The sequence below is a fragment of the Ranitomeya imitator genome, chromosome 4, assembly GCF_032444005.1.
Source record: "Ranitomeya imitator isolate aRanImi1 chromosome 4, aRanImi1.pri, whole genome shotgun sequence".
NCBI lineage: Eukaryota > Metazoa > Chordata > Amphibia > Anura > Dendrobatidae > Ranitomeya > Ranitomeya imitator.
The window spans coordinates 226,048,813-226,192,991 of NC_091285.1; the positions used below are offsets into that span (position 1 = coordinate 226,048,813).

General features: G+C 43.0%; 1 protein-coding gene across 1 annotated transcript; it reads right to left on the reverse strand.

Annotated features, from left to right (window-relative positions):
* Positions 1–17,503: 17,503 nt before the first annotated feature.
* Positions 17,504–90,081, reverse strand: NTS (neurotensin). The gene is made up of 4 exons (XM_069764396.1): positions 89,898–90,081; positions 86,996–87,057; positions 21,673–21,897; positions 17,504–17,797 (listed from the first exon to the last, which is right to left on the reverse strand). The coding sequence occupies exons 1-4, from the start codon at positions 89,968–89,970 to the stop codon at positions 17,648–17,650; spliced, it is 510 nt and encodes a 169-aa protein (XP_069620497.1). The 5' UTR covers positions 89,971–90,081; the 3' UTR covers positions 17,504–17,647.
* Positions 90,082–144,179: the final 54,098 nt, after the last annotated feature.

Consider the following 144,179-nt stretch of genomic DNA (forward strand, 5'->3'; position numbering starts at 1 on the left):
CACAAGCCCAGAGGCCAATATTAATCTCCCTTTTTTCAGGGAAAATTTATAAAACAAAAAAAAAAAATTAAATAGGCTTTCTATGGCCCACTATTTGTGAGAGAGATGGCACGCTCAGGACTGGCACAGATGGCACGCTCACAACTGGCACACAAGCCCAGAGGCCAATATTAATCTCCCTTTTTTTCAGGGAGAATTTATAAAACCAAAAAAAAAATTAAATAGGCTTTCTATGGCCCACTATTTGTGAGAGAGATGGCACGCTCAGGGCTGGCACAGATGGCACGCTCAGGACTGGCACACAAGCCCAGAGGCCAATATTAATCTCCCTTTTTTTCAGGGAGAATTTATAAAACCCCAAAAAAAATAAAATAGGCTTTCTATGGCCCACTATTTGTGAGAGAGATGGCACACTCAGGACTGGCACACAAGCCCAAAGGCCAATATTAATCTCCCACTGTATTTTTATCAGGGAGAATTTATACACCCCACAAAAAAAAATACAGAAAAATGAAAAGGCTTTCTATGGCCCACTATGTGAGAGAGATGGCACACACAGGGATGGCACTCTAGCAGAAATGCCAAATTGCCAATCTTAATCTCCCACCAAAAAAAAAAAAAAAAAAAACACAGGGAATGTCCTACAATTACTATCTCCCTGCCTGCAGTAATCTCAGCCAGGTATGGCAGGCAGCTACTATCTCCCTGCCTGCAGTAATCTCAGCCAGGTATGGCAGGCAGCAATAAGGAGTGGACTGATGCACAAATGAAATAAAAAGTGTGGACAAACAAAAAAGATAGCTGTGCAGAAAGGAAGGAACAAGAGGATTTGTGCTTTGAAAAAAGCAGTTGGTTTGCACAGCGGCGTACACACAGCAATGCAGCTATCAGGGAGCCTTCTAGGGCAGCCCAATGAGCTACAGCGCTGAGGGGAAAAAAAAAAAAAAAAAACTTCCACTGTCCCTGCACACCGAGGGTGGTGTTGGACAGTGCAAATCGCTGCAGCACAAGCGGTTTTGTGGTTAATGGACCCTGCCTAACGCTATCCCTGCTTCTGACAAAGCGGCAGCAACCTCTCCCTAAGCTCAGATCAGCAGCAGTAAGATGGCGGTCGGCGGGAACGCCTCTTTATAGCCCCTGTGACGTCGCAGACAGCAAGCCAATCACTGCAATGCCCTTCTCTAAGATGGTGGGGACCAGGACCTATGTCATCACGCTGCCCACACTCTGCGTTTACCTTCATTGGCTGAGAAATGGCGCTTTTCGCGTCATTGAAACGCGACTTTGGCGCGAAAGTCGCGTACCGCATGGCCGACCCCGCACAGGGGTCGGATCGGGTTTCATGAAACCCCGACTTAGCCAAAAGTCGGCGACTTTTGAAAATGTTCGACCCGTTTCGCTCAACCCTAGTAATCAAGCAACATTTTAGTAAATTAAAATGCAATTTTTCATGTTTTTCTTCTAATTTGTATTAATTCCTGTGAAGCAGCTGTAGAGGTAACCATATGATAAAGGGTATAGTTTTTAAAATGGAGTCTTGTTTGCAGATTTTCTGATAGGACCCTCAAAGTCATTTCAAACGTGAAGTGATCTCTTAAAATCAAGGTTTTGTACATTTCCAGCCGGGATCAAATTTCTTCCCGATCTGGGCCATTGTAGCAGGAGTCTGGATGTATGTAACAAAGGCATTATGCTGCATATAGAGTGACATTACCTCTGAGTCCACTGTATATACATACAACCCCTGGCAAAAATTATGGAATCACCAGCCTTGGAGGATGTTCATTCAGTTGTTTAATTTTCTAGAAAAAAAACAGATCACAGACAAGGCACAAAACTAAAGTAATTTCAAATGGTAACTATCTGGCTTTAATAAAGACTAAAAGAAATCAAGAACAAAACATGTGGTAGTCAGTAATGGTTACTTTTTTTAACCAAGCATAGGGGAAAAATTATGGAATCACTCATTTCTTAGGAAACAATTATGGAATCATGAAAAAAAGCAAACAAAAAACACTCCAACACATCACTAGTATTTTGTTCACCACCTCTTGCTTTTATGACAGCTTGCAGTCTCTGAGGCATGGACTTAATGAGTGTCAAACAGTACTCTTCATCAATTTGGCTCCAACTTTCTCTGATTGCTGTCACCAGATCAGCTTTGCAGGTTGGAGCCTTGTCATGGACCATTTTCTTCATCTTCCACCAAAGATTTTCAATTGGATTGAGATCCGGACTATTTGCCGGCCATGACATTGATGTTATGTGTCTATTTTCATGGACTGTTTGCACAGTTTTTGCTCTATGGCAGGATGCTTTATCATCTTGAAAAATGATTTCATCATCCCCAAACATCCTTTCAATTGATGGGATAAGAAAAGTGTCCAAAATATCAACATAAACTTGTGCATTTATTGAAGATTTAATGACAGCCATGTCCCCAGTGCCTTTACCTGACATGCAGCCCCATTTCATCAATGACTGTGGAAATTTGCATGTTCTCTTCAGGCAGTCATCTTTATAAATCTCATTGGAACGACACCAAAAAAAAGTTCCAGCATCATCACCTTGCCCAATGCAGATTTGCGATTCATCACTAAATATGACTTTCATCCAGTCATCCACAGTCCACGATTGCTTTTCCTTAACCCATTGTAACCTTGTTTTTTTCATGTTTAGGTGTTAATGACGGCTTTTGTTTAGCTTTTCTGTATGTAAATCTAATTTCCTTTAGGCGGTTTTGTACAGTTCAGTCACAGACGTTGACTCCAGTTTCCACCAATTCGTTCCTCATTTGTTTTGTTGTGCATTTCCTGTTTGGAGAGATATTGCTTTAAGTTTTCGGTCTTGAAGCTTTGATGTCTTCCTTGGTCTCCCAGTGTGTTTGCCTTTAACAACCTTCCCATGTTGTTTGTATTTGGTCCAGATTTTAGACACAGCTGACTGTGAACAACCAACATCTTTTGCAACATTGCTTGATGATTTACCCTCTTTTAAGAGTTTGATAATCCTCTCCTTTGTTTCAATTGACATCTCTCTTGTTGGATCCATGATTCATGTCAGCTAACTTGGTGCAACAGCTCTCCAAGGTGTGATCACTCCTGTTTAGATGCAGACTAACGAGCAGATCTAATTTGATGCAGGTGTTATTTTTGGGTATGAAAATTTACAGGGCGATTCTATAATTTTTCCCCAGAATTGAGTGATTCCATAATTTTCCCCCTATGAGTGGTTAAAAAACGTAACCATTACAGACTACCACATTTTTTGTTCTTGATTTCTTTTAGTGTTTCTTAAAGCCAGAAAGTTGCCATTTGAAATGACTTTAGTTTTGTGCCATGTCTATGATCTGCTTTTTTTGTACAAAATTAAACTACTGAATGAACATACTTCAAGGCCGGTGATTCCATAATTTTTGCCAGGGGTTGTACTCTCTGGTACCATCCACTGTAAATATATGGCAAATGGCATCAAGGAGTTATGTTTAATATTTTAATGTAAGTATAAAAGGTGATTTCTGGACTTTCTGATGAGTATTTTTAACTCCATTTCTCGATCTTATTGATTATTACTGTTTATGCTGTCTATAGGATACATATTTGTATTTTGTGATAATTAACAATGATCATATTTCTTGCCAGCATTTCTTCTTTCATCCAACTATAAGAAAGATGTATGCTGAATTTAAAAAAATTAAATAAATACATTTTTACATCAGGATGTCTCAGTAGAGTATTCATTCTCAAGATTTAGTTGTGTGTGATTACAAAAAAGGTGTCCACTTAAGTTGTGCTCCCACTATGAGCTTTTGGTGAGTTTTTGAATTTCTGCACCTATTATTTAAATTAGGTTACTTGTATCTTTTCATTGCATTTCTGTGTGTTTTATTAGCATACGTTTAAATAGCATTTTTGACAAAGAGGTTTTCGTCTCTTTTTGATATGTCATGCTTTAAGTAAAGGTGCTTTGTTTTTTATAATTCATGGTATTTGGGTTTGACAAAACTGTATTGACATACTTAGGTGCAGATTACATGGGTTTTTGATATGGTTCCGCTGTGGAAATGCAATAAAACCGCATGTGCATTTTATACCTGTGGATCTAACGCAAGTCTATGAGGAAATTCTGCACAGGAAACCCAGCGGACCCACAAGAGAAATTGAAATGTTGCGGATTTGTAACACACCAAAGGTCAATTTATGCTGCGTTAAAAAGAAGCACAGTGACATGAGATTTCTATAAATCCAGTCCACTTTGCTGGAACTGTAATATGTTGCATTTTTGCAAAAGTACACAGTTCAACAATTCACCAAAAACTCATTGTGGGAATGTAGCCTTAGAGTTATAAACTTTTGGTGAGTTTTTGAATTTCTGCACCTATTATTTAAATTACCGTATTGTTGTGAATTCCGCTCTGGGGCTCCCTCCGGTGGTTGTAAGTGGCACTTTTGTGAGTTCTGCTCTTGGGCTCCCTCTTGTGGTTTCTAGTGGTATGGCTGCTCCTTGAAGTTAGCTGTCATCAGCTGCCTCCACTTATCTTCTCTTCTGCTCGGCTATTTAAGTCTGGCTCTTTCTTCAGCCAGTGCCACTTGTAAATGGTTCCTGGTTGGATTCACATCTCTTTGGAGTTCCCTGTTATCCTGACCAGTTCAGCTAAGCTAAGTTTTTGCTTGCTTTTTTCTGTCCATAGATTGTGGACTTATCCATTCTGTGCTTTCTATGTTTGTCCAGCTTATCAGTGTGAATTTTTTCTGTCTTGCTGGAAGCTCTGGGAGGCAGATTTGCCCTCCACACCTTTAGTCAGGTGTGGAGATTTTTTGTAAACTCTGCATGGATTTTTGTAGTGTTTTATACTGACCACACAGTATTCCATCCTGTCCTATCTATTTAGTTAGACTGGCCTCCTGTGCTCATCCTGGTTTCATTCTGTGTATGTCTTTTCCCTCTCCACTCACAGTCATTATTTGTGGGGGCTAATCTATCCTTTGGGGATTTTCTCTGAGGCAAGATAGTTTTCCTGCTTCTTTCTTTAGGGGTAGTTAGCTCTTAGGCTGTGACGAGATGCCTAGGGAGAGTTAGGAGCATTCCACGGCTACTTCTAGTGTTGTGTTGAGCTTAGGGACTGTGGTCAGTACAGATACCACGTCATTCAGAGCTCGTTCCATGTTGCTCCTTGACCACCGTATCATAACAGTACAAGTGGCCGAAAATGAATTAAATGCATCTCAAAAGAAGGAAAAGAAATTTCTGAACCATTTTTTTTTCGGTGCTTTGGTTTGTCTTTTTTTTTCCTCTTGATATCTGGGTGGTTCAGGATATATGCTTTGGCATAGATGTTCAGGGTTTGTTTTCTCGTGTGGATCAACTTGCTGCAAGAGTACAGAGTATCCAGGACTATGTTGTCCAGACTCCGGCTTTAGAGCCCAGAATTCCTACTCCTGATTTGTTTTTTGGGGACAGATCCAAGTTTTTGAACTTTAAAAATAACTGCAAATTGTTTTTTGCTTTGAAACCCCGTTCTTCTGGTGATCCCATTCAGCAAGTAAAAATCATCATATCCTTGCTGCGTGGTGACCCTCAAGACTGGGCTTTTTCTCTTGAAACAGGGGATCCGGCATTATTGAATGTAGATGCATTTTTCCAAGCACTCGGATTATTGTATGACAAACCTAATTCTGTGGATCATGCAGAAAAAACCCTGTTGGCCTTGTGTCAAGGTCAGTAAGCGGCAGAGTTATACTGCCAGAAATTTAGAAAATGGTCTGTGCTCACTAAATGGAATGAAGAGGCTCTGGCTGCTATTTTCAGAAAAGGTCTTTCTGAAACCCTTAAAGATGTTATGGTGGGCATTCCTACGCCTGCCGGTTTGAGCGAATCTATGTCTCTAGCCATTCAGATTGATCGGCGTCTGCGCGAGCGCAAAGCTGTGCACCATATGGCAGTATCCTCTGAGCAAAGTCCTGAACCTATGCATTGTGATAGGATTTTGACTAGAACAGAACGGCAGGAATTCAGACGTCAGAATAGGCTGTGTTTTTACTGTGGTGATTCGGCTCATGTTATCTCTGATTGCCCTAAGCGTACTAAGAGAGTCGCTAGGTCTGTTACCATTAGTACTATACAGCCTAAATTTCTCTTATCTGTGACCCTGATTTGTTCATTGTCATCCTTTCCTGTCATGGCATTTGTGGATTCAGGCGCTGCCCTGAACTTAATGGACTTAGAATTCGCCAGGCGCTGTGGTTTTTCCTTGCAGCCTTTGCAGAGCCCTATTCCTTTGAGGGGCATTGATGCTACACCCTTGGCCAAGGATAAACCTCAGTACTGGACACAGATGACTATGTACATGGCTCCTGCACATCAGGAAGATTGCCGTTTTCTGGTGTTGCATAACCTGCATGATGTTGTTGTACTGGGATTTCCATGGTTACAGGAACATAATCCGGTGCTGGATTGGAAAACTATGTCGGTGACTAGTTGGGGTTGTCGAGGAGTACATAGTGACGTTCCTTTGATGTCAATTTCCTCTTCCCCCTCTTCTGAGGTCCCTGAGTTTTTGTCGGATTTCCAGGATGTATTTGATGAGCCCAAGTCCAGTTCCCTTCCTCCATATAGGGACTGTGATTGTGCTATTAACTTGATTCCTGGTTGTCAGTTCCCTAAGGGCCGACTTTTCAATCTGTCTGTGCCAGAGCATGCCGCCATGCGGAGCTATGTTAAGGAATCTTAGGAGAAAGGCCATATTCGGCCCTCTTCGTCACCATTTGGAGCGGGTTTCTTTTTTGTTGCTAAGAAGGATGGCTCCTTGAGACCCTGTATTGATTATCATCTTCTTAATAAGATCACGGTCAAATTCCAATACCCCTTGCCTTTGCTTACTGATTTGTTTGCTCAGATTAAGGGGGCTAGTTGGTTTACTAAGATTGACCTCCGAGGGGCATATCATCTTGTTCGTATTAAACAGGGTGATGAATGGAAAACTGCATTTAATACGCCCGAAGGCCATATTGAATACCTTGTGATGCCATTTGGGCTCTCTAATGCTCCATCTGTGTTCCAGTCTTTCATGTATGATATTTTCCGCAATTACAGTGGGGCAAAAAAGTATTTAGCCAGTCAGCAATAGTGCAAGTTCTACCACTTAAAAAGATGAGAGGCGTCTGTAATTTACATCATAGGTAGACCTCAACTATGGGAGACAAACTGAGAAAAAAAAATCCAGAAAATCACATTGTCTGTTTTTTTAACATTTTATTTGCATATTATGGTGGAAAATAAGTATTTTGTCAGAAACAAAATTTAATCTCAATACTTTGTAATATATCCTTTGTTGGCAATGACAGAGGTCAAACGTTTTCTGTAAGTCTTCACAAGGTTGCCACACACTGTTGTTGGTATGTTGGCCCATTCCTCCATGCAGATCTCCTCTAGAGCAGTGATGTTTTTGGCTTTTCGCTTGGCAACACGGACTTTCAACTCCCTCCAAAGGTTTTCTATAGAGTTGAGATCTGGAGACTGGCTAGGCTACTCCTGGACCTTGAAATGCTTCTTACGAAGCCACTCCTTCGTTGCCCTGGCAGTATGCTTTGGATCATTGTCATGTTGAAAGACCCAGCCACGTTTCATCTTCAATGCCCTTGCTGATGGAAGGAGGTTTGCACTCAAAATCTCACGATACATGGCCCCATTCATTCTTTCATGTACCCTTTGCAGAAAAACAGCCCCAAAGCATGATGTTTCCACCACCATGCTTTACAGTAGGTATGGTGTTTGATGGATGCAACTCAGTATTCTTTTTCCTCCAAACACGACAAGTTGTGTTTCTACCAAACAGTTCCAGTTTGGTTTCATCAGACCATAGGACATTCTCCCAAAACTCCTCTGGATCATCCAAATGCTCTCTAGCAAACTTCAGACGGGCCCAGACATGTACTGGCTTAAGCAGTGGGACACGTCTGGCACTGCAGGATGTGAGTCCATGGTGGCGTAGTGTGTTACTTATGGTAGGCCTTGTTACATTGGTCCCAGCTCTCTGCAGTTCATTCACTAGGTCCCCCCGCGTGGTTCTGGGATTTTTGCTCACCGTTCTTGTGATCATTCTGACCCCACGGGGTGGGATTTTGCGTGGAGCCCCAGATCAAGGGAGATTATCAGTGGTCTTGTATGTCTTCCATTTTCTAATTATTGCTCCCACTGTTGATTTCTTCACTCCAAGCTGGTTGGCTATTGCAGATTCAGTCTTCCCTGCCTGGTGCAGGGCTACAATTTTGTTTCTGGTGTCCTTTGACAGCTCTTTGGTCTTCACCATAGTGGAGTTTGGAGTCAGACTGTTTGAGGGTGTGCACAGGTGTCTTTTTATACTGATAACAAATTTAAACAGGTGCCATTACTACAGGTAATGAGTGGAGGAAAGAGGAGACTCTTAAAGAAGAAGTTACAGGTCTGTGAGAGCCAGAAATCTTGATTGTTTGTTTCTGACCAAATACTTATTTTCCACCATAATATGCAAAAAAAATGATAAAAAAACAGACAATGTGATTTTCTGGATTTTTTTTTCTCAGTTTGTCTCCCATAGTTGATGTCTACCTATGATGTAAATTACAGACGCCTCTCATCTTTTTAAGTGGCGGAACTTGCACTATTGCTGACTGACAATACTTTTTTGCCCCACTGTATCTTGATAAATTCATGGTCATATATTTGGATGATATTTTGATTTTTTTCCGATGATTGGGAGTCTCATGTGAAGCAGGTCAGGATGGTGTTCCAGATCCTTCGTGATAATGCTTTATTTGTGAAGGGGTCTAAGTGCCTATTCGGAGTTCAGAAGGTCTCTTTTTTGGGTTTTATTTTTTCTCCCTCGTCTATAGAAATGGATCCTGTTAAGGTCCAAGCTATTCATGACTGGATCCAACCCACATCTGTGAAGGGTCTTCAAAAATTTTTGGGCTTTGCTAATTTCTATCGCCGTTTCATTGCCAACTTTTCCAGTGTGGTTAAGCCCCTTACTGATTTGACGAAGAAAGGCGCTGATGTGACGAATTGGTCCTCTGAGGCTGTTGAGGCCTTTCAGGAGCTTAAACGCCGATGTTTCTCTTCCTTTCCAGGTTGAGGTCGACGCTTCTGAGATTGGGGCAGGGGCCGTTTTGTCTCAGAGGGAGTATGATGGTTCTTTGATGAAACCGTGTGCTTTTTTTTCCAGAAAGTTTTCGCCTGCGGAACGCAATTATGATGTCGGCAATCGGGAGTTGTTGGCTATGAAGTGGGCGTTTGAGGAGTGGCGACATTGGCTTGAGGGAGCTAAACACCGTGTTGTGGTCCTGACCGATCATAAGAATCTGATTTACCTCGTGTCGGCCAAGCGGCTGAATCCTAGACAGGCTCGATGGTCCCTGTTTTTCTCCCGTTTTGATTTTGTGGTCTCGTATCATCCGGGATCTAAGAATGTTAAGGCTGATGCCCTCTCTAGGAGTTTTTCGCCTGATTCTCCTGCAGTCCTTGAGCCGGTTGGCATTCTTAACCCTCCGTCACATACAACTGATCTGACAGGCGCTTCTCTTTTACTTTCATTTCTCCTTCCTAACCAGATTGTGAGGAAACCCCCTCCCTCCAGGTAGTCTCCTGTCTCTTGAAGGTCTGTGAAACCTGATATCACAGTTGGATTTCAGAGCTTCAGGGGAGAGGATATAGCTGCACAGATCTCTCAGGCTCATTGTATGTGAATACGTCAACATTCAGTAAGGTTGGTATTTTATGTTTTTATTCATCACAATAGTTTATTTAGCTTGTTTTATGAATGTATAGCACAAAATGTGAGGATATTTCATAGTAATAAGGGAGATTTTATAAAAGAAAGTGTGCTGCTCAGGCATATACAGTAGTTCCCTAACATACTCCTTCTCTTGCTTCAGATTATCTGCTGAAATGGAGAGGAAAATGTACAATTTATCCAAACAACTTGATGTTGAGGAAGTAACAAACATGCTGTTAGATGATAGAGACCTCACACTGAATGAGGATTTAGGAGAGGAAAGTGAGATTGATTCTCATGATGAGGTGGAAGAATGTGTCCTGGATTCTGAAACAGAGCAAGATGGTGACAGTGGTGAGGATGAAGAAGTTGGATCATATTATATTGGAAAAGATAAAAATACTAAATGGAACAAGAAGCCATTCCAGAAAAAACGTAGGGAACCTTTAACCCCTTAGTGACCGAGCCAAATTTTTGAAATCTGACCAGTGTCACTTTATGTGGTAATAACTCTGCAACGCTTCAACAAATCCCAGTGATTTTGAGATTGTTTTTTCGTGACACATTATACTTTATGATAATGGTAAATTTAGTTCAACATTTTTTGTGTTTATTTATAAAAAATATAAAAAATTTGAGAAAAATGTTAAAAAATTAGCAATTTTCTAAATTTGAATGATTATCCCTTTAATCCAGATAGTCATACAACAGCAAACCATTAATAAATAACATTTCCCACATGTCGGCTTTACATCAGCACCATTTGTAAAATGTTATTTTATTTTGTTAGCATTTTAGGAGGTTTAAAAATGTAGCAGCAATTTTTCATTTTTTCAAAGAAATTTACCACATTTATTTTTTTAGGGACTTATCCATGTTTGAAGTGACTTTAGGGGTCCCATATATTGGGAAACCCCCAAACGTGATACCATTTTAAAAACAGCACCCCTAAACATATTGAAAACTTCTGTCAGGTAGTTTATTAACCCTTCAGGTGCTTTACAGGAATTAATGCAAAGTGACATGACAGAAATGAAAATGTGTATTTTTACCACCTAAATGTTGCTAACTTCTAAACAGATTACTATAGCCGTCAGACTCTAAGGCCGCTATTTGGTCATGAATTGCCATCGCAAACATCAGGACAACAAAATCATGATCTGAGGGCACCAATTGGGATAAAGAAGAAGCCCCCACACTCTGTTAACCATTTATAATGATGTAGTCACTATTGACAGCAGCATCTAAGGGGTTAAACAGATTTAGAAGGTGCAAATACTGATCATGGCTGATACAGCATGTTGTCAGCTATAGTGTACAACCGATAGATGCTGGATTGTCATCTGTATGGGGAGGCCATTCTCTTATATGTCAGGTCAGTTAAAAGGCGTATTGGCGGTCATTAAGGGGTTAAACATTATTACTCACCTTCCTGCAGTAATAGGAACTGCACGTAATGCAAAAACTGCAGTTGAATGCTGGAACAGTATATTTACAGATGACATTCTGGACTCTATTGTCACATATACCAACCAATATATAGACATTATAAAGGACAAGTACATCTGCAACAGAACCATCAAGCCCACAGATGAAATAGAACTGCGTGCTTTTTTTGGATTACTGTACCTTGCAGGAGCTTATAGGGCAAATATACAAAGTTTGGAGGAACTTTGGGGTAAAGATGGGGATGGAGTTGAAAAATTTAGCCTTGTTATGTCCATAAACAGATTCAAGATTCTAATTCGTTGCCTTCGGTTTGACGACAGAACTACCCGAACCGAACGCAAAACACATGACCGACTTGCTCCAATTCGTGATATATTTCAAAGATTTGTTGTAAACTGTAAACAAAGTTATTACCCTGGAGAGAATCTCACTATTGACGAAATGCTCCCTGGTTTTCGTGGTAGATGTGCCTTTCGTCAATATATTCCATCAAAGCCAAACAAATATGGAATAAAAATTTATGCCCTTGTTGATGCCAGTAAGACCTACACTTACAACCTGGAAGTTTATGCAGGAAAACAACCAGAAGGTCCTTACTGTGTGAGCAACAAACCCATTGATGTTGTAAAAAGACTGGCTGAACCCTTATTTGGATCGGGTCGCAATATTACAGCTGACAATTGGTTTACAAGTTGTGATCTGATTGATTATCTGAAAATTCAGAAGCTGTCATATGTGGGAACTGTAAGAAAAAACAAAAGGGAATTGCCGCCACAGTTTGTAAGTGTGAAAGAGAGACAACAGTACAGCAGTATGTTTGCATTCCATAATGGAAAGGCTTTAGTTTCCTATGTACCACATGCCAAAAAAATCGTACTTCTTCTATCAACACTTCATGATGATGCTGCCATCGATCCTGGGACTGGGGCAGAAAAAAAAACGGAGATAATTACATTTTACAATGCCACCAAAGGGGGTGTGGATACAGCAGATCAGATGTGCTCCACTTTCAAAGTCAGCAGAAACATCAAACACTGGCCAATGGTCATATTTTTTGCTATGTTGAATTTGGGTGGTATAAATTCACAAGTAATTTATCTTGAAAACAAGCTTGAACCACTCCGTAGACGATTGTATCTGAAAAAATTGGCCCATGAACTAGTACTTGGAGAGCTACGCAGGAGAAGCATGAAAACAATCGGTATCCCCTCTCGCCTTCAAGTTCAGCTCAAAAGGTTCCGCCCAGAAGATGATGGTGAAAAGTCACCATCTGCACCACCTCACAAAAGAAGGAGATGCACCACCTGCCAAACGGAAAGCGGAACCAGAAGGCTTTCAAATTATGAATGTCTCAAATGTCATAAAGCAATTTGCCTGACACATGCAAAAATGGTGTGTAATTCTTGCTATTTGCTCTGCAAGTGTGACTTTTCTGGGGAAACCTCAGCATCTACTTCTGATTGAATATGTTTTTAATAGTACTTAAGGTACCTTAAAATTAAGTTTGTGTTCAAAAATTTTCTTTGTACATTTTTTTGAGAGAGTCGAACTGGGGACTATTTGGCGGGAGTTTTGAAAAGTTTGTATTTCATAGTTATTAGTTTTATGTTAAGTAAATGTTTTTTTTTGCAACTGATTATGTGTAGTCTCTTTTATTACATCCCTATGAAGGTCACTGATCACTTTTAGAGCACTGAAATTGCAAACATTAGATATTATAGGTATTTTTCCAGCAGGCGCCTGACAGGCACATTGTATGTGAACTCGTTAGTCCGAATATTGTATGTGACGGAGGTTTAAGGAGGGGGTGATTCTTTCTGCTATCTCCCCTGATTTGCGGCGGGTGCTTCAGGAATTTCAGGCTGATAGGCCTGACCGCTGTCCAGTGGGGAAGCTGTTTGTTCCTGATAGATGGACAAGTAAGGTAATTTCTGAGGTTCATTGTTCAGTGTTGGCTGGTCATCCTGGGATTTTTGGTACCAGAGATTTGGTTGCTAGGTCCTTTTGGTGGCCTTCCTTGTCGCGCGATGTGCGTGCTTTTGTGCAGTCCTTTGGGACTTGCGCCCGGGCCAAGCCTTGCTGTTCCCGCGCTAGTGGGTTGCTTTTGCCTTTGCCGGTCCCTGAGAGGCCCTGGATGCATATTTCCATGGATTTTATTTCAGATCTTCCTGTTTCCCAGAAGATGTCTGTTATCTGGGTTGTTTGTGACCGGTTCTCTAAAATGGTCCATCTGGTACCTTTGCCTAAGTTGCCTTCCTCCTCAGATCTGGTTCCATTAGTTTTTCAGCATGTGGTTCGTTTGCATGGCATTCCGGAGAATACTGTGTCTGACAGAGGTTCTCAGTTTGTCTCTAGATTTTGGCGGGCCTTTTGTGCTAGGATGGGCATTGATTTGTCTTTTTCTTCGGCGTTTCATCCTCAGACTAATGGCCAAACTGAGCGAACTAATCAGATCTTGGAGACCTATTTGAGATGCTTTGTGTCTGCTGATCAGGATGATTTGGTGTCTTTTTTGCCGTTGGCCGAGTTTGCCCTTAATAATCGGGCTAGTTCGGCTACTTTGGTTTCACTTTTCTTTTGTAATTTTGGTTTTCATCCTCGTTTTTCTTCTGGGCAGGTTGAGCCTTCTGATTGTCCTGGTGTTAATTCTGTGGTGGACAGGCTGCAGCAGATTTGGACTCATGTGGTGGACAATTTGACGTTGTCTCAGGAAAGGGCTCAATGTTTTGCTAACCGTCGTCGGTGTGTTGGTCCCCGGCTTCGTGTGGGGGATTTGGTTTGGTTGTCTTCTCGTCATGTTCCTATGAAGGTTTCTTCTCCTAAGTTTAAGCCTCGGTTTATTGGTCCTTATAAAATTTCTGAAATTATTAATCCAGTGTCTTTTCGTTTGGCTCTTCCTGCCTCTTTTGCCATTCATAATGTTTTCCATAGATCTTTGTTGCGGAGATATGTGGTGCCCGTTGTTCCCTCGGTTGACCCTCCTGCCCCGGTGTTGGTTGAGGGAGAGTTGGAATATGAGGTTGAGAAGATTTTGGATTCTCGTTTTTCGAGGCGAAGGCTTCAGTATCTTGTCAAGTGGAAGGGTTACGGCCAGGAGGATAATTCTTGGGTTGTTGCCTCCGATGTCCATGCCACCGATTTGGTTTGTGCTTTTCACTTGGCTCGTCCTGATCGGCCTGGGGGCTCTGGTGAGGGTTTGGTGACCCCTCCTCAAGGGGGGGGTACTGTTGTGAATTCCGCTCTTGGGCTCCCTCCGGTGGTTGTAAGTGGCACTTTTGTGAGTTCTGCTCTTGGGCTCCCTCTTGTGGTTTCTAGTGGTATGGCTGCTCCTTGGAGTTAGCTGTCATCAGCTGCCTCCACTTATCTTCTCTTCTGCTCGGCTATTTAAGTCTGGCTCTTACTTCAGCCAGTGCCACTTGTAAATGGTTCCTGGTTGGATTCACATCTCTTTGGAGTTCCCTGTTATCCTGACCAGTTCAGCTAAGCTAAGTTTTTGCTTGCTTTTTTCTGTCCATAGATTGTGGACTTATCCATTCTGTGCTTTCTATGTTTGTCCAGCTTATCAGTGTGAATTTTTTCTGTCTTGCTGGAAGCTCTGGGAGGCAGATTTGCCCTCCACACCTTTAGTCAGGTGTGGAGATTTTTTGTAAACTCTGCGTGGATTTTTGTAGTGTTTTATACTGACCGCACAGTATTCCATCCTGTCCTATCTATTTAGCTAGACTGGCCTCCTGTGCTCATCCTGGTTTCATTCTGTGTATGTCTTTTCCCTCTCCACTCACAGTCATTATTTGTGGGGGGCTAATCTATCCTTTGAGGATTTTCTCTGAGGCAAGATAGTTATCCTGCTTCTTTCTTTAGGGGTAGTTAGCTCTTAGGCTGTGACGAGATGCCTAGGGAGAGTTAGGCTAGGGTCACATTGCGTTAGTGCAACCCGTTTAGCGCTAGCGCTAGCGGGTTGCGCTAACGCAATGTTTTTAATGGGGCCGCGTCCTGGGGTCGCGGTAACGTCCCCGCTCTCGCAGATCCGCGATCTGCGAGTGCGGGGAACGGACCGCGTGCGCGCCTCGGACGCTGCGAGCAGCGTCCGTGGCGCACCAGGAAACACCGGCGCGTCGCTAGCGCGTGCCGAACATGGCACGTGCTAGTGCTGCGCGTTCCCATTGCCGTGAATGGGCGCGCTAATGGACGCGTTGCACGGCGTTAATTTCGCCGTGCAACGCTGTCCGTTAAGCGCGTTCCCATAACGCAATGGGAACCCAGCCTTAGGAGCATTCCACGGCTACTTCTAGTGTTGTGTTGAGCTTAGGGACTGCGGTCAGTACAGTTACCACGTCCTTCAGAGCTTGTTCCGTGTTGCTCCTTGACCACCGTATCATAACACCGTATATACTCGAGTATAAGCCGACATTTTCAGACCATTTTTTTGGCCTGAAAGTCCCGCTCTCGGCTTATACTCGAGTCATACCCGGGGGTCGGCACGGGAGAGGGTGCGGGGGGGTGTAATTATACTTATCTGCTCCCGGTGCGGTCCCTGCAGTCCCTGCTTCTTCCAGCGCTGCATTTTCTTCCTGTATTGAGCGGTCACATGGCACCGCTCATTACAGAAATGAATATGCGGCTCCACACCCCATAGAGGTGGAGCCGCATATTCATTACTGTATATGAGTGGTGACGCTGCCCGCTCAATACAGGAAGAAGATGCAGCGCCGGGGAAGAAGCAGGGACGCAGCGCCAGGACCAGGTAAGTATACGGGGAGGGGGAGCGCTGCGTTGCGCGATAGTCACCTGCTCCTCGGTCCGGGTGTCGCTCTGTCTTCAGCAGTGACGCTCAGGTGAGAGGGCGCGCGGTGACGTAGTCAGTGTGCGCCCTCTGCTGAACGTCAGTGCCGAAGACGGAGCCGCACGAGGAGCAGGTGACAGTGCCAGGGTACTGAGTGAAGAGAGGTGAGTATGTGATTTCTATAAATCCAGTCTACTTTGCTGGAACTGTAAGATGTTGCATTTTTGCAAAAGTACACAGTGCTAACAATTCACCAAAAACTCATTGTGGGAACGTAGCCTTAGAGTTATAAACTTTTGGTGAGTTTTTGAATTTCTGCACCTATTATTTAAATTACCGTATATACTCAAGTATAAGCTGACATTTTCAGCCCATTTTTTTGGCCTGAAAGTCCCGCTCTCGGCTTATACTCGAGTCATACCCGGGGGTCGGCACGGGAGAGGGTGCGGAGGGGGTGTAATTATACTTATCTGCTCCCGGCGTGGTCCCTGCAGTCCCTGCTTCTTCCAGCGCTGCATCTTCTTCCTGTATTGAGCAGTCACATGGCACCGCTCATTACAGAAATGAATATGCGGCTCCACCCCCCATAGAGGTGGAGCCGCATATTCATTACTGTATATGAGCGGTGACGCTGCCCGCTCCATACAGGAAGAAGATGCAGCGCCGGGGAAGAAGCAGGGACGCAGCGCCAGGACCAGGTAAGTATACGGGGAGGGGGAGTGCTGCGCTGCGCGATAGTCACCTGCTCCTCGGTCTGGGTGTCGCTCTGTCTTCAGCAGTGATGCTCAGGTGAAAGTGCACGGTGACGTAGTCAGTGCGCGCCCTCTGCTGAACGTCAGTGCCGAAGACGGAGCCGCACGAGGAGCAGGTGACAGTGCCGGGGTACTGAGTGAAGAGAGGTGAGTATGTGATTTCTATAAATCCAGTCTACTTTGCTGGAACTGTAAGATGTTGCATTTTTGCAAAAGTACACAGCGCTAACAATTCACCAAAAACTCATTGTGGGAACGTAGCCTTAGAGTTATAAACAGAGCCAGTCCTATCCTTGTTTTTTTGGAAAATGTAAACCAATTAAATCAATGGAAGCTGAAATACCAACTATAAAATGTACACACGACATTTACTTATAGTTCTGGCAAAGTTCAAATTGCTTTTTCAATTTTTATGTTTATTGTGTTTTAGGGAAAGAATGCACAGAAATAAGAAATCAGTAGAAAATTAAAAGCTTTAATATATGTCTATACCTTTATTGTCAATCTAGATGAGAAGTAGTAATTGAAACAGTCTAACTTTTTAACTTTTCATTTACCAGTGATACATCTGACTATCATGTCTGATTACTCTTGAATGTCTTTTTCTAAGAATAAATCCCAGTAGTCCAATTTCGAGACTACCATTTAATGCCAATATTGCTTCTGATTCAATGTATTAACACGATGCAGATAAATGGTATTTATTTTTAAAATGTAAAAGTGCAAATAATATTATATTTATAAAAATCACATTTAACGAACTACGTGAATAAAAACACTTTTTACTTTATATTAATGACAATCATTTTCCAATTTATTTATGGCACAAATAGAACTTTAATTGTAAGTAAAAGAACCATAAATCACATTTACTTATAAATTAAACAAATCTTTGTGAATGATATTAAATTGTTAGTAATAAGAGCCCCTTTTCAGTATGTAGGGTCTTCTAGCTTTGCCTACAATGGCTTGTCTTTTCAAAATATAAGGGGTTTTCCTCTTTACAATATCTTCACTTTCACTGTTTGAACTGCTGGGTTCAAGATAGTCCCGTGGAATCAGCTGAAAAAACAACATTGCAGAGATCTCATTAAATTGACAAATCAGAAACCTAGTTTGCCTGATACATTAAATTGCAAGTGATGTGGATGTCAAAAAGTTTGATATGGTGTACAAAGAATCTTATAATTGGAGCTACTACTGTAGATTTCTTACATCATCAATATATTCTTAAAATGAAAAATGACAATTTTTAGGCAGTATCTTAGCTAGTTTTATATTTTATCAGGGGCATAGTCTAAAACCTTGCTGGCATCTTCCTGATTCTTTTAGAGAAGAATCAACACGTTATTCCCATGCCAAGTAGCACCACTAAATAGATTCATGCTCTGTTTTTATCCGCTCCAACAAGTTGATTAAATGTCTTTTCATTGCATGAATATCCTTAAAAGTGTAATCAAGGCATATAATATTGATGAGCTATCCTTGGGGTCATCAATATCCGCTCAGTGGCAGTGCAATACCTGGCACCCCCATTGGTAAGCTGTTATTAGCTCCTGGGGCATCCAGATATAATTATGTAAGAGATGAGCAACACTTCATTCAATGTATACTATCCAATGTTGAGTACAACGATCAGCTCCTATTTTCTCTATACGTTGAACTAAGCTGTGCTGTCTATCTCTATACATCCTTCCACCTGTAGAGCTAATAATATCAAAAGATGAGTGGGGCGACAGATGTCGGACCGCCATTGATCTGATATTGATGACCTATCCTTCAGATAGGATTATTTGTTAGTTTAATTTCTATCCTGAGGATAGGTCATCAATATTTGATGCCCAGGCAAACATTTTAATAACTAAAGCCAATTATTATATATAATGTATAAATATAAAGTTCTTTTCTTATGGAAACAATGGGTAAAGTTTGTTTAATTAGCGATTACTATTTTTCACATTTATTTATCATCTAGCTGCAGTTGCATAATGCTAATTTGCAATATGCTTTATTTTGGCATCACTATCGATGCCAGTTTATTATTATTATGTTTCCGTGTAATATTGTAGCCAAGTAGTAGGATTTGCTGATGAATGACATTTAAAACATCAGTGGGCTCAATATAATCTAGTGGGGAATTAGGGAATAGAGATGAAGGGGAATGGAAGAAGAATATTAGAATTAAAGTGTGCTTTCAGCTCAATGATACTGCATGTAAAATGTATAAAGTTTAGAGTTCTTGCTACTGTAATAAAATACTTGCATGAAATCAAAGTTTAGTTATATAAGGCCGTATGTGGAAAATTACAAAGCCAGGTGTTAAAAACCTCCAAAACTAGAGGACGTTTCTTGCTTACAGACCACATCAATGTGTAGACTCATTAGTGCTCCACATAGTCAATTAATAGTATTCACAAATCACTTTGGTTTTTTTTTTTAAATAAAACATTAGTTTTATTGGAGACTATCACATATATACAATTGGAATTGTCATTTTTGAAACAGGGAAATTAGCTTTGCTAAATAAAAAAGTGTTCAGCCTACACAGCTATTCGAGAGTACTCTTAGTAATTGCAGTAACAAAATCAAGCCAGATACTTATGTCAAACAACTGTGGAAATGGTTTTGGAAACGAAAGGGCTGCTTACCCTAGTTCTTGAGTCTGAGAGACGTACTCTTTGCAGACTATATTTTTTAAAAATTAAATAATTTATTTTTGGAAACAAGAAAATGCTACCTGTAGAATAGTACTGCACTATAGAATACAATCTGCACTCTCCCATAATGGTCTGTAATTTGTGTTCTCTTGAAACAAAGCCACTTACTCTGCTTCCATTCATCTTCACACTTTCTCCTTTCTCATCTTTCATATCTGCTGTTCACTAAACTACTTTTCTCAGTTGCTGTCTGCTATTTTAAACTGAGTGCCCTCTACTCTCGTAATGCCCAAGAGGCATACTTTCCAAGAAGAACTCTGCTGAAATTCATGATTTATAAACAGAGAACAAATACCGAACCATATACAATGGATACTCAGTAGACTCTTGCATCTGTTCATAAGAATGATCACACCTGATACACTAATTTCCTTTCACATTTGAATGCTAATATAAAAAAGGATACTTCTGGGTTTTTTTTAAATTAGGAAGACGAGAGAAACTGGTAAAACTTAGTAACTCTAAGTCATAAGAGACAAGTAGATGAGCAGTTCTGTAGCATAATTATGGTTTTCTCCTAAAGGCAAGGATGATTTATGGAGAAGTCAGACCATGCAAACCCCAAAAGATGTAATAAGTTTGGAAAAGAACTAAATAAGTGTCTATGCAGCATTTTGTGAGTTAATGAAAGCACTCATGCCAACCTTTCCCTTAAAGTATGTGGTTAATTTGGCATAAAATACATGGTCCAGTTATTAAATACGTTAGAAGTTAACCAAAGGTAAAAATGTAGCACTAAGTTTCAGAAATTAGTATTCCTTAATCCTTCATTTTCAACTCCCCTTGGTTTTGGGTTTGTATCTTGCATCTGTAAGTCTGGAGTCTACTGCGATCACTTTCATGTCATCTTCTTCTCTTCTCCCTCAGGTCCACTTTCCTGTACTTACTCAGTCTCCATTGTTCTGGGCTTTCTTATACCATCCTCAACAAACAGTCAAAGATAGTTGCAATAGTAATTTTTGGCTATATCCAAGATGTTATGGATAAGACTCGAAAGTACAGATCAGAAGTGACTGGTTAACGACCAAAACAGGACCTTCAGAGATCGAATAAGGTGACTATAGTGTCTTTTATTGTTTTTAATCGGTCTGAACCTTTCTTCTAATTTCATTATCTAAAATAAAACATTAAAAGGCAATGGACACATTTGACATATAAAACATAATTTGATGGTTGCCTTGGGTTAGCAAAAAGTTGCAGGCTGCAAACTCCATTCCTTAATTTTTTTTATTCGGTCTTCAGCCTACTCCTGTAACTCCGGGAAACTACTGGGAGATTCTCATTCCTGGACTTATTTCCCCATTTACAGTTTATGAGGAATCTCATCACTATTGTACAGACACTGATGCTGAGGAGTGCGTGAGTCCCACTCTCCTGCCCTCATTGATAGCTTAGATATTTCCCCTCTACTCACTTATTTTCCTTGTACATCTTCCTCCATATCCCTGTTGCTATCTTTAATTCACTAAGGCCACCTTCACATGTCCGTGTTTGCAGTACCAGTGGCATCCTTTTTTTCAAACATACCCCTTTTAACCTATGATGCTCTTTTACATTAACCATGTGTCTGTGCAAAACAAACAGAGGCATGTCCATTTTTTCTGGCAGCACAGATGACAAGAGCCAACACAAGTCAATGGGCCCATGAAAAACACTTACAGCACTTGGATGGCATGATTGTGCCATGCGTGTGCTGGACATCTCCTGTATGTGTTTAACATTGCAAACTTTAGGAGAAGCTTTGTAATTTAGTTATTTCTTTAACCATGCCAGACAAACACTAATGGCAAACACGGACACCCTGATAAAGCACTGGTGACACACTGATAGATAACACTGATGACACCGGTATTGTTTTTTTACATATGTGTTTCATAAAGTGTGACAGAGGCCTAGCATTGAGAGAAAGGAACAAGAGAACAGAGACAACAAATCCCGGAAGAGTGTTGTCCAATCTATGTCAGATTCAGCATAGCAATCAGCTATGTGAAGGAGGTACCCATGCTCTATATTAGCAAAATAGTATTTTTTATGTAGATGATTTAGAAAAACGTATTTTTCATTTTAGAAGCAACAAAACAATAAACATAATCACCACTAAGCCATTATTCTTTTTTTCTCTTAACTAAAATGATATTAGCATAAACATTTCTTTAAGGTTCCTTAGCATAATAACCTCAAATACAAACATTGTAATTAAACAATTTATTTGCATCATACCTCTGAATGCTGAAAAAACATGCTTTGGCAAATTTTCTGCAGTTGAATTGCTGTTAACATGGCTTCCAAGTTAAAACCATCCAATGAAGTTGGATTTTGTTTTCTCACCAGGAGCTCATCTTCTCCATTCTCCCCTGGTTCCTCCGTTTGGGTATTGAAATTGTTCACAAGTTTGCATACATTGAGAAGACTCATTTTCCAGTATGGAGGTCTTGCTTTATTCACCTAAAGTTAAATAATTGCTAATTATTTTGGACACATGCAAACAGATTTTAGTATACTCTTATACATGGCACATACCTTATATCAATTTTCTTTTTTATAGCACCAGCAATAATGCATTTTTTAATGAATTTGCACTTTATATACACATATGAAAGGTACCGTGCAAAAGGTTTAGAAACCAATGTGCAAAAATATCTATATGTATATAAATATAGAAAACTGCGATTAGAAGAAGCACTCCTATTGAAATCAGTGAAAAAGGTGGGCTTTACTCCCAAAAAATACATGCTCCATTTCAGCTTCTCATTTGAAGCCTTTCTCATGCATAACACATGGAGAGACAGAGAGATTTTCCAGCTCCAAAGTTTGGGTCTCCATTGATTTTAATGGGCTTGCCTGAAACTGAATCTAGGGTTATCATATCATTCATTATCTTATTGTAGGATTATACACTTGTATTTCTATCACTGTATTCACATATGATATAATTATGCCTGTATAGATTTGACTTATGTATTTATATACAAATCACTATGAATTGCACCATTTATATTTGCCTATAATCAATTAAGCTGTAATTGCAGTGACATAAATATGTGTATTAGGTATCATATATTATGCTTGAGAAAGGCTTCAAATGAGAAGCTGAAATGTTGCTTGAGTCTGTGTTAATAAAGTTCACTTTTTCATATATTTCCATTTGAGTGCTGTTTCTAAATCTATTTTTCCGACATTTGGAGGCCCCAGGGCTGGATCCTTGTGGAAGTATTGCACCCACAACTTTAGGACTGTGCTGCTATTTTTCCTTGTTACTGTAAGTACATATGAATATACACTGCTCAAAAAAATAAAGGTTACACTAAAATTCCACATCCTAGATATGATTGAATGAAATATTCCAGTTGTAAATCTTTATTCATTACATAGTGGAATGTGTTGAGAACAATAAAACCTAAAAATGATCAACGTAAATCGCAACTATTATCCCACGGAGGTCTGGTGTTGGAATGATGCTCAAAATCAATGGAAAATGAAGTTACAGGCTTATCCAACTTCAGTGGAAATGCCTCAAGACAAGGAAAAGATGCTCAGTAGTGTGTGTGGCCTCCTCGTGCCTTTATGATCTCCCTACAACACCTGGGCATGCTCCTGATGAGGCGGCGGATGGTTTCCTGATGGATCTCCTCCCAGACCTGGACTAAAGCATCTGCCAATTCCTGGACAGTCTGTGGTGCAATGTGACGTTAGTGGATGGTGCGAGACATGATGTCCCAGATGTGTTCAATCGGATTCGGTCTGGGGGACGGGCGGGCCAGTCCGTAGCTTCAATGTCTTCATCTTGCAGGAACTGCTGACTACATTTTTCAATTCACTATCCTGCTGGATAACCAAATGTTTACAACCTCAACAAAGTGTTGTGGTTAAAAGAGTTGACATAAAGTTTGTCAAGGGAAGTCACATCTTTCAACTTTCAACAGATGTATTAGCAGATTTTTTTATTACAATCTGTCAAGGTGACAGAGAATCAAAAATAGGTCAACTTTTAGATGATCTAATGAAAACAAGACAGCAAATAATGGATTACAAGACTGCAAAAAAATGGCACTTTTCTTGCTCATATAAGAGCTATCAGCAAAATGGATAATTTATGTTACAGGGAAGTGTTTTCGGTTTCTGCAATGTTCAGCTTATGGCAATATAATAATCACTCAAATTTAAAGAGTGTATATTAGATTCAATGGCAGATCCCTTTTAAAGCAACAGTTTTGTTCAGCATGTCAAATTAAAAAAAATTTTGGGAAATTTTTTCATTTTTTGCAATAAATTGTTGAACGAGGGATAGTGGGGGAAGTCTTTATTCAAATAAAGTGTTTTTATATCTGTGTCTATGTGTTATTTTTATATTAACATGTTAGTAATAGGGTGTCTGATAGACACCTTTCCTTAACTAACCCCAGGAGATAATGGCAGCTGAGATTTTTAAAGTCAAAGCTGTCATCAACCTGTCATCAAGCTGTCTTCAATTGTAGTATTAAACCCCTAGTCAAATCAGTTTGAGAGTGAATTTAATTCAAAGATAGCTAAATAGATATTTTGTCCCCTTTGCTGCTTGTATTCAGACATTCAGGTTTACCCCCCAGGTAGGCCAAGTCTAGCCGATCAGAGTTACCTTGTCTTGGTGGGATGGCTTTTATGCTATTTGTGATTGATCAAAACCAGTACATTACTAAAAACTCTGTTATTGACATGCACTTTTTGCTTTTTATTTACTTAGTTACAGCTGGGTTTTTGCTCATTTTTTCTCTTGTAGGTTTTACAAGTCTAGCCAATGTAAATTTTATAGCCTGAAACAAATAGCCGTAATAGGCATTTTGTCTGGATACTAATAGGGATATGATACTACCTTTTTTATTTTACTTTATTAGTCAGGTTAATATCTGCATTGGAACCACAGTCTCCATAAAATATACCACAGAGATATCGTTGCGAATCTGGCATCGTTTTAAACTCCACTATTGCAGTAAAAAGAATATTTTAATATTGTTATTATTAAAAGTCATATTTTAAAAAAATCTCAATCCAATTGGATTAGTCAGTGAAAAACATTTGAGATTTTGGTATTTGAGATAGGCTGACATATAGCATATGTGATAACTTGCAGTTATTCTATGATTTATTACATAAATGAATTACAGAATGAGAGACTGGTGCCCATGTTGACCCTGAACATTGACACCGTTTTCAAAGGTCAAGGTACATTGTCTGCATGATATGTCACTATAGATAAAAATCATTGCAATTATTACTTTATCATAACACCTTCACTGATCAGGACATGTTAGTATGTCATTGAGATCATGTGGGTGTATCAAGTGGGCTCAGGAGCTGAGCCTGCAACACTCGGTGCAGTTGACATTTCACACAGTTAGCTCCTGCCTCCAACAGCAGTTATAAAACTTAGCAAACTGACATTTATAATATAACGCTGGGAGCGTCACTCTGTGCGAAGCCTTTATAGACTGCGCAAGCGCAAGCGCCGGCGCAGTCTGGCCCCCACAGAGTGACGCTTCCAGGAGATCGCGGTATGCGTAAGCACTGAACGCACACCTCGATCTCCGCCGGAGAGGCAGGGACTGTGGACGCGCCAGGAGGGTGAGTATATTCACCTGTCCCCCATTCCAGCGCTGCATGTGGCTCCATCTCCCGGGTCCTCTGCTGTGACGTTAACAGTTCAGAGGGCGCAATGACGTGCTTAATGCGCGCCGGCGCCGCCCTCTGACTGACCAGTCACAGCCAGAGGAGCCGGAAAATGGTGCGCAGCACTGGAACGGGGGACAGGTGAATATAGCAAGTGCTGGGGGGCCTGAGCTAGCGGCGATACCGGCACCTGACCCCCACAGCGCGCCAGTGTCCCCGCCTGCTCAGGCCCCCAGCACTCGGCGCCCAGCGACGATAGGTGAGTATGGTATTTTTTTTTTATATATCGCAGCAGCATACGGGGCATATAAGCCTACGGAGCATCCTATGGGGCCATCAACCATAATGGAGCAGTGTACAGGGGCATATATTATGGAGCATCTTATGGGGGCCATAAACCATAATGGAGCAGTGTACGGGGGCATACACACTGGGGCGTCTTATGGGGGCCATAAACCTTTATGGAGCAGTGTACGGGGGCATACACACTGGAGCGTCTTATGGGGGCCATAAACCTTTATGGAGCAGTGTACGGGGGCATACACACTGGAGCGTCTTATGGGGGCCATAAACCTTTATGGAGCAGTGTATGGGGGCATACACACTGGAGCGTCTTATGGGGGCCATAAACCTTTATGGAGCAGTGTATGGGGGCATACACTATGGAGCATCTTATGGGGGCCATAAACCTTTATGGAGCAGTGTACGGGGGGCATACACTATGGAGCATCTTATGGGGGCCATAAACCATAATGGAGCAGTGTACGGGGGCATATACTATGGAGCAGCTTATGGGGGCCATCAACCATAATGGAGCAGCGTATGGGGCATATGGATGGGAGAAGCAAATTAAAGAATGGTGGCGCAGGATGGGAGCAGCACATGACAGAACGGGGGCGCAGGATGGGAGCAGCACATGACAGAATAGGGCAGCACATGACAGAACGAGGGTGCAGGATGGAAGCAGCACATGACAGAACGGGCGCAGGATGGGAGCAGCACATGACAGAACAGGGGCACAGGATGGGAGCAGCACATGACAGAACAGGGGCACAGGATGGGAGCAGCACATGACAGAACGGGGGCACAGGATGGGAGCAGCACATGACAGGATGGGGGCGCAGGATGGGAGCAGCACATGTCACAATGGGGGCGCAGGATGGGAGCAGCACATGACAGAATGGGGGAGCAGGATGGGTGCAACACATGACAGAATGGGGGCGCAAGATGGGTGCAACACATGGCAGGATGGGTGCAGCACATAACAGGATGGGGACGCAGGATGGAGCAGCACATGTCAGAATGGGGGTGCAGGATGGGAGCAGCACATGTCAGAATGGGGGTGCAGGATGGATGCAGCACATGACAGGATGGGGACGCAGGATGGAGCAGCTCATGACAGGATGGGGACGCAGGATGGAGCAGCTCATGACAGGATGGGGACGCAGGATGGAGCAGCACATACCAGGATGGAGACCATATACCAATATAAATGCTCGCCACCCGGGCATAGAACGGGTTCAATAGCTAGTAGGCATATAAGAGGCATGATCATGATAGAGTTGTTTGGTTAGGAGCCACTGTAACATGATCAGAGTTTGAATCATATATACAGTACAGACCAAAAGTTTGGACACACCTTCTCATTGAAAGATTTTTCTGTATTTTCATGACTATGGAAATTGCACATTCACACTGAAGGCATCAAAACTATGAATTAACACATGTGGAATTATATACTTAACAAAAAAGTGTGAAACAACTGAAAATATTTCTTATATTCTAGGTTCTTCAAAGTAGCCACCTTTTGCTTTGATGACTGCTTTGCACACTCTTGGCATTCTCCTGATGAGCTTCAAGAGGTAGTCATCGGAGATGGTCTTCCAACAATCTTGAAGGCGTTCCCAGAGATGCTTAGCACTTGTTGGCCCTTTTTGCCTTCACTTTGCAGTCCAGCTCACCCCAAACCATCTCGATTGGGTTCAGGTCTGGTGACTGTGGATGATGGTCCAACTAAACGCAAACCGGATGGAATAGCATGCCGCTGCAAGATGCTGTGGTAGCCATGCTGGTTAAGTGTGCCTTCAATTGTGAATAAATCCCCAACAGTGTCACCATCAAAGCACCCCCTCACCATCACACCTCCTCCTCCATGATTTAAGTTGAAAACCAGGCATGTATAGTCCATCCATTCACCTTTTCTGCATCACACAAAGACACGGTGGTTGGAACCAAAGATCTCAAATTTGGGCTCATCAGACCAAAGCACAGATTTCCACTGGTTTAATGTCCATTCTTTGTGTTCTTTAGCCCAAACAAGTCTCTTCTGCTTGTTGCCTGTCCTTAGCAGTGGTTTCCTAGCAGCTATTTTACCATGAAGGCCTGCTGCACAAAGTCTCCTCTTAACAGTTGTTGTAGAGATGTGTCTGCTGCTAGAACTCTGTGTGGCATTGACCTGGTCTCTAATCTGAGCTGCTGTTAACCTGCAATTTCTGAGACTGGTGACTCGAATAAACTTATCCTCAGAAGCAGAGGTGACTCTTGGTCTTCCTTTCCTGGGGCTGTCTTCATGTGAACCAGTTTCTTTGTAGCGCTTGATGGTTTTTGCAACTGCACTTGGGGACACTTTCAAAGTTTTCCCAATTTTTCAGACTGACTGACCTTCATTTCTTAAAGTAATGATGCTTTTTTCTTGCCATAACACAAATTATAACAGTCTATTCAGTAGGACTATCAGCTGTGTCTCCACCAGACTTCTGCACAACACAACGGATGGTCCCAACCTCATTTATAAGGCAAGAAATCCCACTTATTAAAAATGACAGGTCATACCTATGAAGTGAAAACCATTTCCGGTGACTACCACTTGAAGCTCATCAAGAGAATGCCAAGAGTGTGCAAAGCAGTCATCAGAGCAAAAGGTGGCTACTGTGAAGAACCTAGAATATAAGACATATTTTTAGTTGTTTCACCCTTTTTTGTTAAGTATATAATTCCACATGTTTTAATGCATAGTTTTGATGCCTTCAGCGTGATTTTACAATTTTCATAGTCATGAAAATACAGAAAAATCTATAAATGAGAATGTGTGTCCAAACTTTTGGTCTGTACTGTATATATATATATAGAAGTATATATATATGTAGAAGTTCCCTCTCCTAGGTCCATTTCACCTCCATTTAGCAGCATTAAAGTGCCCGGAGACTGAAGCTTCTTCACACAGGACCACAGGATCCTGCAGCAAAGAGCGCAACCTCAGGGGGTGTTACTGAATTGTGGGCTGTAGCTTCAGTGAAGGGCCTACATCAGCTGAGAACGCTGTACTTGGTGAGTGAGTGGAGGGTAGAAACAGTTATTAGAGCCCCTTAACACGCCGAGGCTTCTGCATTATATTTATACTTAGCTAATCTCTATTTTCTGATCTGGGTGACGAGAACACTTAGGACTATGATGGAAAATTTACACAGTAACTCGGACATTGCTGGCATAATACAAACCAACTGCATTTTGGTAACAAAATACGCCATTTTTAGAAGTACTGGAGAAGCAGAACTACAACTACAACCCCCATTTTATCCACCCCTTTCTCCGCACTAGTGCAAGTACCGCATAGGAATCTTGTTATAAATCTGCAACACAGGACTAAGGTAGAAGGGGGAAAACTGACCGTGCACTATGACTAGGCTGAAACCCTACGATGGAGTGGGCGACCCATTCCTTGCGAATACACCCACCGACGATCCTAGGTTAGTCTCAAGCGAAGACCTATAGATAAGGGGAAGGGGTACCCGAAAAGAATTAAGGACTGGGTACAAAAATGGGTCACCTCCTAGTAGAAAACACAGAGAAGGCTGAAGAAACCAATAGAAAACAGAAACTAAGGCTAGGAGAACCAGAGGCACCAGTACTGCACAAATAACATACACAGAACACTAAGCAAAGCACCAAGCTAGAGCTCAAGCAGATTATCACTGTTGTCCAGCAAGGACTGGGAGGCAGGTGCTGGTTAATAAAGAGTGATACAAACACCTGACCCAAGACAAACACAGGACCAGAGGAAAAAGACCAGAAGCCAGAACTCCACAAGAAAATGGCGGATAGTAGCAAACTAAACAGATTCTAACAAATCTTCCCTGTTCTGCACAAGTAAAGCCAACAAAATACCTATCTAGTGGTCACAAAGTTGGCAAAATTACAATCAGACTCTTTTATTAAAATCTGCAGTTTACACCTCAATACTACACAATATTATTTCTATAACTACATTACTGTCATCGTCTGTTCAACGGAGAATAATGCAACTTCTATTCACTTAGATAGTGGTACTTACTGTATTTCCTATCCTTAGCTATTTCTATGTGCAACTCAGGAATTTACCTAGGTGTCACACTGAATGACACTGCTAACCCACAAAAACAATCTAAAAGAAATGTATGCATAGACACCCTTCTATGAAGTGATTCTTCCTGACAGGTGATCAGAATCAAAACTGGTCAAATCTAGCAAAGAACGCACAAAAGACTTCTCTGAAAATTCTGCTTCTCATAAACAAGGTAAAGTAGTCAAATTTTTAAGGAGAAAATTTTCTACCCCTCAATCACCCTCAAAAAAATAATCTTCACACACCCTTGGTGCAACATTAATGGGGGAAATCTGATTCCAGCAACAACAACTACGAAAGTAAATCACTATCCACAGACTCTGCTCCTATCTCGAGGTCCTTTCTCAAAAAATCTCTGGTTTATGCTATGAAACCCTTACTGTAAGAACTTTTTGGCCTGAGATCGGATCGAAAACAAGTTGGACACATAGTCGAATTCCAAGAGACTTCTCAGATGGACCTTATGTACTTCTCAAACACCTAAGAGAACAAGTGATCTATCACCAACATCAGCTCAACACTGCCATTCTGGCCCTGGAAGATCAGAAAAGCACAGATGTCAGAACATCAGACTTAAAGGAATTCCTTTATCCTTTGCTCCATGATCTCTAGAAAAAGGACAGAAAGAGTTTAAAAAATAACAATTGAGACAATTTATAGCGCTCTAAAATCTAAACCAAAGCCTTCTGACACAGAACGTGATTTGAAATGCAGTCTACTAAGTTTTGTAGATACTTCAGCTGTCCTCGCTGGGTCAAGAGAATCATTATCTCTTCCAATATATTGTACCTTCCACTTTGGCCAAATGAAGGAAAATTAAACTACTCCTGGACATCTTTACAGCCAACAAGCTTAATTAGGTGGCTATTCCCATTTGGCCTAGTAGTAATTAAAGATGAAAGACAAAAAATTCATACCCCAGAAGACCTTTAAAAAGATTGGGGTACCCTACAAAACCCCCTAGTTGAAGACTCTTCCTGGATACTACTGTGTGCTGGGTTTGATTTCCCTCAGCTACAGAAAGCAAAAAAACTCTTCTCCCAATGCCAGGAAACAAGTGTGAAGGCACCCACCTCCATGAAGCCAAAGAAAAAGTCATTTTCAAGCTCATGACCTTTGACACAAGAGCCTGGGGTTCACTACCTTTTATTTCCTTCATCACTCTTTTTCATTGACTATCCCCTCTGCAAGTCATTGGACTTACACCACCCCTCTTCTTTCCACTCCCTAGCCATTTTATTAGAAGCCATGCCAATATTTTATTTACTACCATTTCATTTCTGGGTTACAAGAAGGATCACACTTGGACTGCCTTATCTGGTTCCAAGGGATAGTATGCCCCCTCTGAACACCTTTTTTGATAATAAGTGTATGTTCTTATGTAGTTTTAGGTACAAATCCGGTCCATCAAACATTCATGTCTTCATTCATAATCACTAAATTGACTTCCTCTAACTCTATTATAGTGGCTTCATTTAACGTGCAGGGCATTAACTCTCTGCTAAGCGTAACAAGATAATGACACTTTTATGAAAAAAGAAAACAAAAATTACTTTTTACAAGAATCTAATTTAAAAAAACGCCGCATTCCTGGTCTATCTCATTGCACATTCCCAACTTGGTTTAATAGTAGTTGCTAGCCGTGAAGGCCTGCCCTTCATGTTGAAGTTCACCCTCTCAGATCCAGATGGCAGATATATTTTTTGCAAAAGGTTAAGTAGCTAACACTCTTATCACATTATGCATCATATATGCCTCAAATCATGGAAAAATTACATGGATAACTAAAACACTAGATACTGTAGTCATTTTCAGTGAGGGACTCCTCATCATGAGCAGAGATCTTATTATCCCTTTCAACCAATTTTAGATACTTCTACAACATAGTAACATAGTAACATAGTAACATAGTTAGTAAGGCCGAAAAAAGACATTTGTCCATCCAGTTCAGCCTATATTCCATCATAATAAATCCCCAGATCTACGTCCTTCTACAGAACCTAATAATTGTATGATACAATATTGTTCTGCTCCAGGAAGACATCCAGGCCTCTCTTGAACCCCTCGACTGAGTTCGCCATCACCACCTCCTCAGGCAAGCAATTCCAGATTCTCACTGCCCTAACAGTAAAGAATCCTCTTCTATGTTGGTGGAAAAACCTTCTCTCCTCCAGACGCAAAGAATGCCCCCTTGTGCCCGTCACCTTCCTTGGTATAAACAGATCCTCAGCGAGATATTTGTATTGTCCCCTTATATACTTATACATGGTTATTAGATCGCCCCTCAGTCGTCTTTTTTCTAGACTAAATAATCCTAATTTCGCTAATCTATCTGGGTATTGTAGTTCTCCCATCCCCTTTATTAATTTTGTTGCCCTCCTTTGTACTCTCTCTAGTTCCATTATATCCTTCCTGAGCACCGGTGCCCAAAACTGGACACAGTACTCCATGTGCGGTCTAACTAGGGATTTGTACAGAGGCAGTATAATGCTCTCATCATGTGTATCCAGACCTCTTTTAATGCACCCCATGATCCTGTTTGCCTTGGCAGCTGCTGCCTGGCACTGGCTGCTCCAGGTAAGTTTATCATTAACTAGGATCCCCAAGTCCTTCTCCCTGTCAGATTTACCCAGTGGTTTCCCGTTCAGTGTGTAATGGTGATATTGATTCCCTCTTCCCATGTGTATAACCTTACATTTATCATTGTTAAACCTCATCTGCCACCTTTCAGCCCAAGTTTCCAACTTATCCAGATCCATCTGTAGCAGAATACTATCTTCTCTTGTATTAACTGCTTTACATAGTTTTGTATCATCTGCAAATATTGATATTTTACTGTGTAAACCTTCTACCAGATCATTAATGAATATGTTGAAGAGAACAGGTCCCAATACTGACCCCTGCGGTACCCCACTGGTCACAGCGACCCAGTTAGAGACTATACCATTTATAACCACCCTCTGCTTTCTATCACTAAGCCAGTTACTAACCCATTTACACACATTTTCCCCCAGACCAAGCATTCTCATTTTGTGTACCAACCTCTTGTGCGGCACGGTATCAAACGCTTTGGAAAAATCGAGATATACCACGTCCAATGACTCACCGTGGTCCAGTCTATAGCTTACCTCTTCATAAAAACTGATTAGATTGGTTTGACAGGAGCGATTTCTCATAAACCCATGCTGATATGGAGTTAAACAGTTATTCTCATTGAGATAATCCAGAATAACATCCCTCAGAAACCCTTCAAATATTTTACCAACAATAGAGGTTAGACTTACTGGCCTATAATTTCCAGGTTCACTTTTAGAGCCCTTTTTGAATATTGGCACCACATTTGCTATGCGCCAGTCCTGCGGAATAGACCCTGTCGCTATAGAGTCACTAAAAATAAGAAATAATGGTTTATCTATTACATTACTTAGTTCTCTTAGTACTCGTGGGTGTATGCCATCCGGACCCGGAGATTTATCTATTTTAATCTTATTTAGCCGGTTTCGCACCTCTTCTTGGGTTAGATTGGTGACCCTTAATATAGGGTTTTCATTGTTTCTTGGGATTTCACCTAGCATTTCATTTTCCACCGTGAATACCGTGGAGAAGAAGGTGTTTAATATGTTAGCTTTTTCCTCGTCATCTACAACCATTCTTTCCTCACTATTTTTTAAGGGGCCTACATTTTCAGTTTTTATTCTTTTACTATTGATATAGTTGAAGAACAGTTTGGGATTAGTTTTACTCTCCTTAGCAATGTGCTTCTCTGTTTCCTTTTTGGCAGCTTTAATTAGTTTTTTAGATAAAGTATTTTTCTCCCTATAGTTTTTTAGAGCTTCAATGGTGCCATCCTGCTTTAGTAGTGCAAATGCTTTCTTTTTACTGTTAATTGCCTGTCTTACTTCTTTGTTTAGCCACATTGGGTTTTTCCTATTTCTAGTCCTTTTATTCCCACAAGGTATAAACCGCTTACACTGCCTATTTAGGATGTTCTTAAACATTTCCCATTTATTATCTGTATTCTCATTTCTGAGGATATTGTCCCAGTCTACCAGATTAAGGGCATCTCTAAGCTGGTCAAACTTTGCCTTCCTAAAGTTCAGTGTTTTTGTGACTCCCTGACAAGTCCCCCTAGTGATAGACAGGTGAAACTGCACAATATTGTGGTCGCTATTTCCTAAATGCCCAACCACCTGCAGATTTGTTATTCTGTCAGGTCTATTAGATAGTATTAGGTCTAAAAGTGCTGCTCCTCTGGTTGGATTCTGCACCAATTGTGAAAGATAATTTTTCTTGGTTATTAGCAGAAACCTGTTGCCTTTATGGGTTTCACAGGTTTCTGTTTCCCAGTTAATATCCGGGTAGTTAAAGTCCCCCATAACCAGGACCTCATTATGGGTTGCAGCTTCATCTATCTGCTTTAGAAGTAGACTTTCCATGCTTTCTGTTATATTTGGGGGTTTGTAACAGACCCCAATGAGAATTTTGTTACCATTTTTCCCTCCATGAATTTCGACCCATATGGACTCGACATCCTCATTCCCTTCGCTGATATCCTCCCTTAAAGTGGACTTTAGACAAGACTTTACATAGAGACAAACCCCTCCTCCTCTCCGATTTTTACGATCCTTTCTAAACAGACTGTAACCCTGTAAGTTAACTGCCCAGTCATAGCTTTCATCTAACCATGTCTCGGTTATTCCCACTATGTCAAAGTTACCTGTAGATATTTCTGCTTCTAGTTCTTCCATCTTGTTTGTCAGGCTTCTGGCGTTTGCGAGCATGCAGTTTAGAGGATTTTGTTTTGTTCCAATCTCCTCACTGTGAATTGTTTTAGAAATGTTCTTACCTCCCTTCTGAGTATGTTTTCCTGGGTCGTCTTTGTTCGAGTCTAATGTTTTTCTTCCCGTCCCCTCTTCTTCTAGTTTAACGCCCTCCTGATGAGTGTAGCGAGTCTTCTGGCGAATGTGGACGTGGAAGCGCGGCAGCGCGAAACGGCCATCGTCTTGTGGAATCACGTTTTTTCCCTGACTTCCTGCCTTTTGACTACATCTACTATATAAAGCTGAATGTGTGTGTGTGTGTGTGTGTATGTGTGTGTATGTCCGGGATTGGCATCTGCACCGTCGCAGCTATAGCCACAAAATTTTGCACAGTCACACGTCTGGACCCCGAGAGCGTCATAGGCTATGTTGTGAGGCAAAATTTTAACCCCGCGCGTTCCAATTCACCAAACAATTTTGCCCCTATCTACATAATGGGGACAAAAGTGAAAGGAAAAGTGTTGGAAGCATCGCAGCTACAGCAACAAAATTTTGCACAGTCACATGTCTGGACCCAGAGAGCGTCATAGGCTAAGTTGTGAGGTGAAATTTTAACCCCGCACTTTCCAATTCACCAAACAATTTTGCCCCTATCTACATAATGGGGAAAAAAGTGAAAGGAAAAGTGTTGGAGGCGTCGCAGCTACAGAAACAAAATTTTGCACAGTCACACGTCTGGACCCTGAGAGCGTCATAGGCTACGTTGTGAGGTGAAATTTTAACTCCGCGCTTTCCAATTCACCAAACAATTTTGCCCCTATCTACATAATGGGGAAAAAGTGAAATGAAAAGTGTTGGAGGCATCGCAGCTACAGCCACAAAATTTTGCACAGTCACACGTCTGGACCCTGAGAGCATCATAGGCTATGTTGTGAGGTGAAATTTTAACTCCGCGCTTTCCAATTCACCAAACTATTTTTCTCCTATCTACATAATGGGGAAAAGTGAAAGGAAAACTGTTGGAGGCAAATTGACAGCTGCCAGATGTGAACAAGGGGGACTTAAAGAGTGAGAGCGATGGTGCCAAAGAGTATATACCGTACAGTTGCTAAGGTGGGACCCCGACATGGGATACTCACCACACACGGGGATATGAACACACATACAAAATGCGCCACACACTACCACGTGCTTGAACACATATACCACCCTCAGCACACATTTCACCACACATACACCAACCTCGCCACATAAAAGTCGAAACACAAAAGTCGCCGCTCAAAACTCACCACGCGCAAAACTCGCCACATGCAAAAAATAGGCTCACGCAAAACTCGCCACAAGTGCAAAACTCACCTCATGGAAAACTCGCCACACGCAAAACTTGCACACGCGGAAAAATTGCCACATTAACAAAATTTGCAACACATGCAAAAGTTGCCTCACACAAAACTTGCACATACTCAAAAGGCACCAGACATAAAACTCACCACGCGCAAAACTCGCCATGCGCAAAACTTGCTGCACACAACTTGCTACACTAACCTGTCACATGCAACTCGACACACAAAAAGTTGCTACACGCATGTTGCCACACAAAACTCATCTCACAAAAGTCGCTACATGCATGTCGCCACACAAAACTCAACACACACAACTTGACAAACGAAACTCGCCCTAAAACACACACAAGTCTGGTATTAGCCTTCAAAAATAAAAATCTGATTAATAAGCAGACAAACTACAAGAGCAACAAATGTACCATATAGGAAATACGGCAGCTGTCAGTCACATGACCTGTCTATTATGTGTATGTGTGAGCTAATATATACTGCCAGGGGGAGGGCTTCCTGTTGGCTGGGGATTTATCAGGCTGCCAATTTATCTTACAAATACTGAGGTAAAAATACTGAGCAAATAACGTGTTAACGAGGTCTAATACAGGAGATCACACAGGTACATACTATATACAGGGGAGATGACACACAGATATATACTATATACAGGAGAGATGACACACAGGTATATACTATATAAAGGAGGAGATGACATACAGGTACATACTATATACATGAGGAGATGACACACAGGTATATACTATATACAGGAGCAGATTACCTACAGGTATATACTATATACAGGAGGAGATGACATACAGGTATATGCTATATATAGAAGATGACATACAGGTATATACTATATACAGGGGAGATGACACACAGCAGGTATATACTATATACAGGGGAGATGACATACAGGTTTATACTATATACAGGAGATGACATACAGGTGTATACTATATATAAGGGAGATGACAAACATGTATATACTGAGGTGAAAATGAGAGGTGTGAGGTGAAAATGAAAAGGTGTGAGTGCAAAATGAGAGGAGTGAGGGAAAATAGTGTAGTGATCGGAAAATGACAGATGTGAGGTCGAAATGACAAGTGTTAGGCGGGAATGAGAGGAGTGAGGGAGAAAATGAGAGGTGTGAGGGAGAAAATGAGAGATGTGAGGGGGAAAATTAAAGATGTGATTGGGAAAATGAGAGGCGTGATGGGAAAATAAGAGAAGTGACGTGCTATAACTAACCACAGATATTTACTATGCCCAGGCAGCGCCGGGCTCTTCAGCTAGTGTCACAATAAAGAAGTGGATTTTAGCGAATGGTGAGTGCTCGCATTTTCTATAAGACTGTTGCACTTCATGTTTTGATTTTTTCATTGTGAGCACCCGATATCTGCAAGGGAATTTACGCATTATGAGGACATAGAAAGAGTGTGTGCAGGTGATAAAAACCAGCTGTTGGTGTGGCTTTTTGTTCTTTTTCGCACAAACTTTATAATGTTACAGCAGCAGTCAGGCATGGGCCATGTATGAGACAGGTTCTGAGACAGCATTTACAGCTTTGAATTTAAGTTCAAATTAAAATATGGGTGAGAGACTGGTGTAGACCTGCTGTGCTGGGAGCTCTGATACCTCATGCAACAGCTCAAACTGCTCTTCTACTCAGCCACACTTAGTTGACACTAATATCAGCTTTGCAGACTGCTCATGTTAGAAAAATTTAAGGATAGCAAGGCTGGTTTCACAAATGCATGCGTCGTGTTTTCCTATATTTAACATTAAAAACGCATGCATTTTTTTTGTTCGCGTTTTGCCGCATTTGACGACGCATGCGTCTTTTAGTTGCTTGCGTCTTGGCGCGGAAATGCAACATGTAGTAATTTCTAGAGGTGTCTATTTGCCGCAAGGAAACGCATGCGTTCAATTGCGCATGGTTTGCGTCAAAAAACCACATTGCTGTCTATGTAAACGCATGCATTTTTAAGCACATGCGTTTGGATGCATTTTTGAACGCATGCGTTTCAATAGAGAAAAACAAGTCTAGACACTGATAAGCCACCCCCCACCATCAAGGTGATAAAGGGATCCAAACCCTAACCCTAAGCCACCATCAAGGTGATAAAGGGATCCAAACCCTAACCCTAAGCCACCATCAAGGTGATAAAGGGATCAAAACCCTAGCCCTAACCCTAAGCCACCATCAAGGTGATAACGGGATCCAAACCCTAGCCCTAGCCCTAACCCTAATGGCGAAAATGGAAATAAATACATTTTTTTAATTTTTTAATTTTTCCCTAACTAAGGAGTTGATGAACGGGGTTTGATTTCTATTTATAGGGGTTTTCTAGTGGATTTTTATGATTGGCAGCTGTCACACACTGAAAGACGCTTTTTATTCCAAAAAATATTTTTTGCGTTACCACATTTTGAGAGCTACAATTTTTCCATATTTTGGTCCACAGAGTCATGTGAGGTCTTGTTTTTTGCGGGACGAGTTGACATTTTTATTGGTAACATTTTCGGGCACGTGACATTTTTGATTGCTTTTCATTCCGATTTTTGTGAAGCAGAATGAACAAAAACCAGCTATTCATGAATTTCTTTTGGGGGCCATTTATACCGTTCCGCGTTTCGTCATAATACACGCCCTCTGTAGTCCCATTGGTGGTGTCTGGATCTTGATTTTTCTCTTGTGGAATTTCTCATCATGCGTACCAAAAGCGCAAACGCAGGAAAAAAACGCATGTAAACGCGTACAAACGTGGTGTTTTTTTAACTGCATGCAACAACGCATGCGTCTAAAAAACGCAGCGTTTGTACGCGTTTACATGCGTTTTTTTCACCACTTGCGGATGCGTTTTAAACGCTGCGGATTTTAACGCAAATGTAAAACTAGCCTAACACAGGTAGTTGACTGAAAGTAAGTGTAGGCCAGCTGGTCTGGGAGTCTCACTGTTACAGGCAAGACACATGAAAGTCCCAACTTAGAGTCAAAGCATTTCCAAAAATTAGGGGCAGACACCAGGAAAAGTGGGATCAATTGACCCACAGTAGAAATTTTATAATGCGGCTCTGACACCCCTGTGACTACACAAAACCCATCAGATGGAGACCCAACTTGTAGTCTCCATATTTAATAAAATTATTACCACACATCACTAAAGTGGTATCAATTTCCCCAGAGCAGAAATAGCATAATGGGGCTTTGACACCCCTTCCAATACAGGCCACACATTAGATGGCGGCCCAACTCGGAGTCTGCACATTTAAAAAAATTGTTAGCAACATCAGCAGCAGTAGCAACAGCAGCCAGAGAAGTCATGACAAAGGTGTCACAGAATGGAATAAAGCGAGATCAATACGGCACACTAAAAATGACACCATCATCTAGTCTGCCCAGTCTTTGACTGGGGTGCAAAAGTCATTTGAGATCCATGACTTGTTCATCTTGATGAAAGTTAGGTGGTCTACACTTTCAGAGGACAGCCGGATGTGCTTGTCCAGCAGGACACCACCAGCAGCGAGGACACACATTCTGAGAGAATGCTGGCTGCAGGGCACGACAAAACCTCCAAGGCATGACAGGCAAGCTTAGGCCACTATTCAAATGGGGCAAACCCCCCTGATAGCAATGATATTGAGATCAAAATACTCCTGCACCATCCTCTTTCCAATTGTTGAGTATATGTCAGACTTGTACTCTGTTCTGTTGGTTCATGGGCTGGTCTAAAATGTGTGTGAAACGACTCACAGAAATTGCTTATGCAACTCACACTGCTGCTGCTGCTAATGATTTTGCGTTGACAACTCAACGTTCTTGCTGTTGGAAGTCTAATAGTGCAAAACATGCTATGTGTCTCATTGTTGTATTGGGGAAAACCACTTTTAAGATTGTCTACAAGCGTGCTTTGATATTCCAGCATGGGCGCATCCATTTCCGGGCAGGAAAGCATCTGGCAAAATGTACTATTGTACAGTGGATCTACCAGAGTGGCAACCCAGAAGTCAGCCCTATCCTAACAATATGGGCATCATGTTACAGATAGTGCAGCAAAAAGGCACATACTGTATATGTCAGGTGCTTCCATGAGGTCCAAGTTCATTGTGTGTTGATGGTGGGGTAACACTCAAGCTTGCTTCCTCTGTCACCTCCTACCAACCACAAACAACAGAGAGGGGATCATTATCCTCTTCATTGCCTAACTGTTGCGCACCCATCACCTCTTCCTCCTCATCCTCCTTCATTTGTTCCTCAGCTTCTACACCTTCATTAACAGTTTATTCGATCACTGTTATCCACCCTGTAATCAACCCTCCCATTGCATCCACCTGTGCGATGACAGTCCGGATCTTAGTTATATATTGTTACCTATTCAACACCAGGGCTCGTTGTTGCTGCCACAATCACTGCAACATGTGCAGAGTGGAATTCCACTGTGTGACACATCACATATCACCCGGTTAACTGGTAGGCTGAAATACCTCTGTAGGGCTGCCACCAGGTTGGCACCGCTATCGCACACAGCTTTCCCTGGCTCCAAGCTCAGTGGAGACATCCTTTGCTGTAACTCAGCTTTGATACCTGTCCACAATTCTTAAGCTGCATGACTGCGATCTTCAAGGCATATTAATTTAAACACTGCCTGATTACGGTGAGGCCTGGCTGTTCAGTACGGAGGTATGAGGAATTCTCTCTGCACTGTCTTATTAAGGGAGAGGTTGAGGACAAAGCTGGAGGCCCTAACAAAGGTGGAGGAGACAGAAGAAGTGGAAGAAGTGTTAGACACAGAGGTTTGTCCTACAAGCCTTGGGGATTTCAAGATTTGTGCAGCAGCCCCTTCCCAACCTGCTCCAACAGCCACCAGTGTCATCCAGTGCCCAGTCAGCAAAATGTAACACCCCTGGCCATGCTTGATTGTCCAGGTGTCAGTGGTGAAATGCACCATCATCCATTTTTTTCAAGGAATGGGTGATGTTTTCGGTGACATGCTGGTGTAGCACGCCCCCCGAAGAAGCATTACAGCGAAACGCACGTAGTGATTCCTCTTCCACGTCCTTCTTTGAGGTTGGTTTATTAATGGTGCTCTGACTTTACCTCATATATCAGCAATGTCTGTATGTCTTCCATCTCTTATTATTTCTCAGCAACCATGATTTGAATTGGTTATCCCCCTTGAAATGGCAATAATAACTGGGTTTCTATGAGATGGTCTCTATCTAACCTTGCATTGCACTTTTCACTTTATATTTGAATTAGAGTCCCTGTGAATATCCATAAATATCCCTTTAACTGCTATTTCACTGCTATCCTTAACATTTATTATGCTGCTTGTCATTAATTAACTCACCAATGATGGAAACATCATATATATATTTCTATGTGGTTTAAGTATGCCACTCTGATAGATTTAACCAACCGCCCTTGGATGTGGCACTAAGGTGTCAATACCCCTTTAATTTACTTTGTGTCTATAAGTTTTTTCAAAGAAAAACTTTTTTAATGTATGTTATTAATAATTGCTAATAAAATTATATTCTTGTTTACTGCTCTGCGATCCATATTTGTGTTTTCGGTTGATGGTGTAGCACTGGCACAGCTTTCTTAGAGAAGCAATGGTGACTGGGCATCTGGTACTGGCGACTGCGATGGCTATCAGCTTTTGGAAAATGTCTGTATCCACCAGGAAGAATGGCAGCATTTCCATGGAAAACAGATTGCAGATGGTGAAGTTTAAGCTCTTAACTGTGGAATGTGTAGGAGGAAACAATCTTGACCACAACTGCGGGACCGAGCGCTGACTGCTGTGCTGAGGGAGGGTGTAGTAGGGTGAACACGATAAACTCCTGGACTATAAGTGAGGTGCAGGCTGAGATGTAATGGTGGATTGAGAATGATGTGATGTGTTCAGTGTCTGAGATCAGTAAAATACAGCAGGCATGTTCACCTTTGTAACAGATGATGGGCTCTCACTCACCCCGACCATAGCGGGTAAACAAGTTGAGGATCTGCAACTGGAGACCTGTGTTCGAACACTTGCCATGTGACAGAGGAGGAAGCAGCAGATGCAGTTGATGGGGCAGCCATTGGTTGACGAGGTCCGCTAGGCTGCACTTTAGGGCAGTGAGCTTGCCAGACTAACACATGTTGATCGGACATGTGCCGCTTCATGCATGTACTAGGCAAATTATTGTAATTTTTGCCTCTACTGAGTCGTATTTTACAAAGTTGGAAAATAACGTAAGTTGGGTCATTCTTTGTGGTCTCAAAAAAGGCCCAGGCTAGGCAACCCTTGCCACCTCTACAAACTGTAGACCTGTGACCACTGCTGGCCACAGTCAGAGTTGTTGCTGAGGATGCAGTGCTTGTCGTGGTTGCATCACTCCGTGTCTGTATGGGAAACCACAATGTAACCTCCTCATCTTCCTCCTCCTCCACTTCCTCTGCTGAGATACTCAGCTGTGTTTCTCTGGGTTCACACAAAGCGGGATCTCCAACCTCATCGTCATCTTCTCTGTTATCCCACACCTCACCTGAGAGTCCACCTTCTCTTTTTCCTAATAACACATTACAGTCACCATGTGCCACAGGTATCTGAGTCTCATCGAGATCAACTGCACCCCCAGAGGTTAACATCTGTTGATGTGGGCCTGGATTCTGCTTGGATCCTACATCGTCTAGCCCTGGATCCAAGTGAAAAAAATTTGGAGCATCAGTTCAGATATTTTTCTCCTGTTGAGTCTGTGAATCTTTGGAACAGACCTCTGATATCCATGGAATAGAATGTGTGAATAGATCTGCAGACTCACCCATCTGTGGTTCTTCCCAGTCAGTTGGGTGGTTGGATAGTTGTGACACAGGGTGAAACAACAGTAATTGGACTGCTGTCTGGACCAAACAATTAGCACAAATAATTTAGATGCTAAAATGTGCACTGGTGTCTGGAACACACAACTAGCCCAAATGGTTTAGATGCTGAAATGTGGACTGCTGGCTAGACCACAGAATTAGCACAAGGACCACAGAATTAGCACAAAGGATTTGGATGCTGAAATGTGGACTGATGTCTGGACCACACAATTAGCACAAAGGATTTAGATTCCGAAATATGGACAGGTGGCGGGACCACCCAATTAGCACAAAGGATTGATATTCTGGAAGGTCAGTTTAACACAGGAACCTATCTATCTGAGCTAGCTGACAATAAACCACCTAGGTAACTATCTGACTACTTGCAGCAGCAGCCTCACTACGCTGTTACACTGACAAAATGGCCTTGAAGCCACCTGCCCACTTTTTATATGGAGAGGGACAGCCAATAACACAAGCCCTTGTGTATGGACATTTTGGATGATTTCTGCACCCTGATTGGCTGCCGGAATCTCCACTCATTAAATTAATTTAAAAAATAAAAGTATAACAGTCTTCTGCTCTTCTGATCGTTCCCCACATTCTTTCCTTATCAAACACGTCCCCCCACTCCTCATACTCATAATACAGCACCACTATCCTAGCCAAAGTCTTAGCAAAAGCATTAAAGGAAACTCGATCATTTACTGATCTTTGGCCGAATTTTGCTGATTTGAGGAAAATGTTTGGGAATCCGAACACAAATTCAAATGTGCAACGATCATGCTGAATATGAGATTGTCGAACGTTTTTTCAAACAATTTCGCTCAACTTGAATAAAAGCGCCAAATGCAATGAAAGTCATATCAGAATATTCTAATAAAATAAACAGCTTTCTGAATTCCTTATCTTTCTCTACACACATACACTCATATCGAGCAACTGTGATTTGCTCACTTCTCAAATCAACCCACAGGACATATTAGGTAGAGTGAAAACTATCCCTAATGGTAAAACCTCAGAACCCTATCATCTACTATTAAAAAATCATTAAAACACTATATAATAATAATTTTTATTTATATAGCGCCAACATATTCCGCAGCGCTTTACAAATTATAGAGGGGACTTGTACAGACAATAGACATTACAGCATAACAGAAATACAGTTCAAAACAGATACCAGGAGGAGTGAGGGCCCTGCTCGCAAGCTTACAAACTATGAGGAAAAGGGGAGACACGAGAGGTGGATGGTAACAATTGCTATAGTTATTCAGACCGGCCATAGTGTAAGGCTCGGGTGTTCATGTAAAGCTGCATGAACCAGTTAACTGTCTAAGTATGTAGCAGTACAGACACAGAGGGCTATTAACTGCATAAAGTGTATGAGAACATGATGCGAGCAACCTGATTGTTTTTTTGTTTTTTTTTTATAAATAGGCCACACAGGGATCGTTAGGTTAATGCATTGAGGCGGTAGGCCAGTCTGAACAAATGAGTTTTTAGGGTACTACTTCCTCATTTAGTGAATTTATTCAACTCCTTTCTCTCTGCCCCATCACTCAAATAATCTTCAGAGGCCTTTTTCTCTATTATCCCAAAAGAAAGCAAAGATATCCTTCCATGCAGCAGTTACCACCCAGTTTCTTTGCTAAACGGAGACAGGAAACTATGGGCAAAACTTTTAACTAAAAGAATAAGTGTTGTCCTGCCAAAAGTAATACATCCAGACAAAGCTGGATTTGTGAAAGCAGTGAAGGGAAGATTAACTCCACTAGGGTTAATCTCATTTGCCTTATAAACAAAATCCCCTCTGACCCTCCTCTCAACTGGTGCAGAGAATAAAGGTACCGTCACACTAAGCGACGCTGCAGCGATACCGACAACAATGTCGATCGCTGCAGCGTCGCTGTTTGGTCGCTGGAGAGCTGTCACACAGACAGCTCTCCAGCGACCAACGATGCTGGTAACCAGGGTAAACATCGGGTTACTAAGCGCAGGGACGCGCTTAGTAACCCGATGTTTACCCTGGTTACCATCGTAAAAGTAAAAAAAACAAACACTACATACTTACCTTCCGCTGTCTGTCCCCGATGCTGTGCTTTCCTGCACTGACTGTGAGCACAGCGGCCGGAAAGCAGAGCGGTGACGTCACCGCTGTGCTTTCCGGCTGGCCGGCGCTCACAGCCAGTGCAGAGAAGTACAGCGCCGGGAACAGACAGCGGAAGGTAAGTATGTAGTGTTTGTTTTTTTTAACTTTTACGCTGGTAACCAGGGTAAACATCGGGTTACTAAGCGCGGCCCTGCGCTTAGTAACCCGATGTTTACCCTTATTACCAGTGAAGACATCGCTGATTCGGCGTCACACACGCCGATTCAGCGATGTCTGCAGGGAGTCCAGAGACGAAATAAAGTTCTGGACTTTCTGCAGCGACCAACGACATCACAGCAGGGGCTTGATCGCTGCTGCGTGTCAAACTGAACGATATCGCTAGCCAGGACGCTGCAACGTCACAGATCGCTAGCGATATCGTTCAGTGTGACGGTACCTTTAGTTGACTGCTCATGGTAAGCACCTTGGAGAGATTTACCTTTTCAACTGCAGTTATAAATGCAATTCTAACCCTAAGTGAAAATTTGAGCGAATGGCTCTTTTTCTCAAAGGGGTGTCCTTTCTTACCCTTTCTCTTTACCTTAGTTATGGAGACTCTTATACAGAAAAATTTGACAAGACCAGACCATTCGGGAACTAAAAATGTAATATTTGGAACAAAAAGCTGTAGCTTTTGCCAATGCCATTCCACTTCTATTTGCAAACCGCTAGCAATTCTTCCCTAAACTCGCAGAACTCTGAACATTTTGGAAAAATATCTAACTTTAAAATTATTCTAGATAAATCAAAAACTCTCAAAGTTTCATTCTCAAAAAGCAGTATTGCAACCCTCCAGAAAAATACCTCATAAAAATCACCATCAAAGCAAACAAATGGTTAGGAGTTCAAATTGCCAACAACACAAAAGACCTATAGCAAAGCAACATTTTAACCCTTATCAACTCAATAAAAACCCCACTAAACTCCTAGGACCTGCCTTGTCTTGGATGGGTAGAATAAATGTAATAAAGTCTTACAGGCTGTCGGAAATTTACTATATAATTGTCTAAGGGTCACTTCTGTCTGTCTGTCTTTCTGCCTGTCTGTCTGTCACGGATATTCATTGGTCACGGCCTCTGTCTGTCATGGAAATCCAAGTCGCTGATTGGTCGTGGCAAAACAGCCACGAGCAATCAGCGACGGGCACAGTCCGGCGGCAAAATGGCCGCTCCTTCCTCCCCGCAGTCAGTGCCCGCTCCATAATCCCCTCCAGTCAGGGCTCACACAGGGCTAATGGCAGCGTTGACCGTGGTGTAACGCACTCGGTTAACGCTGCTATTAACCCTGTGTGACAAACTTTTTACTATTCATGCTGCCTATGCAGCATCAATAGTAAAAAGATCTAATGTTAAAAATAATAATAATAAAAAAAAATAGTTACCATTGTGACCATTCCATGCATTGCGGTCTCGCGAGATGATGACGTAGCGGTCTCGCGAGACCGCTACATCATCATCTCACGAGACCGCAATGCACTACTTGAGACCGGAGCGCGCGAGGAGCATCGGAAAACGCTTCGCTTGGATCCGGGGGCCAACGGAGAGTGAGTATATCACTATTTTTTATTTTGATTCTTTTTTTTCACAGGGAAATGGTGCCCACATTACTATATACTGCGTAGGCTGTGCAATATATTATGTGGGCTGTGTTATATACTACGTGGGCTGGGCAATATACTACGTGGGCTGGGCAATATACTACGGGGGCTGTGCAATATACTACGTGGGCTGTGCAATGTACTGCACGGGCTGTGCAATGTACTGCGAGGGCTGTGCCATGTACTGCATCGGCTGTGCATTGTACTGCGCGGACTGTGCAATATACTACGCGGGCTGTGCAAAATAGTATGGTGGCTGTGCAATATAGTACGCAGGCTGTGCAATGCACTACGTGGGCTGTGCAATATACTACATGGGCTGTGCAATATACTGCATGGGCTGTGCAATATACTGCGTGGGCTGTGCAATATACTCCGTGGGCTGTGCTATATTCTCCGTGGGCTTTGCTATATACTCCGTGGGCCGTGCTATACACTTCGTGGGTGTGCTATATACTACATGGCTGTGCTATATACTACGTGGCTGTGCAATATACTACGTGGCTGTGCTATTTACTACGTGGGCTGTTATATACTACGTGGCTGTGCTATATACTACATGGCCGGCCGCGAACAATCAGCGACAGGTGCAGTCCGGCCGCGAATTGGCGTGGGATTTGAACCAAGCTTCGCTAATTGGTCGCGGACGGCCGAATCCTGTGTATTCAATGTATTCTAAAATCCTCATAAATAAACTACATACATATTCTAGAATACACGATGTGTTAGAATCGGGCCACCATCTAGTACTATATATAATGAACATACTGCCTACTTGTCTTCCTATATCCCTTTTTTCAGCTATTAGCTAACCGCTGCACGACCAGCTCTACCCTCACCTACTGTATCCTCACCCATCCCTTGTAGATTGTGAGCCCTCACGGGCAGGGTCCTCTCTCCAACTGTACCAGTCGTGACTTGTATTGATTGTTTAAGATTATTGTACTTGTTTTTACTATGTATACCCCTTCTCACATGTAAAGCGCCATGGAATAAATGGCGCTATAATAATAAATAATAATAATAATTCCTCTCTATGCTTGGAAATATATATAACAAGATTACCGTACAAGTTCTTACCCATCCCAAAACATTAGGAAGCCTGGGATTGCCAGACATCCATTCCTACTACAACTCAATCCATCTTGGTATGTGGTTGAAATTGGTTCATTCTCTACACTAAGACAATAAATGTAACCTTGAACTAATTCTACAGGGTGGGCCATGTATATGGATACACCTAAATAAAATTGGAATGGTTGGTGATATCAACTTCCTGTTTGTGGCACATTAGTATATGGAAGGGGGAAAACGTTTCAAGATGGGTGGTGACCATGGTGGCCATTTTGAAGTCAGCCATTTTGGATACAACTATATTTTTTCCAATGAGAAGAGGTTCATGTGACACATCAAACTTATTGAGAATTTCACAAGAAAAACAGTGGTGCGCTTGGTTTTAATGTAACATTCTTCTTTCATGAGTTATTTACTCTTTGTTTACAGCTATTGACATGTCACAGAGGTTAACATGTGAGGAGCCAATAGAAATTGTGTTGATGTCTTGTGAATGCAGTACCCAGGTCATTGCAGCAGATTTCAATGCAAGACACCCTACTCAAGAAAACTGTCACCATTCCCATGTTATTTAGGTGTTTCCACATACATGGCTCACCCTGTACTTGGCGGACGATCACATAAATACATTTGGACTAAAAATTCACCCCAACAGTCAGTAAAATAGATGGCATCACTACAATGACCCTAAAAAATAGTAGAGATCTGGTTAAAACCCTACCCCGCTAACTTTTACTCCAGGTTTAGCCCCCATTTGCACTATCCTATACCTTATAGACTACAAATATGTAGATATATATGACCTAAGGTCCCATCTGCACACCTACACTATCTCCCAATACTTAACTATCAAAATCCCTATGGAAAACACATGGCCAAGAGAAGCACCTTGCCAACTTCCAGCAACAAATACATGATACTTACATTTTTGAACAATGTAAACTAAAATTCCCGACCATAGGAACATGGTCCTAGCTTGGCTTAATCTCCATATTCCCCTTCCCCTTTCCCAAGATGATCTGTAAAATATACACTCATCTAACCTCCCCACATTACCTTGTAAACAATTATATCTGACTTCTTAGGAAATGGAACTAAATAATAAGTGAACTGATAATGAAATCAAGAATATTCTTTCCAATTCAGTGTTTTTCCAGATATACGCTCTTACAAAATACTCGACTTACTGTTTATAGCCCATATTGTTGGGATGATTACAACTTTGCTTTTGTTGCTTTTTTTAAGAAACTTTTACTTTCAAAAATTCATAAAACGTAAAAAAAATAGATTTTGGATTGAATAAATTAAACTATTTGAAAGATGTCCATTTTACAAGATTGTGCTTTGCTGTACGAAACAGTAACTCTAAGCAGTTTACAGGATGTAAGAAAAATAAATTGCGCTGTAAAGGTAAGATAAGCGAGCAAAGAGCAATTGTGGAGTGGAAAGATTGATTGTTACTGTGTCTGCTTGTACAGTGACATCTGAATGCCTGCATGGATATAGAGATAAGTGGCAAATGCTGTTTGACTTGTAAAGACATAATATTTTGTTGAATGTCTCTTTTTAGTTACCGTATATACTCGAGTATAAGCCGACCCGAGTATAAGCCGACCCCCCTAATTTTGCCACAAAAAACTGGGAAAACTTATTGACTCGAGTATAAGCCTAGGGTGGAAAATGCAGCAGCTACTCGTAAATTTCAAAAATAAAAATAGATGCTCCATACCGTTCATTATTGCCCCATAGATGCTCCATATAAAGCTGTGCTATATAGAATGCTCTATACCGTTCATTACGGCCCCATAGATGCTCCATATAAAGCTGTGCCACATATAATGCTCTGCACCATTCATTATGGCCTCATAGATGCTCCATATAAAGCTGTGCCATATATATATTGCTCTGCACCGTTGATTATGGCCCCATAGATGCTCCTTATAAAGCTGTGCCCCATATACGGTATATTGCTCTGCACCATTCATTATTTCCCCATAGATGTGCCATATAAAGCTGTGCCATATATAATGCTCTGCACCGTTCTTTATGGCCCCATAGATGTGCCATATAAAGCTGTGCCATATATAATGCTCTGCAGCATACTTTTTGGCCCCATAGATGCTCCTTATAAAGCTGTGCCATATATAATGCTCTGCACCGTTCTTTATGGCCCCATAGATGTGCCATATAAAGCTGTGCCATATAGAATGCTCTGCAGCGTACTTTTTGGCCCCATAGATGCTCCTTATATAATGCTGTGCCATATTTTTTGGCCCCATAGATGCTCCTTATATAATGCTGTGCCATATATAATGCTCTGCACCGTTCTTTTTGGCCCCATAGATGCTCCTTATAAAGCTGTGCCCCATATATATTGCTCTGCACCGTTCTTTTTGGCCCCATAGATGCTCCTTATAAAGCTGTGCCCCATATATATTGCTCTGCACCGTTCTTTATGGCCCCATAGATGCTCCTTATATAATGCTGTGCCATATATAATGCTCTGCACCGTTCTTTATGGCCCCATAGATGCTCCATATATAATGCTGTGCCATATATAATGCTGCTGGTGCTGCCATAAAAAAAAAAATCTTCCTGTAATTGAGCGGTCACAGTTACCGATCATTTACAGCAATGAATATGCGGCTCCTCCCCTATGGGAGGTGGAGCCGCCTATTCATTTCTGTAATGAGCGGTGCCATGTGACCACTCAGTACAGGAAGAATCTGCAGCGCCGGGGAAGCCAGGGACTGCAGGGACCGCGCCGCAGCAGGTTAGTATAACTACACAGCCCCCGCTCCCCCTCACCTGCCGACCCCCGGGTATATGACTCGAGTATAAGCCGAGAGGGGGACTTTCAGCCCAAAAAAGTGGGCTGGAAATCTCGGCTTATACTCGAGTATATATGGTAATTTAACAGGAAGTCTCTATATCTTACCAGACTATATTCCTGACATAAAAAAGTATTTTACTACAGTTTAGTTATGAGCCAAAAGTTTACAAGCATTTATGTCAATAGTTGCTTAGCATTGGAAATGTTACTTGCAAATGTTAGTCATCTGATGTGTTATCACTGTTTGAATTTTCCCAATTTCTACACATCTGCTTGGAGTGCCCTTACAATTAAAACAGAGATATGAGGGACACTTTGTAATCAGAAAAACTATTGGCTTGGGAAGGAAACAGACCATGGCTCCCAGAATATATAAAGTTTGACCCACATTTCCTGGTCTTAAGAAGCTTTAACACTCTTAGGCTGGGTTCACACTACGCCTGTGGGGTCCGTTAGACGTACTACATTACACCGCGGCATAACGCGGTGTAACGCGGTCCGTTAACGCCACCATTATGTCCTATGTTGGACGCATCGCTAGCGATGTGCCGTCATTGAGTGAAGGACCCTTGGACGCGAGCTGCAGCGTTTCCAGGTCCATCACCACTAGCGCAGATAGAGCATCTGCTAGCTCTATCTGTGCTAGCGTGATGACACATCGTTACTTGCTTTAACAGCAGCCCGTTAACGTATTTATTGAACGGGCTGCTGTTAACGCAATGTGAACCCGGCCTTAGAAGACCATCCCAAAAATTTGCCATTGCTTTATAGCCTAAACTGTATACAGACATGTCCACCCTTAATTTCCACAGCTTTTCAGGAGTGAATCATTTTTTGCTCATGAAAGAGATGGTAGCAGTGAACAATGACTAGTCAGAGTGAGGGGGCATTCATCCTCCTCCCTCCTCCTCTCTCACACAGAATTGCAGTAAGAAAAAAGTTTACATTTTAAGTCTCTTAGAAGTAGAATTGCACAATGAACATAGAGAAGTTGGTAAATTACGTAAAGCAAAGGGTGAGGAGACCAATTAAGAAATTAATAGTTAATAATTAAAATTCCTTTTGAAACCCAGACTCCCTATGGAGTACAGTTAATTAGACAGTAAGAATCTTTCCTGTGGTCCAGATAACGAAAGGGGCATGTGTTTACACAAAAATAGAGAAGTAAAAATGTCTGGTTTGTCCCCAGGAAAGACATCCTGAGGTGAAAGAAAATTATCGTTCCCTTCAAGGGAAATGTTACATCTGAAACCAGACACAGGGACAGACATGGAAAGTTATGAATATTGGAGTTTGTATAGATCCAATATTGATGAGACATACTGTACGTCTTCACCTTCAAGACTAATATGGGAAAAATATGCATATTTTGTCATAACTGTTACACTTATACCTGCCTATAAGCCCCAAATCAATAGTAGTCGGATCGCTGACACCAGCCATGCCATGTACACTATCTATGGAAAGATAAAATCCTGATAAAAAATGTGGCTGCGATCCTGAACTTTTGCAATCTTCAGTAGTGAAGATATTGTTAATGTTGGAATTTCATAAAATCCTGAAGGGCTAAGAACAGTCCACAACCCTTCCCTTGTGAGGCCAGCAAGGGGTGTGTGAGTGTAATTGTAGTTGCTGATAAAACGACAATGCAAACTATGATCTATATGAACACAAAAGGCCCCATTCAGCATAATTAAAGCAACAAGGAGACAAAGAGTATATTCAACCATAAAATCAAATTTATTAACATAAATATACATTAAAAAGTGCCAAACAGATTACCACTACCAAAAGCTGGAAAATACATGGGGATAGTAATGAAAAAGTATAGCCGAGGAGTGCAAAAAATAAATAAATAAAACTGGGTAAATGAAGAGTGATAGTTGTGCCACAAATGGCACAAGTAGTAGATATGTACAAAAGCAAATTTAAAAAAGGGTTAAGAGTTGTGCAAAGACCGAGCAGTAATTCAAAAGTGGAATGTGAGCACCAAAAATCCTAATGAGAACTAACATTTGCTCCAGTGTCCATTATAAAGGTAACATCCTCATGTGAGGTGAAGGTTAGGTTAGATAATTAAATCAGAATTGCTAAAAGTTCTTGCTGTACATGGTCAAGAAGTAATAAAGTGCAAATGCCCAGCTAGTACTTACATGATTGTTTAAGGGGGCAGCAGGTCGGGGTTTAATCCTTTAACAATCATGTAAGTATTAGCCGAGCATTTGCACTTTATTACCTCTTGCCCATGCACAGCAAGCACTTTAGAGCCTGTAATTTAATTATCTAACCTACCCTTTCTAATGGATGCTAGAGTAAACGTTAGATCTCATTAGGATTTTTACTTTTTCATTACTACACTCATGTATTTTCCTGCTTTTGGTAGTGATACTCTGGCATTTTTTAATGCATATTTATGTTAATAAATTTGATTTTATGGTTGAATATACTCTTTGGCCTCTTGTTGCTTTAATTATGCTGAGTTGGGCCTTTTGTGTTCATACTGCTTTTTGAGTTATGACCTGCTATGTATTTTCTTGATACCTACCTTGGGAAACCCCTTTGTTGAATTATGATCTGTGTTCATATAGAGAGATATATGTCAGTGTATGCACGATACCATCACTGGATGTTTTCAATCGAAGTGCTCTCCTTTGCTAGGTCGATTCATTTCTGTGATCAGCATAGTAAGTTTCTTTGTTAATCATGTTTATTTTATGTAATTGTATATGCTGTATTGTTTTGTACCCTTTGTAAAATCTTCTGTATATTTTTATAAACACTGCCTATTGTTCTGGATTTAATATAAAATGTAATAGTTCTGTTCCTTTTGTCCTTTAAACCACACACCAAAGCAATACACTACCTGTCAGGTGCACAGTCAACCTGTATAAATGACTTTGTGGTGGCAGCCAGTAGTTCTTGTGCTATCGTGGAGTTAGCAGTGACCATACCAGGGTGTATATATATATACAGTGGGGCAAAAAAGTATTTAGTCAGTCAGCAATAGTGCAAGTTCCACCACTTAAAAAGATGAGAGGCGTCTGTAATTTACATCATAGGTAGACCTCAACTATGGGAGACAAACTGAGAAAAAAAAATCCAGAAAATCACATTGTCTGTTTTTTTAACATTTTATTTCCATATTATGGTGGAAAATAAGTATTTGGTCAGAAACAAACAATCAAGATTTCTGGCTCTCACAGACCTGTAACTTCTTCTTTAAGAGTTTCCTCTTTCCTCCACTCATTACCTGTAGTAATGACACCTGTTTAAACTTGTTATCAGTATAAAAAGACACCTGTGCACACCCTCAAACAGTCTGACTCCAAACTCCACTATGGTGAAGACCAAAGAGCTGTCAAAGGACACCAGAAACAAAATTGTAGCCCTGCACCAGGCTGGGAAGACTGAATCTGCAATAGCCAACCAGCTTGGAGTGAAGAAATCAACAGTGGGAGCAATAATTAGAAAATGGAAGACATACAAGACCACTGATAATCTCCCTCGATCTGGGGCTCCACGCAAAATCCCACCCCGTGGGGTCAGAATGATCACAAGAACGGTGAGCAAAAATCCCAGAACCACGCGGGGGGACCTAGTGAATGAACTGCAGAGAGCTGGGACCAATGTAACAAGGCCTACCATAAGTAACACACTACGCCACCATGGACTCAGATCCTGCAGTGCCAGACGTGTCCCACTGCTTAAGCCAGTACATGTCCGGGCCCGTCTGAAGTTTGCTAGAGAGCATTTGGATGATCCAGAAGAGTTTTGGGAGAATGTCCTATGGTCTGATGAAACCAAACTGGAACTGTTTGGTAGAAACACAACTTGTCGTGTTTGGAGGAAAAAGAATACTGAGTTGCATCCATCAAACACCATACCTACTGTAAAGCATGGTGGTGGAAACATCATGCTTTGGGGCTGTTTCTCTGCAAAGGGGCCAGGACGACTGATCCGGGTACATGAAAGAATGAATGGGGCCATGTATCGTGAGATTTTGAGTGCAAACCTCCTTCCATCAGCAAGGGCATTGAAGATGAAACGTGGCTGGGTCTTTCAACATGACAATGATCCAAAGCACACCACCAGGGCAACGAAGGAGTGGCTTCGTAAGAAGCATTTCAAGGTCCTGGAGTGGCCTAGCCAGTCTCCAGATCTCAACCCTATAGAAAACCTTTGGAGGGAGTTGAAAGTCCGTGTTGCCAAGCGAAAAGCCAAAAACATCACTGCTCTAGAGGAGATCTGCATGGAGGAATGGGCCAACATACCAACAACAGTGTGTGGCAACCTTGTGAAGACTTACAGAAAACGTTTGACCTCTGTCATTGCCAACAAAGGATATATTACAAAGTATTGAGATGAAATTTTGTTTCTGACCAAATACTTATTTTCCACCATCATATGCAAATAAAATGTTAAAAAAAACAGACAATGTGATTTTCTGGATTTTTTTTTCCCAGTTTGTCTCCCATAGTTGAGGTCTACCTATGATGTAAATTACAGACGCCTCTCATCTTTTTAAGTGGTGGAACTTGCACTATTGCTGACTGACTAAATACTTTTTTGCCCCACTGTATATATATATATATATATATATATATATATATATATATATATATTTAATGCGTTGGAACCATACACTCACTGTTAGTTTCCCAATAAACAGACCATTAGTGGAAACAGCCTGCTGCCTCCTCCATTAATCGTCGGTCAATAGAGTAATTTTCTGGAAGATAGGGAGTAGCAAAGGGCTGTTTGTGACAAAAAGATAACAGTGGGTGGTTCAATGCGACCCCCCCGGCCATGATCATTTACAATTGGTGGCAGTGATGGGATTCTGTGTGATCTCTCATGTGTCTTCCTTGACACTATCCACAAGAAGAAATGTTACCCTTTATACCTCAGTCCAGAGCCTCTCACCTAGCCAAATCAGTTCTCAAACTTTGCACTGACCATGGGCAATAGCCCAAAACACTGTGTCTACAAATTGAGATTCTGATTTGGCTTTTATCCTAAGTTATATTGCAAGACTCTAAAATAATAGTACTGTAACTTGTAGGATTCCTTACAGGTGGCGCTATAAAGTTTAAGTCCTCTTCCTCTCTAAAGAGGCAATTGGCTTATTAAATTTCCAGGAGGAGCTTCGCCTTGTGCATAATCCTCCTTATCTTGGTACTCCAGAGCTAGTAGTCACTCGTCACAAGGAGAACCATTACCCCTTAGACCTTGACACTATCTATAACTTATATTTACTACTTCTATCTTTCCTATTTCCTTAGCTTACAAGAATTTTATTGTATCACTGAGATAGCAAAAGGCAATAAAAATCAAGTCTGTCACTGTCTCACATTGTTTTGTAAATACAAATTACTTTCTGTATTAAATAAGTTTGTGGAGCCTCTTATCGCTTTAGAGTTGCAGAGCATGGAAATGTATTGTCTTTCCATAACCTTTTTATGGATATATCCGTTGTTTTAAGTCTGACCAGACTTTTTATGGATATGTACGTTGCACTATATCTGACCAGAATTTTTATGGATATAGTACAGACCAAAAGTTTGGACACACCTTCTCATTTAAAGATTTTTCTGTATTTTCATGACTATGAAAATTGTACATTCACACTGAAGGCATCAAAACTAGGAATTAACACATGTGGAATTATATACTTAACAAAAAAGTGTGAAACAACTGAAAATATCTAATATATAATTGCCTAGAATACTACTTCCTGCAATTTGTGCCAACTTCCGTGGCTTTGTCCGGAGCTAATGTCCGGAGCTAATGTCCGGAGCTAATGTCCGGAGCTAATGTCCGGAGATTAATTGCCTAGAATACTACTTCCTGCAATTTGTGCCAACTTCCGTGGCTTTGTCCGGAGCTAATGTCCGGAGCTAATGTGCAGAGATAATGTCCGGAGCTAATGTCCGGAGCTAATGTCCGGAGCTAATGTCCGGAGATAAGTGACGTCAACAGTGTCTGATTGGTTGCCGCCTGCTGCGAGCGACCAATCAGAAACGTGCCGTACTGTGACACACTCCGCCCGCCATTTTGGTGTGATTTTTGAATTTTTACCTCACAGCAAGTTTCTACTGCGTGGAGGCGGGCCCAGTGACGTTGCTCTTCAAGCTCCTGCCGAATTTCGTCAAAAAAATGATAATACCATTTACCAAAACTATATATATTTAGTTGTGAAGTGGTTCAGTGACATTTTCACACCAATTTTGAACTTTTGTTTGGTGTTTTCTCCATATACTGCCTATTATTCACTGACTGTTATACTGAGAGACTGCCGTTTATTAACCTCTTCTTTGCCACATTTTCCATTATTGCCCAGCAATTTCTCTACAATATAAACTGCCTATTTATTAATATCTGCATTCCTGCAAAGAACTATTGCCTATTATTAACTGGCTATTTTCCTACTACCTGACACTGCCTCTTATTAACCTGTTGTTTGCCACCACCACGCTTAAAGCTGTTTAGCTTAGCCAACATGAGCTCTAATAGTAAGGATACTAATGACACAGAGCCCAAAGCTGCTGATGGCGCACGTAAGATTAGGTCTGATAGAAAGTATACTAATAATGCAGAGCAAAAAGACGCCGATGCCGCACGTAAGCGCAAACAGCGTGCTAACAAGAGTACAGAGGATAGATGCAAGCGCATGGACACTGTTAAGTATACTAATGACACAGAGTCCAAAGCTTATGATGGCGCACGTAAGATCAGGTCTGATATAAAGTATGGTAATGATGCAGAGCGAAAAGCCGCCGATGCCGGACGTAAGCGCAAACAGCGTGTTAACAAGAGTACAGAGGATAGATGCAAGTGCCTGGATACTGTTAAGTATACTAATGACACAGAGCCCAAAGCTGCTGATGGCGCATGTAAGATCAGGTCTGATATAAAGTATGGTAATGATGCAGAGCGAAAAGCCGTCGATGCCGCACGTAAGCGCAAACAGCGTGTTAACAAGAGTACAGAGGATAGATGCAAGCGCCTGGATACTGCTAAGTATACTAATGACACAGAGTCCAAAGCTGCTGATGGCGCACGTAAGATCAGGTCTGATATAAAGTATGGTAATGATGCAGAGCGAAAAGCCGCCGATGCCGCACGTAAGCGCAAACAGCGTGCTAACAAGAGTACAGAGGAGAGATGCAAGCGCCTGGACACTGTTAAGTATACTAATGACACAGAGCCCAAAGCTGCTGATGGCGCACGTAACATCAGGTCTGATAATAAGTATACCAATGACGCTGAGCGAAAAGCCGCCGATGCCGCACGTAAGCACAAACAGCGTGCTAACGAGACTACAGAGGACAGACATAAGCGCCTGGACACTGTTAATGCTGCTTGCAATAAACGCATTACTAATGAGTCTTTTGAGAACAAAACTAATCGATTCAGTAATAAAGCTGCTGCTGCACGCTCTCAACGTTGCAAACATAATATTTCCACGTCCTCAGTCATAGATTCTGCCCACAATACAGCTTCTTTGTCTCCATTCATAGAATGTGTGCAGCTTGAAGCTCCTTTAACCGTTGGTAAATCTGCACGTAAGCGCAAACACTGTCCTACTTACACTCCAAATGATAAACGCCGTCGCCTGCACACTGTTAAGTCTGCTTATAAGACATGCTTCACACCTGACTCTTCTAAGGCAACAAACAAACCATTACCAAATGCAGCTGGTGCACGCCGTGAATGGCGCAAAAAAACCGCTTGCACCTCCATATTAATAAACTCTGACCACGATACACCTTCCAACTCCTCAGTGATTGAATCTGTGGACAGTGAAGATCCTCTACCAGGTCCACGCTTTATATATGTTGGCTTACAGAAACATTCCAATGCTCCGTTATCACAACCTGTACCTCAACATCCTACAGGTTTTACTAATGATGACAGTACCATAGTAGAACACTCCTGTGGTCCTATGAACTATTTATGTGAACATTGTCAAGCATTACATTTTAATGCTGAGATACCAGCAGATAAAAATTTTACTCTGTGTTGTCACAAGAGTAAAGTGCATTTACCTATACCCCAATATCGAGTGCAGCCATTTTTTGTTCTTTCTTACTATTATTTATTAATTGTATTATTCTTACATTTGAATAAATAAAGTATATATGGATTCTAGACTCCCGATTCTTTAGAATCGGGCTGCCATCTAGTGTCTAATATTCTAGGTTCTTCAAAGTAGCCACCTTTTGCTTTGATGACTGCTTTGCACACTCTTGGCATTCTCTTGATGAACTTCAAGAGGTAGTCACCGGGAATGGTTTTCAATTCACAGGTGTGCCCTGTCAGGTCTAATAAGTAGGATTTCTTGCCTTATAAATGGGGTTGGGATCATCAGTTGTGTTGTGCAGAAGTCTGGTGGATACACAGCTGATAGTCCTACTGAATAGACTTTTAGAATTTGTCTTATGGCAAGAAAAAAGCAGCTAAGTAAAGAAAAATGAGTGGACATCATTAGTTTAAGAAATGAAAGCCAGTCAGTCCGAAAAATTGGGCAAACTTTTAAATTGTCTCCAAGTGCAGTGGCTAAAACAATCAAGCACTACGAAGAAACTGGCTCTCATGAGGACCGTCCCTGGAAAGGAAGACCAAGAATCACCTCTGCTTCTGAGGATAAGTTTATCCGAGTCTCCAGCCTCAGAAATCGCAGATTATCAGCAGCTCCGATAAGAGACCAGGTCAATGCCACATAGAGTTCTAGCAGCAGACACATCTCTACAACAACTTTTAAGAGGAGACTTTGTGCAGCAGGCCTTCATGGTAAAATAGCTGCTAGGAAACCACTGCTAAGGACAGGCAACAAGAAGAAGAGACTTGTTTGGGCTAAAGAACACAAGGAATGGACATTAGACCAGTGGAAATCTGTGCTTTGGTCTGATGAGTCCCAATTTGAGATCTTTGGTTCCAACCACTGTGTCTTTGTGCGACGCAGAAAAGGTGAATGGATGGACTCTACATGCCTGGTTCCCACCGTGATGCATGGAGGAGGAGGTGTGATGGTGTGGGGGTGCTTTGCTTGTGACGCTGTTGGGGATTTATTCAAAATTGAAGGCATACTGAACCAGCATGGCTACCACAGCATCTTGCAGCGGCATGCTATTCCATCCGGTTTAGTTGGACCATCATTTATTTTTCAACAGGACAATGACCCCAAACACACCTCCAGGCTGTGTAACGGCTATTTGACCGCAGAGTGAAGACAGATGGACCCACAAGTGCTAAGCATCTCTGGAAACTCCTTCAAGATTGTTGGAAGACCATTCCCGATCACTACCTCTTGAAGCTCATCAAGAGAATGCCAAGAGTGTGCAAAGCAGTCATCAAAGCAAAAGGTGGCTACTTTGAAGAACCTAGAATATAAGACATAATTTCAGTTGTTTCACACTTTTTTGTTAAGTATATATTTCCACATGTGTTAATTCATAGTTTTGATTCCTTCAGTGTGAATGTACAATTTTCATAGTCATGAAAATACAGAAAAATCTTTAACCCCTCTCTGACATCGGACGTACTATCCCGTCGAGGTGGGGTGGGCCCCCATGACCACGGACGGGATAGTAAGTCCAGCGCGATCGGCGGCGCTCACGGGGGGAGCGCCGCCGATCGCGGCCGGGTGTCAGCTGTTTATCGCAGCTGACATCCGGCACTATGTGCCAGGAGCGGTCACGGACTGCTCCCGGCACATTAACCCCTGGCACACCGCGATCAAAGATGATCGCGATGTGCCGGCGGTATAGGGAAGCTTCCCGCAGGGAGGGGGCTCCCTGCGGGCTTCCCTGAGCCCCCCGCAGCAACGCGATGTGATCGCGTTGCTGCGAGGGTCTTACCTCTCTCCCTGCTTGTTCCAGGCCCGGATCCAAGATGGCCGCAGATCCGGGTCCTGCAGGGAGGGAGGTGGCTTCACAGAGCCTGCTCAGAGCAGGCACTGTGAAGCCTGCAGTGCTGCAAGTCAGATCAGTGATCTGACAGAGTGCTGTGCACACTGTCAGATCACTGATCTGTGATGTCCCCCCCGGGACTATGTAAAAAAGTAAAAAAAAAATTTTCAAAATGTGTAAAAAAAAAAAATATATATATATTCCTAAATAATGAAAAAAGAAAAAAATATTATTCCCCTAAATACATTTCTTTATCTAAATAAAAAAAAAAACAATAAAAGTACACATATTTAGTATCGCCGCGTCCGTAACGGCCCGACCTATAAAACCGGCCCACTAGTTAACCCCTTCAGTAAACACCGTGAGAAAAAAAAACGAGGCAAAAAACAACGCTTTATTATCATTCCGCCAAACATAAAGTGGAATAACACGCGATCAAAAAGACAGATATAAATAACCATGGTACCACTGAAAGCGTCATCATGTCCCGCAAAAAAACGAGCCGCCATACAGCATCATCAGCAAAAAAAAAAAAGTTATAGTCCTGAGAATAAAGCGTTGCAAAAATAATTATTTTTTCTATAAAATAGTTTTTATCGTATAAAAGCGCCAAAACATAAAAAAATGATGTAAATGAGGTGTCGCTGTAATCGTACTGACGTACTGAGAATAAAACTGATTTATCAATTTTACCAAACGCGGAACGGTATAAACGCCTCCCCCAAAAGAAATTCATGAATAGCTGGTTTTTGGTCATTCTGCCTCACAAAAATCGGAATAAAAAGCGATCAAAAAATGTAACATGCCCAAAAATGTTACCAATAAAAACGTCAACTCGTCCCACAAAAAACAAGGCCTCACATGACTCTGTGAACCAAAATATGGAAAAATTATAGCTCTCAAAATGTGGTAACGCAAAAAATATTTTTTGCAATAAAAAGCGTCTTTCAGTGTGTGACGGCTGCCAATCATGAAAATCCGCTAAAAAACCCGCTATAAAAGTAAATCAAATCCCCCTTCATCACCCCCTTAGTTAGGGAAAAATTAAAAAAATGTATTTATTTCCATTTTCCCATTAGGGCTAGGGTTAGGGCTAGGGTTAGGGTTAGGGTTAGGGCTAGGGTTAGGGCTAGGGTTAGGGTTTGGGCTAGGGCTAGGGTTAGGGTTAGGGCTAGGGTTAGGGCTAGGGTTAGGGCTAGGGTTAGGGCTAGGGTTAGGGTTAGGGCTAGGGTTAGGGCTAGGGTTAAGGCTACAGTTAGGGTTGGGGCTAAAGTTACGGTTAGGGTTTAGATTACATTTACAGTTGGGAATAGGGTTGGGATTAGGGTTAGGGGTGTGTCAGGGTTAGAGGTGTGGTTAGGGTTACTGTTGGGATTAGGGTTAGGGGTGTGTTTGGATTAGGGTTTCAGTTATAATTGGGGGGTTTCCACTGTTTAGGCACATCAGGGGCTCTCCAAACGCGACATGGCGTCCGATCTCAATTCCAGCCAATTCTGCGTTGAAAAAGTAAAACAGTGCTTCTTCCCTTCCGAGCTCTCCCGTGTGCCCAAACAGGGGTTTACCCCAACATATGGGGTATCAGTGTACTCAGGACAAATAGGACAACAAATTTTGGGGTCCAATTTCTCCTGTTACCCTTGGGAAAATACAAAACTGGGGGCTAAAAAATAATTTTTGTGGGAAAAAAAGAGATTTTTTATTTTCACGGCTCTGCGTTATAAACTGTAGTGAAACACTTGAGGGTTCAAAGTTCTCACAACACATCTAGATAAGTTCCATGGGGGGTCTAGTTTCCAATATGGGGTCACTTGTGGGGGATTTCTACTGTTTAGGTACATTAGGGGTTCTGCAAACGCAATGTGACGCCTGCAGACCATTCCATCTAAGTCTGCATTCCAAATGGCACTCCTTCCCTTCCGAGCCCTCCCATGCGCCCAAACGGTGGTTCCCCCCAACATATGGGGTATCAGCGTACTCAGGACAATTTGGACAACAACTATTGGGGTCAAATTTCTTCTCTTACCCTCGGGAAAATACAAAACTGGGGGCTAAAAAATAATTTTGGGGGGAAAGATTTTTTTTTTTCAATTTTCACGGCTCTGCGTTACAAACTATAGTGAAACACTTGGGGGTTCAAAGCTCTCACAACACATCTAGATGAGTTCCTTAGGGGGTCTAGTTTCCAAAATGGTGTCACTTGTGGGGGGTTTCTACTGTTTCGGTACATTAGGGGCTCTGCAAACGCAATGTGACACCTGCAGACCATTCCATCTAAGCCTGCATTCCAAATGGAGCTCCTTCCCTTCCGAGCCCTCCCATGCGCCCAAACAGTGGTTCCCCCCCACATATGGGGTATCAGCGCACTCAGGACAAATTGGACAACAAATTTTGGGGTCCAATTTCTCCTGTTACCCTCGGGAAAATACAAAACTGGGGGCTAAAAAATAATTTTTGTGGGAAAAAATTTTTGTTTTATTTTTACGGCTCTCCATTATAAACTTCTGTGAAGCCCTTGGTGGGTCAAAGTGCTCACGACACATGTAGATAAGTTCCTTAGGGGGTCTACTTTCCAAAATGGTGTCACTTGTGGGGGGTTTCTACTGTTTAGGTACATTAGGGGCTCTGCAAACGCAATGTGACACCTGCAGACCATTCCATCTAAGTCTGCATTCAAATGGCACTCCTTCCCTTCCGAACCCTCCCATGCGCCCAAACAGTGGTTCCCCCCACATATGGTGTATCATCGCACTCAGGACAAATTGGGCAACAAATTTTGGGGTCCACTTTCTCCTGTTACCCTCGGGAAAATAGAAAACTGGGGGCTAAAAAAATAATGTTTGTGGGAAAAAAATTTTGTTTTATTTTTACGGCTCTGCATTATAAACTTCTGTGAAGCACTTGGTGGGTCAAAGTGCTCACCACACCTCTAGATAAGTTCCTTAGGGGGTCTACTTTCCAAAATGGTGTCACTTGTGGGGGTTTCAATGTTTAGGCACATCAGTGGCTCTCCAAACGCAACATGGCGTCCCATCTCAATTCCTGTCAATTTTGCATTGAAAAGTCAAACGGCGCTCCTTCCCTTCCGAGCTCTCCCATCCGCCCAAACAGTGGTTTACCCCCACATATGGGGTATCAGCGTACTCAGGACAAATTGTACAACAACTTTTGGGGTCCAATTTCTTCTCTTACCCTTGGGAAAATAAAAAATTGGGGCGGAAAGTTAATTTTTGTGAAAAAATATGATTTTTTATTTTTACGGTTCTGCATTATAAATTTCTGTGAAGCACTTGGTGGGTCAAAGTGCTCACCACACCTCTAGATAAGTTCCTTAGGGGGTCTACTTTCCAAAATGGTGTCACTTGTGGGGGGTTACAATGTTTAGGCACATCAGCGGCTCTCCAAACGAAACATGGCGTCCCATCTCAATTCCAGTCAATTTTGCATTGAAAAGTCAAATGGCGCTCCTTCGCTTCCGAGCTCTGCCATGCGCCCAAACAGTGGTTTACCCCCACATGTGGGGTATTGTCGTACTCAGGACAAATTGTACAACAATGTTTTGGGTCTATTTTCTCCTGTTACCCTTGGTAAAATTAAACAAATTGGAGCTGAATTACATTTTTTTGTGAAAAAAAGTTAAATGTTCATTTTTATTTAAACATTCAAAAAATTCCTGTGAAGCACCAGAAGGGTTAATAAACTTCTTGAATATGGTTTTGAGCACCTTGAGGGGTGTAGTTTTTAGAATGGTGTCACACTTGGGTATTTTCTATCATATAGACCCCTCAAAATGACTTCAAATGAGATGTGGTCCCTAAAAAAAAATGGTGTTGTAGAAATGAGAAATTGCTGGTCAACTTTTAACCCTTATAACTCCCTAACAAAAAAAAATTTGGGTTCCAAAATTGTGCTGATGTAAAGTAGACATGTGGGAAATGTTACTTATTAAGTATTTTGTGTGACATATCTCTGTGATTTAATTGCATAAAAATTCAAAGTTGGAAAATTGCGAAATTTTCATAATTTTCGCCAAATTTCCGTTTTTTTCACAAATAAACGCAGGTACTATCAAAGAATTTTTACCATTGTCATGAAGTACAATATGTCACAAGAAAACATTGTCAGAATCACTGGGATCCGTTGAAGCGTTCCAGAGTTATAACCTCACAAAGGGACAGTGGTCAGAATTGTAAAAATTGGCCCGGTCATTAACGTGCAAACCACCCTTGGGGGTAAAGGGGTTACATGAGAAGGTGTGTCCAAACTTTTGGTCTGTACTTTATATCTGTTGCTCTTTGTCTAACCAGACATTTTATGGATATGTCCATTACCCTATGTCTGACCGGACTATTTATGGATATATCCATTACCCTATGACTGACTAGACATTTTGTAGGTATATCTGCTACTCTGTCTGACCAGATCATGGTAAAAAGGATGACTTGCTGAATGGTGGGGGTCTGACCACTGATTCGCGCAGTAGTTCCCAGCAGTCCAGAGATCAAGGCTATAGAGTCCTGAGAATGGAGCTTTGCAGCTCAGTCCTAAATGGAATGGGCTCTGCTCCACTCCTTGTCAATGGAACTTCCAGAATTAGCACAAAATTAAGCTTTTCCAGCAAACCCATTAACAATGAATAAACTGGAAGAGGAGAATGTGCACTGCCACTTTACTCAAGGCTGCAAATCTCTATTCTTGGGAATCCAGAATTCTGATCTTGGAATTGTTTGATGCCCCACTGATTGGACCACCAGCGTTCAGAAAGGTTTTATATTTATCATCATATATAAGGTTTTTATACGAAAACCTTTATATGAAAATTATGTGGGAGCCCATGCCATTTTTTTCAGAAAAATAATCTTTTATTAATTAAATACATGTCCAGTAATTTGCACACACTGTACTAATTGTATTTGTCACTGACATTTATACATTTACCTACTCCATTTATATTTATTGTATGTAATCCATCTCTTCTATCCTGTCGGCTCCTGCAGTGATTTTATACAACACGGCAGATGAATTGCCAGCTTTTCTTCTATCTATATATCGATGTAATATAAATACACACATATTTATATATACGGTATATACATGTGTGTGTCACTGACATCTATATATCTATGTATTCTATGTGTATATAACTATTCAACCTATTCTATTCTAACCTGACAGTGTGACATTACTGTATGCAACACATAAATTTCTGGCTTTACAAAGGACACCGGTGCGTAAAAAACGGACAGCACTCGCATGGTCCGAGTGCTGTGCAATTTTTTTCTCGCATCAATTGACTTGCATTGGCGATTCTCGTTTGATATACACAGTAAATTGCAGCTTGCTGCGATTTTTTTCTCAGTCCGATTTCAGCTCAGAAAATAATCACGGATGAGATGTAACCCATAGAATAACATTGGTCAGAGTGCAATCTCGTCCTTTTTTCTCGTAACTGAGTATGATCTCATAGATTAACACTGGGCCGAGTGCTTTGCGATGTTTTCTCGCATAGCACTCGCCCGTACTCTACAGTAGTGTGACATCGGCCTTTATCAGATGCTCCTCTGCTGTAAATAAATAATTTAAAAAAAAATCCTGCATGGGTTTTCCTGTATTTTTGATAACCAGCCAGGCTAAACTCACAGCTGAGGGCTGCAACACTAAGCTGTCATCTCCAGCAAGGCTGGTTAACAAGAATAGAGGAGTCCATGACGTATTTTTTAAATACCGTATATACTCGAGTATAAGCCGAGATTTTCAGCCCAAAATTTTGGGCTGAAAGTGCCCCTCTCGGCTTATACTCGAGTCACGGTAGCGGTGGGGTCGGCGGGTGAGGGGGAGAGGGCACTGAGGCATACTTACCTAGTCCCAGCGATCCTGACGCTCCCCCTGCCATCCCACGGTCTTCTGTGCTGCAGCTTCTTCCCCTCTTCAGCGGTCACGTGGGACCGCTCATTAGAAAAATGAATAGGCGGCTCCACCTTCCATAGGGGTGGAGCCGCCTATTCATTTCTCTAATCAGCGGTGCCGGTGACCGCTGATAGAGGAAGAGGCTGCGGCACCGAAGACAGCTGTGACAGGCAGAGGGAGCGTCAGGATCGCTGGGACTAGGTAAGTATGTAATATTCACCTGTCCGCGTTCCAGCCGCCGGGCGTCGCTCCATCTTCCCGGCGTCGCTCCGCTCTGACTGTTCAGGTCAGAGGGCGCGATGACGCATATAGTGTGCGCGGCGCCCTCTGCCTGATCAGTCAGTGCGCAGAGACGCCGGGACCGGACGCAGAGGAGCTGCAAGCAAGAAAGGTGAGTATGGCATTTTTTTTTTTGCAGCAGCAGCAGCAGCAATGGCAGAGCTTTCTATGGCACAGCTATGGGGCAGTACTGAACGGCACACAGCAGTATATGGCAGCTATGGGGCAGTACTGAATGGCACACAGCACTATATGGTAGCTATGGGGCAGTACTGAACGGCACACAGCAGTATATGGCAGCTATGGGGCAGTACTGAACGGCACACAGCACTATATGGCAGCTATGGGGCAGTACTGAACGGCACACAGCACTATATGGCAGCTATGGGGCAATAATGAACGGTGCAGAGCACTATATGGCAGAGCTTTCTATGGCACATCTATGGGGCAATAATGAACAGTATGGAGCATTATATATGGCACAGCTTTATATGGAGCATCTTATGGTTCAATAATGAACGGTATAGAGCATCTATTTTTATTTTTGAAATTTACCAGTAGCTGCTGCATTTCCTATCCTAGGCTTATACTCGAGTCAATAAGTTTTCCCAGTTTTTTGTGGCAAAATTAGGGGGGTCGGCTTATACTCGGGTCGGCTTATACTCGAGTATATAGGGTATTTAAATAAATAATTAAAAAAATGGCATGAGGTCCCCCCATTTTTAGCAACCAGCCTTGCTAAAGCAGACAGCTGGGAGCTGGTATTCTCAGACTGGTAAGGGGAAATGGATCTTGGCCTCCCAGCCTAAAAATAGCAGCCCACAGCCACCCAGAAATGGCACATCTATTAGGTGCACCAATTCTGGCGCTTTTCCCGGCTCCTCCCACTTGTCCTGTAGCGGTAGCAAGTGGGATTGATATTTGTGGGGTTGCTGTCACCTTTGTCTTGTCAGGTGTCATCAAGCAAACAGATAACTAATGGAAAGGTATCTATAAGACACCTATTCATTACTAATCCTATAGTTACATGGTAATAAAAAACACAGCAAGAATAAAGGCCTATATTAGATATAAGACTAAACACAGTTTTCCATTTTATTTAAAAATAACAAACACAGTTATACTCACCTAACGCCTAATTCCACCGAAGCCCTTGTTCTCCTGTAACAACTAAAATAAAAAAACAACAATATGCCATACCTGTCTGTCGTTCTGTTCCATTCCATAATCATGTCTGGGGGATTAATAGTTTTTAACCTGGACAATGCCAAGATGCGACTGTAAAGACTGAGAACCACTGGTGAATGAGCTTCTGTGAGCGCAGCCTCAGAGACTAGCGGTGACATCATCGAGGTTACCTCCAGTCACTGAGGCTGTGCTCCCAGTAGGGCTGAACTGCAGTGACCTCAGCACCATTGGAAAAAGTCAGTGATGAGGTCACCGCAGTTCAAACTCAGTGACTTCACCGCAGATCATAGTGGGAAATTCTCATGGTGATCTGCTGTGTAGCCTCTGAGCTTGTTCTGCGGTGAACTCAGTGACTTTTCCCATGGTGCTAGCGGGGATCTTAATGAGATCACAGCAATTCAGCCTGGTTGGGGATGCAGCCTCAGTGACCGTACATAACCTCAGTTACATCACCGCCGGTCACTGAGGCTCCGCTCACAGTAATTCATTCCTTAGTGGTTCTCAGCCTGGACGGTCGCATCTTGGCACAGTCTAGGTTTAAAACTATTAATCCCCCAGACATGGATTACGGTGTAGGACAGAATGACAGACAGGTATGGTATATTGATGTTTTTTTTTATTTTAGATTTATTACAGGAGAACGAGCGCTTCAGTGGAAATAGGTGTTAGGTGAGTCTGTTTTTGCTATTTTTAAATAAAATGGAAAACTGTTTTTGTCTTATTTCTAATAAAGGACTTTATTCGGGCTGTGTCTTTATTTACCATACAACTATAGGATTAGCAATGGATAGGTGTCTTATAGACGCCTTTCCAGTACTAATTCCTGTGCTTAATTTCACATGACATTACAAAGGTGTCATCAACCCCACTTGCCACCACTACAGGGCAAGTGGGAAGAGTCAGGCAAAGCACCAGAATTGGCGCATCTAATAGATGTGCCTTTTCTGGGCAGTTGCGTGCTGCTATTTTTAGGCTGGGGGCCAATATCCATGAATATCAGCCCCCAGCTGTCTGCTTTGGCAAGATTAGTTGTCAAAAATGGGGGGGGAACCATGCTGTTTTTTAAAATTATTTGTTGAAATAATTCAAAATACGGCATGGGGACCCATCTATTCTTGATAACCAACCTTGCTGAAGCTGACAGTTGAGGGTTGCAGCCCCCAGCTTTGAATTTTGCATGGCTGGTTATCAAAAATACAGGGGAACCCACGCAGGTTTCTTTTTTAACTATTTATTTAGAGCACAGGAGCGGCTGATGAATATTCCCATCTGCCGCTCCTGCTCTCACTGTTATTAGCGGCACCACATGTCAGCTGATACAAGCTGTAGTCCCATCAGCTGACACCAGTGACTGGAGGTGATCTCTATTATGTCACCGCCGGTCACTGACGCTGTGCTCCCAGCAGCTCAGTCACCAGTGGTTCTCAGCCTGGATGGTCGCATTTTGGAACCGTCCAGGGTGAAAACTTGAAAAATTGATCCTCCAGACATGGATTACGGCTTGGAACAGAATGACAGGCAGGTATGGTATATTGTTGTTTTTTTATTTTAGTTTTGATACAGGAGAACGAGGACTTTGGTGGAATTAGGCGTTAAGTGAGTATAACTGTGTCTGTTATTTTTAATGAATGAAGGACTTTATTCTCGCTGTGTCTTTAATTATCATGTAACTATAGGATTAGTAATGAATAGGTTCTTTTAGACACCTCTCCATTACTAAGCTGTGGGCTTAATGTCACCTAACAATACAAAGGTGACATCAACCCCACAAATATGAACCCCACTTGCCACAGCTACAGGGCAAGTGGGAAGATACTGGCAAAGTGCCAGAATTGGCACATATAATAGATGTGCCTTTCCTGGGCAGCTGTGGGCTGCTATTTTTAGTCTGGGGGCCTATATCCATGGCACCTTACCAGCCTTACCAGCCTGAGAATACCAGCCCCCAGCTGTCTGCTTTAGCAAGGCTGGTTGTCCAAGATGGGGAGACCCCATGCTGTTGTTTTTAATTATTTATTTAAATAATTAATTAAAAATATGGCATGGGGACCCCTCTGTTCTTGATAACCAGTCTTGCTGAAGCTGACAGCTGAGGGTTATAGCCCCCAGCAGTAAGTTTTGCATGGCTGGTTATCAAAAATACAGGGGAACCCACGCCGTTTTTTTATTATTTATTTATAGGAACAGCTGATGAATACTCCCATCTGCCGCTCCTGCTCTCACTGTTATTAGCGGCAACAAGTATCAGCTGATGGGAGCTGTAGTCCCATCAGCTGACACCAGTGACCGGAGGTAAAATATATACCTCCAATCACAGATGAGCACTCACGCTGCCTTTTGACAGCGTGGGAACCGCGTCTCTCTGACTGGCATGGATGATTTCAACGCCGATCAGAAGCTGGTGTTTCCCACACTGTCACTCAGCGTGGGAAACACTGGCTTTTGTGCTGTGTATGTTCCGCTATATTCGGAAATATAATTGATGATTAAATCAGGGAATATTGCAAATTCAGCGATCATGAGCCAAACCGAACATTGAAATATTCGCTCATATCTACTTATCATGCCACCAATCCAAAAGCAAAATCTGTCTCAATATTAGATAGAGTGTATAATATTATCCATATTTTGTACATTGGCTTGTAGTAGCTACTGTCCTTTAACCCCTTTTTCAACCATAAACGTATCTATGCATCCAGGTCAGCTGATACTTACCGACCTTGGCGCATGAATAAGTCAAGTCGATTTTGCACGAACAGGGGCTCTACACGTGTAATAGCAGCTTTGTGTCAGCTGATTCTGACAGCTGACACCTGGCACTCAATAATGGAGTGGTACCCACAATGCTTATCCTGGCACTTTAACCCCCTATATACTACAATTGTTATATATTGCTGTATTTAGCAAGCAAGCAAAGGGAGGGAGAACCCTTTGCTCTCCAATCGGTACCCCCGCAAAGGACTGATTGTTACCATGGTGACCCGATGTCGTCATGACAACATTCAGGTCACTAATGCTAGAAAACTTGCTAGATCATGCTCAGGTTTATAAAGCATAAAAAATCTACTGCTTTGCTGTGTTTAAAAGTGATCAGACTGCAAAAAGTGAAAGTCCGACAGTGGAATAAAGTAAAAAACTTAATAAAGTTTTAAAAAATGAAACAAATTATAAACACAAAATAATTCTGTATATATATACTGTATATATATATTCTAACACATCGGGTATTCTAGAATATGCATGTCCCCGTAGTATATGGACAATGATGATTCCAGAATTTGCGGCAGGCTGTGCCCGTTGCTGATTGGTCGAGGCAACCTTTATGACATCATCGTTGCCATGGCAACCATTATGACATCTACGTCGATACTGTGTCCATCGCTGATTGGTCGAGGCGAATTCGCGGCAGACTGTGCCTGTCGCTGATTGGTCGAGGCAACCTTTATGACATCATCGTCGCAATGCTGTGCCCGTCGCTGATTGAATCAGAGACGCGGGATTTCCAGGACAGACAGACAGACAGAAAAACCCTTAGACAATTATATATATAGATATATCTACTATATAATTGTCTAAGGGTCACTTCTGTCTGTTTTTCTGTCTGTCTGTCTGTCTGTCACGGATATTCATTGGTCGCGGCCTCTGTCTGTCATGGAAATGCAAGTCGCTGATTGGTGTCGCCAGCTGCCTGTCCCTCCCTACTCCCCTGCAGTCAGTGCCCGGCGCCCGCTCCATACTCCCCGCAGTCAGCGCCCACTCCATACTCCCCTCCTGTCACCGCTCACACAGGGTTAATGCCAGTGTAACGGACCGCGTTATGCCGCGGGTAACTCACTCCGTTACTGCCGCTATTAACCATGTGTGACCAAGTTTTTACTATTGATGCTGCCTATGAGAAGGTGTGTCCAAACTTTTGGTCTGTACTGTATATAGCAGCCACATGGTATATACCACAGGCCACGTAGTACTCCTATATACTACGTGGCCTGTGCTATATACTATGTGGCTGCTATATACATACATACATATTCTAGAATACCTGATGCGTTAGAATCGGGCCACCATCTAGTATATATATATATATATATATATTGTATCCATAAAGAAACATTTCTATGAAGAAAAAAATAGTACACATATTTGCTATCATCGCGTCCGGAATGACCCGACCTATGACATTGTCTTACTAGTAGAGATGAGCGGTGTTCGAGTCGAACAGTTCGCCAATTTCAAATTCAAGCTATTTTGGGCAGTGTTCGAGTCGGTCGACAAACCCGAACAATTTGCTTAAAATTCGGCTGTTCGAGTTTCTGTTCGATTACTGTTCATTCACCAAAAGCCTAGCTTGATTTGCACATTAAAACTGTTTATCATTGTTAATAGACTGTTTCAGTGTAGAGTGGGCGGGGGGGGGGGGGGGGCAGGGGATAGATCTGTGCTGAAATAACGCCGATCTCCATTTTTTTCTTACCCGCATTTACAGTGGGGCGGTGCAGTCTCTCAGCCTATCAGCAGTGCGCACACACACAGTAATGTGTATGTGATGCACACAAACAAGGGCATGTGTCATTGGCTGTATATGTCACATGTCCTCCTTGCCCTATAAGAACCAGCCATTTGCCCCGTCGCCACCATTTCCTCACTGCTGCAGCTTAGTATTAGACGGCACCACTGCTGCTGTGGGCGCTATACAGACTAAGAGTGTTTTTTGGAGCGAACTGTCAGAGAGAAAGGTTTAGGGAGTCAGGAGGAGTCAGGACTAGTTGTAATATCAGCCCTTTTCAGGGTAGGTTACAGCAGTTCATAGCACTGTTTGCCAGGCAGGTCTGTGCCATTGCTGTGCAAGTGTTTGTCACAGCATTTGGTGTACTCTAGCTCAGCCAATCTTTTTGGGCTAGTAGCATTGTCTGATAGTCATCTGAGTAGCCTGCCTGTGGAGCTAGATACACCGCCTGTGTACCTCAATTTTTACTGCATCTAACCCAATTAATAGTTTTGGGCCTAGGAGCAGTGTCTGCACGTCAGCAGAGTAGCCCACCTGTGAAACTAACTACACCGCCTGTGTATCTCTATTTTCACTGCATCTAATCCAGTTAATAGTTTAGGGCCTAGGAGCAGTGTCTGCACGTCAGCAGAGTAACCCGCCTGTGAAACAAACTATACCGCCTGTGTATCTCAATTTTCACTGCATCTAATCCACTTATTAGTTTAGGGCCTAGGAGCAGTGTCTGCATGTCAGCAGAGTAGTCCGCCTGTGAAACTAACTACACCGCCTGTGTATCTCTATTTTCACTGCATCTAATCCAGTTAATAGTTTAGGGCCTAGGAGCAGTGTCTGCACGTCAGCAGAGTAGCCCGCCTGTGAAACAAACTATACCGACTGTGTATTTCAATTTTCACTGCATCTAATTAAGTTATTAGTTTTGGGCCTAGGAGCAGTGTCTGCACGTCAGCAGAGTAGCCCGCCTGTGAAACTAACTACACCACCTGTGTATCTCTATTTTCATTGCATGTAATCCAGTTAATAGTTTAGGGCCTAGGAGCAGTGTCTGCACGTCAGTAGAGTAGCCCGCCTGTGAAACTGACTACACCGGCTGTGTATCTCAATTTTCACTGCATCTAATCCAGTTAATAGTTTTGGGCCTAGGAGCAGTGTCTGCACGTCAACAGAGTAGCCCGCCGGTGAAACTAACTATACCGCCTGTGTATCTCTATTTTCACTGCATCTAATCCAGTTAATAGTTTTAGGGCCTAGGAGCAGTATCTGCACGTCAGCAGAGTAGCCCGCCTGTGAAACTAACTACACCGCCTGTGTATCTCTATTTTTACTCCATCTAATCCAGTTAATAGTTTTGGGACTAGGAGCAGTGTCTGTTTGTCAGCACAGTAGCCCGCCTGTGAAACTAACTACACCGCCTGTGTATCTCTATTTTCCCTGCATCTAATCCAGTTAAAAGTTTAGGGCCTAGGAGCAGTGTCTGCATGTCAGCACAGTAGCCCGCCTGTGAAACTAACTACACCGCCTGTGTATCTCAATTTTTACTGCATCTAATTCAGTTAATAGTTTAGGGCTTAGGAGCAGTGTCTGCACGTCAGCAGAGTAGCCCGCCTGTGAAAAAAACTATACTGCCTGTGTATCTCAATTTTCACTGCATCTAATCCAGTTAATAGTTTAGGGCCTAGGAACAGTGTCTGCACGTCAGCAGAGTAGCCCGCCTGTGAAACAAACTATACCGCCTGTGTATCTCAATTTTCACTGCATCTAATCCAGTTATTAGTTTTGGGCCTAGTACCCCAGTTTGGCCACTCAGTTCTGCTCAGTTTTCATCCATCGGTTGTTGTGCCATCAACTACAGATACAGAATTGCCAATTAGTTAAGCACTAAAATGAGTGGCAAAAGGCCTGCTGCTGGTGGAAAGGGGAATAGGCATGTTGGAAAGGGAAAAAAAGGTTGTATCTGTGGGGTAGGTGGTAAAGCAACCGTAACATCTGCAGAAGAAAGATCATCTTCCAGCCAAAGTAAGATGTCTACTTCTTTTCGTGGACAATCTGATATGATCCCTTTCTTACGACCATAACTACAAGCATCGCCAAAAATTCCAGATGAGGCACAAAAACAGCAGGTGCATGAATGGATATCAATTGCTCGTTCAAGTGGGCTCTCCTCCATGTCAACTTCAACATCACAATTACACCAGTCCTCAGAGTTGTCACCCCAATCGCACTTGCTTCCTCACAGCTCCCAAGTCTCCAGCTGCCCGTCTGAGCATGGGGTAACACACATGGTTGAGTCTGTAGAGCTGTTCACACATACTATAGCCTGGGAATCAGAGGTCTGCTCCAGAGCTTCTGTGAATCCAGAAGAGGAAATGATCTGCACTGATGCCCAGAATCTTTGTGAGTCGGATCCAGGCCCCGATGAAGAAGGTTCTGAGCATAATGTAGACCCTCGTTCCCAAACTGTAACTCCTGTTGGTGGAGACAATGAGGAAGATGATGATGAGACTGAGATACCTGATTGGAACGAAAACTTGACTTTTCGGTCGGGGCAGGAAGAGGTTGGCTCTGAGGACGACGGGTGTGAGAACACACAGGATGATGATGACGAGGTTGTAAACCCCACTTACTTTCAACCCCCAGTCCACCAGTCCATGAGGTCAGCAGAGGAGATGGAGGAGGATGCTAGAGACGAGCCTGATGATGAGGTAATGGTGTGCCTTCCTGGACAGAGACGGAGTACTGGAAACACGTCAACAACTGCATCCTCAACCCCAACTGTGCCTCAGACCAGAAGTCATGGTGGCTCTTCAGGTCGCACGGGCTCTAAGCCTTGCATAGCCTGGGCATTTTTTGACATTGCAAAGGATGACCCAACTCATGTTGTCTGTAAGATTTGTCAACAAAATCTCAGTAGAGGCCAAAAAATCACTAGCTTGAGTACTTCATGCATGAACCGTCACATGGATATGAGGCATAAGTTGCAGTGGGAAGCTCACTGTGCTACAATGCGGCCTAGTGGGCTGGGTCAACCACCGTCTGCCCCATCAAGTGCATCCGTGTCCTCTTTATCCTCTGTGACTGTGGGGACAGCAGTCGCACATGATTTTGGATGCAGACCTTCCACCTCTTTAATCGCAACAGACAGTGTGATTGGCAGGTCGTCAGGACATTTGCATGTGGAAACACCTGCTGGTGTTGAGCGCTCTCCGACATCGACACCACCTTTTGATCAAGGCAACATAACATCTCCGCCTGCACCTTCCTCACAGACCAGCAGTTTGCCGGAGACACCCTACTCAACTCCGTCTAAGCACGGCAGCCAGCCCTCAGTCCCTCAGATGTGGACAAGTAAAAGACCATTTCCTCCTAGCCATGACAAAGCTTAGAGGTTGAATTTCTCCATCTGCAAGCTGTTGGCTACAGAAATGCTGCCTTTCCACCTGGTGGACACAGAGGATTTTCGAGACCTTATGTCCGTCGCAGTGCCCCAGTACCATATGCCCAGTTGCCACTACTTCTCAAAGAAAGCTGTGCCTGCGCTACACCAGCATGTTGCACACAACATCACCGCTTCCTTGAGAAACTCTGTGTGTGACAGGGTGCATTTCACCACAAACACTTGGACGAGTAGACATGGAGAGGGGCGTTACATGTCGGTGACTACGGCGACATCAGGAGAAGGGGCTGCTGTCCAAGTCTTGCCGTTGCCACAAGTTGCTCATCGATCCTCTGTATCTAGAAGTTCCTCCACTGCTTCTGCCTCCTCAACCTCCTCTCAGTCCTCCACCTGCACCCAAAGCCTGTCTGGTAATGCCACCCGCATTGTAACTGCGCAGAAGGAATCCTGCACACCTCCTCACTATGCTGTCACCAGGGCTCAACGGCATCAGGCAGTGTTTACATTGAAATGTCTGGGAAATGTGAGTCACACAGCTGAGGAATTGTGGTCAGCTCTGGAGACCGAGTTCCATCAATGGTTGTCTCCACTCAACCTGCAGCCAGGGAAGGCTGTGTACGACAATGCTGCAAACCTGGGTGTGGCCCTTCGCCGGGGCAATGTCACACACGTGCCTTGTATGGCTCACGTTTTGAACCTGATTGTCCAGCAATTTTTTTTATCCCACTTGTTATGATCTGGTGGTTTAGGAGCAACATGGAACGAGCTCTGAAGGAAGTGGTATCTGTACTGACCGCAGTCCCTAAGCTCAACACAACACTAGAAGTAGCCGTGGGATGCTCCTAACTCTCCCTAGGCATCTCGTCACAGCCTAAGAGCTAACTACCCCTAAAGATAGAAGCAGGAAAACTATCTTGCCTCAGAGAAAATCCCCAAAGGATAGATTAGCCCCCCACAAATAATGACTGTGAGTGGAGAGGGAAAAGACATACACAGAATGAAATCAGGATGAGCACAGGAGGCCAGTCTAGCTAAATAGATAGGACAGGATGGAATACTGTGAGGGCAGTATAAAACACTACAAAAATCCACGCAGAGATTACAAAAATCTCCACACCTGACTAAAGGTGTGGAGGGTAAATCTGCTTCCCAGAGCTTCCAGCAACACAGAGATAATTCATACTGATAAGCTGGACAAACATAGAAAGCACAGAATGGATAAGTCCACAATCTGTGGACAGAAAAGAGCAAGCAAGAACTTAGCTTTGCAGAACTGGTCAGGATAACAGGGAAATCCAAAGAGATGTGAATCCAACCAGGAACCATTTACAAGTGGCACTGGCTGAAGGAAAGAGCGAGGCATAAATAGCCGAGCAGAAAAGACAATCAGTAGAAGCAGCTGCTGACAGCTAAATCCAAGGAGCAGCCATACCACTTGAAACCACAAGAGGGAGCCCAAGAGCAGAACTCACAAAAGTGCCACTTACAACCACCGGAGGGAGCCCAAGAGCGGAATTCACAGCAGCCACTATCCCGGACTAGATGGGCTTCTGCAGAGGGCACCGTCGCTGTGTGCTCACTTCTGCCGTTTGCATCCCGCAGCTTGACGACTTGTATCTCTACAGAAGTCGTTGGGCCTGCCAGTTCACCGGCTGAAATGCAATGTGACCACACGGTGGAATTCAACTCTGCACATGTTGCAGCGACTGTGGCAGCACCGACGAGCCCTGGTGCAATACATTATGACATATAGTCTGGGCCAACGAGATCAAGAGGTGGGGCAAATCACGCTGCAGGAGTGGTCTCAGATCAGGGACCTATGCACCCTTCTGCACAGTTTTGAAATAGCGACAAAGATGTTTAGTGTTGACGATGCCATTATCAGCATGACCATTCCGGTGATTTACATTCTGGAGCACACCTTAGACAGTGTTCGGAGTCAGGTGGTGGAACAAGAGGAGGAACAGGAGGAGTCGTATGCGGAAGGGATCATATCTCCAAGGTCAAGAAGGTTGGCAGCACCAAGGCGGCTGGCATTGGAGGCTGGGGGAGAGGGATTACCGAGGGCCCATGGTCGCAGCCAAACTGTTGAGGAAGGTGCAGGAGGCGAGGAAGAAGTGGAGGACGAACTGGCGCTGGGCATGGAAGACTCATCAGATGAGGGAGACCTTGATCAAATTTCTGTTGTGTGTGGTTGGGGGGAGAGGGCTGACGAAGGAAGCATGATTCTCACCTCGCCACCACCAAGACAACAAGGACTTGGTCCTCCTGGATGTGCAAGACACATGAGTGCCTTCTTGCTGCACTACCTGCAACATGACCCTCGGATTGTCAGAATCCGAAGTAATGCCGACTACTGGGTTGCCACACTCTTAGATCCCCGGTACAAAAGCAAATTTGACTAAATAATTCCTGCCATAGAAAGGGATTCACGCATGCAGGAGTATCAGCAGAGACTGTTAAAGAATCTAACATCTGCTTTTCCACAAAACACCAGTGGTGCACGTATTGAATCTCTGAGTTCTAACTTGCCAACCGTGGGACTATCGAGTCATCACTCAAACCATAACAGTAACATCATATCTGGTGATAACAGCAATTTTTTCCAATTGTTTCAAGATTTTTTTTAGACCATCCTTTGCAAGGCCACAGGAAACAAGAAGTCTGACGCACAGCCAACTCCTAGAGAGGATGGTACAAGAGTATCTCCAAGTTTACATCGATGCCATGACTGTGGAACTGGACCCTTGCTCATTTTGGGCTGAGCTCGCCACTCACGCATTGGAGACCTTGTTGTGCCCTGCAGCCAGCGTTCTCTCTGAACGTGTGTTCAGCGCTGCTGGTGGTGTGCTGACAGATAAGGCTACGTTCACATTGGCGTTCCGCCAATGTGCGTCGCTGTTGCGCCGGCGACGCAGCGGCGACGCAGCGGCGACGCAGCGGCGACGCGCCCCTATGTTTAACATAGGGGACGCGTGCGTCGTTTTGGTGGCGTTTTTCGCCACGTGCGTCGTTTCCGACGCTAGCGTCGGACGCAAGAAAACGCTACATGTAGCATTTTCTGTGCGTCCGATTTTCGTCGGAAAATGACGCACGCGTCGCAAAACGCGCGCGTTTTTGCGCGCGTTTGCGCGCGTTTTAGCGTGCGTCGCGCGTTGCGTCGCCGACGCACGGCGGCGCAACGCTAATGTGAACGTAGCCTAAGCGCACGCAGCTGTCCAGTGACAATGTAGACAGACTAACGTTCATCAAGATGAACAAATCCTGGATCTGCAAGGGGGACTTTTCTACCCCTGTGTCATCTTGGGGAGACTAAAACTTGATGATTTTTGGAAAATCACCTCAGCAACTGTTTTAAAAAACTCTGGCAAAATTGATGCCACTTAAGTGGTGTCTGTGGCCGAATTTTTGGAAAAAATGGAGACTCTTTTATTTAGTCCCCTTGCTGAGTTTTACATGATGTTGCCATCATCAATTCCTGGTGGGTGGGGTCGTCTGCAGAGTTGTTTCCTCATACTACAGCCTGGGATTCAGAGGTCTGCTGCAAAGCTTCAGTGTCTGCTTGTCAGCAGAGTAGCCCAGCCAACCACGGCCTGTTTACCTAAGTACTATTTTTAACGGCATCTGGCCCAGGAAATCCTTTTGGGCCTAGTAGAATTTGGTGCTACTCAGCAGCGTACTTCACCCATGAAGCAAGCTACACCACCTGTTTACCTAAGTACTATTTTTTAACGGCATCTAGCCAAGGAAATCCTTTTGGGCCTAGTAGAATTTGGTACTACTCAGCAACGTACTTCACCCATGAAACAAGCTACACCACCTGTTTACCTAACTACTATTTTGTAATGGCATCTAGCCCAGGAAATCCTTTTGGGCCTAATAGAATTTGTCCCAGGAAATCCTTTTGGGCCTAGTAGCAATTTCTGCTACTCAGCAGAGTACCCCACCCATGAAGCAAGCTACACTGCCTTCTTTCTTTCTCAATCTAACCCCTCGGCTCTGGGGTGTCCACTCTGCCTCCAGCTGTCTCCTTCTCACAGGTGGACTACCTCGTGTTTTCACACTGTGGCAAATCTTTTGGGCCCAGGCATAAGAAGTTGTCGAGGTAATGGATAATATGTGCCACCTTACAAACGTCCATGACGACACATTCGAGGAAGCAAATAAACGCCTCAAATAGTGAGCAGGATATGGAGCACCCCATGGGCAAACAGCGATCTATGTAGTATGCTCCTTCACAGAAGCAGCCCAATGGGAGGACACTATTCGGAGGCACAGGTAGTAACCGGAACGCCCCCTCAATGTCTGTTTTGGCCATTAGGGTGCCCCTTACCAACTTCTTGACCCGCCTGATTGCCTTGTCAAAAGAGGTACAGTACATAGTACTGTACTTGGTTCCACGTCAATGTTGTCGTTTACTGACCTGCCCCTTTGATATGATAAATGGTGGATTAGTCTGAATGTATTGGGTTCATTTTTTGGCACAACTCCCAACGGGGGTACCACTATGTCTTCTAAGGAAAGTGTTCTGAATGGACCCGCCGCCATTCTACCTAAAGATATTTATTTCTTTATTTTTTTTGTCAAGACATCTGGGTGTTGGTAGAGTGAGTTTAGATTTTTACTCCAGCTTTTCTTGATTTTAGAAGGGAATGACATGCCTATATCTGTGTCTCCTCCTCCTTTTACTCCTCCACCTCTTTTCTTTTCGCATGACTATATGTAGTTGTGACATTTCCATGTATTTGTTGTGTCTTCTGAGCAGTTTGTCAGCTTTTGGACACCTTTTAAGGTGTTTTCTATGTGTTTTCCATGTGTTTGTATGTGTTTGTGTTTGCCTGCCATTGGTTTCAATGGGGTTCGACGGTGTTCGTCGAAACTTCGATGAACATTTCGTCGAACACGTCCCTGCTCGACGAACCGAACCGAACCCGAAAACTAGGGAGGTGGCTCAACACTACTTACTAGTTAATCCCTTTAGTGAACACTGCCAAAAAAAAAAGCGAGGCAAAAAAGAATGCTTTATCATCATACTGCTGAACAAAAAGAGGAAAAAAGCGTGATCACAAAGACAAATGTAAATAAAAATGGTATAACTGAAAATGACTGTCCTACACAAAACAAGCCACCACACAGTTCTAGCAGAGGAAAAATCAACAAGGTATGGCTATCAGAGTAAAGTGATGCAAAAACATATATAGACTTGGCCAAAGGTTCACCATCCAACAAGACAATGACCCTAAGCACACAGCTAAAATAACAAAGGAGTGGCTTCAGAACAACTCTGTGACCATTCTTGACTAGCCCAGCCAGAGCCCTGACCTAAACCCAATTGAACATCTCTGGAGAGACCTGAAAATGGCTGTCCACTAACATTCACCATCCAACCTGAGGGCACTGGAGAGGATCTGCAAGGAAGAATGGCAGAGGATCCACAAATCCAGGTGTGAAAAACTTGTATCATTCCCAAGATGACTCATGGCTGTACTAGCTCAAAAGGGTGCTTCTACTCAATACTGAGCAAAGGGTCCTAATACTTATGACCATGTGATATTTCAGCTTTTCTTTTTTAAGACATTTGCAAAAATTACATTTCTTTTTTTTCATTCAACATGGGGTGCAGAATGTACATTAATGGAAAAAATGAAATTTTTTGAATTTACCAAATGGCTGCAATGAAACAAAGAGAGAAAAATTTAAAGGGGTCTGAATACTTTTCGGCTGCCATGACTACCCGAGCTGCCGCCTCACCACCACCAGTGCTGCAGCACACCAACCTCCTGTCTCTTCTCCACTATCCTGAAGAATGTAAGTCCTCAAGGACAGGGTCCTCTCCCCTCTGTACCAGTCTGTCACTGTAAATTTGTTTACTGTTAACGATATCTATAACCCTGTATGTAACCCCTTTTCACATGTACAGCACCATGGAATTAATGGTGCTATATAAATAAATAATAATAATAATAATACCCACTTTAAAGGGAACCTGTCACCCCAAAAATCGAAGATGAGCTGCGGACACCGGCATCAGGGGCTTATCTACAGCATTCTGTAATGCTGTAAATAAGCCCCCGATGTATCCTGAAAGATGAGAAAAAGAGGTTATATTATACTCACGCAGGGGTGGTCCTGCTGCTGTCCGGGTCCGATGGGCGTTGCAGTCTGGGCTGGGGCCTCCTATCTTCTTACGATAACATCCTCTTCTTGTCTTCACACCGCAGATCCGGCGCAGGCGTACTTTGTCTATCCTGTTGAGGGCAGAGCAAAGTACTGCAGTGCGCAGGTGCTGGGAAAGGTCAGAGAGGTCCAGCGCCTGCGCACTGCAGTACTTTGCTCTGCCCCCAACAGGGCAGACAAAGTACGCCTGCGCCGGCGCTGCGGCGTGAAGACAAGAAGAGGACGTCATAGTAAGAAGATAGGAGGCCCCGGACCACGGCCCCCATCGGACCCGGACCGCAGCGGGACGGCCCCTGGGTGAGTATAATATAACCTCTTTTTCTCATCTTTCAGGATACATCGGGGGCTGTAGATAAGAATGTACAGAATGCTGTAGATAAGCCCCTGATGACGGTGGCTACAGCTCATCTTCGATTTTTGGTTCCCTGAGAGGTCTATTTTCCCAAATGGTGTCATTTTTGTGAGGTTTCTACTATTTAGGCACATGAGGGTCTCTCCAAATGTGACATGGCATTCACTAATTATGTCAGCAAATTTTACTTTCAAAAAGTTAAAGTTCGCTCTTTCCCTTCCAAGCCCTGCTGTGTATTAAAACAGTAGTTTTCCTCCATATATTGAGTATTGTCATATTCAGGAAAAATTACACAATAAATTGTATGGTGCAGTTTCTACAGTTACCCTTTTGAAAATGTAAAATTTAGGGTTAAAGCATTTTTGTGGGAAAAATTTGATTATTTTTTATTTTCATGGCTCAGTGCTATAAACTTCTGTGAAGCAGCTGGGGTTAAAGGTGCTCACCACACATCTAGATAGGTTCACAGAGGGGTCTGGTTTCTAAAATGGTGTCACTTGTGGGGTTTTCCACTATTTAGGCACATCAGGGGCTCTCCAAACTCGACATGGTGTCCGCCAACTATTCCAGCAAATTTTGAGTTCAAAAGGTCAAAGGGCACTCCAGGCCTTTCAAGCCCTGCCATGCGCTCAAAGAGTACTTTTCCCCACATATGGGGTAAAGGCATAATCAGGAAAAATTGCACAACAAATTGTATGGTGCAGTTTCTACTGTTACCCTTGTGAAAATGCAAAATAAAACATTTTTGTGGGATTTTTTTTTAAATTTTCATGGCTCAATGTTATAAACGTCTATTAAGTACCAGGGGTTCAAGGTGCTCACTGCACATCTGGAAAACTTCCTTGAGGGGTCTAGTTTACAATATGGTGTAATTTGCGGGAGGTTTCACCTGTTGCTTCATTAGCATATTTGAATAATTAGCAGTTTCATTAATACAAGCTAATGGATGCCAAATATATAGATTATTTTCTTAGGACATGGCATTGTGCTTAGCTTCAATGTGAGAACAGATATTTTTTCAATGCTGAAAAAAATATGCCAGATATTAATTGTTTTCTAGGTTTTATATATGGGATAAGGTCCCCCCTACTGTAAAATATCGGAATATTAGTAGTCACTAAATTTACTAGGCTGGTCAATATGGCATGTTGATAGCATTTATACAGAAAATGTTCTTTACAATAAGAAAATGTTCGACTGAATATTATGGCTTATGATATACATCACAGACCCCCAAAGATTTTAAAGAAACTGTTTTTAAAATTTATAAGAACCCCCTTTAAGTGATTTTTTTATGAATTTTTGTAGCAGACATTATATTACACACATCACAGCTGCTGAACAACCTCTTTTTAAACAAAAAAGGGAAAATTACATGTCAGTTCATCAATGAATGACTTAAAGAGAATCTGTCAGCAGGATTTTACTATGTAATCTGAGGACATCATAGTGTAGCAGCAGAGACACAGATTTCAGGGATCTGCCACTTATTAGGCTATGTGCTATTGTTTCCTTACAACTAAGGTTTATCACAAGGAGATGATGTCTGCTTGGACCACAGTGTACGTGAGCCCTGGTCCAAACACGCCCCCTCCTCTGACAAGCAGCTTACTGTTAATAGACAATGTACACAGAAAGCTGGGGTGTGGACGGGGTCAGCTTTCTGACCTCTGCTACATGCAAATAATCTGATTGTGTCACCACTGATGCACCCAATAAAGTAAATTATACATCTTTAGGCCGGCGTCACACACAGCGTATGAAAATACGGTCCGTATATTACGGCCGTAATACGCTGAAAAGTCCCGAAAATAGTGGTCCGTAGCTCCTCCGTAGGCAGGGTGTGTCACCGTTTTTTGCGCATGGCATCCTCCGTATGTAATCCGTATGTCATCCGTACTGCGTGTTTTTATCGCAGGCTTGCAAAACCGACATACGGCTATACAAGGGATCCATGTGTTAAAAAAAAAAAACATATATACTGTCTCTCTCTCTCTCTTATATATATATATATATATATATATATATATATATATATATATATATATGTCAGGGAGACACATATATGTATATATATTATTACTTCATACAGCACTAGTTTGCTTTAAAGCCGGTAATTCAATTACCGGCTTTTGCTTTCTCCTTCCTAAAACCCGACATGATATGAGGCCTGGTTTACATACAGTAAACCATCTCATATCACCATTTTTTTTGCATATTCCAACCTACTAATGTTAGTAGTGTGTATATGCAAAATTTGGCCGTTCTAGCTATTAAATTAAGTGGTTAAATGGCGGAAAAAATTGGCATGGGCTCCCGCACAATTTTCTCCGCCAGAGTAGTAAAGCCAGTGACTGAGGGCAGATATTAATAGCCTGGAGAGGGTCCACGGTTATTGCCCCCCCCTGGCTAAAAATACCTGCCCCCAGCCACCCCAGAAAAGGCACATCTGGAAGATGCGCCTATTCTGGCACTTGGCCACTCTCTTCCCATTCCCGTGTAGCGGTGGGATATGGGGTAATGAAGGGTTAATGCCACCTTGCTATTGTAAGGTGACATTAAGCCTAATTAATAATGGAGAGGCGTCAATTATGACACCTATCCATTATTAATCCAATACTAGGAAAGGGTTAAAAAAAAAACCACACACATTATTAAACATTAATTTATTGAAAAAATCACAAAGGCTGTTGTATTAATTTATTCTACTCTCAATCCACTCACTGAAGACCCTCGATCTGTAAATTAAAAAAAATAATAAACCAACAATATACATACCTTCCGAGGATCTGGCACGTCCAACGTTGTAGATCCATCTGAAGGGGTTAAAATATTTTGCAGACACGAGCTCCGCTAATGCAGGATGCTCATTTCTGCAAAACCCCTGCGAATGAAGCTAAATATAGGTCAATGATCTATATTTAGCTTCATTTGCGGTGAGGCGCCCTCTGCTGGCTGTTCCTAGATCGTGGGAACTTTCCTAGAAAGCTCCCTGGCTCGAGATCATAAGAGAACAACCAGCAGAGGGCGCCCTCTTATGATCTCGAGCCTGGGAGCTTTCTAGGAAAGTTCCCACGATCTAGGAACAGCCAGCAGAGGGCGCCTCACCGCAAATGAAGCTAAATATAGATCATTGACCTATATTTAGCTTCATTCGCCGGGGTTTTGCAGAAATGAGCATCCTGCATTAGCGGAGCTCGTGTCTGCAAAATATTTTAACCCCTTCAGATGGATCTACATCGTTGGACGTGCCAGATCCTCGGAAGGTATGTATATTGTTGGTTTATTATTTTTTTTTTAATTTACAGATCGAGGGTCTTCAGTGAGTGGATTGAGAGAAGAATAAATTAATACAACAGCCTTTGTGATTTTTTCAATAAATTAATTTTTAATAATGTGTGTGTGTTTTTTTTTTAACCCTTTCCTAGTATTGGATTAATAATGGATAGGTGTCATAATTGACGCATCTCCATTATTAATTAGGCTTAATGTCACCTTACAATAGCAAGGTGGCATTAACCCTTCATTACCCCATATCCCACCGCTACACGGGAATGGGAAGAGAGTGGCCAAGTGCCAGAATAGGCGCATCTTCCAGATGTGCCTTTTCTGGGGTGGTTGGGGGCAGATGTTTTTAGCCAGGGGGGGGGCCAATAACCATGGACCCTCTCCAGGCTATTAATATCTGCCCTCAGTCACTGGCTTTACTACTCTGGCGGAGAAAATTGTGCGGGAGCCCACGCCAATTTTTCCGCCATTTAACCCCTTATTTTACTAGCTAGAACGGCCAAATTTTGCATAGACACACTACTAACCATAGTAGTGTGGAATATGCAAAAAAAATGGTGATATGAGATGGTTTACTGTATGTAACCATGTCTCATATCATGTCGGGTTTAGGAAGGAGAAAGCAAAAGCCGGTAATTGAATTACCGGCTTTTCTCTCTAACACCGCTGCGTATTCCTCGCAAGTCACACTGCTGGTCCGTGTGTAATCCGTATTTTTGGGGCTTCCATAGACTTTCATTGACGTTTTATTTGCGCAATACGGTAACAAACGCAGCATGCTGCGATTTTCTACGGCCGTAGAAAGCCGTATAATACGGATCAGTTTAATACGGCAGATAGGAGCAGGGGCATAGAGAATAATTGTGCCGTATATTTTGCGAGTTTTACGGACGTAGTTTCTGCGCTCTTACGTCCGTAAAACTCGCAAGTGTGACGCCGGCCTTAGAATGAGGGTCTCTGCCCCTACAATATGCTACTATCAGATGAGGTAGCAAAAATCTGGTAACAGATTCACTTTAAGAAAAAGGAAATGAAGCTAAAGTGATGTGCAAAATACTGTTTCTGCCAGAATGGATGAGTAGTGCACCATTCAGTATAAAGGAATGGGATATTTCTACAAATATTAATGACCGACATGTCAATGGAAAGTTTGTTTTGACATGATTCTTCTAATTAGTTATTATCAGTTCAGCTCTATTCACTACACGATGCAGTCTTGCATTTCAAGCAGCAGGTGGCAGGGCTCTAATAACATGTGTGCACAACAAATTAGCTGTCGAGGTTGTAAAATGAACATTTGGAATCGATGTCATAGACAATATGTACAATGGAAAAAATAAAGAGCATGTAAGGCTTAGGAATAAACGCAAAGCACGAGAGGGGGTTTATTCTGCGGTAGCTTTTTCTAAGAGCAAAAAGTAATTCCATGCTATACAATCTAAAATAATTCTGTATTTTAAGAAATGTAAACCGATCACCAAAGATCAAGCTATAGCAGAGCTGATGTCATCATTTAATCTTGGTCCGAAAGCATTTTAACAACACTCCTGTGGATAACTGAGGCAACTTAAAAAAATGAAGTTACGTTATATATTCCGCTCTGCTACATCTCTGTACGGATGGATTTATTACTCGATAAAAAGAAAAAAAAAATATCCCCAGCATGTTCTTAATGCACTCTGTGATCTGGTAATAGGGATGGTTGACACATAGTGGTGAAGTAGATGCTAGAAGTGCATTTTCCTAGATCAAAGGAATGCTTCTTCTCTTGGCTAATAGAGAAGACACAAGTGACAGCTTCTTACAGATCAAGGTTTTATTTCCAAGGTTTTATTCCCATAAAGTGGGAGTCTGCAAATAAGAAAATGGTGTCATTCATTTCAACAGGACTCCTAAAATAAGGCAATACACACCTTTGATGAGTACATATTGCTCAGCACATCTGCTTCTAAGGCTTTCATCTCCTCTTCGGAATCTAAGGGAAAAGAAAGACAAATAAAATGGCGCTTTAGTTACTTGAGTGCTGTTATTTTTGCCTGTTGTAGGATCTTCCACCCAAAAGCAAACGTCGCATCTCGAATCTCTAGCAAAGAGCTGTTGCCTTGATATTTTTGAAGTTCTGTGCTTCCTATTGATTCCATACATTAAAAAATGTATTAAAATAGTCCTAGATTATAATTTGTGGATCTGTAAATTGTTTACAAAATTACATTTCTGTATAAAAAGGAATAAAAAAAGCCAAAGTATTCCATCTTTATGAATATCTGGGTTACGTACTCAATCTATAAGTGCTTGATACAAAAAAGCTAAAACATTCTATAGTGAAGAATATATGAGGAGTCAATATGAATGTGTAAGTATGGAGAAATATGGAAACTTCTGCTATCACTGTAGGATAATATTTCTCAACCGATCCCGTAGATGGGCTACTTTATCGATTCCATATGGTAAAGTGCTAGAGCAAAAGCAAAACCTTAATAAATGGACTGCTAAAACATTCATGTTTTTCTGATTGTTGTGTCTGTCATAAGAATTCACATAAGGAGTCTTGTATGTATCCTTATATCTGAAAAGGTAATGAAATATATGCAACATATTGGATATCAAGCAAAACTGCTCCCGAGATACTGTTGCTAATTGTGAGAGCTTTCACCCTCATTGATAGCGCTGCGGTATGAGCTATATGTTCACTTATGAGAAATCCATATGTTCAGGTATCTGGGTGGTCTGTTGTGTGTTCTGTGCGTGCACACGTATGTTTGATATTGGAATGTTTATATTGTAGCTCTCATAAATGAAAAACTATTGTTTCGTTAAGTCGTCCACATTTCTGTCAATTATCCCTAGAACGCTACATTCTAGGAACAGTACTATAATATCATACATCTATTGTCAATGAAGAGCCCAATTGCTTCATCTCTTCAGCACCTTTATTAAGTTAGCACTATTGGCTCATTCGTTTTGGAAGAAGCCTAAGAAAGGTTAGAACATCTACAGCTTCGATGGCAGATGAGCTTCTATTCAACCGACATGCTCCTAGAAACCAAGTTCACACTACACGACTTAATATAGATCTATCAAACAATGTGCCTGACTGCTTTCAGAAATAGGCACGAAGCTTTCTTTGCAGACTGAGCTGGCAATATTAACCATATTTCTGCCAAATGAGTCAAATTCTTGCTGGCAACAGTCATGTAAAAAGTGTGTTAAGCGTTTGGCAGGCAGATTCCGAAAACTGCAGGATGAAGCGCAAGTGCCGCAGTTTAATCACGTCAACATCTCAATATCTATGCAGATTATATGGTTTTAGTTATTTTTATCTCTCTATGTATAACTTATTCTACTTGTTTGTGGACCTTTAACTCTAAACATCTGCCCTTTTTTTTTTACTCATGTGGACTATATTGATTATTGTGTTTGGAAGTTCTAGTATTGTGCACTTGGAAGATATATTGACCTTATTCTTTCTTTTTGCATGAAAATCATAGACTATTACTATTAAATGAGCAGCTCGTCTTAATATCTATGCAGATACAATGTTAAGATCAATATTGATATATATTCTCATATGGACTAAATTGATTATTGTACTGTACAGTATTGTTCACTTGGAAGATAAATTGACTGTATTCTTACTTTTTGCAGTCACATGAGAACCATGGAATATTACTATTAAGTGAGCAGCTCGTCTTAATATCTAGGCAGATAAAATGTTAAAATCAGTATTTATATATATATATATATATTCTCATGTGGACTTTATGGATTATTGTACTGTAAATCATTCTGTAAATCATTGTGTGTACTTGGAAGATAAATTGACTATTTTGTTTAGCAGCCTCAAGAGAATCATGGAATATTACTATTAAACGAGCAGCTCCGTGACTGCAGAACAGCTATGATGAGAAAGGAATGAGCGTTCTTCATGTACTTTATTGTTGTGCTTTATGGGTATCTCATTACTTAGCAAAATTGCAAACCCATTAGAAAAATAACCTGCATGACCAAAGACATTATGCATAGTTTTTCGTAGATGATCAAATATACAGCTTTGATAATGACACTTCAAGGTCAGAAGTGCAAAGATTAATCCATAATCGCTGTCCCTGATAAAATAATCGATTCTGACCTCCGGAAATGTAAGTTACAATATTTATGAGACCTTTTTTTATTAGTCCCTAGTTGCTACAATCATAACAATAGTCTGCTAACGGCAGTGATATATCCAAATATTTTTTTTTTAATTACAGCCAATATTATTTTTACTATGCCAAAACTGTCTTGTTCAGAGCAAAATGTCCTTTTTTTTGTCGGTAGTTTAAAGACAAATGTTCTGATTGAACTAGTTACAAGTTTTGAAGCAGTTGCAAATCAGCTTTTTCTATTTCAGACCGTAGGAGAATATATGCCAGAAACTTTGACTCTGCCAATAATCTATCTTGGCAGCGATGTTTGGAAAAGTGCTTTTCATACGTGATCAAAAATACCAGAAATACATCAAAACACCTAGAACAATAGAATAGTATTAAAGAGAAAACAAAATATTCGAGTTAGGCTGGGCAGTAAAAAAAAAAAAAAAACATGACAAAGACAGTCCCAACTCCACTGTACAGGTAGCAGTCGTCAAGATCATGTTGTGTTCAAATGTGCAAGTCATTTTTCATAATGTACAGAAAGAAAATCTTGTAGACAAAATGTAAAAAAAAAATCATCCTGTTTTGTGATTTCAGAGAAAGAGGCATAACAACAGCACAATAAATGTGTTTTTTTCATAGCACCATAGTCAAAATCTGGAGCAGCAAAGCAGTACATTACCTGTACACATCCCACAGCAGCTGAAAGCCAGGAGCATCAGACACACCATCTGAAGTCTTAGTCCAGTCATCATTGATTTGGTTTAGGAACTTAAGTCCATTCAATAACAGAAATGTAAGTGGTACTGTTCTATCTTCTCTCTCTTCTGTGCTGACTAGACAGCTCTGTGTCTCCGTACCATAATGGGAACACTGGACCCTCCCCAACTATATAAGCAGTGAGATGATGTCACAAGTCCACAGGAGAACATTTTGAAGACATCCCCAACCCTCCTCCTCTTTCAGCTCTTGCTTCTTCATTTATCATCCTCTAATTGCAGATATCATGACGCACATTTGATAATAGTAGAGTTTTCTCATTTTTGGACGTCACTCGATGACGTCCTGGGATTTCTTATATAGGGAACAAGTCATGTCCTCTTACGTTTCATGACACATTGATTTTGGAATGACTTTTCTTTGATCCTTCATAAACTTATCAATAACAAAAGACCTCATCATATGTGAGCTTTATAAAGAATTATTTTTTGCTGATGATAGTTCAGACATACCGATAATGAAGTTTGTGACATTCGTTAAGGCTTTGCTCTCTCACAATCAGCCAAAAGACAATCTTCGGATAACACCTGCTCTCAGCCGTGATTGATATAAGACAACACAGTATGTTTGACATGCAAAGGAAATTCAACTATTCTGACTATCCAATAAGCAATGCTTTACTTACTGTAAGCCAACATATTTTTACCGTAAGGCCATGTTCACACATTCAGTATCTGATTAGTATTTCCCATCTGTATTTGTAAGCCAAAATCAGGAGAGGAGCAATCAGAGTATAAGTATAATAGAAACATGTGCATCATTTCTAGATTCTTCACCCACTCCTGGTGTTGACTTACAAATATTGATGTAAAATACTGAACGTAAGAACAAGACCTAAGGCCGGGTGTCCACGATCTGGAACTATCAGCTCTTTGGACACAGCATATGTTTGCTGCATCCAAAGCGCTGCCTTCTATTGAATGCAGGTAATCAGCATGTGTTCACTGAACCATGCAAATTTACAGCATTCAATATATTTCTTTTGATGAAATTTATCTCACGGAGACTAGTATCTCTGCAAGAGAAATTGATATGCTGCAGTCTTGATAGACATGCCGCATGTCAGTCTCCGTGGGTGATCCGCAGGAAACTATGCACACATAGTGGACATGGGATTTCTAGAAATCCCATCCACTATGCTGTAATATCTGGCCGCTGTGGGTTTGACACTGCATAAATACACAGCGTCAAACCTGCAGCAATATCTGATTGTGTGCACATACTCTAAGGGGTATTATTATTGTAATCAAAATTTTGTTATATCCACAAGATATGCCATAATTGTCAGGTGCTGCCTGCTTCCTTGGCTTCTGTAACTCCTGTAGAAATGAATGGACAGAGCAAATGCACAGTGCTGAGGTACAGTATTTAAATACATAGATATAATCAACAGAGAAGTTCAGCTCCATTAGATAGAGCATCAAAAAGCACCTCTTACTTTGGGACACTTTGCAATGGAGTGGGATCCATCTACAATCAGCTCATAACTAAAGTGAAGCTATTGTCAGAAAATGACCTATTGTGTCAATGAGGTTTTTGCGTTACATGTTTTTTATTAATGGCAATGTTTTTTTTTTTTCATATTACGATCTTTATTTTAGTCTTACAATTTTCACATTGGCTACTGGGGCATTTTTAGACTCTCATTTACTGTCTTTTTAGCAAGAGTTTTCAGCAAAATTCCATATTATTAGAGGCAATATTAGAAAGACAGGTAGCAAGCTCTATACACAGTTGATAACAACAGGATTCATCAATAACAATAAAAGATGTTACAGTTTACCCCGCTCCCCTTTCTTCAGAATCACCATTGCCCATTCTCATTAGAAACTTCATTACAAAAAGATGCAATCCAACTGGCAATGCACATGTGTTGTTTCCGGAAACAATAGGAAGTTAGAGTCTATAAAAGTCCCAGTGGCCAATGTAAAACTATTTCTTTTTTTTATTTTTGATACAGCTTGTGATATGTAAAAAAAATGTTAACATGTATGTGAAAATACATGTAACACATAAACCTAACTTAGACAATAGGTCATTTTCTGATATTAGCCTCCTTTTTAGAGAAATGCTATAAAGGAAAGAGCTAACCTCACTGTACAAGTTTAATGAGCAATAATATACTTGATGTGTAATATCTGTGATAATACAGGTCCTAAGACCCACAGTGATGATTCAAACTAATCAGTAGAAATGCTCAGCTTTTTTTCAAGCATAAGCAGTGTGGTGTATTTGTAACACCCCAGGTATCCGGTTGTTACAGTGATGTTGCCTTCCTTTCGGGGAGGGTGATGTCATGCCTGGAGACAACGAGGATTCCCTTTAACAGGTAATACATCTACATGCAACATATTCTGAATCTGGGCCAGAAGGGGGAGCTCTGAACTCAGATTCAGGGGAGCTTCCCCCAGATATATATATATTCTGGTCTGTAGGAGGAGTTAGTCAGTTGGAGTTGGGAGTTGGAGGAGAAAGTAGTGTGAGCAGATTAGGGCATGCAGACACGTGTGGTGCTGCAGCTCCAGGACGGAGGAGAATCAGAAGGGTTGCAGCGATAGCAAATGTTGGAGAGGAGAAGCAAAGGAGAAGTCCGGAGTTCAGATGGGAACTGTGACCGGGCACCTTTCGAGCTGAAGTGCAGGAACCGGGCACCGGGAGGCCAAGGCTGTGTTGCATTCCACGTCCTACAGCAGAACTGGAGGGCAGAAGACTTTATGTAGTCTGTCCGCACCCACACCCGAAGATGCAGCAGTATATAGAGAGCCCGGGTCATGATAGAGACCCTGTAAAAAGGCTCGCATTGCCCACCATACGGGGTACTGTCTCAGGACCCCATGGCCCTGGCAGGCTTTCCATATGATATTGGATTGATCTTGGGTTTCAGCACCCGAACAACCATCAAGCAATTTATTCTTTATTATGTGCGCTAGAGCTGTAGCTTCACACTACATTCTGCACCGCTAACTTTCAAAGAAAAGGTGGGAGACTAGAAGACAGGACAGGAAAGTCTGCCTCCAACTTCAGTAATAAGCAATGCTCAGTGTGCACCAAAGTCCAGCAGAAAACTGAAAATGAAGAAACATTATTATTTTTAATATTTAATACTATTGATTTGTTGTTTTTTTTATTCAATCTGGAGGTACACAAGACAATAGATAGCGCCTCACTTATTAAAGATGAATACCAATAAGTGTTCATATAATGGAGAATTTGCCCTTATGGCAGTGTTCACACTTATCTTGTCTCTAGTATGCTACAGACCTGATGGTGACAAGGCTATAATGCCTCCTTCACATGTACGTGTCGCCGGTACATGTGTCATCTGTTGTCAAATGTATCGGAGACACATACACACATACACCCATTATAATCTATGGAACTTCTTACATGGCCATGCTTTCCCATGGACCATGTATCTGTGTGAACCACACAGAGACATGTTTGCTTTTTAGTGGCAGTATGGATGACAAAGACCCAGACAAGTCCATGAGTCCATGTCAAACTTGTACTGCACACAGATGAAATCCATGAGACATCCGTGTGATGTCTGTGTGACATGTGTGGAATACAATGCAGACTATAAATTACAATTTTTTATGTGTTAATGATATATACAGTATAGATAGATAGATAATAGATAAATACATATCCATGAGATATATACTTAGTGCATCTGCATGTGGAGCTTAATGTGCATGTATTAACCTAATAAATAAATGATAAAAAAACTAAATGGGGTCTGCCTCTATTTTTGGTAACTAGCTAACGTAAAGCAAACAGCTGAAAGCTGATATTATGAGGCTGGGAAGGTCCCTGGCTGGAGGGCACTTCCCAGCCTAAACATACCAGCCCGCAGTCATCCTAGAAGTGGCACATCACATTATGGGCTCCAACTCTGGAGCTTTGCCTTGGCTATTCCCGATTGCCCTGGTGTTATGGCAATTGGGGTTATGGGGCTTGAGGTTGATGTAGGTGTGAAGGGTCTAAAAACACATCTGGCATCAAGCCCAGGTGTATTTAATGGAGAGGTGCCTATCAGACAACCCAGGAAAAAAAGGAAACGCGCAAAAAAAAAATGCTTACGTGAAATAATCACTCCCCGGCACTTTCCCTGGTTCACCACTTTATTAAAAAAAAATCCCACACAGGTCAGACGTAGTTCACCAAATCTGACGTAGTTCAGCAAATGGAAACCTGAAAAGAATATTCACACAAAACACAGAGAAATAAACCATGCATAAGTTCATCTTCTGCCTAATTTCTGTTCTGTATTTTGAGTGAAACACTGAACATATTGGCATAGTCGCGAGCTTGAAGAATAAAGGACATCTGCTCCATCTGCATATTTAAGCTTCTTTTTGCAAAGCATCACACAGAGCTGTATAGTCCACATATTAATTTTGTCTTTCACAAGATCTATTAATTTATTTTATGTGTTACAGAGGCCTGAGTGTGATTAACTGTACAATGCTGTGCAATATGTTGTCTAGTAATACTTACTATTACTGTAGATTCTGTGGGGTATAAAATGGTTTTAAGGTTATAAATAATGCTATTTTGAAGTCAATCACTTGAGGGCAGGAAGAAAATTAATAATTCATCAAATGGACATAAAGTACATAAGTTCACCACTTAGGGTATGTTCACACTGAGTTTTTCTCAACTATCAAAAACAACTAGAGTTTTCCAGAGCAAATTGCTTCAGGGAACTCTCCTTCTGTGGGGAGTTTTGTGAGAAGATTTCAGTTTCTGTAGTGCTTCCTGAAAAAGTTTTGAAAAGTTTTGAAATAGTTTTTGTTGTATATTTTTGCAGCTTTTTGATTGGACAATGCCCAGTTTGGGGGATTTTCTGTGAGGGGCCACTTCAGAGATGCGACTTAAACATTCTTTTCTCCAACCAGGCATTTTTTAAAAATCCTGAAGCATTTAAAAGAGACTACAAAGTCTGAACATATCTGAACATATGAACAGCAAGTGTTTTTTACATTGAAATTAATAGAAATATTCTTTTCAGTTTTTATAAGCATAATTTCAGGCACTTTTAGATTACGTCTCCACGGTCAGTAATCGGCAGCGCTTTGGAAGCAGCACATGTCCGCTCTGTCCAAACCGCTGCCGGCTTCTGATGATTCGGCATGTGTTCTTTGAACCGTGCAGAATCACCACGTCCAATACATTGCAATGGTGACATTTATCTTGCGGGGACTGAGCATCTCCACAAGATAAATTGACATGCCGCAGTCTGGAAAGACGCGCCGCATGTCCGTCTCTGCAGGGAAGCCGGAGGCATTTGACCACATGTAGTGGAGATGGGATGGAAGCTGCGGATGTACGCAGCATCCAACCCACAGCATTTACTGACCGCAGGAACATACCCTTAGTAGTAGAGCCTCTAAAAAAATGCTATATGAAGATGCAGGGTCAACATACCCTTAACGATACATGACATATTGCACAAAAACTGAGTGGAGCAAAATAAACCATTTCTAAGCAGACCAGTTTAGGTCCAAGTTCTAAGATCTACATCAGTCACTCAAAAAACTCTTGCAAGTACACAGCACAGGCAAAAATGCAACGTGTGAACATGCTCTTAGAAGTGTGCAGCTCAGGAAACACCAATGCTCAGTTCCTGCCCGAGAGTGGACACAATGTGGACTATGGATTCTGTAGAAAGCCTATTCCTTTCTGCTGTGTGTGTGAGCTCTCAGATAGAAGCTGTGCTTTCCTGTCTCACGTGCTGTGTACCTTTAAGGGTTTGTTCACACTTTTCATTCTTGGTGTTTTTTTTCTGAGCGTTTTTTCCATGTTAAACACCACATTTTACTGTCCTCACTAAGTTAATGAGATTTCTGAAATCTAATGCTCATGTCACTTATTTTTTCAATGCAGATTAAAAGCAATTTCAGATCTGCAGCATGTCAATAATTCCAGGTTTTTTTTGCAGTGTTTTCACCCATTCTATGTGAATGGGAAAAACTCATAAAAAATGCACCAAAAAATGAGTGTTTTTTAAGCAGTGCTCCTGTCAAGAGACATGTTTTTAATGCAGAGGTATCTCCAGCAAATACTTAATGTGTGCATATATCCAAAGATGTTTTTTGAGCGACAAGTAGGGGTCTTAGGCCCTAGAACACCACCGGTCTGAAAACAATTAAAAGGCTTAAATCATATATATATTAAAAAAAACTAAACGTTTTATTGCTCTTAAAAAAGGCACATTGTCATATGTAGGTGTTAAAATTCAGTGACATAAAGTATGCTTGCTACCACATCTTCCATGTCTGTTTTAGTATGTACTTGCTTTTGCATGGTAAAACAATTCTGGAGCTTCCTTTATATACACTAACTTTGCATTGTGCTGTTCATCTGTAATTCTCCCTGGAAATGTACAATACAGACCAAAAGTTTGGACACACCTTCTCATTTAAAGATTTTTCTGCATTTTCATGACTATGAAAATTGTACATTCACACTGAAGGCATCAAAACTATGAATTAACATATGTGGAATTATATACTTAACAAAAAAATGTGAAACAACTGAAATTATGTCTTATATTTTAAGTTCTTCAAAGCAGCCACCTTTTGCTTTTATTACTGCTTTGTACACTCTTGGCATTCTCTTGATGAGCTTCAAGAGGTAGTCACCGGAAATGGTCTTCCAACAATCTTGAAAGAGTTCCCAGAGATGCTTAGCACTTGTGGGCCCATTTGCCTTCACTCTGCGGTCAAATAGCCCTTACACAGCCTGGAGGAATGTTTGGAGTCATTGTCCTGTTGAAAAATAAATGATGGTCCAACTAAACCGGATGGAATAGCATGCCACTGCAAGATGCTGTGGTAGCTATGCTGGTTCAGTATGCCCTCAATTTTGAATAAATCCCCAACAGTGTCACCAGCAAAGCACCCCCACACCATCACACCTCCTCCATGCTTCACGGTGGGAACTAGGCATGTAGAGTCCATCCGTTCACCTTTTCTGCATCGCACAAAGACATGGTGGTTGGAACCAAAGATCTCAAATTTGGACTCATCAGACCAAAGCACAGATTTCCATTGGTCTATTGTCCATTCCTTGTGTTCTTTAGCCCAAACAAGTCTCTTCTGCTTGTTGCCTGTCCTTAGCAGTGGTTTCCTAGCAGCTATTTTACCATGAAGGCCTGCTGCACAAAGTCTCCTCTTAACAGTTGTTGTAGAGATGTGTCTGCTGCTAGATCTCTGTGTGGCGTTGACCTGGTCTCTAATCTGAGCTGCTGTTAACCTGCAATTTCTGAGGCTGGTGACTCGGATAAACTTATCCTCAGAAGCAGAGGTGACTGTTGGTCTTCCTTTCCTGGGGCGGTCCTCATGTGAGCCAGTTTCTTTGTAGCGCTTGATGTTTTTTTTCCACTGTCCTTGGGGACAATTTAAAAGTTTGACCAATTTTTCGGACTGACTGACCTTCATTTCTTAAAGTAATGATAGCCACTCGTTTTTCTTTACTTAGCTGCTTTTTCCTTACCATAATAAAAATTCTAACAGTCTATTCATTAGGATTATCAGCTGTGTATCCACCAGACTTCTGCACAACACAACTGATGGTCCCAGCCCCATTTATAAGGCAAGAAATCCCACTTATTAAACCTGACAGGGCACACCTGTGAATTGAAAACCATTCCGGGTGACTACCTCTTGAAGCTCATCAAGAGAATGCCAAGAGTGTGCAAAGCAGTCATCAAAGCAAAAGGTGGCTACTTTGAAGAACCTAGATTATAAGACATATTTTCAGTTGTTTCACACTTTTTTGCTAAGTATATAATTCCACATGTCTTAATTCACAGTTTTGATGCCTTTAGTGTGAATGTACAATTTCCATGGTCATGAAAATACAGAAAAATCTTTAAATGAGAAGGTGTGTCCAAACTTTTGGTCTGTACTGTATGAATAAACTGATAACTGTGAATTGCCATTCCCCTTATCAATGTGTCATCATGTCTACACAGACTGGAACAGTGAACTCTGATTGAACAGTCCAAGGCTACAGAGACATATCCCAAATGCGGCACCTAGCCGTGATTTCATTTATAGCTTCCTTGGAGCAATAACTGAGGAATATGTTTCTATGAAGACTTTACTGCTTTGTACTAGTAAACCTTCAAGCTTAGGGAGGACGAATGAAGGGTGCTTCATGCTGAGGAAGGGTCTGAGGCTTCTAAAAGTTTACAATACTCAAAAATAAAGTCAATGTTCCAATATATCATATTTCTTCAGAGCAAGTGAACAAGAGACAGATAATGAATCTCAATGCTTTAGTGTCTCTTAAAGCATAAATATACTGTATATTATCCCAATGTATTAAATGGGCTGTACAAAGGTTCATAGTTTTTAAGGTTGAAGGTAGACCTAAGTCCATTGAGCTCAATCTATAGTCTAACAAGCTGATCCAGAGGAAGGTAAAAAACCATAAGGCACATGCTAATTCCCCCATAGTAGAGGAGATATTGCTTCACAGTTCCACATTCCTTCCAGACTGGTTCCCTGGAGGGGTGCTGTGGGCCCGCTGTCAGGATTCACCGGTCTTGCTGATGCAGGCAATCAGTCATATGATTTCATACTTGTGATTTGCATACTTCCACTCACAAAACCGGGAATCAGAAGTCTATAGAGTGACTGTAGACTTACGAAGAATGGATCACCTGTTAAGTGTGCAAGGAAAAAAGGTGATGAAAAGAAACGTAGCAAAAAAAATATTGGCTATCTACTATATAGGCTAAAATAAACAGAGACTACCCATATAAAGATAGATACAAGCAGCATTCTCATGGGGCTGGTTACACTAAGATGTGGTTAGGTTGGCAGGTTTATGGCATTAATGTTCAAAGTAAGTGGAAAACTGGAGAGAGAGTTAGTCTTGGCAATTGGCTTGATATTAAAACATCTAAAATTGCTGGTACTTCATTTAAAGAATGTCTGGAAAAAGAAAAACAGATTACCTGTCAGTGTCATTAGAATAAACTTCTAACATAGTGAGGTAGCATTTGGTGATGTGCCCGACATGCACTAGGTGGCGGCAGCACTTCATACACGCTGCCATGAGACTACCGTAGTGTAAATGACATCTTTTCCAATGATGTTGGGAATCTGGCAGTGGTACCGAATGGTCCATGAGATGAGGGACAGGACAGGAAACCTAAGGTACAGAGAACCTAAGAATCGGATACTCAAATCTAATCTAATACATTGTCAGCAGCAGATAGAAATAGTGTTAGAAAATAATATCGGGGGCACGGAAGGAAGAGCGTAGACTGCAGGATGGCACGTAAAGTGAATAATGAATAATAATAATCATCATAATTTTATTTATATAGCGCCAACATATTCTGCAGCGCTTTACAAATTATAGAGGGGATTTGTACAGACAATAGATATTACAGCATAACAGAAATACAGTTCAAAATAGATAACAAGAGAAATGAGGGCCCTGCTCGCAAGCTTACAAACTATGAGGAAAAGGGGAGACACGAGAGGTGGATGAATAATAAAGATAATATTGGATCAAGATGTATAATCTTGTAATTCCCCATGAGAAGGAAGGTGGTCATAAAGATGCACGAAGGGAGCCTAAAAGTGGAGTGGATTTTGCCAAGTATTTAATTGCCAGCAGCGTGAAAAATAAGTAATGCCGTATTCTGGAAACATTTATGCTGGCTACTAGCCAAAGCATTATGTAAGATGAAAGTAAAATCTACAGTCCATAGATAAACTGTTGAAAAAAACCATCATTTTATACTAAGCTTGCCTGAGATATCCTTTCAGATTTCAGAGATAAAGAGTCTAAAAAAGATACAACTACTCAGACAAAAATACAGAAGGTTCCAAAAACAACAAGAAAAAATGTTTAATAAGTCATTCAGTTATAAGACGGCAATATACAGTAATGTCCATGATGCAATCAGGGTATTGAGAAGACAGATTCTACAAAATAGTTAGGATCGGAAATATAGAATTTTTATTATTTGCAAATTATGGATCAATTATTCCTGGTTTTCCTCCTGTTTCTGAATCTCCGGAGGATGGGGATATGTGCAACAACCTGGAACTGTAGTTGTGAAAAAGAGTCTTTGGCGTCAATGAAGTGTGATGGTAATGGTAGCAAGCATTTCTGGCAACAGAGAATAAGAATGGCACAGGCCAGAGTTTTAATGGAAAGTTGCTTAAGAGGTGTGATTTCATGAAGAATTAATATTTCATGAATAATACAAGCATTTACTGAAATAGACCAGGAATTCAGAGAGGTAAAGTATGTCAAATCACTTTTTTTACATGGCCCAAATATTTGATGTTAATGCCAAGCTGTCATATGCTACAATTAAATCATTAAAACTAGTAGAAATAGAAAGAAGCATATTCATATACTGTACTCACCTAGTGAATTTGTTTAGAATCATGTTTATTTGAATGGATATTCCCAATAATAAAAGTTATTAAGCGGAATTGAACTCTGCTCTAATTTTACAAAAATCTGTTTTCTCCAAAATGCAGATTTTTTTTGTAATTACTGCTATTTTGCTGAACTGTAGAGAATCGAGAAAAGGTTAAAAAAAATCCCCAAAAAACACTAAATCTCACCATCCTGCTCACCTTTCCAGCCACCTCCGTTACTCGTTTTCTCCTTCATGGTCCTTTTTTACTTTTTTTTACAGATCTCTGAAACCACAGCATGTTCACATTCGACTGGGATTTGTGCCAGCAACTAGGATTGGATGTCCCTGCGCATGTGCACTGTGGCCTTAAGATATGAACTCTAGGTTGGGTGATGGCACCGTGACCTTAGGACACCAACAGAACATTTGGATGCGAATGCGTCTAGATCTTGTAATTCTCTGCATATCCAGTCTCATGTGAAGCTGTCTGGGTATTCCTTGCAGCAGCGATACGAAGAGGTGCTGAGGACCATTCAAGAGACTGTTGCAGCACCTCAGGTAACCGGTTGCTGCAGTGATGTTGCCTTCCCTTCAGGGAGGGTGATGTCATGCTTGGAGGCAAGGGGGATCCTTTCTATCAGGTAAGGCACTTACATTCAACACATCCGAATGTAGGCCAGGAGGGGGAGCTCTGAACATGGATTCATGGGAGTGTCCCTTAGCTATATGTATCCTGGTATGGAGGAGGAGCTTGGGAGTTTGTAGTGAGTCTGAGAGGAGTGAGGAGAGTAGAAGGATGTCTGGAGCAGACGTAGGGGCCGAGCAGCCACGAGGGAGCTGCTACCCCTGGAAAGAGTGAGCAGAAGGAGAGTTGAATTGTGAAGGAGCTGAGAGGGAAGAGGCACAGTGGAGGAAAGAGCTCAGGAGACGATCAGTGGAAGGACACCCTCAGAGCCAGAGTGCAGAAGCCGGGTATCGGGAGCCTGAGGTTGTGTTGTTTTCCAGGACGCGCGACAGAACCGGAGGGCATAGGACTATATGTCAATTGCCTGTAACAAGTCTGAGGTGAAGCAGTAACCCTAGGAGCCGGGTCATCTAAGATCCTATAAACAGGCTCAAACTGCCTATCGTACAGACATCTCTTAGGACAGGAGAGAGGGGACCCTGTCAGCAAGCTTCAAGCCGCAGGGAGCTCGCCATTTGGCGCAAGTAGGAAAGGCTAACAGACCTCACCTGGGAGAGGGATCTACTATTGCCTCCAAGCCGGCCGGACTACACCTACCCTACACCTGGTACCCTGGACTGAGGACTGCTACCATCAGTAAACCAGGTAAAAGACTGAAAACTCTGTGTCCTCCACTTATTCTTCAGCTTACACCATCTTGTCATACATATGTCAGGGTCAGGATGAGGTAGAGATATATTGTCAGAAGTTTAGGAAGTGGTCTGTGCTCACTCAATGGAATGAATGTGCGCTGGCAGCAATTTTCAGAAAGGGTCTCTCTGAAGCCCTTAAGGATGTCATGGTGGGATTTCCTATGCCTGCTGGTCTTAATGAGTCTATGTCTTTGGCCATTCAGATCGGTCGACGCTTGCGTGAGCGTAAAACTGTGCACCATTTGGCGGTATTATCTGAGCATAAACCTGAGCCTATGCAGTGCGATAGGACTTTGACCAGAGCTGAACGGCAAGAACACAGACGTCAGAATGGGCTGTGTTTCTACTGTGGTGATTCCACTCATGCTATCTCCGATTGTGCTAAGCGCACTAAGCGGTTCGCTAGGTCTGCCACCATTGGTACGGTACAGTCGAAATTTCTTTTGTCCGTTACTTTGATCTGCTCTTTGTCATCCTATTCTGTCATGGCATTTGTGGATTCAGGCGCTGCCCTGAATTTGATGGACTTGGAGTATGCTAGGCGCTGTGGTTTTTTCTTGGAGCCCTTGCAGTATCCTATTCCATTGAGAGGAATTGATGCTACGCCTTTGGCCAAGAATAAGCCTCAGTACTGGACCCAGCTGACCATGGGCATGGCTCCTGCGCATCAGGAGGATATTCGCTTTTTGGTGTTGCATAATCTTCATGATGTGGTCGTGTTGGGGTTGCCATGGCTACAAGTCCATAACCCAGTATTGGATTGGAAATCAATGTCTGTGTCCAGCTGGGGTTGTCAGGGGGTACATGGTGATGTTCCATTTCTGTCTATTTCATCATCCACCCCTTCTGAGGTCCCAGAGTTCTTGTCGGATTACCGGGATGTATTTGATGAGCCCAAGTCCAGTGCCCTACCTCCGCATAGGTTTTGCGATTGTGCTATCGATTTGATTCCTGGTAGTAAGTTTCCTAAAGGTCGACTGTTTAATTTGTCTGTGCCTGAGCACGCCGCTATGCGGAGTTACGTAAAGGAATCCTTGGAGAAGGGTCATATTCGCCCGTCGTCGTCGCCATTGGGAGCAGGGTTCTTTTTTGTGGCCAAGATGGATGGTTCGCTGAGACCTTGTATTGATTACCGCCTTCTAAATAAAATCACAGTCAAATTTCAGTACCCCTTGCCGCTGCTGACTGATTTGTTTGCTCGGATTAAGGGGGCTAGTTGGTTCACCAAGATAGATCTTCGTGGTGCGTATAATCTTGTGCGTATTAAACGGGGCGATGAATGGAAAACAGCATTTAATACACCCGAGGGCCATTTTGAGTACCTGGTTATGCCATTCGGGCTTTCTAATGCTCCATCAGTGTTTCAGTCCTTTATGCATGACATCTTCCGAGAGTACCTGGATAAATTCCTGATTGTATACTTGGATGATATTTTGGTCTTCTCGGATGATTGGGAGTCTCACGTGAAGCAGGTCAGAATGGTGTTCCAGGTCCTGCGTGCGAATTCTTTGTTGGTGAAGGGGTCAAAGTGTCTCTTTGGTGTTCAGAAGGTTTCATTTTTGGGTTTCATTTTTTCCCCTTCTACTATCGAGATGGACCCTGTTAAAGTTCAGGCCATTTATGATTGGACTCAGCCGACATCTCTAAAGAGTCTGCAAAAGTTCCTGGGCTTTGCTAATTTTTATCGTCGCTTCATCAATAATTTTTCTAGTATTGCTAAACCGTTGACTGATTTGACCAAGAAGGGTGCTGATGTGGTCAATTGGTCTTCTGCTGCTGTGGAAGCTTTTCGGGAGTTGAAGCGTCGTTTTTCTTCTGCCCCTGTGTTGTGCCAGCCAGATGTTTCGCTCCCGTTCCAGGTCGAGGTTGATGCTTCTGACATTGGAGCAGGGGCTGTTTTGTCGCAAAGAAGTTCTGATGGCTCGGTGTTGAAACCATGCGCCTTCTTTTCCAGCAAGTTTTCGCCTGCTGAGCGTAATTATGATGTCGGCAATCGAGAGTTGCTGGCCATGAAGTGGGCATTCGAGGAGTGGCGTCATTGGCTTGAAGGAGCTAAGCATCGCGTGGTGGTCTTGACTGATCACAAGAACTTGACTTATCTCGAGTCTGCCAAACGGTTGAATCCTAGACAGGCTCGTTGGTCGCTGTTTTTCTCCCGTTTTGACTTTGTGGTTTCGTACCTTCTGGGCTCTAAAAATTTGAAGGCGGATGCCCTGTCTAGGAGTTTTGTGCCCGACTCTCCGGGTTTGCCTGAGCCGGCGGGTATTCTCAAAGAGAGGGTAATTTTGTCTGCCATCTCCCCTGATTTGTGGCGGGTGCTGCAAAAATTTCAGGCTAATAGACCTGACCGTTGCCCAGCGGAGAAACTGTTTGTCCCTGATAAATGGACGAGTAGAGTTATCTCTGAGGTTCATTGTTCAGTGTTGGCTGGTCATCCTGGAATCTTTGGTACCAGAGATTTGGTGGCTAGATCCTTTTGGTGGCCGTCTCTGTCGCGGGATGTGCGTTCTTTTGTGCAGTCCTGTGGGATTTGTGCTCGGGCTAAGCCCTGCTGTTCTCGTGCCAGTGGGTTGCTTTTGCCCTTGCCAGTCCCGAAGAGGCCCTGGACACATATCTCTATGGATTTTATTTCGGATCTCCCCGTCTCTCAAAAAATGTCAGTCATTTGGATGGTTTGTGATCGCTTTTCTAAGATGGTCCATTTGGCACCCTTGTCTAAATTGCCTTCCTCCTCTGATTTGGTACCGTTGTTCTTCCAGCATGTGGTTCGTTTACATGGCATTCCAGAGAACATTGTTTCTGACAGAGGTTCCCAGTTTGTTTCGAGGTTTTGGTGAGCCTTTTGTGCTAGGATGGGCATTGATTTGTCTTTTTCCTCGGCTTTCCATCCTCAGACAAATGGTCAGACTGAACGAACCAATCAGACCTTGGAAACATATCTGAGATGTTTTGTTTCTGCTGATCAGGATGATTGGGTGTCCTTTTTGCCTTTGGCTGAGTTCGCCCTTAATAATCGGGCCAGCTCGACTACTTTGGTTTCGCCGTTTTTCTGCAATTCTGGTTTCCATCCTCGTTTCTCTTCAGGGCAGGTTGAGTCTTCAGACTGTCCTGGTGTGGATACTGTGGCGGATAGGTTGCAGCAGATTTGGACTCATGTAGTGGACAATTTGACATTGTCCCAGGAGAAGGCTCAACATTTCGCTAACCGCAGGCGCTGTGTGGGTCCCCGACTTCGTGTTGGGGATTTGGTTTGGTTGTCATCTCATTATATTCCTATGAAAGTTTCCTCTCCTAAGTTTAAGCCTCGTTTCATTGGTCCGTATAGGATTTCTGAGGTTCTTAATCCTGTGTCTTTTCGTTTGACCCTTCCAGCTTCTTTTTCCATCCATAACGTATTCCATAGGTCATTGTTGCGGAGATACGTGGCACCTGTGGTTCCATCCGTTGATCCTCCTGCCCCGGTTTTGGTTGAGGGGGAGTTGGAGTATATAGTGGAGAAGATTTTGGATTCTCGTATTTTGAGACGGAAACTCCAGTACCTGGTTAAGTGGAAGGGTTATGGTCAGGAAGATAATTCGTGGGTCTTTGCCTCTGATGTTCATGCTGCCGATCTGGTTCGTGCCTTTCATTTGGCTCATCCTGGTCGGCCTGGGGGCTCTGGTGAGGGTTCGTTGACCCCTCCTCAAGGGGGGGGTACTGTTGTGAATTCTGTGGTCAAGCTCCCTCCTGTGGTCATGAGTGGCACTTCGGCTGGTTCTGTCTATGAGCTTCCTCTGGTGGATATGAGTGGAGCTGCGGCTTCTGAGTTTCCTTCCTCAGGTGACGAGATTAAGTCGTTAGGTGCTGCTCTATTTAACTCCACCTAGTTCTTTGTTCCTGGCCTCCAGTCAATGTTCCAGTGTTGGTCTTGCTCTTTCCTGGATCGTTCTTGTGGCCTGTCTACCCTGCATAAGCTAAGTTTTGCTGGTGTTACTTTTGTTTGCTATTTTTTCTGTCCAGCTTGCCTTATTGGTTTTTCTTGCTTGCTGGAAGCTCTGAGACGCAGAGGGAGCACCTCCGTGCCGTTAGTCGGTATGGAGGGTCTTTTTGCGCCCTCTGCGTGGTTGTTTGTAGGTTTTTGTGCTGACCGCAAAGCTATCTTTACTATCCTCGGTCTATTCAGTAAGTCGGGCCTCACTTTGCTAAAATCTATTTCATCTCTGTGTTTGTATTTTCATCTTTACTCACAGTCATTATATGTGGAGGGCTGCCTTTTCCTTTGGGGAATTTCTCTGAGGCAAGGTAGGCTTATTTTTCTATCTTCAGGGATAGCTAGTTTCTCAGGCTGTGCCCGAGGCGCCTAGGTCTGGTCAGGAGCGCTTCACGGCTACCTCTAGTGTGGTGTGATAGGATTAGGGATTGCGGTCAGCAGAGTTCCCACGTCTCAGAGCTCGTCCTATGTTATTAGTAACTATCAGGTCACTTTGTGTGCTCTTAACCACCAGGTCCATTGTGTTTCTGAATCACCAGTTCATAACAGATGCTGCCTTATACTACAGGGTCTGCCTATGGGGTGCTGCCTTATACTATAGAGTCTGCCTATGGGGGCTGCATTATAGAACACTTGCACCCGGCATTACTATATTATAGAGGGTTGCTTTAGAATTTAGAGGACACAGAGTACCACACAGCAGGTGAAGTAATAGGGTCACATACGGCAGCAGTGGCTTAGAATTGGCATATCAGCAGAATGAGGAGTTTGTACAGGTTGGGAATAGATGGTGATGGCTGAAAATATGAGGGGTGAAACATGTCTTTGTTGTTTTCTCTGCAGCCGAGCCGTGGCTGGAAGAAGTTGTCGTGTAGGTCTGGGCCAGATGGAAAAGACGTGAATAGTGATTACTCCATCAGAAAGTACGTCAGCAGTAAGTCATTATCTGTAACTGTGCTGTGATCTCTTATATTTTCTGTAGGACTGGTATTTACCACTGACCATATGGAGGTAATATCAATATTGGTCTTTATATAGAGATTATTTTCTGTAACATCGCTGTCATCTGCTGAGGTTCTACTCCACTATTAGGGTGCCTCACTCAATCAATCAAGGTTAGCTGGTTAGGAGCCCACTCAGAAGCTTCGCCCCCTGAACCATAACCCTAGCTACGCCTCTGGGAACACTTAAACAACAGAATATAACTCCAAGTAAATCAAACATTTGTGAAATCAAACTGTCCACTTAGGAAGCAACACTGTTTGACAATCAATTTCACATGCTCTTGTGCAAATGGAATAGACAACAGATGTAAATTATTGGCAATTATCAAGACACACTCAATAAAAGAGTGGTTCTGCAGGTGGGGACCACAGACCACATCTCAGTACCAATGCTTTTTGCCTGATGTTATGGTCACTTTTGAATGTTGGTTGTGCTTTCACACTCATGGCAGCTTTAGACAGACTCTACAACCCACACAAGTAGTGCAGCTCATCCAGGATGGCACATCAATAGGAGCTGTGGCAAGAAGGTTTGCTGTGTCTGTCAGCTTAGCATCCAGAGGCTGGAAGCCCTGCCAGGAAACAGGCCAGTAACCAGGAGACATGGAGGGGGCAGTAGGAGGGCAACAACCCAGCAGCAGCACTGCTACCTCAGCATTTTTGCAAGGAGGAACAGGAGGAGCACTGTCAGAACCCTGCAAAATGACCTCCAGCAGGCCATAAATGTGCATATGTCCGCACAAACGGTTAGAAACCAACCCCAAGAGGATGGTCTGTGCCCGATGTCCACAGGTGGGGGTTGGGCTCACAGCCCAACACTGTGCAGGATGCTTGGCATTTACCACAGAACACCAGGATAGGCAAATTATCCTCTGGCCTCTGTGCTCTTCACAGATGAAAGCAGGTTCACAGCACATGTGAAAGACGTGAAAGAGTCTGGAGACTCCGTGTAGAGCAATCTGCTGCCTGCAAAATCCTTCAGCATGACCAGTTTGGCAGTGAGTCAGTAATGGTGTGGGGTGGCATTTCTTTCGAGGGCCGCATAGCCCTCCATGTGCTCACCAGAGGTAGCCTGACTGCCTTTAGGTACTGAGATGAGATCCTAAGACTCTATGTGAGACCATATGCTGGTGCGGTTGGCCCTGGGTTCCTCCTAATGCAGGACAATGTCAGACCTCATGTAGCTGGATTGTGTCAGCATTTCCTGCAAGATGAAGGCATTGAAGCTGTGTACTGGCCCAAACATTCCCCAGTCCTGAATCTGATTGAACACATCTGGGACATCATGTCTTGCACCATCCACCAACGTCACGTTGCACCACAGACTGTCCAGGAGTTGGCGGATGCTTTAGTCCAGGTCTGGGAGGAGATCCATCAGGAGACCATCTGCCGCCTCATCAGGAGCATGCCCAGGCATTGTAGGGTGATCATACAGGCATGTGGAGGCCACACACACTATTGAGTCATTTCCACTGAAGTTGGATCAGACTGTATCTTCATTTTCCACATTGATTTTGAGCATCATTCCAGCTCCAGACCTCCGTGGGATATTAGTTGTGATTTCCGTTGATAAATTTTAGGTTTTATTGTTCTCAACACATTCCACTATGTAATGATTAAAGATTTACAACTGGAATACTTCATTCAGTAATATCATCTAGGATGTGGGATTTTAGTGTTCCCTTTATTTTTTTGAGCAGTGTATATATATATATATATATATATATATATACACATACTGAAACATATATTTCAGTAGGCCAACATTTCATTTTTTAATATCATTTTTCAAGCTGGTGTTAGAAAGTACTGTAATTTACTGAGATAATGACTATTGGGTTTTAACTTTTTGATCATATTCTAATTTTGTGAGAAGCACCTGTGTGTGTATGTATGTATGTACTGTTGTACATTGTTTTTCCTCCCCAGACTGACCTGACACCTAATACTGGCTGCCATATCTATACGTACCTATACATATATGTATATAGTCCTCATTTCACCACAATTTTGGTAGGTAATCCATTCCCTTTCTCTATAGACACACCGGTTATATCTCGTTATATCACACTATATATCTCGATCTACTCTAGATGCAAATGAAACCGACTAATTTTTACTGGGGTTACACCATGCTCGCTACAAATCTAGGTATGTAACTTTTTCCACCCGTACACGACCCCTATACGTAATTTTTCCTTCGCACACCTTGCCTCCCTTTCGTGCTCCTCATAGGTTCTGTGCCATGCCCACTACTTTATAATATCTCTAGATCCTTATATTTCTGTATAATTTTCTCTGTATTTGAGCATCTAGTGTGTTGGATGTACCAGACGGTTGTTTCTTCAGTACCGCTCATGACCTTGTTCTTTTTTATGTATTTATTTATGCACAATTATATTAGTTTTTTCTGTAGCACACTGATGAAGGTCCATTACAGACCGAAACATTTGTGATTACTGTATGTAAATTAAACAAACCCCTTTTTGCATCACAATTCTTTGGAGTGTGCTAGTTGTTAACATTGTCACGTACTAAGGTTTGGGAACCTATTTCTATGCACCTCCCCCTATGAGGCTGTGCTGAACATTTTCTATACTATACCATTTTTTTTCTGGGGTCACCCGTAAATTCACCTGTAAAGACTAAGCAAAAAGCTGTGAGATGTTAGCCTGGGAACCTTATGGGGTATTGTCCCTTGTCCCGGATTATTAATATCAACCCCCAATTGTAGGTTTCCCTCTGCTGGTTATGAAAATTGCACAGGAGCTCACGACGTCTTTTAAATTTAATTCTCTATTTTACAGGAGTTACACAGCTGCTGCTGATTACAACTCCCATCATTGTTGCCTGGTCGTGCTGATCTTAGCGCAATAAAGAGACAATCATGAGAGCTGCCTTCAGTCGCCAGTGCCTGGGATCAATGCCAACGGTTTCCAGGCACCAGTAGGTGTCACGTTGATGACACACGGATGTCATCAGTGTGCATGTATGCCGCACCCATTTTGTTTGTGCTATGCAAAAAAACCTGACATGTCTGTGGGTTTTTCACATGGACATTTGGTTCATATGAAAAACCTGACATGTGTGCACCACCATTGAATACAATGGGTGTGCATATAAAAAATGAACCGCATACGGGCATAAAAAATGGACATATGAAGAAGGCCTTTGGAACATACAGTTAACGGTATTTTGAAATTTGCTTTCAGAAATTTCTGTTGTGCAGAACAGATTTTTCATGAGACTCAATTAACCCTTTCCTCAATAGCAAGTGAGATTGTATTATTTTAGTTTTATATAATGTGATATTGTTTCAACAATGTCAGTATACCCCATTGTGCTTTTGTGGTTTCTATGGTAAGCTGCCCAACTGCATATATTTCTACGTCAAGTCTACATTTAATTCATTGACTCAGGCCTTACTCAATAATGTATTAGATCAAAAATAAAATATTTTTCTCTAAAGACAGACTGAAAAAAATGTCAATATACTGTTATCCATGTGGGATCACATAATTTCATTAGACCTGCACAACCACTGCTCATCAGAATTCATAGTCTCTATATTGAAGGTTAAAGAAGGTACGCAATAGATTTGATGCACGTGTGGCGCTTTACTTGTGAATATATATATATAGATAGAGAGAGAGAGAGAGAGAGAGAGAGAGAGAGAGAGAAAAAAATATATATATACAGTACAGACCAAAATTTTGGACACACCTTCTCATTTAAAGATTTTTCTGTATTTTCATGACTATAAAAATTGTAAATTCACAATGAAGGCATCAAAATTATGAATTAACACATGTGGAATTATATACTTAACAAAAAAGTGTGAAACAACTGAAAATATGTCTCATATTCTAGGTTCTTCAAAGTAGCCACCTTTGGATTTGATGACTACTTTGCACACTCTTGGCATTCTCTTGATGAGCTTCAAGAGGTAGTCCTCAGAAATGGTCTTCCAACAATCTTGAAGGGGTTCCCAGAGATGCTTAGCACTTGTTGGCTCTTTGCCTTCACTCTGTGGTCCAGCTCACCCCAAACCATCTCGATTGGGTTCAGGTCATCTGGCGTAGCACCCCATCACTCTCTGAGCTGCTGTTAACCTGCAATTTCTGAGGCTGGTGACTCGGATAAACTTATCCACAGAAGCAGAGGTGACTCTTGGTCTTCCTTTCCTGGGGCGGTACTCATGTGAGCCAGGTTCTTTTTAGCGCTTGATGGTTTTTGCAACTGCACTTGGGGACACTTTCAAATTTTTCCCAATTTTTCGGGCTGACTGACCTACATTTCTTAAAGTAATGATGGCCACTCGTTTTTCTTTACTTAGCTGTTTTTTTCTTGCCATAATACAAATTTTAACAGTCTATTCAGTAGGACTAACAGCTGTGTATCCACCAGACTTCTGTCCAACACAACTGATGGTCCCAACCCCATTTATAAGGCAAGAAATCCCACTTATTAAACCTGACAGGGCACACCTGTGAAATGAAAGCCATTTCCGGTGACTACCTCTTGAAGCTCATAAAGAGAATGCCAAGAGTGTGCAAAACAGTCATCAAAGCAAAAGGTGGCTACTTTGAAGAACCTAGAATATAAGACATCATCTCAGTTGTTTCACACTTTTTTGTTAAGTATATAATTCCACATGTGATAATTTACAGCTTTGATGCCTTCAGTGTGAATGTACAATTTTCAGTCATGAAAATACAGAAAAATCTTTAAATGAGAATGTGTGTCCAAACTTTTGGTCTGTACTGTATATATATATATATATATATATATATATATGTATATGCTTTATGTTTAATCTACATATTTAAACTGGGCCTGAATTTCTCGACCGTGTCAACATTCTGGTATGTACAGTATCATAAGATATATCATGCAACAATATACAGTGGGGCAAAAAAGTATTTAGTCAGTCAGCAATAGTGCAAGTTCCACCACTTAAAAAGATGAGAGGCGTCTGTAATTTACATCATAGGTAGACCTCAACTATGGGAGACAAACTGAGAAAAAAAAATCCAGAAAATCACATTGTCTGTTTTTTTATCATTTTTTTTGCATATTATGGTGGAAAATAAGTATTTGGTCAGAAACAAAATTTCATCTCAATACTTTGTAATATATCCTTTGTTGGCAATGACAGAGGTCAAACGTTTTCTGTAAGTCTTCACAAGGTTGCCACACACTGTTGTTGGTATGTTGGCCCATTCCTCCATGCAGATCTCCTCTAGAGCAGTGATGTTTTTGGCTTTTCGCTTGGCAACACGGACTTTCAACTCCCTCCAAAGGTTTTCTATAGGGTTGAGATCTGGAGACTGGCTAGGCCACTCCAGGACCTTGAAATGCTTCTTACGAAGCCACTCCTTCGTTGCCCTGGCGGTGTGCTTTGGATCATTGTCATGTTGAAAGACCCAGCCATGCTTCATCTTCAATGCCCTTGCTGATGGAAGGAGGTTTGCACTCAAAATCTCACGATACATGGCCCCATTCATTCTTTCATGTACCCGGATCAGTCGTCCGGGCCCCTTGGCAGAGAAACAGCCCCAAAGCATGATGTTTCCACCACCATGCTTTACAGTAGGTATGGTGTTTGATGGATGCAACTCAGTATTCTTTTTCCTCCAAACACGACAAGTTGTGTTTCTACCAAACAGTTCCAGTTTGGTTTCATCAGACCATAGGACATTCTCCCAAAACTCCTCTGGATCATCCAAATGCTCTCTAGCAAACTTCAGACGGGCCCGGACATGTACTGGCTTAAGCAGTGGGACACGTCTGGCACTGCAGGATCTGAGTCCATGGTGGCGTAGTGTGTTACTTATGGTAGGCCTTGTTACATTGGTCCCAGCTCTCTGCAGTTCATTCACTAGGTCCCCCCGCGTGGTTCTGGGATTTTTGCTCACCGTTCTTGTGATCATTCTGACCCCACGGGGTGGGATTTTGCGTGGAGCCCCAGATCGAGGGAGATTATCAGTGGTCTTGTATGTCTTCCATTTTCTAATTATTGCTCCCACTGTTGTATTCTTCACTCCAAGCTGGTTGGCTATTGCAGATTCAGTCTTCCCAGCCTGGTGCAGGGCTACAATTTTGTTTCTGGTGTCCTTTGACAGCTCTTTGGTCTTCACCATAGTGGAGTTTTGAGTCAGACTGTTTGAGGGTGTGCACAGGTGTCTTTTTATACTGATAACAAGTTTAAACAGGTGCCATTACTACAGGTAATGAGTGGAGGAAAGAGGAGACTCTTAAAGAAGAAGTTACAGGTCTGTGAGAGCCAGAAATCTTGATTGTTTGTTTCTGACCAAATACTTATTTTCCACCATAATATGCAAATAAATTGTTAAAAAAACAGACAATGTGATTTTCTGGATTTTTTTTTCTCAGTTTGTCTCCCATAGTTGAGGTCTACCTATGATGTAAATTACAGACGCCTCTCATCTTTTTAAGTGGTGGAACTTGCACTATTGCTGACTGACTAAATACTTTTTTGCCCCACTGTATATCACAGTATTATGGAGACAATGTAGTAGTGCACTCAGTGTTTGAGGGGTGCCTAGGCAAACCCTATTGTTTTTTAAAGAATGATGCTATATGCCAGCAGTTGTTATGATAGTTCCTACAGTGCTTACTACATTTGGAGAGATCACTGCCATACAGTGTATTGATGACTGCCTTCCATTAATCCCACACTCAATATGTATGGTATTTTAGTAATTGCACTCAGCACAGTTGCTCACTTATTGTTGATCCACTTGCAAATATTCTGAAGAGAGTGTTGGGTCATTATTAGGGCTGTACACCTTTAAATAGCCTACTACAGAATTTACCTACCTAGGTCATTGCACCTCCTTAGATATATAATTTATTTGGAGAAGGTAGTGCAGGCACTTCATTTTCTCGCCATGCATTCAACATAGAATGCAACATAATTTTCCTCTTCTGTTCAATCCAGCCAGGACTATTGTCCTCAATTTCAAACAACCCTTCCTTGTCACCTGCGTACCATATTATGCTGCAATAACATCATAACACACTGTGATAGCCTGCTTTAGTTAACACGAAATTTTGTTTTATGGCGTTTTCCCGGATTGTTATCTCTGTACACAAATATCAATTTTCCTCAATATTTTTGCCAAAGCAGTACTTTCATTTTCCAACCTTTAAACAGCACACCTACCTGTGATTTTTGTCTTACTTGTTAACAATACTGTTACATTTTATAACTCATATATGAAACATAAGCAATTGTAGAATTCCAGAGATATCAATCCCCCCCACACACATGCATGTGGGGGTGCAAACAAGCATCCCCAAAGCAAAGCATCAAGCAAAAGGCAGTTATTCCATGGCAAGGAATTAACATCCATCTTCTCTCTTCACACCACTGCTTGCTGTCTTATCTGCTGCAATATATTCTAATGGTACAATTTCCCACCTCTGCTTGCTGTCACATCTGCTGCAATATATTCTAATGGTACAACTTCCCACCTCTGATTGCTGTCTCATCTGCTGCAATATATTCTAATGGTACAACTTCCCACCTCTGATTGCTGTCTCATCTGCTGCAATATATTCTAATGGTACAACTTCCCACCTCTGCTTGCTGTCTCATCTGCTGCAATAGACTCTAATGGTACAACTTCCTACCTCTGCTTGCTGTCTCATCTGCTGCAATATATTCTAATGGTACAAATTCCCACCTCTGCTCGCTGTCTCATCTGCTGCAATATATTCTAATGGTACAACTTCCCACCTCTGCTTGCTGTCTCATCTGCTGCAATAGACTCTAATGGTACAACTTCCCACCTCTGCTTGCTGTCTCATCTGCTGCAATATATTCTAATGGTACAACTTCCCACCTCTGCTTGCTGTCTCATCTGCTGCAATAGACTCTAATGGTACAACTTCCCACCTCTGCTTGCTGTCTCATCTGCTGCAATATATTCTAATGGTACAACTTCCCACCTCTGCTCGCTGTCTCATCTGCTGCAATATATTCTAATGGTACAACTTCCCACCTCTGCTTGCTGTCTCATCTGCTGCAATATATTCTAATGGTACAAATTCCCACCTCTGCTCGCTGTCTCATCTGCTGCAATATATTCTAATGGTACAACTTCCCACCTCTGCTTGCTGTCTCATCTGCTGCAATATATTCTAATGGTACAACTTCCCACCTCTGCTTGCTGTCTCATCTGCTGCAATATATTCTAATGGTACAACTTCCCACCTCTGCTTGCTGTCTCATCTGCTGCAATATATTCTAATGGTACAACTTCCCACCTCTGCTCGCTGTCTCATCTGCTGCAATATATTCTAATGGTACAACTTCCCACCTCTGCTTGCTGTCTCATCTGCTGCAATATATTCTAATGGTACAACTTCCCACCTCTGCTTGCTGTCTGGCATCTGCCGCTCTACCATATAACAACATATTTTAGTGTGCCTGCTAAATGATTGTATCTCATATTTGTAAATGCCTAGATAGTGTGGCACTTCCAATGAATAAACACATCACATAGAAAGAATAAGAAGAACAAGGAAGTATTATGCTGTAAAAGTTCAAAATGTTATTAATATATATTAAAAATGCATTACATTTTAAAACAATAGGGACAAAAGTGAAAAAAGGAAGCAGTGTCAAGTACGTATATATGCTGTTCGCACAAAATAACCCACAATATACAAGTACACTTCAAAAAGTCAAAGGAAAAAAAGGAAAGAAGGGGGGTGTGAACAGTTATAACATAAATGTCACGTCAATCAAAAGAAGCAGAGTTCATGCCTTCAACGGTTTACTTGTTATAGCTGTGACGCTATACCTTTAAGAAGGTGCAAACTATTTACAACAAAGTTTTTGATAATGTATGGTCCATGATTCACAGTTCTTTAAATGAATGAACTCTGCAACAGAGGATCCCCTTAAACGAGAGACCCTTTAACCCCTTTATCCCCAAGGGTGGTTTGCACGTTAATGACCGGGCCAATTTTTACAATTCTGACCACTGACCATTTATGAGGTTATGACTCTGGAACGCTTGATCGGATCCTGATGATTCTGACACTGTTTTCTCGTGACATATTGTACTTCATGATAGTAGTAAAATTTCTTTGATATTACCTGTGTTTATTTGTGAAAAAAATGGAAATTTGGCAAAAAATTTGAAACTTTCGCAATTTTCCAACTTTGACTTTTTATGCCCTTAAATCACAGAGATACAGTATGTCACACAAAATACTTAATAAGTAACATTTCCCACATGTATACTTTACATCAGCACAATTTTGGAACCAAAATTTTTTTTGTTAGGGAGTTATAAGGGTTAAAATTGACCATCAATTTCTCATTTTTACAACACCATTTTTTTAGGGGCCACATCACATTTGAAGTTACTTTGAGTCTATATGTGTCTATATGACAGAAAATACCCAAGTGTGACACCATTCTAAAAACTGCACCCCTCTAGGTGCTCAAAACCACATTCAAGAAGTTCATTAACCCTTCAGGTGTTTCACAGAAATTTTTGAAATGTTTTAAAAAAATGTATTATGCAAATTGCCTCTTCAGAGAGAAAGAGGAATTACACTCTATAGCACCACCTGTTGGAAATAGCGATCCTACAAGTCATACTCAACACTTTAACGAGTCGTGCAATATGACTTTGGATAAAAGCCAAATCAGTATGGCAATTCGCAGACACGGTGTTTCGGGCTGATGGACTTTGTCACTGCGAAACATGAGAACTGATTTGGCTAGATGAGAGGCTCTGGACTGGGGTCTAAGGGGCAATGTTTCTCCTTATGGAGAATGACATACCAGCTCTGGCTTTTCAAGGTAAGGAGGCTTATTCGCCATGCAATGCTCCTCTGGGAAATATAATATGGAAATTGCCTCTTCAGAGAGAAAGAGGACTTAAACTCTATAGCGCCACCTGTTGGAAATAGCACTCCTACAAGTCATACTCAACCCTTTAACGAGTCGTGCAATATGACTTAGGATAAAAGCCAAATCAGTATCTCAATTCACAGACATGATGTTTCGGGCTTTTGGCCCTCGTCATTACGAAGCATGAGAACGGATTTAGCAAGATGAGAGGCTCTGGACTGGAGTCTAAGGGGCAACATTTATCCTTATGGAGAGTGACATACCAGCTCTGGCTTGTCAAGGTTAGGAGGCTTATTCGCCATGCAATGCTCCTCTGGGGAACATAATATTCAAATTACCTCATCAGAGAGAAAGAGGACCTAAACTCTATAGCGCCACCTGTTGGAAGTAGCGATCCTACAAATCACACTCAACCCTTTAACGAGTTGTGCAATATGACTTAGGATAAAAGCCAAATCAGTATCTCAATTCACAGACACGGTGTTTCGGGCTGTTGGCCCTCATCAGTGCCCTTGTCCAGGTTGGAGCCTTGTCGTGGACCATTTTCTTCAACTTCCACCAAAGATTTTCAGTTGGATTGAGATCCGGACTATTTGCAGGCCATGACATTGACCTTATGTGTCTTTTTCAAGGAATGTTTTTACAGTTTTTTCTCTATGGCAGGATGCATTATCATCTTGAAAAATGATTTCACATCCTTTCAATTGATGGGATAAGAAAAGTGTCCAAAATATCAACATAAACTTGTGCTTTTTTTGAAGATGAAACGACAGCCATCTCCCCAGTGCCTTTACCTGTCAAGCAGCCCCGTATCATCAATGACTGTGGAAATTTCCATGTTCTATTCAGGCAGTCATCTTTATAAATCTCATTGGAACGGCACCAAACAAAAGTTCCAGCATCATCACCTTGCCCAATGCAGATTCGCGATTCATCACTGAATATGACTTTCATCCAGTCATCCACAGTCCGCGATTGCTTTTCCTTAGCCCATTGTTACTTTGTTTTCTTATGTTAAGGTGTTATAGATGACTTTCGTTTAGCTTTTCTGAATGTAAATCCCATTTCCTTTAGGCGATTTCTTACAGTTCGGTCACAGACATTGACTGCAGTTTCCACCAATTTGTTCCTCATTTGTTTTGTTGTGCATTTCCTGTTTTGGAAACATATTGCGTTAAGTTTCCGGTCTTGATGCTTTGATGTCTTCCTTGGTATACCAGTATGTTTGCCTTTAACAACCTTCCCATGTTGTTTGTATTTGGTCCAGATTTTAGACACAGCTGACTGTGAACAACCAACATCTTTAACAACATTGCAAGATCATTTAAGAGTTTGATGATCCTCTCCTTTGTTTCAATTGGCATCTCTTGTGTTGGAGCCATGATTCATGTCAATCCACTTGGTGCAACAGCTCTCCAAGGCGTGATCACTCCTTTTTAGATGCAGACTAACGAGCAGATCTAATTTGATGCAGGTGTTATTTTTGGATATGAAAATTTACAGGGTGATTCCATAAGTCTCTCTGCAGATGGTCAGATAAAATTGCTGATACCAAGTCATATGAGACCCATAAAAGGATGGACATAAATTATAGGGGGTTATCCCAAACTTAGCCTGGAAGCACAATTTGTGGGGGGTTTTTCTTATTCACACCAATGTCCGTTGAATTGTGTATTTATGTGAACTATTATGGACAATTGGTGTCCTTGTTTGAACCATGCTGTCAGGCCTTCTTCTGTGGCCACTCTGATTGTGTGTGTTAGTCTTTTTTTGGAGAGACCATGATTTATGTCCATCCTTCTATGGGTCTCATATGACTTGGTATCAGCAATTTTATCTGACCTTCTGCAGAGAGACTAGTATTTATTGTTGTAAGAGGGTGTCACCCTATACAAATAAACTGCTGTTTCTCTCTTTTTGATAAGTACTATCCCTTCATCTCTTTGAACTGCTTATTGTTTTCTCACCTATAGCATATTTGGACTTATCAGGGCTAGTCTGGGACAGCCGTCGCAGAGTCGGGGCGCTAAAAAAATCGTACCTTATAGGGTGCCAACCTCCACTGCTAGGAAGGGATAGTAGTTCCCTGACTGACCTGAGGGTAAGGGGGGTGACGGAGAGCTGCAAGTTTTGAAGCGGAACTGGAACTGGAAAGCGGGATATACATAAATCCCTGCAGCTCGTGACATATTGTAGCAGCAGTGGCATAACTAAAATAAACCCCTGCCGTAAATTGATAGGTCAATAGCCTTGTTTGTGTTTTCATCAAATTGTAGCAGTGGTTGGCTAACTAAGATAAGCCCCCTCACATGTGATAGCCGTGTGCTAGCCAAAGGTCACCCCCTTTTCATGACATATTGGTGGCAGAGTGGTGGGATCATAGAGCATTAGTGATCTGGTTTGAGCAATCATTTCTCTCACTAAAACCAGCACAGTTCTCCCAAGGACCCTGCAATAGTTTGGAAAACTAACTCAGTGTTTATTAGTCCTGAGACAATTGTGTGTACTGGTAATTACCCCCTACCCTTCTCTTTGTTTTTCTATCCTATCTTTTATTTGGCAACCATGGCTGCAATGGGAGAAGAGTGCTATATGCAGCATAAGATTGACGCTCTTATTGCCCTTTGCGGGGTGTGGCAGATCGACACCACAAACAAAATCAAACACCAACTGGTCGCGGTTCTGGTGCAACGAGAAAATGACCAGAGCCCTGTGGGACAGAACCCTGCCCAAGCAGAGATGGTGATGCAGCCGAGGTCCAACCACCGAATGCTGACCCCATATGCAACCGGGGCGGGATAGACCCCTACCTGCAATCGGCTTTGGACGAATTCCCCGCCGATGACTGTGAGGGATGTCACAGGCTGATCCAGCAATACCAAGCCGAGCGGGAGGCCCGAGCTGAATGAGAGGCCTAGGCCCAGTGAGCCGAGCTGGAGGCTGGTTGAGCCATGCGCCAAGCCCAGCAAGACTATGAACTGGAGATGGTCCGGCAGGGGGGATACCCCCCACTGCCCAAAGCCGTAAGCCCATCTGTGCTCAGATACCAAAGCCCCAGCCCGAGCACTTTCCTGTGATGGAAAGGACGGGGACTTGGACACTTTTCTCTGGGCCTTTGAGGAAGCTTGCAGACAATACGGGCTGCCTGGGGACCAATGGGCCCGATACCTGACCCCAGGGCTAAAAGGCAAAGCTCTGGAGGCGATGGTGACTATGAGGCCATCAAGCAGGCCCTGATAACCAAGTACCAGCTACTCCTTGAGGTTTACCGTAGAAAGTTCTGGAACCTCCAACGTGGCCCACACGACAGCTATGGCGATGTGCACGGATTCAGGACCCAATTCAACCAGTGGATACAAGGACTGTCAGTGACCACCTTTGAGCAGCTGGGAGACCTGATGATCAAAGACCAGTTCTTACATCTTTGCCCAGCCGAGGTGTGACAGTTCGTGATGGACAGAAAACCCAAAGACATGATGAAAGCAGCACAGAATGCCAATGCCTATGTGGCCAACCGTAGATGGGAAGTGCGGAAGCCAGTCACCGCCAGCTGGAGAGGGGTAGGCCTGCAACCAATGCCAGTACCCCTGTTGCCAACAGCATCAGACCTACCCCCGACTCCCACCAGTGTTTCTTCTGCAAGCAGAATGGTCACATCAGAGCCCACTGTCCAGAGAAGCAGAAGAACCCCCCAGCCAAGGCCCCACGGTCTAATGCAGCAGTTCCTCACTGTGGTAGACTACGTTACCCGGTACCCAGAGGCAGTGGCTCTGTCCTCAACTAGAGCAAATAAGGTGGCGGATGCCCTGTTGGCTATCTTTTCATGGGTAGGATTTCCCAGGGAGATGCTTGCCGATCAAGGGGCCAAATTCATGTCTCGACTAATGAAGGCTCTCTGTAAGAGAATGCAGGTGAAGCTTCTGGTATCGAGTGTGTATCACCCACAGACCAATAGCTAGTGTGAGCACTTCAATGGTACCCTCAAACAGATGCTACACATGCTGGTTGAGACCCAAGGATGTGACTGGGAGCAGTACCTCTCACACCTGCTGTTTGCTTACCGACAAGTTCCGCAGGCCTCGACAGGGTTCTCCCCCTTCGAGCTCCTGTATGGCAAGCAAGTCCGGGGACCCCTTGGGTTGATAAGGGAATCCTGGGAAGAGGAGCCAAACCCTTCTGAAGTGTCCATAGTGGAGTATGTCATGTGCTTCCGTGACAAGATGCAGACCTTGACGCAGTTGGTGCATGACAACATGACACAGGCTCAGACTGATCAGAAGCACTGGTATGACCAGAACACCCAGGAGCGGACCTATCACGTGGGTCAAAAGGTGTGGATGCTGGTCCCCGTACCAAAGGATAAGCTTCAGGCAGCCTGGGAAGGCCCATACGTTGTCCACCAACAGCTCAACCTGGTTACCTACATAGTCACGCTGGACCACGCTCGGGGTAGGCGAAAGGCCTTTCATGTCAATATGATGATGGCTCATCACGAATGTGAATCTTACGTCCTACCGGTCTGCAGCCTGCCCGAAGACGAGGAGGAAGACCCCCTCCTGGACATGCTGGCCCAAGCCAAGGCCGGTGGGTCCACTGAAGACATGGAGGTAAGCGCAGCACTAACTGAACCCCAGCAGTCGCAGTTGTGGACTATGCTGGAACCCTTCCTGGTCGTGTTCTCCAACCGACCAGGAAGGACTGAGTTAGCAGTCCTTGAGGTGGACACAGGGAATCATGCCCCACTATGGCGAACACCATATCAGATCTCCGATGAAGTGCAGCAGGTTATGCACCAGGAGATCGATGAGATGTTACAGCTGGGGGTGCTTCAATGGTCAAAGAGCATGTGGCCCTCACCTGTAGTTCTCATGCCAAAGAAGGATGGGACCACCCGGTTCAGCGTGGACTACAGGGGGATCAACACCATCACAGCCTCTGATGTGCACCCAATGCCGCACATTGAGGAGATGCTTGAAAAATTAGCTGGCACAAAATATCTGACCATAATGGATCTGATTCGAGGATACTGGCAGATACCCCTGAGCCCCGAGGCACAGGAGAAGTCCACCTTTATCACACCCTTCGGACTGTACGAGTCCACGGTCATTCCCTTTGCCATGAAGAATGAACCCGCCCACTTTCCAGGGGATGGTCAACCACCTGCTTCAAGGACTGGAGAATTATGCGGTGGCATACCTGGATGACATTGCCATTTTCAGTTCCACCTGGGGTGAACACTGCAGCATCTTGAGGAGGTGCTCAGGCGAATTCACAGAGCCGGTCTGACCATTAAGTCAGGAAAGTGCCAGATGAGCATGAGAGAGGTCTACTACCTGGGGCACCAGGTAGGCTGGGGCACCTGTTATGACCTGGTGGTTAGGAGCACCCGACCTGATAGTTAAACTCATACAGGACGAGCTCTGTGATGTGGGATCTCTGCTGACCGCAAGCCCTAATCCTATCACACACACTAAAAATAGCCGTGGAGTGCTCCTGACGCTCCCTAGGCGCCTCGTCACAGCCTAAGAGCTAGCTAGCCCTAGAGAAGAAAATAAAGCCTACCTTGCCTCAGAGAAATTCCCCAAAGGAATAGGCAGCCCCCCACATGTAATGACTGTGAGTAAAGATGAAAGTCACAAACGCAGAAATGAGATAGGTTTCAGCAAAGGGAGGCACGACTTACTAAATAGACAGAGGATAGGAAAGGAATCTTTGCGGTCAGCACAAAAACCTACAAAAGACCACGCAGAGTGTGAAAAAAGGGTCCTCCGCACCGACTCACGGTGCGGGGGTGCCACCCTGCATCCCAGAGCTTCCAGCTAGCAAGACAAAATCAAGATAACCAGCTGGACAAAGAAACAAGAACAATAATAACAATCAGGAACTTAGCTTCTGCAGGAGAAGACAGAACACCAGACAGATCCAGGAGCGAACTGAACCAATGCTAAAACATTGATAGCTGGCATAAAGAAACGATCTGAGTGGAGTTAAACAGAGAAGCCAACCAAAGGATAAACCACGTCACCTGTGTAAGGAACCTCAGAAGCAGCAGCTCCACTCACAGCCACCAGAGGGAGCCCACGGACCGAACTCACCGAAGTACCATTCATGACCACAGGAGGGAGCTCGACAACAGAATTCACAACAGTACCCCCCTCTTGAGGAGGGGTCACCGAACCCTCACCAGAGCCCCCAGGCCGATCAGGATGAGCCAAACCCAGGAATTATCCTCCTGACCATAACCCTTCCACTTGACCAGGTACTGGAGTTTCCGTTTCGAAACACGAGAATCCAAGATCTTTTCCACCACATACTCCAACTCCCCCTCGACCAACACCGGGGCAGGAGGATCAACGGAGGGAACCATAGGCGCCACGTATCTCCGCAACAACGACCTATGGAACACATTATGGATGGCAAAAGAAGCTGGAAACGAAATGACACAGGATTAAGAATTTCAGAAATCTTATATGGCCCAATGAAACGAGGCTTAAACCTAGGAGAGGAAACCTTCATAGGAACATGACGAGATGACAACCAAACCAAATCCCCAACCCGAAGTCGGGGACCAACACAGCGCCGGCGGTTGGCGAAACGTTGAGCTTTCTCCTGGGGCAATGTCAAATTGTCCACCACATGAGTCCAAATCTGCTGCAACCTGTCCACCACAGTATCCACACCAGGACAGTCCGAAGGCTCAACCTGCCCTGAAGAGAAACGAGGATGGAAACCAGAATTGCAGAAAAAAGGAGAAACCAAAGTAGCCGAGCTGGCCCGATTATTAAGGGCAAACTCAGCCAAAGGCCAAAAGGACACCCAATCATCCTGATCAGCAGAAACAAAGCATCTCAGATATGTCTCCAAAGTCTGATTAGTTCGTTCGGTTTGGCCATTAGTCTGAGGATGGAAAGCCGAAGAAAAAGACAAATCAATGCCCATCTTAGCACAAAAGTACCGCCAAAACCTTGAAACAAACTGGGAACCCCTGTCCGAGACGATGTTCTCCGGAATGCCATGCAAACGAACCACATGCTGGAAAAACAAGGGCACCAAATCAGAGGAGGAAGGCAATTTAGACAAGGGTACCAAATGGACCATCTTAGAGAAGCGATCACAAACCACCCAAATGACCGACATCCTTTGAGAAACAGGGAGATCAGAAATAAAATCCATGGAAATATGCGTCCAGGGCCTCTTCGTGACCGGCAAGGGCAAAAGCAACCCACTGGCACGAGAACAGCAGGGCTTAGCCCGAGCACAAGTCCCACAGGACTGCACAAAAGAACGCACATCCCGTGACAAAGAAGGCCACCAAAAGGATCTAGCCACCAAATCTCTGGTACCAAAGATTCCAGGATGACCAGCCAACACCGAACAATGAACCTCAGAGATAACTCTACTAGTCCATCTATCAGGGACAAACAGTTTCTCCGTAGGACAACGGTCAGGTCTATCAGCCTGAAACTTCTGCAGCACGTGCCGCAAATCAGGGGAGATGGCAGACAAAATTACCCCCTCTTTAAGAATACCTGCCGGCTCCGGAACACCCAGAGAGTCAGGCACAAAACTCCTTGACAGGGCATCAGCCTTCACATTCTTAGATCCCGGAAGGTATGAAACCACAAAATCAAAATGGGAGAAAAAGAGCGACCATCGAGCCTGTCTATGATTCAACCGTTTGGCAGACTCGAGATAAGTCAAATTCTTGTGATCCGTCAAGACCACCACGCGATGTTTAGCTTAGCTCCTTCAAGCCAATGTCGCCACTCCTCGAATGCCCATTTCATGGCCAACAACTCTCGATTGCCAACATCATAATTGCGCTCAGCAGGCGAGAATTTTCTAGAAAAGAAGGCACATGGTTTCATCACCGAGCCATCAGAACTTCTTTGCGACAAAACAGCCCCTGCTCCAATCTCAGAAGCATCAACCTCGACCTGAAACGGAAGCGAAACATCTGGCTGGCACAGCACAGGGGCAGAAGAAAAACGATGCTTCAACTCCTGAAAACCCTCTACAGCCGCAGAGGACCAATTGACCACATCAGCACCTTTCTTCGTCAAATCAGTCAACGGTTTAGCAACACTAGAAAAATTAGCGATGAAGCGACGGTAAAAATTAGCAAAGCCCAGGAACTTCTGTAGGCTCTTCACAGATGTCGGCTGAGTCCAATCATAAATGGCCTGGACCTTAACAGGGTCCATCTCGATAGTAGAAGGGGAAAAAATGAAACCTCAAAATGAAACCTTCTGAACTCCAAAGAGACACTTAGACCCCTTCACAAACAAGGAATTAGCACGAAGAACCTGGAACACCATTCTGACCTGCTTCACATGAGACTCCCAATCATCCGAAAAGACCAAAATGTCATCCAAATATACAATCATGAATGTATCCAGGTACTCTCGGAAGATGTCATGCATAAAGGACTGAAACACAGATGGAGCATTAGAAAGCCCGAATGGCATAACCAGGTACTCAAAATGGCCCTCGGGCGTATTAAATGCTGTTTTCCATTCATCGCCCTGTTTAATTCGCACCAGATTATACGCCCCTCGAAGATCTATCTTGGTGAACCAACTAGCCCCCTTAATTCGAGCAAACAGATCAGACATCAGCGGCAAAGGATACTGAAATTTGACTGTGATCTTATTAAGAAGGCGGTAATCAATACAAGGTCTTAAAGAGCCATCCTTCTTGGCCACAAAAAAGAACCCTGCTCCCAATGGTGACGACGACGGGCGAATATGACCCTTCTCCAAGGATTCCTTTATATAACTCCGCATAGCAGCTTGCTCTGGCACAGATAGATTAAACAGTCGGCCCTTAGGAAACTTACTACCGGGAATCAAATTAATAGCACAATCGCAGTCCCTATGAGGAGGTAGGGCACCGGATTTGGGCTCATCAAATACATCCCGGTAATCTGATAAAAACTCAGGGACTTCAGAAGGAGTGGAAGGCGAAATTGACAACAATGGAACATCACCATGTACCCCTTGACAACCCCAGCTGGACACAGACATAGATTTCCAATCCAACACTGGATTATGGACCTGTAGCCATGGCAACCCCAAAACGACCACATCATGCAGATTATGCAACACCAAAAAGCGAATATCCTCCTGATGTGCAGGAGCCATGCACATGGTCAATTGCGTCCAGTATTGAGGTTTATTCTTGGCCAAAGGCGTAGCATCAATTCCTCTCAATGGAATAGGATGCTGCAAGGGCTCCAAGGAAAAACCACAGCGCCTGGCAAACTCCAAGTCCATCAAATTCAGGGCAGCGCCTGAATCCACAAATGCCATAACAGAATATGACGACAGAGAGCAAATCAGAGTAACGGACAAAAGAAATTTTGACTGTACCGTACCAATGGTGGCAGACCTAGCGAACCGCTTAGTGCGCTTAAAACAATCGTAGATAGCATGAGTGGAGTCACCACAGTAAAAACACAGTCCATTCTGACGTCTGTGTTCTTGCCGTTCAGCTCTGGTCAAAGTTCTATCACACTGCATAGGCTCAGGCCTATTCTCAGAGAACACCGCCAAATGGTGCACAGCTTTGCGCTCACGCAAGCGCCGATCGATCTGAATGGCCAATGACATAGAGTCATTCAGACCAGCAGGCGTGGGAAATCCCACCATGACATCCTTAAGGGCTTCAGAAAGACCCTTTCTGAAAATTGCCGCCAGGGCACATTTATTCCACTGAGTAAGCACAGACCACTTTCTAAACTTCTGACAGTACATCTCCGCCTCATCCTGATCCTGACACAAAGCCAGCAAGATTTTCTCTGCCTGATCCACGGAATTTGGTTCATCATAAAGCAATCCTAGCGCCAGAAAAAACGCATCAACATCACGCAATGCAGGATCTCCTGGCGCAAGGGAAAATGCCCAGTCTTGAGGGTCACCACGCAACAAAGAAATAATGATTTTTACTTGTTGAGCGGGGTCACCAGAGGAGCGTGGTTTCAAAGCTAGAAACCGTTTGCAATTATTTTTGAAATTCAGAAACTTAGATCTATTTCCAGAAAATGAATCAGGAGTAGGAATTCTAGGCTCTAACATCGGATTCTGAACCACAAAATCTTGAATGTTTTGTACCCTTGCAGTGAGATGATCCACACAAGAGGACAGACCTTGAATGTCCATCTCTACACCTGTGTCCTGAACCACCCAAAGGTCTAGGGGAAAAGAAAGACAAAACACAGTGCAAAGAAAAAAAATGGTCTCAGAACTTCTCTTATCCCTCTATTGAGAAGCATTAATACTTTGGGCCAGCTGTACTGTTATGACCTGGTGGTTAGGAGCACCCGACCTGATAGTTAAACTCATACAGGACGAGCTCTGGGATGTGGGAGCTCTGCTGACCGCAAGCCCTAATCCTATCGCACACACTAGAAATAGCCGTGGAGCGCTCCTGACGCTCCCTAGGCACCTCGTCACAGCCTAAGAGCTAGCTAGCCCTAGAGAAGAAAATAAAGCCTACCTTGCCTCAGAGAAATTCCCCAAAGGAATAGGCAGCCCCCCACATGTAATGACTGTGAGTAAAGATGAAAGTCACAAACGCAGAAATGAGATAGGTTTCAGCAAAGGGAGGCACGACTTACTAAATAGACAGAGGATAGGAAAGGAACCTTTGCGGTCAGCACAAAAACCTACAAAAGACCACGCAGAGTGTGAAAAAAGGGTCCTCCGCACCGTCTCACGGTGCGGGGGTGCCACTCTGCATCCCAGAGCTTCCAGCTAGCAAGACAAAATCAAGATAACAGCTGGACAAAGAAACAAGAACAATAATAACAATCAGGAACTTAGCTTCTGCAGGAGAAGACAGGACACCAGACAGATCCAGGAGCGAACTGAACCAATGCTAAAACATTGACAGCTGGCATGGAGAAACGATCTGAGTGGAGTTAAATAGAGAAGCCAACCAAAGGATAAACCACGTCACCTGTGTAAGGAACCTCAGAAGCAGCAGCTCCACTCACAGCCACCAGAGGGAGCCCACAGACCGAAGTCACCGAAATACCATTCATGACCACAGGAGGGAGCTCGACAACAGAATTCACAACAGGCACCATAAAGCCAGAATCTGGGAAAGTGGACGCGATAGTGTCCTGGCCCATCCCCAGGACCAAGAAACAAGTGATGTCCTTCCTGGTCATGGCAGGGTACTATAGGCGCTTCGTACAGCACTATAGTAGCCTGGCAAAACCCTTGATGGACCTCACCAGGAAGAGGCTACCCAACATCGTCAACTGGACTGATGGCTGTGAGGGAGCCTTCCAGGCGTTGAAAACAGCACTGTGCAACACCCCTGTGTTGAAAGCAGTCGACAGCAGTTGACCGTTATTGGTGCAGACCGATGCCAGTGAGTTTGGCCTCGGTCCTGTGCTCAGCAAGGTCGACTCGGGGAACCAAGAGCACCCCATATTGTTCCTGAGCCGGAAACTTCTGCCGAGGGAAGTGGCCTATTCCACCATTGAGAAAGTGTGCCTAGCCATAGTCTGGGCCCTGCATCGCTTGCTGCCCTACTTGTATGGTCACACTTTCACTGTGGTGATGGACCACAACCGTCTGCGCTGGCTACACACCATCTGTGTAACCAATGGAAGATTGCTATGCTAGAGCCTTGCCTTCCAGCAGTACGATTATACAGTTACTCACAAAATGGGCCGGGAGCACGGCAATGTAGATGGGTTGCCCCACCAGGATGAACCTGCTGAGGTGCGCATGGAGGAGTACCGAGAGGTTCTGCCTCCGTAGTGCAGTCCAAATGGGGAGGTGTCACGATAATGAATAAAATGTGGTATAATTTTCCCTTGTTATCACACACGCTGCATGTGGCCCCCCTCACAGCATCTGCACTAGGGTATATCAGTCCCTGGCTCCTGTAACACTGCACTCTCCTCACTTCTTCCTTTCCCCCTCCTTCAGGAATGTTAATTAGCATAGAGCCGGCTTTGTCTAAGAAACATGTGCCTTTCCCTTTGTATATATGGGAGATATTAGAGAAGCTGTAATTCAACGCCAGTGTGTGATAGAGATATGACAGATACATATTTGGAACGGGCTTTGATAGAGCTTCATTGCAGTGCCTTTTGATAAACTCTATACTCCCAAGGAACCCAAGAAATAGGTTTCTCCTGAACCGTGTGGAATAGCTAGTCTGAGTGTGGTATCATTAGAAAGCTAAATTCAATATAAGATGAGTGATGTGTGTGCCATTACTCTGCTAGGTTCTCAAGCCAGGTTATGAGAATTATAGGTATTGCCTATAATACCCCCTCTGAGTTAAGGGGAGGGAGGGGGTAACTCAACCCTCTTTAGTGATGTCACAGCCTACAAGTATAAGTTACTGCCTCGCAGCCCAGCCTTCAGTCTTGCCTGAGAAGCTGTTTCACCAGGACCCTCTGATGAATTGGGATGTCTGAATCCTCCCACCAGCATTGTTGGCCTGGAATGATCTAAGCAGAATGTGTTTATCTTCTTTAATCCCTGTTTTTCTTCATGTAATTGCTTGTACGTACTATGTCTCATAGTGCAAAATCTTTATATACCTTTTGTAAACACCGTTTCGCAGTAAAATATAAAATTTACTAGTTTGGTCTTTTCAATGTTCTCTTACAAATTTTCACGTGCCTGAAGTTAATTACGCTACTAATATGGGTTGGCTCCAGACCCGTTGATCCCTGTGAAAATCAGAGCTGGTGGCGGCGAAGTGTGTTCTGGGCTAGGTGGGTAAAGTTGGCAGTGACGGACCAGGTGTTATAAGTTAGTGTCTGGCTGCGGCCGGATCATTTATAATTCCCTCACTGCAGTGTGCCTGCTAGCCAGTCTACAGTGAAGCGGCCTATCCGGCGACTTATTATCCTAGGGTAATCCTGAGAGTAAGAGGGGCGACGAAGAGCTGCAAGTTCCGATGCGGAACTGCAAAGCCGGATGTACGTAAATCCCTGCAGTTCGTGACATATTGTAGCATCAGTGGGATAACTAAAATAAGCTCTGCCGTAAATTGATCGGTCAATAGCCTTGTTTGTGTTTTCATCACATTGTAGCAGTGGTGGGATAACTAGGATAAGCCCCCTGCACATGTGATAGCTGTTTGCTGGCCAAAGGTCACCCCCTTTTCGTGACAGTGATGAATATCAATAGAACTTAAAATAGAAAAGAACCACTGAGCAGTCATAGAATCCAAAATTGTGACAACTTTATTGAACATATAGCAATAAAAACATGTCATACCAGACAGCCGGACAAACAGGGCTAAAAGGTGGCAAGAGAATGCCACCAGCACCAAAAAACAGCCCAAGGTTGGGTGAATCCCTGGATAGGAGTATACATATACAAGTGTATGTAAAGAGTACAAAATATAATAGCATCCACAGACTCATGGAATAAATAAGACTGTTAAGGATAACTAGCGAGTAATGGTAAGATTACATGCTCCATAGCTGCAGTGCTGAAAGGTGATGCAGTAATATAGCAAACTTCCATATATACACACTATCTGATGAAGATGGTAAGTAACGCAGGGACAGCCGTCCACCACGATGCGCGTTTTGGTAATGGTACCTTCCTCAAGGGTCGCTCCTATCCAGGGATACACCCAACCTTGGGCTGTTTATTGGTGCTGGTGACATTCTGTAGCCACCTTTTAGCCCTGTTTGTCCGGCTGTCTGGTATGACATGTTTTTATTGTTATATGTTCAATAAAGTTGTCACAATTTTGGATTCTATGACTGCTCTGTGGTTCTTTTCTATTTTATGTAGTTCTGCAGTTATCCATGTATCCATACTTGGGTGGTAGTGTCACGGATATTTATACGTGTATACATTAATTTGATTTGTAATGATATAAGAGTCCTACTACCGATAATGCACATCAGAATTTGGTTGTATATGAATAGAACTTGTATGAAATTTGAATAGATTCTAGCTTGAAATTTATTCTAGAAAACAATCCTATCACTGTATTGTGAAATGATAATATTTTGGTGAATTAACTCATTTGATCTACTATATAATTGTCTAAGGGTCACTTCCATCTTTCTGTCTGTCTTTCTGTCTGTCACGGATATTCATTGGTCGCGGCCTCTGTCTGTCATGGAATCCAAGACGCTGATTGGTCGTGGCAAAACGCCCACGACCATTGCCATGACCAATCAGCGACGGGCGCAGTCCGGCAGCAACATGGCCGCTCCATCCTCCCCGCAGTCAGTGCCCGCTCCATACTCCCCGCAGTCACCGCTCACACAGGGTTAATGGCAGCGCTAATGGACCGCGTTATGCCGCGGTGTAACGCACTCCATTAACGCTGCTATTAACCCTGTGTGACCAACTTTTTTACTATTGGTTCTGCCTATGCAGCATCAATAGTAAAAAGATTTAATGTTAAAAATAATTAAAAAAACTAAAAAATCATCATATACTCACATTCCGGCACCTTTCCCACTCCTCGCGACGCTCTGGTGACCAGTCCATGCAAGCGGCAGGTTCCGGTGGCAAAGATGGTATGTGACAAGGACCTGCCATGACATCACAGTCATGTGACCGCGACATCATCACAGGTCCTGCGAGAAAGAACTGTCATGACATCACGGTCATGTGACCGTGACATCATCACAGGTCCTGCGCCCATACCAACCCTGGGACCGGAAGCTGCCGGATGCACCGCACTGTCGGGATCACACTCAGTCGGAGCAGCCTTTGGAAGTGGGGAATCACCAGAAATAATACACAAGACTCGTCTTGTATAGTGTATCACTGGGAAGTCTCTGAAGCACGCCTGCCTTCAATGTGCTATCCCTTCTTTATATAGTTGTTTCAGTAGGTTTAGTGGTTATACAAGTTTTGCATGTTTAAACAAAGAGACAAAACAGGAAAGAAAGAAAAGAAAAGAAAACAGTTTCGTGGGCGGCAGTTTCACAACAAACAGTACAAAGGCAATTCCACAGACAAGAAAAACAGGATTTCATACTATAGCTAAAATGTCCTTGAATGGACAGGTCAATGTTTATCACAAATTCTTTTTTTTTATTTTTGTTCATTGAGGTAATCATTTTTGTTCTGCTCTTCACAGCACGCAGGGCCAGGACTTCAACGGAGGGTTAGTATATGTTTATTTTTTATTTTAAGTCTGTATACTACATGGCTCTATGCTGTATACTCCGTCGCTGTGCAATATACTACGTGGCTGGGCAATATACTACGTGACTGGGCAGTATACTACGTGGCTGGGCAATATACTACGTGGCTGGGCAATATACTGCGTGGCTTGGCAATATACTACGTGGCTGGGCAATATACTACGTGGCTGGGCAATATACTACCTGGCTGGGCAATATACTAGGCCCCTTTGACATATTCCATTCAAAACCTTGTCGATCATTTTAGTCATTCTTTTTGTGATATTACAAAAAAAAAACTTTATATTCTCGCATCCATTACACAAAATTTATTTGTGCTGTAAGGATTTCACTCACTCAGCTGCGACGGCTGACACTCAGGAGACGTGTTCCTTTAAAGTTCACTGGGTTTATTGCTTCATAAACCATGTGGCAAACAACAGAAAACAAATAGCCTTTGGTTCAGGTAAAGAAAAACAAGTGTCCAGTTCATCCGGCTCAGTCCTGAAGCCGTAACACACTCAGGAGGGTTTCACCTCCACACATATCTCTCTGTGTTAAGCATTAGGCTTTCTTTTATATGTCTAACCACACCCAGAACCCATCACATGACCAGACATGTGGTTGTGACATCACCACAGGTCCTGAAACACATATAGGTAGCCATGGTTACATCACAGCAACAAGCTATCTATAAGACACATATCTCCCATCGATTAGACATCCTTTAGCCACGCTACATACCTCCCCCCTCTGCCTAAAGCCGTGGGGCTTGGCACTTTCTCCCACTAGACAAGGGATTCTTGACAGGGCATCAGCATTACCGTGCAGCTTTCCGGCCCTATGTTCCACATGGAAACAGAAGTCCTGCAGGGCTAAGAACCAACGGGTGACTCTGGCATTTCTACCCTTTGTTTCCCTCATCCATCTAAGTGGGGCATGGTCGGATATCAGTCTAAATTTACGTCCCAGCAAATAGTACTGTAATGTGTCGACTGCCCATTTTATGGCCAAGCACTCCTTTTCAACGACTGAGTAGTTCTTTTCAGACGAGGACAGCTTCCTACTCAGATAGAGAACAGGATGCTCCTCTCCATGTAGTTCTTGGGAAAGGACTGCTCCCACCCCAACATCTGAGGCATCTGTCTGAAGAATAAACTCTTTCTTGAAGTTTGGGGCCATCAGAACGGGTTGCTTACATAAAGCCTCTTTCATTTCTTGGAAGGCTGAATCTGTTTCTTCGGACCACTTAACCATTACTGATTTTGTCCCTTTTAGCAGGTCAGTCAGAGGCGCCGCCATTGTGGCGAAGTTTGGGATGAACCTCCTGTAATATCCCACGATTCCCAGGAAGGCTTTAACTTGCTTCTTGGAAACTGGTTTTGGCCATGTTTGAATTGCCTCCACTTTACTGATTTGGGGTTTTATTTCTCCATGACCCACTATGTATCCAAGGTACTTAGCTTCTTCTTTACCCAATGCACACTTCTTCGGGTTTATTGTAAATCCGGCCTCTCTTATAGCATCCAACACCGCTTGGACTTTCTCCAGATGACTCTCCCAGTCCGGGCTAAAGATGACGATATCATCTAGGTACGCAGCAGCGTATGCCTTGTGGGGTGCAAGGACTCTATCCATAGCCCTTTGGAAGGTGGCCGGAGCTCCCTGTAGGGCAAATGGCATCCGGACATACTGGAAGCATCCATCTGGTGTAGAAAACGCCGTCTTCTCCTTGGCTTCCTGTGCCATGGGGATCTGCCAATACCCCTTCGTCAAATCCAAGGTGGTTATGTACCTGGCGGGCCCAAGCCTTTCGATGAGCTCATCAACTCGGGGCATGGGATATGCGTCGAACTTGGAGACCTCATTCAACTTCCTATAGTCGTTGCAAAATCTCCACTCCCCATCAGGTTTTGGGACCAGGACAATTGGGCTCGACCAACCGCTCTTGGATTCCTCAATGACTCCAAGCTTCAACATACGCTCCACTTCCTTGGAGACTATTTCTCGACGGGCCTCAGGAATTCTATAGGGCTTCACGTTCACGCGCACATGGGGCTCTGTCAGGACCTCATGCTCTATGACCTTCGTGTACCCAGGCAACTCGGAAAACAGGTCCCTGTTTTTCTGGAGTAACTCCCGGCATTGCTGTTTCTGAGACTCCGATAGCGTCTCCGCTATAGTAACCGCTCCAACCTCATCTTCTGGGTTGCTTAACAACGATGGAGTTACTGTCGGCTCTCTATCTTGCCACGGCTTGATAAGGTTGACATGGTATACTTGGAATGGTTTCCGTCTTCCTGGTTGGTGAATTTTATAGTTTACTTCACCAAGTTTCTCGACAACCTCATATGGCCCTTGCCATTTGGCCAAGAACTTGCTTTCCACTGTCGGAACTAACACAAGAACTCGGTCTCCCGGATTGAATTGCCTCACTCTTGCAGACCGGTTGTAGACCCTGGCCTGAGCTTCTTGTGCTTGGAGAAGGTGTTCTTTCACGATAGGCATCACCTTTGCAATCCTCTGCTGCATCAGGGCCACATGCTCAATGACGCTTCTGTGGGGTGTGACTTCGGCCTCCCAGGTTTCCTTGGCTATATCCAGGAGTCCTCGTGGATGTCGGCCATATAGAAGCTCAAACGGTGAGAACCCTGTGGAGGCCTGTGGAACTTCACGAATGGAAAACATCAGATAGGGTAAGAGACAATCCCAGTCTCTACCGTCTTTCTCTATAGCTTTTCTCAGCATGCTCTTTAGTGTCTTGTTAAACCTCTCAACAAGGCCATCTGACTGGGGATGGTACACCGAGGTCCTCAACTGGGAGATCTTCAGGGCTTTGCATAACTCCCTCATCACCTTGCTCATGAAAGGTGTACCCTGGTCAGTCAGGATCTCCTTTGGCAGACCTGTCCGGGAAAAGACATGGACCAACTCGCGGGCTATGCTTTTTGAGGAAGAATTTCTCAAGGGAATTGCCTCAGGATAGCATGTGGCATAGTCCAGGATGACTAATATATACTGATGGCCCCAGGCTGATTTAACTAAGGGACCGACCAAGTCCATGGCAATTCTCTCGAATGGCACCTCAATAATGGGCAGTGGCACAAGGGGGTTCCGGAAATGAGGAGTGGGAGCAGTTAGCTGACATGTAGGGCAGGACCTGCAATAGTTCACTATTTCCCGGTGGCACCCAGGCCAATAGAACCTCTGCACAACCCGTTCCTGCGTTTTTTCCACCCCTAGGTGTCCACCCAAGATGTGTGAATGGGCCATGTCCAACACCTTCCGTCTATATGGACCCGGCATTACCAACTGCTCTACCAACTCCTCCCTTATTTTCGTGACCCGGTACAACAACTCCCTGCTCATTAGAAAATGGGGAAATCTTGTGTCTGCCCCCGGCTCCTGTACCACCCCGTCAATAACTGTGACATTATTAAAGGCTTCCCTCAGAGTGGGGTCCCTATGTTGGGCAGTCCCAAAATTTTCACCGGATACCTCTAACTCCAGAATGTCAGATGCAGGGGACACTTCCTCCTCATCTCCAGCCAGGACACAAAAAGGAAATCTGTCTGACTCTGGGTGTGGCACCACCCTTCCCGGGTTCACTGGTTCCCTACTCTTGCTAGGGAGCTCAGAACCTTTCCCCCACAAATCCCAAAACAAACAGAAATCCCGGCCAATAATTATAGGGTGCAACAAGTCCTGAACGACGCCGACTATGTGGGACTCCGTGCCACATGTCGTTTCAATGTTCACACTGGCCACAGGGTAGTCCTTTGCATCACCATGTATGCACCGCACTCCGACCTTCTTTCCCGGGAGCAGGTGGAGAGAAAAAGTGGCCCTCACCAGGGTCACTAGGCTCCCCGAGTCTAACAGTGCCGTTACTGCTTGACCGTTCACCTTCACGGGACATGCTTGAGGTCCCTCGTTGGGCGGAGAGTTCACACTGCAAGCTGGATACGCATAGTATGAACAACGGCGTCCCATGCTGCAGTCCATCTGCTCAGTGGTTTGGGAACAACGGGCAGCTATATGTCCTGGCTTGTGGCACCTCCAACAAATAATATCACCCGTGGGGACCTTGGGCACCACCTCCCCCGCCCTTTGTGACCTTGGACGCACCACCCCTTTTTGGGACTCAGCTGCCTTCTGGGATCCCCAGTACGGCATGGGCTGCCTCCCGAAGGAGCCTTCCAACCCTTGGTACCTCTCAACCAGTCCGATCAGCTCGTCGGCATTCTGGGGATCACCCTGGGCAACCCAAGACTGTATAGGCCTCGGGAGGGAATGGACAAACCGATCCATCATCACCCGTTCTACCATCTGTGCAGGCGCAGAGGACTCTGGCTGCAGCCATTTCTGGACCAGGTGCAACAGATCAAACATTTGGGAACGAGGTGGTTTGTCCCGGTGATAGCCCCAGGAGTGAACTCGCTGTGCCCTGACAGTCAGTGTCACCCCCAAACGTGCGAGAATCTCGGCTTTCAATTTGTGATACTCTTTGGCATCCTGCAAGGTCAAATCATAGTACGCCTTCTGGGGTTCTCCCGTCAGGTATGGCGCAAGTACCTCTGCCCACTGCTCTGGGGGAAGTTTTTCCCTCTCAGCGACCCTCTCAAACACCGTCAGGAAGGCCTCAACATCATCCCCGGGAGTCATTTTCTGCAATGTGCGTCTTACCGTTTTCCGGACGTGGGTGTCATCAGCCAAACCTGGGGTTGGGGCGCTCGCCTTGCCCTGGATGGCGGTTGCCAGAAGCTGCATCTGCTGCTGATGCTCCTGCTGGCTCTGCTGCATCTGCTGCCGTTGCTCCTGCTGGCTCTGCTGCATCTGCTGCTGGCTCTGTTGTAACTGCTGCCGTTGCTCCTGCTGGCTTTGTTGCATCTGCTGCCGTTGCTCCTGCTGGCTCTGTTGTATCTGCTGCATCAACAGCCTGTTGGTCTCTTGCTGCCTTTGCTCCTGCTGGCTCTGCCTTTTCTCCTGCTGTGACTGCATCTGGACCAATTGTTTCAGCAGGTCCTCCATTTTCTCCGGCAATGCTTGCTGGCTTGCAACAGCCTTGACCCAGGACATTCAAAATAAACTCACGTCTCCGCTGGGAACGCTGCCCGCATTCTCCACCAATTGTAAGGATTTCACTCACTCAGCTGCGACGGCTGACACTCAGGAGACGTGTTCCTTTAAAGTTCACTGGGTTTATTGCTTCATAAACCATGTGGCAAACAACAGAAAACAAATAGCCTTTGGTTCAGGTAAAGAAAAACAAGTGTCCAGTTCATCCGGCTCAGTCCTGAAGCCGTAACACACTCAGGAGGGTTTCACCTCCACACATATCTCTCTGTGTTAAGCATTAGGCTTTCTTTTATATGTCTAACCACACCCAGAACCCATCACATGACCAGACATGTGGTTGTGACATCACCACAGGTCCTGAAACACATATAGGTAGCCATGGTTACATCACAGCAACAAGCTATCTATAAGACACATATCTCCCATCGATTAGACATCCTTTAGCCACGCTACAGTGCATACCGAGATACCCTTGAGTACAACCTTGAATAATACATATATAATTACAATAACCATAACTTTATGTATTAGGCTTTGCATAATCCCGGTAACCCACCCACCGATCCCTCTGAACCAATTGGCCGGGTTAAGAAAAGAAAAGGTATCTGACCACCAGCTATCCTTATTTTGGTCATTGTCTTTGTCATACTGATCCCTGAGTCGTTGTACGTCTTTTAATTTAAATCTCATACTCATAGTACTATTCGGGTCTATATAATGACAGCAGGTGGGTCCGATGATTTGACACATACCCCCTTGTGAGGCAGTTAGGTAATCCAATACCAGGGTATGTTGGTTAGTGACTATTATAAGCTGATTCTGTACAGCTATACTAGTATTTAATATGTCCAATATATCCCAAATCTGATCATCTAGATAATCCGTGGCTCTAACTAATTTATCCCACATCTGTGTTAACATAGGATAAATAAAAATGGTACTAGCAATTTTGTTGGGAATTCCCATTTGTACTATATGCGGCCTCCCCGAGGGACGTGGTGAGTTATCTGCAGCTCTTTTATACAGTGTGTGCTTGGGCACGGCTTGCATATTCACTTGTTTATTTGAAATTATGAAAGTAGCCGGGGTTAGGCGTCCTAATGTACAAGTACCCTTTATACCTACGGGAAGCTATTTATATGCTCCTTCTCCGCATATCCAAAATGTACCCTCAGGCAGATCCCACAAAGCTGAGTGCTGCAATACCAATCTGTGAGCCAAATCCACAAAACTAGATACATTCTGAAGCATACACCAAGAGGGTTTTTGTCCCAAGGGGCTACAGTACCCGGCTGCGGGATTCCCACATACATGCATTCCGTTGACATACTCATTGGATTCATTACAAACCAGGTTCCCCGGCTTACTTGTACAACTGTTTGCATCACCTTGGGGAAACAACTCAGAATGTTCCCATTTTCTATTATGTATATATCTTTCCAATACTGTAGGTTTGAAAGCATCAGAGGAAGGGGTGGTTGTACTGAAACTGAGCTGTAGATTTTCAGTGGGGACCTGTCCTAAATCAGTTAATCCAGTCTTATTCCTAGGTACCCATTTTCCTCCCTTGAATGCTAAATATTGTAAGTTGTCTATTTTTCCTGTAAGATTGCCCTGCCACCAAGGAAATTCTACCCATCCCACAATTGGTATGGCGATTGTAGTATTCCATAGTCTAGTATTGCCAGGTTGGTTGTTGGCCAGGTTGTCTGAACAATTAGGCCAAGCGAATATTTCTTCAGCTGACACGGGAACTGCTAGAAAAGGTATACTTGTGGCTGATACTGGTGAATGGGTACAGATCCAACAATCTGCCAGGGGTTGCGTATTATTTAACAAGTCATGCACTAATTTTCTATGATGTTGTACGAATCTATTGTTCAAAGGGGCTAGAGAATTCAGTCTTTCCCATGCCTCCGTTGAGGTTAACATTATTAACATCAATATCATGAGTCTTATACTGCTTTTTTGCAATGGCTTGCATGTATCCATGATGCCTTTCCTTCAAGCTTGACTGCTGTTGGAGTTGTTAACAGGACTTGGAAAGGTCCGTCAAATCTCGGTTCCAGAGTCTTTCTGGTGTGTCTTTTCACGTAGACTTGATCACCAGGTTCCAACTTGTGGCCTCCTTCGAGATTTTCTGGATCTGGAAGGGAAGCAAAAACTTGCGAATGCACTTTAGTTAAACGTTTTTGTAATTCTTGTACATAAGCAGTTAAAGTCTCAGTATTCAACATCAGTTGTTGTGGAAAATAACAACCCAAATTTGCTGCTCTACCAAAAAGAATCTTATGTGGTGACAGCTTAGCCTTCCCCCTTGGGGTGTTTCGGATGGAATACAGGGCAAGTGGTAGACACTCGGTCCAAGGCTTTCCTGTTTCTGCCATGGCCTTCTGGATTTTTAATTTTATTGTCCCATTTAATCTTTCCACTTTACCTGAACTCTGTGGATGATATGGAGTGTGAAACTGGTTTTCTACTCCCAACATTTTGATAACATTCTGGAATATTTCCCCAGTAAAATGGGTACCTCTATCTGACTCGATCACCTCAGGCATGCCGTAACGGGGTATCAGTTCATGTGCTATTTTAATGGCAGTAGTTTTTGCTGAGGCTTTACGAACTGGATAAGCCTCTGGCCATCCTGAGAACATGTCCACACACACAAGCACATATTCGTATCCATTGTACCTAGGAAGTTGGATGTAGTCGATCTGGAGTCTTTGAAAGGGATACAGTGGTCTTACATGATGCTTGGTTGGGGTTTTAATGGCCTGACCTGGATTGTGTGCCAGGCATATAGCGCATGCAGCACACATGTTCCGAGCAAAATTACCAAAACCTGGAGCCAACCACCTTTCTTTTACCTTGAGCGTCATACCATTTGCCGACACATGCGTGGGTAGGTGGAGGTCACTTGCCACTGCGGGGTACCAGGCTCTGGGTAAACACAACAAAGTTCCTTTTTTCCATAATCCTTGCTCATCTTCTGCCCTTTTTTTCTGCCACTGCCCTCGTTCTTCGTCGTCTACCTGTTTCTGAGCTTCCTTCAATCTTTCCTCATCATCTTCAGAGCTATCTAGTGTGTGGGCATGATGTAAGGGTTTACGTGCTGCCTGTTTTGCTGCCTTATCGGCTTTATCGTTACCCCTGGCTTCCTCGGTGTCGAGTCTCACATGTGCAGCTACCTTTATCACCGCTATTTCTTTAGTTTCTTGTGCTGCCTCCAGAATCTGTCTAATGAGGGAGGCATGTTTAACAGGTTGGCCTGAAGCAGTCATATAACCTCTGGCTCTCCATATTACGCCAAAATCGAAAATAATGCCATGTGCATATCTAGAATCAGTGTATATGTTTGCTGTCTGATCTTTGGCTATTTTTAGAGCTTCAACTAATGCCGTAAGTTCTGCTTCTTGTGCAGACTGATTAGCAGGGAGAGGTTCTGCTTTCAGCACTTCATGCTGAGTTACTACCGCATAACCTGTATGAAATTGTCCATTCATATCTGCATATCTACTGCCATCTATGAAAAGTTCAAATGTAGCATTACAGAGTGGCTTGTCACGTACATTACATAAGCCCTGAGTCTCTTGTTCCATTAATTGTACACAATCATGCATTGACTTTGATGGGTCAAAGGAGTTGGAGAGTGCAGTTGCAGTTTCCTCAGGTATGGTACCCCCCTCAGACTCTAAAGGGAGCAAAGACGCGAGATTAAGAGTCTGAATCCTGGCAAAGGAAATGTTGGGCGGCAGTAGTAGGGAACATTGGAGACGGAGGTGTCTGGCCATTGAAATATGTTTAGGTTGGACCTGGTTAAGAATGCCATGTACATCATGAGTGGTCTGAACTAGAAGTGGGTGATCAAGAACAATCTCAGAAGCTTTATCTAATAACAGTGAAATTGCGGCTACTACTCTTACACAAGAAGGTGCGGCTCTAGCTACAGGGTCCAGATGAGCTGATATGTATGCCACAGGTCTCTGTTTGTTTCCATGTTTTTGTGTGAGCACCCCTGTAGCATGTGAGGATATCTCAGCTGCCATCAATTGAAAAGGTTTAGTGTAGTCTGGGAGTCCCAAAGCCGGAGCTGATACCAGTGCTGTTTTCAAAGAGGAAAATGACTGTTTAGCCTCTTCACTGAGTGAATATGGTGTGTTGGCAATACAGTCATATAAAGGCTGCATGAGTTGACTTGCATGTATGATCCACTGTCTACAGTGTGAAACAATACCTAGGAAAGCACGCAGCTGTTTGTGATTCCTGGGTTCAAGCATGTTACGTATGGCTTCCGTACGTTGAGGTGTGAGGTGTCTGATGCCCTGTGATATGCAGTGACCTAAAAACACGACTGTTTGTTGACAAGCCTGGAGTTTCTGTCTATTTACTTTACAGCCTTCTTGCGCTAGGAAAATTAAGAAATTAACAGTTGAGGTACCTGCCGTCTGCTCATCAGGGCAACAAATAAGTAAGTCATCTACATACTGTAGAATGACTACTCCTGGTTCTGGGATGAAATTTTTTAGCACAGTCTGCATTGCTTCAGAGTACAAAGTTGGTGAGTGTACCATACCTTGTGGCAATCTTGTCCATGCTAATTGTTTACCCTTGAATGTAAAGGCAAACAAATGCCAACAGTTCTTATGTAGTGGCACAGAAAAAAATGCGTTTGATAAGTCAATTACCTTAAAATATGCAGCAGTGCTGGGAATTTGAGACAGTAAGGTATGAGGATTCGGTACCACAGGGGTGACCGGTGCCAAAACCTTATTGATTTCCCGTAAGTCGTGCACCATGCGATATTTCACCATAGTTTCTTTGGAGGACACTTTCTTTTTAACAGGATATAAGGGTGTATTGGCGGGTGACCTGATTTCTACCAAAACACCTTGTAACACATAATCCTGAATTTGTTGAGAAATCGCTTGTTCTTGCTGGGCGCTGATGGGGTATTGCCTAAGCTGAGGTAATATGGTTCCCGGGGCAGTTTCTAACAGTATAGGAGCTACTGATAAAAATCCTACATCAGTGTCTCCTTTTGCCCATAGGCTGTCAGGAACCCGAGACAAGTCAATTTTTGCTTGTTGAGTGTAAATTTCGGGAAAATCCTCCATTGCCTGTATTCTAACATATGGTTCCAGAGTTTCTGCATCTTCAGGGATGGTCAGCATAACTGTGCCATCTTCTCTAAAATGGATGTTTGCATGCATTTTACTTAAGACATCAGTACCCAACAAGCAGGTAGGTGCACCTTTAGCAAATAAAAATTTGGATACAAAAGTTTTAGGGCCAAAGCTCACATTTAAAGGTTTTGTAAAGGGCAACGCCTGAATTTTACCATCATACCCTTCTGCATATGTAACCTTTGAGGATATATTGTCAGGATATGGTAAAAAGTCCTGATTTAAAATGGAGGATGTTGCTCCCGTATCTATCAGAAAAGGTACATTTTTACCCTCAACTTCAACTTGTATTATTGGTCTTCTAGAAGGAAGAGAGACCTGCATAACTTTCAGTCATTCTGAGCTGTCTGTTTGATCAGGCACTGGGTTATTTATCCTATTTTTGGGTACAAAGGTTCCTGAATCTATATCTGCTTTTCTCTTCCTACATTCCCTTTGGAAATGTCCTGGCTTCTTACAGTAATGACAAGTAAACTTTTGATTAGCAGAGCCAGTATTAGCCTGTGCAATTCTTACTGGCTTAGAATTTTCTCTTAAGTCCATTTCTATCCCTACAGCTTTCTGTCTAGCCAGGTGTGGGTCTTCCAAGGTTCTCCAATCAGGGGTTGCGGCCTTAAGCTTTTCCTTCACTTTTGGAGACAATCCATCTATAAAGGTTTTTGTAACTAACCTCATCATTCCTGGAGCGGTTAGATCCATGCCTTCATCTCTGAAATTATTTTCTACACTTAGATAATATTCGTCTACTGATTGTCCAGATTTCTGAGCCACCACTCCCGTTGTTCCTCTCTGCCTCTGTCTCTCCCTCATGAAAACCATTAAGTGATCTACAAATTGTGTACCTGATTCTATCGTTTGTAAGGCACCATCTCCTGCTTGGGGCCTATGTACCTGTAGATTTGCTAATAGCTCCTGGAAGAGTCCAGGAGTCATTTTCATTCTACATAATTCTTCTCCATCTGCCCAAACTCCAGCGTGAGTCTGCATAATTTGCTGTATATATTGTGCAAATCTAACTGGACACTGGGTGGGATCTGGTGCGTTATGCAAGAGAGACATGCCTTCAGCGGGGGACCAAGGGAAATATTGTCGAGTTTGGTGATATCTAGTTCCCATTACTCCGTCAGCACCAGGTTCCCTAAAGGGTCTTGGTACTACCCTAACAGGGGCAAGTACAGCGCCATGTCTAGGTGTACCACAGGCTAGGCAATCATTTCTCCAGTCTGGATTTTGTTGTCCACAGTGCGGACATACCCATCCTCCTGGTCCGGCTAAACTTTGAGGTGGTGTTTGGAGAAAAGATGGGGCATGTGGGTTAAGGTATGGGGGTGGGGTATTTTTAGATTCCACATTTTGTTTTTCTCCACAGCCTGTGGGTCTAATACACCACTTTTTACTCTGTTGATTATATGTCCATCCCTCATTTTCTGCTACCCTAGAGACATCAATCAATGCTTGGATCTGATCTATCCATTTCTTGTCTCTGATTATGCCTTTTTTCCTTTCCTGAATTCCTTCCCATAGTTTTCTACTAAAAGCTTCTGCCCTAGTAACTCCAAACTTACTAAAAATCTTTTTCAGCCCCTTAGTGGCATCTTCACCACTTCTCTCCTTTATGATAGTATAGATATCTAATTCTTCTGGTTCCGACTTTGTTTGCTTATTCCCCATTTTCTTATCCTGAGCTTTCTTGCCCTAGGTGGCGTTTGGGTATGAGAATACCTCGTTACCTTCTTCCTAAGGAGCTAGGATGTCTTTTTCTTGCCCTAGGTGGCGTTTGGGTATGAGAATACCTCGTTACATTCTTCCTAAGGAGCTAGGATGTTTAAACTGTGTTGATGTAAGAAAATCCTGATTCCTACACCTATAGCAAACAACACAAATGCAACCAGACAGAAAAAGAAAAAGAACATACAACGTATCTTGTCCCAGGCTAATTTATCTGTCCTGGGCTTATACTATCACATACAACTTATTCTTGTCCCAGGCTAATTTATCTGTCCTGGGCTCATACTATCATACACTTATCCGTCACCAGGTTTTTGTCAAAGACAGGATCAGAGATTGAACATAGGCGCGGAGGTCTCCCCGAAAGGACGCAACCACGTTGCCCAGTGGGACAGTCACTTCTTCTG

Bases quoted from the DNA above. Each gene is read 5' to 3' on its own strand.
- NTS (XM_069764396.1), bottom strand. From the start codon at position 89,970: ATGATGACTGGACTAAGACTTCAGATGGTGTGTCTGATGCTCCTGGCT. The intron at 21,898-86,995 runs GTGTGTATTGCC...ATTTAACTTTAG, and splicing joins GCAATATGTACTCATCAAAG to GTGAATAAAGCAAGACCTCC. The intron at 17,798-21,672 runs GTATGATGCAAA...TTGTTTTTTCAG, and splicing joins TGTTTTTTCAGCATTCAGAG to CTGATTCCACGGGACTATCT.